The sequence below is a fragment of the Symsagittifera roscoffensis genome, chromosome 3, assembly GCF_963678635.1.
Source record: "Symsagittifera roscoffensis chromosome 3, txSymRosc1.1, whole genome shotgun sequence".
Taxonomy (NCBI): Eukaryota; Metazoa; Xenacoelomorpha; order Acoela; family Convolutidae; genus Symsagittifera; species Symsagittifera roscoffensis.
Window position 1 is genome coordinate 32,548,594 of NC_087064.1, and position 144,179 is coordinate 32,692,772.

General features: G+C 37.3%; 3 protein-coding genes across 5 annotated transcripts in view; 2 read left to right on the forward strand and 1 right to left on the reverse strand.

The window, feature by feature from the left end:
- Window positions 1–10,875: 10,875 nt before the first annotated feature.
- Window positions 10,876–24,311, reverse strand: LOC134842100 (sodium- and chloride-dependent GABA transporter 1-like). 2 transcript variants are annotated; one of them, XM_063858281.1, is made up of 4 exons: window positions 23,888–24,311; window positions 23,644–23,805; window positions 12,980–13,631; window positions 10,876–12,830 (listed from the first exon to the last, which is right to left on the reverse strand). In XM_063858281.1, exons 3-4 carry the CDS (start codon window positions 13,567–13,569, stop codon window positions 11,480–11,482), a joined length of 1,941 nt encoding a protein of 646 aa, XP_063714351.1. In that variant the 5' UTR covers window positions 13,570–13,631; window positions 23,644–23,805; window positions 23,888–24,311; the 3' UTR covers window positions 10,876–11,479. The 2 variants fall into 2 exon arrangements, with proteins under 2 accessions (XP_063714351.1, XP_063714352.1); XM_063858282.1 differs by lacking the exons at window positions 23,644–23,805; window positions 23,888–24,311 and having other exon boundaries at window positions 12,980–13,646.
- Window positions 24,312–53,276: 28,965 nt separating this feature from the next.
- LOC134842157 (protein madd-4-like) lies at window positions 53,277–109,084 on the forward strand. 2 transcript variants are annotated; one of them, XM_063858369.1, is made up of 7 exons: window positions 53,277–53,893; window positions 102,339–102,549; window positions 102,622–102,798; window positions 107,055–107,226; window positions 107,293–107,604; window positions 107,778–107,929; window positions 108,538–109,084. In XM_063858369.1, exons 1-7 carry the CDS (start codon window positions 53,778–53,780, stop codon window positions 108,730–108,732), a joined length of 1,335 nt encoding a protein of 444 aa, XP_063714439.1. In that variant the 5' UTR covers window positions 53,277–53,777; the 3' UTR covers window positions 108,733–109,084. The 2 variants fall into 2 exon arrangements, with proteins under 2 accessions (XP_063714439.1, XP_063714440.1); XM_063858370.1 differs by lacking the exon at window positions 53,277–53,893 and adding an exon at window positions 101,118–101,293.
- A 32,667-nt stretch (window positions 109,085–141,751) lies between these two features.
- Window positions 141,752–144,179, forward strand: part of LOC134841669 (protein mono-ADP-ribosyltransferase PARP4-like) — a 109,368-nt gene continuing 106,940 nt past the window's right edge. Inside the window, exons 1-4 of the mRNA XM_063857704.1 lie at window positions 141,752–141,934; window positions 142,054–142,249; window positions 143,987–144,053; window positions 144,138–144,179. The exon at window positions 144,138–144,179 is cut by the window's right edge and continues 28 nt beyond it. Coding sequence (XP_063713774.1) covers window positions 141,809–141,934; window positions 142,054–142,249; window positions 143,987–144,053; window positions 144,138–144,179 — 431 coding nt within the window. The 5' untranslated portion in view covers window positions 141,752–141,808. The remainder of the gene's footprint in view (window positions 141,935–142,053; window positions 142,250–143,986; window positions 144,054–144,137) is intronic.

Below are 144,179 nucleotides of genomic sequence, written 5' to 3' on the forward strand. Positions count from 1 at the left end.
ACAATTTTTTCGTTATTTTTAGGCAATAGATAACAGTACATAATGAAAGTCGCAATGAATACCAGCTCTTAGACTTTATAATAGAAAAAGTTGTGAGCGGCTGTAAGAATTCAACGTTTTTGGTCAAAAATTCAAAAATGTCTCTGATTTCTAATTTCTCTGATTTCTAATCGTTTTTTGGTGATGTTTGCTTGTTCAAATAAAAAACAACAAATCAAGTAAAAATAGATTGAAAGTGAAAAGAAACAAACAAGTTCGACGCGAAAAAATCAAAATTGGCAAGCAATATCTTGTTCTTTTTTATTTTTGATATACTTTTCAAAAAAAAACTATCCAAAAAAATGATTTTTTTCAATATTTTAAAATAGAAAAAAAAGATTTTACAGCAACCGGTATTTTTGATAAACTGTTTTTTGAAAAGTTCAGATACACAAATTAACTAATTTTACAACCTGAATTTGTTTCAAAGATTTACGGTTCTCAATTTTGCGAGACAATAAAAACTGCATAATCACTTTTTGGAGCGATTATTTAGCCGCTTAAAAATTTTACGGAAAAATTATGTTCAAAAAAAAATTTTTTTAATTAGTTTTTATAAATAGCTTTTTTACACATACTGAAAACTTAACAGTTGTGTTGAGCTCAATTTAAGCAAAAATTTCTGCAAAAAATCGTTCTCGGTGAATTGTTATTAGTTAACTCTTTTCATGTTTTCCTCTATTTTTTGATTTTTAGCGAAATTTTGACCTGTTTATGAAAGTCTGCGTATGTTATATACCCAGCCCTAATTTACATAGAAACTGAAACATATTTTAAAAGTGTTTTTTTTTTGTTTTTTGTTTTTATTTATGCATGTCAAATACTGACTATGCAAAATGCGGATGTCATACCAGATCCTGCAGTTTTAACAATCAATCTTAGCGGTGTGTTGTTCAAAAGCCATTTTGAATGAAGCCTTGAAAATTTTTAAAATGAACATCTTATCGACTGGCTGAAAAAATCGGAACACCAAATCCATTTTTTTGTTTTAAAAAAGAAAAAACCATAGACCAAGTTAACTTCCTCCTCTCCCCTTCAAATCATTTTGGGGGAATCTTACTTGGTTCTAAATGGGAGTTTTCAGACAATTGGAATTGAGCATTTTACATGCAGCGCCCATTATATTCGGTTTGAATTAAAAGCTGGGGTGGATTATATTAACTTAGTCTATTGGGGGAAGCAGATGCTAGCTGGATACAAATCTTTTTACACAAAAGGAAAAAAGCAAAGCCCTTCATAGGAACAAATAAGTGTTTGCGCGACAATCAGTGCACACTTGAACTCATTACAGATTGACGACTGTGTTTAGAACCTCATATGCTTAGATATTTAATTAGCTAGTTGATAGTTTAATTACTATGGTGCTAGGAATTTACGCAGACCGGTTTTTTAGCAGACTCAGAACAATTATAAAGGGTGATAGCTGACTTCAAACGCGGAATGGGCGATTACCGACCGCTTGATTCGCTGCCCTTCATTTCAACACGAATCAAGCGGTCGCTAATCGCTCATTCCGCGTTTGAAGTCAGCTATCACCCTTTATAATTATTCTGAGTCTGCTAAAAAACCGGTCTGCTTAAAAACCGGTCTGCTTAAAAAACCGGTCTGCTTAATTGGGGAAGCATGGGAAGTCTTTTTGAGACTGTCAGTCAATCATCTATCTCTTTATTACTTTGGTATGCTAAAAGACTCATTTTTCACTTTTTATGCTAAAAAAAGGATCTGCTAAACTTTCGAGCCCCATTTCTTCAATTGATCATGTTTGTGCTTCTCAGAATTGAATATTTAGTTTAAATAGAGTTCGAACAGAAATTTCTAGCTCCGATTACTGCAAATTTCGCATGAGTTTTATGATTCGGTTTCAACGGAAATCAGATATAAGAGATATCAAATAAAATAAACGGACTGATATATCAAAGTTAGAATTTTAAGCTGTGTTTAGTTTAATTCTGAAAAACAATTCTTAAATTTTCTAAAACTTTAAAAAAAAATTTCTTTTCAATTTTTCTCGGAGTACCAAAATTTATAATCAGATTTTATTGACTGATCTACCAAATTAAATCTTCAAAAATTTTAAATTTTCACTTTTCAAAAATAGTTAAAATCAAACAAAAAAGACTCCAACATGATATTTCAGTCAACCTATGCTGATATATATCTTGCAAACGAAAACTAAAATATAAGATTCGAATCCAAAAAAAGGTTTGGAAGCTGCGTTTTGCACTTTTTTGACAAAACAAAGAATTTTTCAAAATCAAATTATTAATCGACAAAAACAATCCGTTCAACCTGACGCACGAAAAACTTAGCTTGAAAAAACAAAGTTTCCAGTTTTCTTAGGAAGCTTGTCCGAACAATCTCTTCTACTTGCACGGGGGTGTAGCAACTATCATGCTTGCCGCTTATTAACTGCAATTAAAAAAATTAATCCGAAGGATGAAAACCCATAAAACACACTAGTCAATCAAGTTACAGAAAACAAACTATTACCAAAACATTAATGATTTAATGATGAAATTAAAAAATTCTTAAAAGAAAAAAAAACAAATTTTTAAAAAAAAGTTAATGGCAATTTTTTTTTAATTTTGAAAGATAGGCCCATTACTCGTCGAGGCTGATTTCGCAAATTTCGAGCAAATGATGAAAAAGACTAATTTTTTCAATCGGTTATCGTCACTACAGTTTTATGGTTGGTAGTCTCTCGCTCCTCTAAGGCTTTTATTAGAAATTTTCCACAATTTTTTTCGTGATTTTTAGGCAATAGATAACAGTACATAAAGAAAGTCGCAATGAATGCCAGCTCCTGGACTTTATAGTACAAAAACGGTGTGAGCGGCTGTAAAAATTCAAAATTTTTGGTCCAATAATCAAAAATGTCTCTGATTTCTAATTTCTCTGATTTCTGATTGTTTTTTGAAGATGTTCACTTGTTCAAATAAAAAACAACAAATTAATTTAAAATAGACTGAAAGTGAAACAAAACTACTAAGTTCGACTAGCAAGCCTGCAAGTTCTCAAGACAAAATCACCTCTGGCCATTTCAGAGTTTCTTCTTTGGGGGTCTTCACGCTCAGGTAAACTAATAACCTCGTCATTATCGGTCATAAACTTTGCGAGGGACAAAATAACACTCGGTTGAATGAACATTGGAAGTAGCAGAGTATTCAGCAGTCTTCATTGATTTCCATAGCACCATAGCACGATCCCTTTATACATGTTATCCACCTGACTACCTTTTTTTTGAAACAAGAGTTTCAGACTAGAGTTCTGCTCAGGAGGCAGATGCACGCAAGATTCCATATAACATGACTAGCAGAATGAGCGATTTGTACAGTCCAAGCTTTATGAAGGTTTCTACGTTCACAGCTACATTCGTTCTGATCGTGTAGAGTACTTTGTTCGCTATCTTCAGTCGTTCATCGATGTACGCTTTCCATGTTAGATATTCTGCTACATAGATGTCGAGGCCTTTTACGGTTTTAGATTCATCCAATTTCGCGTCCATCAGCTTGTAACTTCGGTCCTGTCCTCTGAACGTTATTTTGGCGTTTTTGTCCATTGCTAACTCCATCGTATTCCCTTTCACCCAAATTTCAACTTGATCTAGATCATCCTGTATTTGCCAGAAGTTTTTCCGAACAGCTAAAGTTTTGAGATCGTCTGCAAAGATGAAGGGATCAGAGGAGTTCAGGACATCAGGCAGGTCGTTGATGAAGATATAAAATAAAATGGGTCCAAAGAGTGACACTTGAGGTACCCGCTGGTAACATCTAGAACTCTTGAGCTCGTATTGTCCACTCTGACAATTTTTTTTCAGTTGTTCAGGTAATTTATTTTGATTACAAGCAGACAGCCTCCTACTCCTATTTTTTCAAGTTTTTTCAACAGTTCGAGAGGAGGTACTTTGTCGAACGCTTTCAAAAAATCAGTGTAAATAGCAATAATTTCTGAGTTTGGATCGCTGTCCAGTGCTTCATGTATCTTCAGCAGAAATGACAACATATTCATCGAAACAGATCTGTTTTTGACAAATCCATGTTGGTGAGGTGTTAAGTAACGACAGAAGTGTTCATAGAGTGTAATGTATATAGATTTCTCAAAAATTTTGCTACTGATGTCTTGGAGTGAAACTGTTCGGTAGTTTTCTACTTTTCGTCTGTCTCTTTTTTTGTGGATTGGGGTTACAGCCGCAATTTTCTATTTGTCGGTTATCTTACAGACGCTCTTTTTGCTCTTAATCAGTTTGTGAAGGATTTCGCATATATTACGAGACGTCTTTTGGAAGAAGGCAGGTGGTAAAGCGTTTGGACCACGAGACTTAGTAATATCTAGCGAGGATACAAGGAAGTGAGTTGTCGTTTTAGAGATGTTGAAATTTGTTAACGTTGGATTTTCAGTTTCCATATCTTTCATACTGAATTTTTTGGAGTGAACACTGAATGGAAGAACTCGTTCAGCATGTTGACTTGTTTGTCGATAATGGTACTCTGAGATTCACACTTAATCAGAATTTTTGATAGACTGGGAGATTTCTTTAGACTTTTCAAGTGTTTAAAACTTAGATCTGTATTTCTGGAATGAAGCAGTTTGTTCTGGTAGATTTCTCTGTCTTGTTCCGACAATTTTGTTAATAAACGTCCCAGTTTTGTTACTTGTTGTCTTCTATAGTTAATCGGCTTTACGTTGGACAGAATTCTCTGTGTGTTCAGTTTTTTCATTAAATTTGATTTGAAGTTAGAGATCCAAGGAGGCAGACAATGTCTGTACCTTGTTCTTCTTGGAACTTATAGCTCAATTGCTTTGTCGAGATACTGGTGTAGCTCATCGTACATGTTGTTGATACTAGTATAACAGATGGGCTCGAACAGATTTTTTGGTAGGTAATCATTTTATCCATCGTAGACTGCTTTTCTGAAGCTTCTGAAGTTTTGCAACACTGGCTTGCATTCGGTCACCGGGTAATCTAACGACAGATGAGAAGCTTGTTGATCAGTGCAATCATAAACTTTTGTAAAGTTTTCGTCCTTTTCCGCATTTAGTTACGATAGAAATCGACATCCAGAGTGTTCTGAGAGCAATTCGGGTAATCAATGGCATGTCTGAAGAGCTCATCTTCAAGCAACTCAATTATCAAATTTTCATCTTCTTTGGGGCTTTCCGATGCTTTCCAATTTGCCTAAGGAAAATTTAGATCGCCACAAATCAGGGCAGGTTTTGATTTGGGAATGCTTTTCGGGAGTTTTTGGAAATCTTTGATAGTGTAACGATACTTACTAACTTCTAGTGGATTATAAAATGCGCAGATAATAACCTATGTGTCGTTGAGAATAATTTTACACGCGTTGCATGAATCTGGAAAAGGGGAAATTATTCCCTCTGTTAAAATACTACTTTTGATAACTGTTAGGCTTCCTCCGTGTGATCCCTCCGTGTGTCCACAATTTCCCTCTCATTTTTGTAGATGCCATACTCACTTAGTGGAAGTTCTGATTCATCGATGTTTTCACTTAGCAAAGTTTCACATAAACAGATAACGTTATAATCAGAGGCATTTACTGCATTTCTTTCTATGTTAACGAGGCTTTTTGTGTTCAGCTGCAAAAAGTTCAAGAAACCTAGTCATGTTGAATAGGATCTATCGACAAATTTGACTTTCACCTCATCGTTAAACAACTCCAAGTTCCATATCTTGAGCTTTTTGCTCGGGACTCCTTCATCCAGAAGCTCCCTTCTTTTTTTAGGATTCGATTATCTTTGATAGCATCTTCATTTGATAAAGCAGGTAGGATATGCATTTTTGTTTCATAGTACTTCTCTTTGTTCATATCTTTTTGCAAGCGTAAGTCTGGCTTCAAGTTCGCTGGAAACCGTTACCAGCAGCGTTCTAGGTTTTTTCTGTTCTGCGTTAAGCTTTCCTAGGCGTTTGAGTTCTAGCGCTTTTGGTGTTACTCCGGTTTGGCTCAGTTTTTCAGTTACTTGATCTTTAGTAGGGACAAGATTTTCTCCTTTGGTTTTGGTAGGATCCTCGGGGATCCCCTGTTTTCTGAAACTTTGACTGATGTTGTGATTCGTTCTGTATTCCGTTTTATGTTCCGCTTTCCCTTGTATTCCCCCGTAAATTTTTCTACGGTGACTAGGGCAGCGTACGTTTGTTCCACTTTCTCGTATGTTGACTTCGAAGAAATTCCGATTTTTTTGTTCAAACAAGTCAGTGAGTCTCATCTCCATGTTTTTCAACTCACCACCAACGTCAAGGTTCGCGATCATTTCGTTTGCGTTCGCAAGAGTCCGGCAACGGATAAAGTTGTCCCGTTAATTGTTTTCCACACAGGCATTGCATAGCAGCATTGCATTTAATCTTATTTCCTTCAATCCATTCAAAATAGAAGATGACAGAGCAGTACATTCAGGAGTCATGTGCGTTTGTGAGCTACACGCGACACAGGAATAGGCCTTCTCATTTGTAGGGATACCCTTTTTACACGTTTCACAAATCTTTACCATGACGAAGAAATTTCAATTTGATGTTTGTTCAGGACCAAGGAACTTAATCACTAGGTCCACCAGAAAAAAAAACAGAATTTAACTACAAACTAACTGACTTTCTACGCTTCGCTTTTTGTTTTTTCTTCTTTTCTGCTGGGACGGGTTTGCTTCTTCTTGATTATTCCTTCTAGGTCCTTACCGTGTTTCCTTACGATAGTCAGAGTCTTTATCTCCAGATAGGGATCTAGATGTAGATTGCTGTGTCTTCTCACAATTTTCTTTTCCTCTTTGGGAGCAGGTCGTTCTTAAAATGCAAAACTGGGACCCCCGTCGCTTTTAACTACTTGTATACTTCAATTCCTCCTTTTCTGAACAATAATTAGTTCCGATAACCCTCTTTAACCTCAGGATCTCTGCTACCAGTTCCTCTGCAGTAAGTGGTGTTCTGGGGTCTCAGGGGGAGTGGGTTATTGAGTTGTTCACAATATCGTGCCACAAGGTTAGATTTTCTGATTTTGGATAAGCTTTGCTCAAGTTTGGACATTTTTGCTTGGATTTTTTGTATTGGGTTGGAGACTGTAACCAGGCTTAGTGATAACTTGTTTGGAAAGAAGAAAGCGTTCTTTGATGTTTCTCCACTTCTCAAGTGAATGATGTAGAGAGCTTGCTCCAATCGCAATAATTCTTTTTTATGGGCCACCACGGCTGCTCTTTAAATTCATTAAACCTGAAACTATTTAAAAAGTTTATCACGAGTTTATCGATATAAGGCTTGTATACTGTCAGCTCACTAACGATTGAGTTTGAAGGGTATGGAGCGAGTTGGTTCTTCATGTCGTTAAATGCTAAAAAAAAACCACACTAAATTTTTTAGCAAAATTTTTGAAATTTATGGTTTTGCCGATAAGGATTTGAATTTCTCGATAAAACGCTTGTAAATAAGAGAATTAGCAGTCGTAAAGCAAAGTGTTGGTGGAAAAGTTGTCCCAACTAAAAAAACCGGTTTTATAATCAGAAATAACTTTTTCGAGATTAAAAAGCCGATGAAATTTGGCAACACAATGGATATGAAGAAAATTCAAAATGCATATCCAGAGGTTTTCAGACGTTCCGCTCAAAATCCTTAGCAAAATTTTTGAAATTTATGGTTTTGCCGATAAGGATTTGAATTTCTCGATAAAACGCTTGTAAATAAGAGAATTAGCAGTCGTAAAGCAAAGTGTTGGTGGAAAAGTTGTCCCAACTAAAAAAACCGGTTTTATAATCAGAAATAACTTTTTCGAGATTAAAAAGCCGATGAAATTTGGCAACACAATGGATATGAAGAAAATTCAAAATGCATATCCAGAGGTTTTCAGACGTTCCGCTCAAAAATGCTGAGCAAATTGGATTTTCTCTATCATCTTTTACGGTAATAATAATATAAATTTTCTTGTTTGGCCTGGGTGCTATCCAAAAAGTACCGTCGAATAACAAAGTATTCGACTTATCAAACTTCGACAAAAAAGTTTGGGTGCAAAAAACAACAACACGGGTGGTTTAAATCGAGCCAAAAGTTTTCGCTAGACCCAGTTTTTACTAGGTGGGGGTGAAAATAGTGATATAAGCTCTGGTGATGTAGATGGCAGGAGTTTTTAGTAATTAGGCAAATAGTTTTTTCCAAACTTTTTCCTTTGCCTCAAACTCGAAATTTGGATCATGGTTATGTGTTGTGCTATAGCTATTCAGCCTGGTTTTTTTTACAATCAGTTATAATACGTCACTTGCAACTTGGCTCAAAGCAAAGTTAATGTGTAGAAATTTTCCGTCTAATACCAAATTTTACCCTCTTGTGTCTTTGAAAGAACAATTTAAAACAGGCTCAATTGAAATGATTGAGTTTTTTTAAACGGTCTTTGTTATTATTGCTTTCATTTTTTTTAACTTGTAGTCTCTTTGTATGCTGTAATCTGATTTGTTTAACGTTTTGAGTTCGATCTAAGCAATCGAATGGGCTCAATTAAGTTTGAATTTTAATTGGACTCCTTGCAGCGGGACTAGGACAAAAAACCGACAAGATTTTAAGCCGAAGGGACCTCAAGCCAAAATTTAAAGTTTATTTTGAAAAAAAATTAGGCAAGTTTAGTTCATCATAAGCGTTCTTTATAACAATACACCTTTTAAGGGTGGCGTCAAATAGTTAAGGCAGCCGGATTTTGAGATGCATAAGTTAAAAACATGAAAAAGCCCATCAACAATGTTTTAAATTTTAATTTTCCTGAACATCTATTGAAGGCTCAAAAATTATGAAAAATCCAATAATTAGTTAGGCAAGCTGACGAAATTGAGAAGTACTTCAAATAAATTTTTAAATTAATCATATTTCATAATATTTTGACAAAATGTTCGGCTTGAAGTCCTTAATTATACGATTCGGCTTGAAGTCGTTAATTATACGATTCGGCCTGAGGTCCCGTGGGCTTGATGTGCGGCAACCTATTGCAGCCTGCTAAGCGGCACGCATGCAAGTAAAACGGTCCCCTAATTGCGGAGTGCGGTCTGTGTTTAGGGGTTACATGTCAGTATTTAGACAGCCGCGTATTCATACTGGTCAGTATTTAGACAAATACTGTTTCAACCAATCAGAATCGAGACAAAGAAGAAATTAATAAATAATTATTATTTATTTTGGATTATTTATGTTTTTTCTCGATTCTGATTGGTTGAAACAGTATTTGTCTAAATACTGACCAGTATGAATACGCGGCTGTCTAAATACTGGCCGCACTCCGTGTTTAGGCAACCGCGTATTCCTGCTCGTCAGTAAGCAGACAAATACCGTATTAACCAATCAGAATCGAGATGAGAAAACAAATTTAAAAAACAAAAAATTATTAATTACTCACTTTTTCTGTCTCGATTCTGATTGTTTAATAGTATTTGTCTGCTTACTGACGGGTCTGAACACGCGGTTGTCTAAAACCTGCTACGTAACACCTAATTGCACAGCAAATGGTCATCGTTGCTGTGATATTGATTCAAATTATCAAATTGCAGAACTGTAATCAAGCTATAAATTTTAAATTGAGCTGTCAAAACCAACTATTTCATGTCAACAACACTTTTAATGTGTTGTTTGATTTTTGTTCCGACTTTCGAAAAAAACGGATTAGTTATGCTCGGTGAGGTTTTTTTATTCAGTCAATTTTCGCCGATCGAAATAATAGTTTTCAACAAAAAATGTATACCTCATTAAGATATCGACTTCCTGAGTTCAAATATACCGATTTTTTTTGTAAAATTGTGGAGGTTTGAAAATTGCCAAATTGGCCATGTTCTGGACTAAATAATGCTCGCTTTTAAAAAATTATTCATAATGCTGAGAGCGTCACGCGAATTAATTATACGTGGTGAATTATTTAAGTTTTTAGATTAAATTTTTTTTGATTCTTGATTAAATTGCTCAAATTATGCATAAACTGTTCGTTGCTTTGCTATTATTGACGTTTCTGATAACTAATTTACCGATTAGCTTATAGAAATCGATATTTTTCTATTTTTCTGCTCTTGGACCCATTCTGCTCTTAGACCATTCTGTTTATTGACTAGCCACCACATTTCCTATTTTGCTATAGTAGAACTGTTTGTAATCACAGAACGTTTTATTTTGATTTTGATCAGAGAAAGCCAAATTTTCAGTACTGCAATTTATCCTACATAACTTCACATGGAAACTGGGAATATTTCTGCCCGAAAAGATGTTATGTAATATTTTAAATAAGATTTACGTAAGCATTTGTTCCTTTTTTGAGCTGTTCCGTGACAAACCTTCGGTTTCAAGGTAGATCGTTGTGGCCGTTTTTTATCAACTTCGATTTCTAACAGGAACGAAAACATGAGAACTAAATTAGGAATCAATTGCCTCCAAACAAATGTTAAGCGACAATTGACCACAAGAAGCTTCTCAATAACAGCAAGTTTATGCTTTTAGCTTTAGATTTTCCAATTTTTTCAAGATAAAATGTCAATCAGCATTTGAATTGACAACTTGACCAATTTTCGCACATTGTTCACGAAAAAGTTCATGTAGTTTTTTTTAATGCAACTGTTGCATGAAATTTATGCAATTTGGGAATTTTTTCATGCCATTTGGGAATTACGCCATTTGAGACGTAATCGTCGTTGTCAGTAATCCTTGACATGACATGCTAATCCAGTAGAAACGGTTTCAAATTTAAGATGTTTACTTCGTTGCCCGGACAAATGTGCTTATCTGGCTCGGAAAAAGATTTACTTCAAGATCGCTGCAGAAAATATGTAACGGAAATTTTCAATTAAAAGTAAAGCAAATCAGTAAAAGATGATTAATCCTTCAGCAGATAAGCAACAAAAATGGATATAGAAGCTGAAGAATCAATTCCGAGAAAAAAAAATAAACAGGTTGCACAGTAATGTTCCATGTAGTACTACAAAATATATTTATGGGAGAAATACAATTTTTGACACATTTCCATTCAGAAAACATCAACTAACAAAAACATAATTTAAATTGTACATCTAAATTTTTGTAATCAAACTCAAAATTTATCAGCAGCTATTCAAGTATCCAGTTTTTAACATAAACCAAGCTCAGCTTTGGCTTCTTTTTAGGTTCAGCTCGGACGCAGTTTATACAATTAGTTTGCAGCTAATATCTAATATTTTCGTTTTGGAGATGAGCCATCTTTTTGTTAAACGATAGAGTTAAGTCAGAAGGGTGGGCAACCCGTGCTTCTAGTCTGATCGCTGAGTGACTTCGCCTTCGCAACGCGTCCGTTAGTTTGCAGCAGATGAGTTTGTGAATTGCAGTTGATGAATTGAAAAGAATTTGTTTGTGGTTTGACTCTTTGAGACTCCAACTAGCTGAAGCCCAAAAAAGGCAATAAAAGCACCATTTGAATTGAGACAAGACAACAATTTGTGGCCAACTTGCTTTTTAAGCTTCTAACGACTCGCCCGCGGCCATGCCCAGCTGGATTTTGTCATCGTCAGACGTCGTTGAGCGATATATCGAGGTCGTACTACTGCTTCCCAGCTTCGGATAATCGTATTTCTCAAAAAGTTCGTTGACAGTTTTCAAATCTGTACTACTGCTGGGTCGGTATAAGTCGTCGGGTCGGATAATTTTACCCATTCGCTGCATAAAACTGCCCTTAGCTTGCACAAACTCCTTGATAGCGAACACTGGAATGAAAATGACGGATGTCATTGCAGTAGCCCATCCAATAGCCTCGGCCCAACGGGGAATGTCTTGTCCTGCGATCTTCATCGGGGTATAGAGGTACAGATTGAAAAAGAAAATGATCAACATAGCAACTGGCGCAGTAAATGCCCACGTGAACAACCACCAGTAGGTTCCTGGCGGTTTGTGGCCAATCATCGCCTCGATTTGAAGAATCAGTTTCTTCCCGCCGTAGATATACACCAAAGCGATCACTTCGATGAAGGAGACGATGAACAGACTGTGCGAACACGAGTAAGTGTCCAGAAGATTGAGCCAGTGTATTCCAGATTTGGTCACCATCGGCAACCCGAGAACAAACATCACAAAGCACACCGACAACGTCACGACGCCTCGTCGTTTCATCAGCGAGGGCACCCGATCTACGACTGCAGTGATCACAGTTTCCACGAGAGCAAGTTGGCTTCCGAATCCCAGATTTAGCAGCATGAAGAAAAACAGAAACGAGAAGAATGCAGCCCCAGGCATGTGAGAGACGGCATCTGGGTAGACAACAAAAGCCAACCCAGGTCCGCTTGTTACCACGTCCTGTACCGCTTTTCCCGAGACATGAGCCAAGTTTCCAATGACAGCAAAGATCACGACTCCCGCGATTATGCTAGTTGAGCAGTTCACTGTAGTGACAATCATGGTCATTCGGAAGACGTTGTTGTCAAATGGCGAGTAGCTTGCAAGCGTGATCAAGGAGCCGAACGCGAGTCCGAGTGAATAGAAGATTTGGTTGGCGGCAGTGTTCCATACTTCGGGATCTTTCAGCTTAGACCATTCAGGCACCAGGTAGAACTTGAGGCCCTCGAAAGCTCCCGGGAGTGTGAGTCCTCGCACCAACATTACTGCGATTACAATGTACGGGAATATTGCGGTGAAGTAAGTGATTTTGCCCGAGCCTTTCACTCCCTTCAGAAGGAAGAGAGCAACGAGCACCCATGCCACCACGAAAGAGACGAGTAGCTCGTACTGAAACCCTTGGAAGTCCTCCAGCTTATGAGTTTGGTCCAACACTTTTGTGTTCCAGTACACTTCCGCCTTTGTCGTGCAGTACGTTCTAAACCCAAAGATTTTAAAAGAAAAAGCTTCACATAAGTATTTTAAAAACACTAAATATTTACTTTCAATTCCTTCACATTAAAAATAAGCAATCTATTTCACATCAGAAAATATTTCATTCCTAATGATCTCAAAGTGTTCACTTACTCTAACGTAAGGTTGTCATCGTCACCATATGTTTGGTTTGCGGCAATTTTCCGATTACTATCGTCGCAGATTGGGTCGTACCAGGGCAAGTGTTGATTCAGAACAAGTGCTTTGATCGAATGGAAGAGGTAATGAACAATCCAACCCACAATCACATTGTAATAAATGGAGCAGAAGAATGATATGACGATCATGGCGTAGCCGAGTCCGATAAAGGCCTTGGACATGTGCCAGACACCGAAGGGACCTTGACTGGCAAACTGTCCTAAAGACAGTTCCAGGAAGTACAGCGGCATGCCCGCTATTAGCAAGAAGATGATATAGGGCACGAGGAAGGCGCCTCCCCCGTTGTCGTAGCACTTGTAGGGAAACCGCCACAGATTTCCCAGTCCAATGCTGTAGGATATGCATGAGAACAGGAATTCGGTCTTATTGTTCCATTGATCTCTCTGGACAATGTCAGAGGACATTGATATTGAACATGTTTCCGGCGAAGGTGACTCATCGTCTGGGTCAACTTGTTTGCCCGACTTTTTCCCAATGACGGCAATTTGGGTAAAAATTTCTTTTTCAGGAGCACGGCAATTCATAATAGCGATGTTCAAAGGTAATTTTTTTTTTTCAAGAAGGTTTTTGAGGTAACTGTTATAATCTAAAACAGAATGAACAGTATATTTAACACGCTAGATAAAAAGTCTTTGACCTTAGAAAAATAAAATGACACAAAAGACAAATTGTTTCTCTGTGCGACTAAATTCAAATTCTTTTGCTTTATTTATTTCTTTCTTTCTACTGACTGTTTTTCATTGCAAATTATTCATAAAATAAAATACAAGTTGACATGCGCGTTACGTAACTCGGGGAATTCCCTTCAGCTATTATATAATATACACGTGTATTATGCGCTGTTATGCGCGTATTACGTAATCGTTACAAAACACAGCGACTTTGTTACGCGCAACTCAGCAATATTATGGTGTTACGTAACCATTTTATACCATATTACCAACAAGATTACCACAAAGCCACCAACGAATGCTGAATTAGACACTCGAAGAAGACTTCAATGCAAATTAGACAGCGTTAAAACTTCTATAAGAGTGTTTTAAAATTTTAGACAGCGTTAAAACTTCTACTTTAGGACACATAAGAATTATGATTATCTGGGTGTCTAGATCGGCTATGCAGCAAAGAGCGGCCCATGTGAACAATCTCCCCCTGAAATGGTGCTTAGGTTAACAAGTCAACCATACAATCTTCGAACATGTTTTCATTTGCTCTGTAGTAGACGCCGGATTTCGCCTATTAGTTATTTTTTCGACTAACTGAAGAACTGAATTTGAAGCTATTGTTGCTCTCGCTTAAACGCTTAACCTTCGAGCAGCTTCAGTTCTAAAGGTTTTCCAAGCTCTAACTCTCTCCTAATAAACTATTCTTCTTAAACACTAAGACCGAATTCCGGTTGGCGAAATTTCAACTGCCCGAGCACTTTTTGGGACTAAGTACCGTTTCAAGGCAATTTATAAAGTTTCGACCAAATAATGGCTTTTTCGGCAATCTCCCCTCAGGGTTGGGAGTGTTTCAAAGGCAAAAAAAACACATTTTAAAACAAAGTATAAAACAGTTGTTTATTAATTTTTAATGTTTTCCGTGTTATCGTGTTATTTATGAGAGAACGAACTGTAAAATGGATAAACCTTCTGTAGCCTCATCTCAGAAATTAACAGCGGCTCTTCGGCTCTTTTTCCTTCCCCCCCCCCCCCCCCACCTGCAAGTTTTTATATTTGAAGTTGCCGTTCACTTTGTCCGATTGTTGTGAAAATTGGGATGCAGACTAATTAGGCCATAACAAGCATATTTGGGGGGGGGGGGAGGAGGAAAAAGAGCCTTAACAGCTAAAATCGTGAGCCTTGCTGATAGTTTGTTATGTTGATACAAAATTATTTGTCATTGGTGTCCCACCACGAACTCCTTTCGAAGCCGAAAAAGAGAATATACAGGATTAAGAACTTATTCGTCATATAGCGGTAAACCGAAGACTAGAAAAAGAATCAAAAAACGCTCGCTGGAACTTTCGTGGATTATCCGAACACGTTTACGCCGCATTGCACATCTCGGATCGCAACAACGTACACCTCAAAGAAGAATAAATCAGTCAAATAAGAACTATATTGAAGACAAAATCTTCTGCGATCAATACTCCCTTGCGCTTGAACGTCAGGACCACCTTCATATCTACGAGTGGTAACCTATAAAGTAAAATTTTTACAACCCCCCTATATAATAAACCAAAAGGCTCCTTACGAGGAGTCACCTGGCTTCTATAAAAAATGAGTCAAACAACCTCATCGAGCACAAATCAGATTCCCGGAAAGAGAAAGGAAACTGCGAACCACCCGAATAAAGAAGAACATCAATACATACAAACAATGCACAAAATGCTGAATCTGATCATTAGTGTGGATAACAAATAACCTACTGCAAATCAGCCAGAAAAAGCCATTCATGTGCGGTTTCCACGCAGATTGGACCTATACCCAGTTGATTTTGGTCGTACAAACACTCAAAAAGCTCGAAGAACAGGTCACCAAACTATGAGACAACCCGGCCAAGGAGGAAAAAAGCAAAAAGTCAACAGCATCGAAGAGGTAAACATGAAAATACATCAGCGTATCGAAGAATTCCCAGCAAAAAAGAATCGAAAAAACTGATATATTCAAATATTCTCAAAGGTATCGAAGTTTAAAAATGCAAAAGGGAACGTGATTTCAGCTGTCTCAAATAGTCCCCAGGTTAAATCCGACGTCGTCGAGATAAGCAAGACTCTAGACACAAACTTCAATGAGGAGCACATCAAATCAATGATACCCTTCAGTGGCAGAAAGAACAATAAACTGCAGGGTTGGCATGTTATTTAACATTGTTATTTAACATTGAATTTAACTTACAGTGTTATTTATAATTTCTAAAAGTGATGTTAGCTATTTCTTAGAAATATGAGTAATTCTTAGAAAAACACAACGCAACTATGCTGTATGTTTGTTCCGAAGCGATTGTAGCGAATCCCGAACGGATGAAAAAAAAATTTCAAACCAATTGCAGTTTCACTTGACAAACTACAGAGCGAAAAATCTCACCTGACGTATGGGAAGCTTCGTGCTCAACTCGGCGTTGAGAAAGCCGGAAAGTTGGCGTTTCTGTTCAAGAAACTCAACTCTTGTTGATATGTTAATTTAATTAACAATTTAACAAAAATAACATGTTTTTTCGATAAATAACAGTTAGTTTGTTATTTTTGTTTTTAACTTACATTTTGCCAACCCTGATAAACTGATTCCAGTCAAGTTTAAAGCCACAAATCAAAAAAACCTGAAATGCCAAATAATTGCGGAACACGAACAAATAAGAAAATGTTGTCATCAACCCAGCTTTTATCAAAGAACAACAGCAGAATTATTTTCAGCTGAGAACTGCGCTCAAAGAAAGACGACAAAAGGAACCGGAAAGGAATCACTTCATTAGCAAAGGGAAAACCATCTCAACGAAAATAAATAATCAAGCTTGACTAAATGATCAACCCAAAAGCCTATCGCTTCTCTTGGGGAACATCAGAGGAACCAGATAAACTACCAAACTCACAGACCACATTAAACAATATGACATTCTTCTGCTAACAGAAACAATGAGCTCCAAAAAACTACAATTCCAAACTTTATATGCACCAACTCACCGGCAAATAAATGGAATAAAGGAGTCCTGCTCGTGAAATCACTATTGCATTTAACTAAAGTCTAGCGAACCGTGCCTTACAAAACTACTAAATTCAAAGAATCATAATCATATCCCTTGACCCGACAAAAGTAACATTTATGGTAGGATACTTCCCAACAAAGAGTGAAATAGAGGATATATTAAGCGAAACTTCAACAACCCTCAAGCACTCAAATGTAGTCAACGAAACAATTTTTGCCGAGACCTAAACTTTCGCCTGGATATTGAATCTACCAGAACACAAGCTATTGTAGCTAATGAAACAAAACGATCGTTATTGCCTGAAGAACCCACAAAAATTTACATACAGCTGCAAGCGAGGCAACAGCACAATCAATCTGTGCTTCAGTAATATCCCCATAGACCTAAAAATCATATAAAAAACATCAATGAACACAAACACATTCAAACTAACCACATCTGCAACCCATCGAGAAAAGAAAAAGTCTCGCATGCTATAAGAAAATTCGACCACGCCGCACTCATTAACTAGTAAGGAAAAACGTCAATACGAACAACCAAAATAGGTGGAATTAATGAATACAGCAGAGACTGACCAGAGAAAATTCTGGGAAAAACTTAATACAAAAAAAACGGAAAATAAATATTTGTCAGGTAAATACTTTTGAACTGCAAAACCCTTTTGAAAATCTCTTATGTCTAGAACAAGTACACTGGACCCTAAATAACCTATTATATTATATCACGATTATATAACAATAACAACCAAAATCGGAAACTACTCCGTCTACATAGACGCTGACATAATTGACTACGAAATAGAAAAAGCCTTCCAAAATGTCAAAATTAAAAAAGCCACCGGTTTAGATGGCCTCTCAGAAGAATGCCTTAAGAAAACAGTTTATACTATGCATGTTTCGTCGATTACAAAAAAGCATTCGACTCAGTAGACCAAAAATTAGCCTAGCAATTTCCGTTAAATTTCTTGAAAAGTTATACAAAAAGAAAATGGCGAACACGATCAAATTAAACAGAGGTTCCCTGCAAGAACGAATAACACAAAACATCGGACTAGTGGAAGGGGAGAAACTTTCACCCCTACTATTCTCACTATCTAAACTGCATGCTCACAAGCTGCGAAGCCGAACTCATTTTTTTATGCCGACGACCTCGCCATAGGCAGCAGCGACACTAACATCATAAATAAGACCCTACAAAAACGTGAGTACGACGGCAACACAATTGAGTTCTTAAACAAATTCAATTATCTTGGAGTAATACTAATGTCCAATCTCAGTCCTCTGAGACATCTAACCCACTTGAGATCAAAAGCCACAATAGCTACAAACACACTGGACACAATAGCCGACCTGAGGAAAACAAACTTAACTTCTGCCACTAAATTGTTCAATAGAATCATCGTACCATCCGCCTCATACGGCCACCACCTCAAACTATGATAAATTGGAAGACCACAAGAAAGTCGTGACGAGCTTTTTCTTCAAAAAAATGGACTGGTATACCATGACGGCTACCAACATATATTCGGCGACGACATTGTACATATATTCTCTAGCTTTTCTTCAAAAAAAATGGGAGAAAAGCTAGAGAACTTTCCCCCCCCCCCCGCCCTCCTCGAGAACTTTCCCCCCCGCCCTCCTCGAGAAAATCCTAGATCCGCCCGTGCATTAACATTATAATCGATTATAATTTCGGTTGAGGGCCCTTAATTTGGGCCCTCAATTTGCGTGCCCTTAATAGTTTTTGTTTGCCGGGGGGGGGGGGCATGGTGCGGTAAATGTGGGTAGGGGAGGGGGTAATTGGGAGGAAGTGAAGGGAGTGGGAAGGAAGAATGATCGGACTAAGTGTAAGTGTAAGTGGGGAGGGGGGGGGGGGGGGGTAACTTGTAAGAAGACCCAAAGTTTCGGCTATCCGGGAAGGGCAAGCCGACGGGACTTCAACCCGCAGGGACTTGAGGCCGAAAATTTAACTTTACAAGCACCTCAAATCATTATTTTTTCTTCTGTAAAACGTTTCTTTTCAAATTCTTAGGCTAGTTTAGTCCATAATAAGCGTTATTTATGACAATGATTTCTTAGGATTGGCATTAGTTAATAATATCAGCCGTTTTTTGAAATGCGTAAATTATAAACAAGAAAATAACCTTCAACAGTGTTATATTTTTCAACTTTCCTAAACATCATTTGGAGGTTTAAATTTCGTGAAAATGCTAATAATTACCGAATAAAGGTCATGAAATTGAGAAATTCTTCAAAAAAATTTTCAAATTAACCTTATTTCATGACTTTTCGGCTTGAAGTCCCTACTTTAACGATTCGGGTTGAAGTCCCGTCAGCTTGATGTCCGGCACCCATCCGGGAACGAATATATTTTTCAGCTATCCGGGAACGAATTTATTTTTCGGCTATCCGGAAGCAAATTTTTTTTCGGCTATCCGGGTATTCGGCTCCGCGACACGCCACCGAGATTCTTTAGTAGATACAATAGTTGGGGAGGGTTCTCATGCTTGAAGGACCGAATGCTTGAAAAATTTAATCCAATCAAAATTGCTAAGCGTTTCCATTGGTTAAATGCCTTTCTCACAAAATCGAAGTCAATATTAACAGAAAATGTATTAAATCAGTGGAAAATAATCAAAAATAAATTGCGGGTTACAACCGCAATACTATTCAGATAATTATCAAGATTAATGAGGTCAAAATTATCAGAATTGAAAACTCATCTGCTTATTATCTAATCGGTCAATATTAACTCTAATGGCCTGCATTTATTTTCTTACTTTGAGATTTTCGCGATTTACTTTGAGATTTTGAATACTCAATTCTGATTGGCTGAAAGTAAGTTTAAATTAATTTCAAGCATTCGGTCCTTCAAGCATGAGGGACGCCACCCAATAGAGAGATTATCAAAAAGATCCGCTCTTTCTGCTTTTTGCTCCGCCTCCCTTTATTAGGGTGCGTATTCATAGTTTCCAAAATAAACAATCAGTCCCATAGGTTCCCAAATAAAAGAGCAGTCGCATGGTGCGTATTCATAGGTTCCAAAATGAAAAATCAGTCCCATAGGTTCAAAAACAAAAAAAATCAGTCACACAAGTCTCAAATCTTTTCAATTGGTCAAAAGACTAAATTAGCCGAGTCTCGGTTTAAGGTCGACGGTGGGCGCGCTACGCGCGTGTCGCCGCTTGGCGGCGATAACCGGCTCTAAATTTCGTATAGAGTCCTACCCTTTGGTGGCAAGCTCGCAACACGTTGGCGCGGCTGCGGCGGTCACTGTTCTGCAGCTTGAGTTTATGCTTGTTGAACAGTAAACAATCAATCCATAAATTCGTTGGCTCAAATTTCAACCAATTAGAATTCAAGAAGATAAATTTTGGAACTCATGCGACTAATTTTTTATTTTAGGAGCTATGAATATTGGAACCTATGGGAATTCACCAGTCGCATAAGTTCCAAATCTTTTCAATTGGTCAAAAGACTAAATTAGCCGAGTCTCGGTTTAAGGGTCGCCGGTGGGCGATAACCGGCTCTAAATTTCGTGTAGTCCTACCCTTTGGTGGCAAGCTCGCAACACGTTGGCGCGGCTGCGGCGGTCACTATTCTGCAGCTTGAGTTTATGCTGGTTGAACAGTAAACAATCAATTCATAAATTCGTTGGCTCAAATTTAAACTAATCAGAATTCAAGAAGATTAATTTTGGAACTTATGCGACTGATTTTGTTCCGACTTTCGATACGAAAGTAACGGAATATTTGTGCTCGGGGTGGGTTTTTTTTCTTCAGACAAATTTTGACTTTTTAACTAGCCGTTTTTGACCGTTTATATCATTCAAAAGGTATTGTTGTCCTGAGCTTAAATTTGAAAAGATATTTCACCTGTGATCATTTTTCGTAAAGTTATGAGGGTTTAAAGATTGCCATTTTGGGACAATTAACGCGCGATATAATTCGCGCTATTAACGCGTAAGCGGAGATTTAATCCGTCTTAGATTCGTTCCAAATCAGTTGAACGGAGCTTATTTGCCATAATTGATTTCCTACAAGGAACAAAATCTATCCTTTTGTACTTTATATGGCGTGTGGGGGGATGAATTTCATAAAAAATTTCAAATTTTAGAAAAAATTTAAGTTTAATATATTCCATTTAATTTTTTTTTTATTATTACTGTTCCATAAACCTTAAAAGGCAGTCGGAACATTCAGGGCTTCGCCCTGATACGAGCAGTCTTGTTTATTTTGGAGGCGCGTACCCACGGAGCCGCATTCCCGGAAAGCCGAAAAAAATAAACACCTCCGGTTTTAATTAAATTAAATAAGAAAACTCTTGAGACGCATTTTGATATGACAAAAAATGCCTCAAAATTTTGCAGCCTGTAAGCTTAGAAAGTTCTGAACTTTTTTAAGAGGTTGGATTGGCTTATTTTTTTACTCTCATTTAATTAATTAACAACAAAAGTCTGACTACTGCAGGGATTCAACACCCCTCACCAATCAGAGGGTCCCTCTTTGGTAAGTTTTATTATATCCTTTTTCGGCCCACAAACCCTAAAAATTTTAAGTATAACTTTAAAGGGGAGCGCGCGCTGTAAAACGCAATGTCTTGTCCTACTTCCTGCTTTGCAGAACCTCTTGAGCAAGCTGAAAACTGGATACCTGGATGACGTTGCTTTTGCTGATGAATGGCGCACCACTCTCCATGATCTTCTGAGTATCAAACAAGCATGTAAGAAACTTGGTCTTCTTTTGAATGAGAAGAAGTGCGAGGTGACAGCTTTTGGGAGCAGTAAAAAGGAGATAGAAAGAGCTTTTCGTGAGACATTTCCCACTATTCAATGCGTTGATGCCGAAGACAGCACACTTCTTGGAGCTGGTCTAGGCACTAGGTCGATTCGAGCAGAGTTAGTGGACAAACTTGCAAAACTCAAGACACTCCTGCAGCGAACAGCTTCTTTACCATGTCAAACCGCTTTCTTTCTCATTAAAAATTGTTTCTTTGTCCCTAAACTTATGTATGTCCTCCGCGCTAGTCTGCCTTTCAACACACAGATTTACTCGACGAAATCGACACACTTGTATGCCTTGAACTTGAGAGAATCTTCAACTGCATCATTTCCGATGTCTCTTTCAGTCAAATTTGCTTGCCCACGAAACAAGGAGGGTTTGGTCTTCAAAAATCAGCACTCTCAGCTCATCAGCATTTATTGCTTCTTTTGTTTCCACTGAAAATTTACGGCACTGCCTTGCTCCTGAGATAAGCAATCCTGGTCTTTTTAACGAAACCGTCGACCACTGGGAGTCTCTCAGCAACCACCGATTTGAAGACTTAGCCCCCCCAGTGCGCTCAAAAATTTTGGACAAAACCTATCTACGAACAACAATCCGCAAACATTTTGAGCAATTGTACCGACCAAAACTCACTTGCTCGTTATCACGGCTGTCGCGCGGTAGGTTCAGGCGCTTGGCTGGACGTCCTTCCTTCTCGTCCGCTGGGTCTGACTTTGTCCGATGATGAGTTCCGTATTTCAGCTGGTCTGCGTCTAGGAGCCCCAGTAACCGCACAACACACATGCAAATGTGGCTATGTTGCAGCAACAGATGGAAGACACGCACTTGTCTGCCCGAAGATCAAGCACAGGTTCATCAGACACTCGAATGGCAACATGATCATTAAAGATTCTATAAAATCACTCGGCATCAGTTCCACACTAGAACCTATCGGGCTGCTACGCAAAGATGGACGCAGACCAGATGGACACCCACTAATGCCATGGCAGCGAGGACGGACCTTGGCATGGGATTTCACATGTATAAGTCGTTTGGCAAACTCTAATCTGCGAATGGAAGTTCTTCCGGGTGCCAATGCAGCTTCCGAGGCCGAAGTCCGCAAAAGAAACCACTATTCAGACCTCCCTTCCACTGTAATTTTCGAACTCGTTGCCATGGAAACACTGGGTGGCGCTGGTAGGTCTACTGCAGTTTTCTTGAAAGAACTTGCAAGGCGAATAACAGTCTTAACGGGTGAGAAACTAGCTTTTAAATTTCTCAAACAAAAGCTAGACCTAGCGATTCAGCGCGGGAACGCTGGATGCATCCTTGAGGCAACTAGTTGACACACACCCTTCGCTTTACTGCTTCAACTGTAAACTGTGCGGTATATACGCTCTTTTTATTTCTTGTTCAATTTAATTGACTTCTTTTATAATTTTTTGGATAAAATTTTTTCAAAAAAAACACCAAAAACGGCGTTTTGGCCTGTTTTTTTAAACATTTGACCGTTTTTTTAAACGCGTTTATTTTTTTGCCGGGGCATAGTGGGGTAAATGTGGGTAGGGGGAGGGGGTAATTGGGAGAAGGGGAAGGGAGTGGGAAGGAAGTAAGATGGGACTAAGTGTGTGGGTGGGGGGTAGAGAAAGGGGGGTATTCCAAATAAAACAAAACAGTGTTTTTAAGTAAGTTTGTATGATCTCTTTAACTATTGTCCCCCCTATCGTACCTAGTAACGAATCCCCCCCCCCCCTTAATAAGAAATGGGTAGGGGGGTAATTGTTAAGTAGATCCAAAATTACGGCTATCCGGGAACGAATTTACTTTTCGGCTATCCGGGTATTCGACTCCGTGACACGCCACCATTTTGGAACCTATGAATATTGGAACCTATGGTAATTCACTCTTTATTAGGTACCAAAAGAGTTGATGTGAAGTTGAAAAATATCCAACATAGCATTAGCGTTGGGCTTTTGGACCATTCTGCTCAATGCTCCGCTTCCCATATGACCATTTATTTACTTCAACTGTCTGAATCATCGGTATGATAAAACACTGCGGTTTAATCTGCTTCCCGGCCGCTTCGAAACATCTCAAAGCCGCGCCCAGAGGGAGACAAAACAAACTATTTCGATTTAATGTTACATACCCTAAATGTAGTTTCCGTTTAACGGTGGTTGGTTTATGAGTTGAAATTTCTTTCGTTGTCGCCAGTACGGTGCTTTCTTGAACCACCCTTAGCTCCTTGCGATAACTGAAATTGGCCTTTTCCGATCTTGTTTCTGCTCAAAGGTGACTAAACGTACTCTACCTAAAATAACAAGGTATTTATATTGCTCTGAATCAAGCACTTGTGACACATTATTTGAATTCGGCAAAGGATAAACACTAACCAAAAATTCCTAAGAACGTTCCTAAGAATCAGATATACACGTCTAGTAATTTGTTACAATTCCTGATATGGAAACTTGAATAACGGGACGGGACGAAAGGGTCGGCCAGTCTGAGGGATAGGAAAAGAACAGCAGAAAAACTTTATCTTCGAAATTGAACAACTGAATATTAATTAATAACTGATCAAGGAAGTAAATTACTTCGGAACAGATTGAAAAACAAGAGAAAACTTCAATATATATGAAAGACTGCTATAAAAGATTTGAGAACTTGAACTTAATAACAGCACAGTTGATTTTTTGAACTTTTTCTGAATTATTTGAACTACTCTTGTTTGAACTACGCATGAATTTTAATTTTGCAATTTAACAATTTGGTAAATTAAATTCGGCTATCATGTCAGTTAAAATATCACAGTTCAATAAAAACAGCTGATTATGTAATGCAAAAACGAGATAAAAACGGATTGCGTCATGCTGATTTTGATTCGCTACGAGCTTGTACGTCAGCGCACTAAAGAGTCGAATATAGAACATTACGCAAGTTATTACGTAATCTCTAAGCAAATATGTGCCTAATTTAGTAAGGAAATTGAAAGTTGTTCTACCATTACAAAATACAAGCTGAATTACGTAATGTCTTACGTCATACAAACAAATTAATAATTTAGGATTTGTAGAATTAGGTTCAAAAAAGCCACAATTTATTTTTCAATTCCAGTTCCTAATGTTGATACTGATTTGAATGCCAATATGTTTTTAAACTTTCAATTTTCTCTTTCAATTTCTTATATGGTACAAATCTGAATTTTTTAAACCTTTTTTATTACGTAAAAAAATGACAAAATTTTTGTACTTTGCTAGTCGTGTTTTCAAGGACAAACTGCACTTTCGGCGCCAGACTGCACAATCAGCGCTACTTCACTTGTCCGATACGGATACGACAGACAAAAGGTCATAAACATAATGCGGACCAGGTGGCCATTCAAGAAGCAGAATGAGTCCTAGAGCAGAAAAACAGAAGACTGCCCAAATTTTCAATAGGGATCAAGTTAACATCCCCCCCCCCCAAATAGACCAAGTTTATCTTACGGCTAAATATGTGAAGATCCTCCACCCCTGCGCTTATTTTAAATTAAATTTGCTAAGCGCTGCGTGTAAAATGCTCTAATCTGATTTGCTGAAAAATCGAGTTCAGAACCAAGTTAACATCCTCCCCCCTAAAGGCATTTGGGGGGGAGGATGTTAACTTGGTCCTTCAATAGTTCAAAACAATTTTCAGAAAATATATTTAATTTAAAGGATCAACCGCACAATTTCCCCCCTAAATTGATATAGGGGGGAGAAAATATGGATTTTTCTGGAAAAAACTTTGAGTATACCTTATATTTATTAAAAATAAGTTTAATTTGAGAAAATTGATTAAAAATAAGTTACTTTAGGGGCTCTTTTCCAGCCCGCTTTCAAAATACCAAGTTTTATGTTTGTCTTATGTATTTTTATGTGTCAATGAGCAGAATGGTCTAAGAGTAGAATGGGTCCAAGAGCGGAAAAACGAAAAAATCTCAATTTTTACAAACTAATCGGTAAATTAAGAATAAGAATTGTCAAAATTATCAAAGAAACGAATCTTTTATGCAAGTTAACATCCCCCCCCCCCCCCCAAATAGACCAAGTTTATCTTACGGCTAAATATGTGAACCCCTGCGCTTATTTTAAATTAAATTTGCTAAGCGCTGCGTGTAAAATGCTCTAATCTGATTTGCTGAAAAATCGAGTTCAGACCCAAGTTAACATCCTCCCCCCTGAAGGCATTTGGAGGGGGGGGGGGGGGGGGAGGATGTTATCTTGGGCCTTCAATAGTTCAAAACAATTTTCAGAAAATATATTTAATTAAAAAGATCAACCGCACAATTTTTCCCCTAAATTGATATAGGGATGAGAAAATATGGATTTTCTGGAAAAAAACTTTGAGTATACCTTACATTTATAAAAATAAGTTTAATTTGAGAAAATTGTTTAAAAATAAGTTACTTTAGGGGCTCTTTTCCAGCCCGCTTTCAAAATACGAGTTTTATGTTTGTCTTATGTGTTACTACGGCTAAATGCGTGATGGGTGGTCAGTCAATGAGCAGAATGGTCTAAAAGCAGAATGGGTCCAAGAGCGGAAAAACGAAAAAATATCAATTTTTACAAACTAATCGGTAAATTAAGAATACGAATTGTCAAAATTATCAAAGAAACGAATCTTTTATGCACAATTTGAGTAAATTAATCAAGATTTTAAAAAAATCAATCAAAAACTTGATGAAACTATTCAATTCATGCATAATTTATTCATTTTCTTGGTATTTTTTTGACGATTCTAATAATTGTTTTAACAATTAGCACGTATAAATCAACTTGAGTCAAAATTTTCCTGTTTTTCTGCTGTTGGACCCATTCTGCTCTTAGATCATTCTGCTTATTGCTCCGCCTCCTGTGTGATGTTACGCTGTAAAGTATGAAAAACAAATCTGTTCAGAATTGTCGATTTGTTCACCACGCCAAATTTCATAGCAGTATGACAACGTTAAATAGACGTTTCAAATTTGAATTTGAAAGGGGGATTGGAAAAGAGCCAGTTTAGGTTATTAACAGCATTCAAATGCAATCTCACATAAAGATTGTGACAACCAGATTGATGTTTGAAGTTTGAATTTTTTAGTGACCACATAACTAACAAGCATCAGTCATAAGATACTCACAGGGATCAAGCTCACGGGCCCTAAGGCCCCTCGAGGAGACGTCCCATAATTTTGATTTTTACAGAATAAGTTGAGGAGAAAGAAAAGGCAGGAATAATATCACTTGTCAAATATCAGGCGAAGGGTTTCAAAAGTATCTGTGGTTTTAGTGTATTGTAAATATGAGTTCAATTGAGATTTTGACATATCCTTCAAATTCTCTGGAAAAAGACTACTACCGAAAAAAATTGTAAAACTTGAGCACTTTAACGCTAACTGATTGTAATAAGCAGTTAGATCTAACAGATTTTGAACGTAACATTCTCAAGCTACGGACCCATGTTTGTCTACAGTTATTTAGTTGATTAAAATCCAAAAACTTTAATGGCAATTTACCAAGTAATTGTATATTAACTTCTTAAAAAACAGTGTCTAGAAACAAGTGAAAAACGTTATCAATAAAATATTCAGAAAACTTTTCAATGATGTGCTCAAATTTGCGCATAAAGAAAACAGTTCTAAGAATTCGCTTTGCTTAAAAGAATTTCGTTTAAAATTGTCTTGAACGCACGTCCATAAACTAAGATGCCGTATGATATAAAAGACTTTGCATTAACTTGATAAAACCTAAGAAGAAATGTCCTAGAAAAAACATTTCATGCTTTATAAAAAAAATCCAATAAATTAAGCTAACTTTTTACAAACATGATCTGTGTTGCTTAAAACAGAGCTAATTATCTACCACAACTCCAAAATACTTAAAGGAGACTATAGCATTAAGTTTCTGATTCCACAAAAACATTTCAGATTCTTTTGAACTCGTTCCGAAGTTGGATACTTGCGTTTTATCAATATTGATAATTAGTCTATTATTTGTGCACCAATTTTCAATCAATTTAAGGTCCTGATTGAAATTTTTATCAATCGAATTGTTTTTGCAAGTAGTAAGAATCGTTGTATTATCAGCAAACAGACAAATTGAGCTTTTCGTTACTTTCTTAGGCAGGTCATTAATATAGAGTAAAAACAGGACAGATTCTTGTTGAACTCCGAACGTAATACTCTTTAATTGAGAGTTGTTTCCACAAAAAGCTACATACTAAATACGATTGGTTAAATGAGACTGCAGAAAAGGGTTTGTTATACCGCGGAATTCATAGAGATCTAATTAGGTTAGTAAAGCGGAGTGATCAATTGTGTCAAAAGCCTTTTTAGGATCTACCAAAACCCTTTGATCCTGATTTGTTATCGTCTATAGAGTGACGCATTGTTTCGATTGCAGAAGTTATTGCATGCACACAAGAGTATCTGCTCCGGAAACCAAACTGTTTAGGCACTAAAAGGTTGCATTTTGATATAAATCTTAATCATGCGAATGTAAATTATTTTTTCAAAAATTTTGCTGAAAAATTTTAGCAAACTTATGGGTCGAAAATTGTTTGGCTTTTTCAGTTTTACCGTTTTATAAAATGATATTACATTTGCAATTTTACAACTTTCTGGAAAACGCCAGCAATAAAGCCTTGGTTAAAACAAAAAGTTAAGAATGGCAATATTATTGGTGCACAAAACTTGACCATCTTTATATTGATGCCATCATGACCGTCGGATGTTTTGTTTTTCATTTTTTCTATTACAATAGAAACATCTGCCTCATCAGTGGGATGAAAAAAAAAGATTTTTCTTTTGTTAGTAGGTCTGCAGAAGTAAAATTACCAGGTATATCGGTTGCAAGGCTTTGACCGACTTGTACAAAAAAAAATTAAAATCATCAACATCAGTTTTACAACCAACGAAAAAGTTTTTCCGGAAAATTCCTTAAAAGCATTGAAAAGACTTTTTGCATTGCCTTGCAAGTTAATTTTTCTATCATAGTAGTTTCTCTTGCTATTACGCATTAACCGTTTGACTAATTTACACTGAGTTTTATAGTAGTTTTTTCGGTTGGATTGTTAATTAGAAGCAAATGAGTTTTATCTCGTTTCCCAAATTGTTTTTTCAAATCGAGACTTACCCAAGATTGCGAATTTTTGTTCGGTGTGAGTTTTTTAATGAGAATAAAATTTACAAATTTTTACCAATATTCTTCCAATTATTTCTAGAGAAAAATTGTTCAGGTTTTCAAAAGCTTTTGATAAGCGATGATTGAGTAGAAAAAGCAGTTTACATGCCGTAGTCTTATTCAATAAACATTTGAAATCTCGATATTTTCTAGGATATTTAATTTCAAAATACTTTTCTAGATCAGTGTTAACCAGCAGAGCGTTAACCAATGCATTTCAATGTTGATACCTCCAGATTCAAATTCGGCTAAACATGGTTGATACATGATGAGCTATGGGTAGTTTCTCAAGCGGGTTCTTCGTTCAACGTCATCAAATCGAATGATAGGAGTAATTTTTTATAGTCAACTAAAAAGATGAATTTACCAAGATATCAACATTGAGATCACCACAATATAATATTTCTTTTTTGATCTGAGATACATCATGAAGTAGGAAATCCAAATTCAACGAAAAAGAATCCTGATTCATCGATGCTGTTTTGTATAATACGAAGAAGTGCTGTCTCAAATGATCATTTTCAACAATTATAATTAGATTTTCCATACGATTATCAAAGCTTTTTGAAAACGCAGTTAAACCAAAATTAACAAAGCAAGCAATACCCCCTCTCTTTTTACCAACCCTGTTTTTGGTAAGGGTTGTCTGATAGCCATCAATGCTGTAAAGTCCACTTGGATCATTTTCAGTTAGCCATGTTTTACAAAAAACTATCAAGGCTGGAGCGTTTTTTAACTTGTCTAATTCCATTTTCAATAGATCATGATGGCGTCTAAGTGATTGTTTATTGAGAAAGAAGAGATAATCTTTCTCAAGTGTTCCACCTTTTTCCCTTCACAAAAAAGTCTACTATTTTAAATGAAACAATAGTTTTGTTTTAATTTGAATTTTTCACGTCGGTTTTCTCATCCGAGATATTCTGCAAAATTTTCAGTTAGTTGCTTTTTGAACGCGGAGACAAACTTGTTGATATCACATTCCCCAGTAAAGTGCAAAATTTATCCAACTTTTCATCAGCATTCAACTTCCTTTTTGGTACTCCTTTCTAACGATACCCAATATTTGCGGTTCCAATACATTAGTTTTTATATTCCAATCCAATGCACCAGTAGAATATTTGCTATCATTACGCCGAATCGGAACAAAATTACTCGCTCCCCTTGCACTTTTATTATTTTCCAATGAACTATGCCGGTTACTTACTTTATCAACATCAGTTTTAGAATTACCTTGAACCCAGCTCTCACCAATGATGATGCTTGACATTTGTTTGTTGTTACCAGCAATTGTTGGTCCCTTGCGTAGCTTATGACATCACAATCCCACTCAGCAAGCCGCACCACTATGTACACGCTTGATTTTCTCATGCTTCATGAGTTCCTTCCTATTTCGCCAAACCATGTCCTTTTGATGGTGATACAGGAATTTAATTATGATTGGTTTTAACTGACTTCTGCAAGGAAGGTAGTGGCAGGCCGCTAAAACTTCCTGGTTGATACTCACTCTCAGCATATTTCGTGTCATACCCAAAACAGCAGCTAACGGGTCTACGTCGGTTTAAAATCCAAGAGAAATTAAACATAACTTCGAGGAATATCGCTCAAGTTTTAGTACCTTGTCTTTAACTAAGGAGTTTTCAGATAGCAACTGGTCGTTTTCTGATTTTAAATAACTAATAGTATTATCCTGTTGTTCAATGCGATTGATGAGGGAAGCCAATAAATCTTTAACTTGATCAGGATTTCAGAAATTAGAGACATCGATTTTGAAAGGTCTAAATCGGCCTTGTTTTCATTTGAGAAAACGAAACGTGAAAAGAGCGACTAATCACTGAGAAACATTGATATGCGCGTTTTTTCGGGGGGAGGGGGTGTGTGTCGTTCTACAGTTGTTCCCTCAAGGAGGATTGTACGGTTGATCCAATTAATTTTTTTTCAAATTTTTGGACCAAATCAAGTTAACATCCTCCCCCAAAGCCGTTTGGGGGGCTTTTACCTTGGTTATAAGTTGGGCTAATTATGATTTTTCAGCTAATCAGATCGATTTTTTTTACATGCAGCGCTTAGCAAATTTAATTTATATTAAGCGCTGGGGTAGAGGATCTTAATTGATCCTTGACCTTTTTGAGATGCAAAATTTATACGTAAATGGTTGTCAAAATTATTGCAAACTTGACAGCTTCCGAAAGATGGGGGGGAGGTCTTATGCACAAAACGCCCCAAAATTAAAATTTTTATATCTTCGGTTAAAACTTATGCAGTCCAATCTGACTGGCTAACCTTAACCATTCAAATTCAAGCAATATTTTCAGGCAAATCAATCATAACTTTCAGCAGCAAAAGTATTTTTGCCAAAATGTGAAACTTCAACTAAAGTTTCTTTTACGTAACTGAAATTTGGCCGGGACAAAAAATTAGTAAAATGGCTCTAGCAGAACAAATTGAATAATTTTGGCAAACGATTTAATCTGCTTAAAATTTTAATAGAAATGCCAGACCATGTTGTTTGAAGTTGATTTTCATATTTTGAGTAATTTAGTGAGATTTTATAAAACTTTAAAAAATGCTGAAATTATTCAGTTTATGTGTAATTTTTTCAGTTTCTTGGTGTCATTGACGTTTCTAATAACTGTTTATTTTGAACAAGCTCGTGTGAATCAATAAAAGTTAACATGATTCTGTTATCCTGCTCTTGATCATATTTTACCATTAGACCATTCTGCTCGTTTGTCCGTCTGCGCAGATCATTTAACATCTTCTCCCATCCCAATGCCGTTATGGGGGGGGGGGGGGAGGAATTTTCCTTGGTTCCGAATTCAAACTTTCACCCAATCAGAACAGAGTATTTTACACGCAGCGCATAGCAAGTTTAGCAAATTAGTTTCAAATTAAACGCTGGGGTGGACGATCTAAACTTGCGGTTGTTTGAGTGCAGGAGTTTTCCTTTTCGCTTTCTCGAACTATTTCCAGAGTAAATTAGAGAATGGCTCAACCCTCTGCCTCCTCAGAGGATAGTTATAACCGAAGTTGGTTTAAAATAGTCGACTTACTCCAGTAAGGGGACTCAACACTCTTGTCTGAAATTTCAGAGCATTAAACAGTCACGCCGATTTCAAAAGTCATCTGATTTCCTCGTCATCCGACCCCGAATCTGAAAGGAGAAAATTGTACCCCCTCAAGGTCTTGCTTAACTCCAAAGGCACGGCAATGTCTTTAAATAAGTGCGGTAAGGGCGGAATTAGTTGCCCGTTGCCGCTGTACACTTCTGTCGAGTGAGTTGTACTCAGGCAAGTTGTTATCGCGGCTAACTATGCGTCTGTTTTATAGTGTAATCATTTCATATAGAAATTTTTGGGTAAATTTTTAGCTAAAATGTTACTTAAAATTAAAAGAAAACCCTTTAACCTTATGAACTAAAACTTTAACCAAAATAACTCTTGTTTTGGTTTTTGCTTAACATTGTATGTTGGCCGTAGTTGATGAAATCTTTTTCTGCTCAGCCTCAACTTATTGCAATAAGTAATGATTTAATGAAATGTTCACAACAAAGTTCAGCTTAATGAGAGTTGTTCAAAAGCCAAAGTTTCGCAGTTGCTAAATAACCGTGAAAGTTTATAAATGAAAAAGAATTGTTCAAATTATGGGGTGAAATGTTACCAATTAATCTGTAAACTGTGAACTCAAATGTTATTTTGAGTTTTTCTCGACCATCCTTATTGTCATAGAACTACTTTGGTGCAGCGACTCGGTAATTAATCATTACTCAGGGTATCAGCTTTGCATTAGTTCTGCTTCCTGCCTGGAAGCCAATTTTGTGTTTTTTTCCTCGAGGAAATAATCTCAGATATCACACATTGGCGTGATTCATTCCTGTCTTCCAAATAGAGTTTATCCAGCCAGTTGACTTATTCTATCTAGTAAAAATATTGGCTCAAACACACTTATTTTTTCAAAATTCTACTGTGCTAAGAACAGTAGATTCTTATCTGTCAAAGTTAATTAAATGGTGTGTGTTATACTGGCGTCACTAACAACAGAGGTCATCTTAACTTGTAAGGGAACATGTCAAACGCCTCTCAAATGTCAATGAAAGTCTCAACAAAGAAGCGACTGTACGTGATCAAGAAGGCATTGATAATGCAGACCCCTCCTTAGTCAGACTCCGACTGACACCAAAGAGATTGAAAATTATCTTCCATCCAAAACAGTAACAAACTCTCAGAACGTTAAATTATAACTAATTCTTTTGCAGTTAAATTTGGAACCCAAATCTACTCTAATTCTTCAATACTTGTTTACATAACTTGAAAAATCCAAAAAAACCTAGAAAAACTGCCAAAGGTTTTTCATAACTAAATTTTGAGGGAAGTAGAAAAAGTTTTGATTACCTTGGAAAATTTTTGATCCGAACTTCAAACTTTTTTGCCCAGAACGTAGTAAAACACCAAAGTTTTTTGTGTTTATGTTCTAAATAATCAAACATTGTTGCCTCCGCGCCGACTTTATTTTATGTTGAGTGAGTTGTTTAAGCCGTTTTCTTACCTCAGGTTTTACTCCTAGGGGATGTCTGCAACTTATAACAGTTCACTCAACTCGGCCTTAATAGTAACAATTTTTTGACTCGGTCCGATAGCAAAACGTCGCATATCGACCCCGAAAACGTTCTCCCAACGTCACTGCCCGTTCTTCGCCGTATTTGTGTGTGTGTGTGTGTGTGTGTGTGTTGGATTGGATTGATTTCTTACCTCGGGTTTTGCTCCTAGGGGTTGAGTGATTTTCATATCAATACACTCAACTTGTCCGCTTCCGTATGCGCCCGTTTGCGTTTCAGTCCGTAAGCGAACCATTTTAGCACGCAACCTTTGGGTGTGCAGTACCGTAACCACATAGATGTAATCGTATAGTTCACCCAAAGGCCTTTTCATATATTATTTTTTTCTAAGAGTCTTACATTTACCTTAAAATAACTTAATGTAGCGTTCTCCAAAACTATAATGGTTTTCATCTTAGGAGAAAGCTCTCCTTTTTATGCAATACAAGCTCAACCCCGAAAGCTGAGAGATAGATTGCAAAGGAATTGTTTAGCCATAAAAGGACTTTCTTTAATTTATTTTGCAAAAAATCAAAACAAAACAGCGCAAAATTTTTAAAACAATAACCCACAGTTAGCTTCCGGAAGGATATTTTTTTTTGTGGCATGACTCAATCAACAATCCTCTAAGTAAGCATATAAGCAATGCTTTCAATAATTGTCCGCTTTGCAATTAAATCGGCTACTAAATAATCATACAAACCGAATAAATGCAATCATTTATTGTGACCGAGAGGGCACAGACAATACTCTTCCCATTTTACAGGAATCTGCCCTTTTAACTATGCCAAATCTAAATCATATTGTTTTTCGAAAATCTAACAAAACATAAAACCATTCAAAAGCAAAATGAGGCTTTTCATCAAATTTCTTGTCTGGAATTAAAAACTTTCAGCATTATTTTACGACAAATCCAAAATTTGAAAACATTGTTGAAAAAATTCAGCGAAACGAAATCTGGTAAAAATCAACGAAAAACTTTCAAAAGGAAGCAAACTAAACTGGCCGCCTAGATGGTCCCCACAAAACAAGTTGTCCGTCTTATTTCAAAGAATTTGCATAAATTTTAAACAATTTTAGTTTTTCGTTTACCTTGTCAATTGAACTTGTTTGAATTTATTTGAAATTATATTTTTTGAGTTGCTAGCTTTTTTTATCTGTTGACGTTAGGTTAATAGGCCAGAATTCTCCCATCACCCAGAGTTTTCTCGAGTTGACTACAGTGCTAATTTCGTACCTCGGGTTTTGCTCCTAGGGATTGTCTGACGCTCAGTGTAGTCACTTGTTATACGATGGCTACAGACCCGTCTTCGCTTGCCGTAAACGTTCCCTCGTCTCCGCCAGCAATGGCGTCCGATATTGCCGATAATATCCACCGTCTCACGCTAGGTAGAACGAAGCTTAAAAAGAGCTAGATATAAACCATGAGTGCATACTTGAGGCCATTGAAAGGAAAGATCGCACTGTTAAAATCGAAAAATGGCTTCAAAGTTGAAAATAATGCTCGGAAAAAGCCGTCTCCAAAAATGAAGAAATCCACTTTTTAACCCCACGAGAGTCCGACAAAGCCAATTTGGAACATTGGTTAGAGCTTTTAACCCACAAAAAAGATGAAATCTAGACTAAAACCGGACAATATCTTGCCGCCAAACAGACCCTCAGCCACTTTGAAAGTTTTAAATCACAAAGCTCTGCAAGCACATCACATAAAAGTCACGTGGAAGCTTCGAAGTATTTATCTACATCAATGACTTCTAGCCAAGGAGAGCTGAAAATTGCAACCGTGCGCCGTGAAGAAATAGAGCAACAAAATGAGGCTCAACATCGCTTAAAACAGCAGATAATTCTATTAGAACCGGATAAGTTGGCCGAAGAAAATCAAGTTTAAATGGACGAAGCTACATAAACTGAAAATGCAATTCTTGAAGACATGAAAAAGAAGTCAAGTTCGTTAGACAAGCCCGAGGAGAGTCTTGCCGGAACTAAAAGGAAAAAAAGCTGGGTGAACAAAACAACCGAAGAAATTCAGTCTGCATATAAAGCTGAACCGTCACCGAGTGCTGCTGCTTTTAAACCGTTCCGCGTTAACCCAGTTAACCCATCTTTCCAACCGGCGATATCTGTCTCGACTAGTCGATTAGATTATTATAAAAGCGATTTCAGAAATCCTTTTCAATTCAGATCGGAAAAAGTTGAAATCCAAAAAAAAACCTTAAATACATTCCGAATCTTCCGCAAACGTCTGATAAATCTACTCTGCTACCCATTAGGTTCATTCGAGCCGCGCAAACTATCAGAGTAAAACTAGCTCAACCGTCGTCTAAAGTCAAAATTGAAAACGTGCCAAACTCGACTTTCGACTATACGTATTCGAACTTTCCAGTCAGCAGTGGTAGAACCGCTTTCTATCAGCCGGAGTTTGAGTATACTAGAACGCTGTTCAACCAAATTCCGGATGAAAATTTTAAATCACGAATGAAAGTTTTAATCACGGATGAAAGTTTTAAACATAGATCCGCTACCAGAATGGAAACTGTCTTTACCAACCATCATTGCTCTATTTCAAGGACTGGCTGGCAGAAAAAGCAGAGGCGCATAAGCGAATGCGCGCCTACACTACCATCAACCGAAATCCGGAAAATCAGGCCCACGGTGGTCCTTCTAAACCACTAACGAAAACTTTGTCGTCTAATTCAAAAGTGTCTGACAAAAAGCCCCATCAACAATATTCGCTCTTTGTTGTTTGCAACGGCACGCATGCAATTTGGTCCTGTGTTGTCTAGAAGGAGAAATTTTCAACTCAAAGAGCAAAGTTTACTGCTGAGCAGAAGTTGTGTTTTTCCTGTCTGCAATCGGACCATACTTTTCGAAAATTCCCAAAATCTGGAAAGTGCGATAAGCCTGATTGCAACAGCAATCACAATGCGCCAGCAGAAGGAAAATTCTATCCGCATTTCGCTAGTGTGGAAGTTAAAAAAAACTGTTAAAGGTACTTGCGCCACCTCCGTTCTCCGTGTTAAAGGTCTGCTTCAAATCGTTGAATTGAAATTGTCCAGCATCACATCCAGCTCTAATACTCTTGTTCTTTGTGATTCAGCTTGCAGTCACTCATGGATTTCCGTTTCACTTGCCGAAAAACTAAAATTGTCGGGTGAAAAATTGAACATATTAGTCAGTGGAATAAATTCACAATAAATTTTAATGACGGAACAAGTAGAAAAAGTAATTTCGTGTATTTATGAATCCATTTCATAAAATTTCCACGCACGATCTTTTGTGAAGACAGATTTACACCTGGGGTCTGATACCATCAATGCCAGTGAACTTAAAAAATTTCATCCTCATTTAGCTCCAGTACCTTTCTTGACTTACAAATATTCTGACGTGGAATTGGTCTAAGGCCAAGACTGTTTTCACGCCATCCAACTGTTAGAAATTCACGGCGATAAAAGTCGAAATGTACCGTTTGCGGTACGCTTACCAATCGCTTGGGTACTCAGTCGTCCTCTGCCATCATCCTTAGGTTTGCCATCTCACTGTTTCAAGTGTAGTGTTGAAGACAATTCTCTTATATAGCAAGTCAGAGTTGGTTTGAACTTGAGGCCTACCTTATTTATAAATAAGCCGATCTGCGTTTAGCATCAGACAACCAAGCTCTAGCAACGCTTGAATCGACTATTTCGCATGACGGAACTCGATACTCTGTTGGTATGCTTTGGGTCGATAAGGATGTTAAGTTGCCAAACAACTACTACTCCGCATTTGTCCAGCTTAGGTCTTTGGAAAAATGGCTCGAAAAAGATCCGGACTTAAAAAAACTTTACGGTAAAACTATTCAAGACGATTTGGAAATGAGATATATCGTTCCGATTGAATCCAATGAGTCGAACACGCGCATCGGCCAAGAGTGGTGTTTACCCCACCATCCAGTGGTTAACCCGAATAAACATGGCAAGATGAGTCGAGTTTTAAAGAGTGCTTCGAAATTTCATGGCGTATCCTTGAACCAGTCAATTTTGGTAGGGCCCGATCTGTTGTGAACTCGTTAAGAGTGATCCTCATCCTCCGGTTCAGACAACATATATTTGCAGTATCGGCAGACATTGAAGGAATTTTCCTTCAAGTAGGGGTCATTCCAGCTGACCAGCCTTCGTTGCGTTTTTTTTGTGGCGGGAGGACTCCACAAGTGAGGTAAACGTTTTTCAATACCAATACACTCGTCACATCTTCAGCGCTCATGACTCCCCCATTTGTGCAAACTTTGCGCTCCAACAAACCGCGAGAGATGATTTATTTGGATGATTTCTTAGGTTCAATTGCTGATGCGAATGAAGCGCTAAGCCTGAGCAAAGAACTTGTAAGGTTGTTGAGTCTAGGAGGTGTTAGGTTAAGCAAGTTTGTCAGCAAGGTCCCAGATTTATCAGAAGAGTTAAATCCAGAGAACAGCAAGATTGACGCTATAAAAGAAATAAAACTAAACGACAAGGCAACGCACGTATTAGGTCTAAAATGGGATAATAAAATGATACCTTAAACGTTAGTCGTGGCGTGAACAAAGATATTACAAAACCGATTGCGCAGCGCAACGTCTTAAGTTACGTCTCGTCATTTTTCGATCCAACGGTTTGGTCGTACCGTACACCGTTCGTGCCCGGCTTTTACTGAAGGATATTGGGCGTATTTCGGGCCAGCAGTGGGATGAACCATTGTCAGGTGAACTTCAAGAAAAGTTCATAGAGTGGCATTCTGGTTTACCAATACTTGGCCGACTAACAATTTCTTGCCGTTTCTCCGACACCACGGTTGACCAAAAAGATTTGCATATGTTTGGTGACAGCTCTCATGACGTCTTTTGCGCGATGGCTTTCCTGCGCGGTCGCTCCGTCATCGCAAATGAAGCCAAAACTGTTTTTGTTTTCGGAACACCTATAGTACCACTAATGAAAAATCTTTCAATGCTAAGCTTGAAATGCAAGCAGCATTACTGGCGTGCCGTCTGAGACTTGAAATCAAGAAATCTTTAAAAGTAAAAATAAAAGAATCATGCATGTGGACAGATAGCACTACTGTTCTGCAGTGGTTGAACTCTACCAGCAAGTTACCTGTCTTTGTGGCTAAGCGGGTTTCAGAAATTCTCGAATCAACTACAATTGATGAGTGGTTGGATGTGTTCAGTGGCGACAATCCAGAAGATACCGGCACTCGCGAAATAACTACATAGGCTCTGAAAGAAAGCGGTTGGGTGAAAGGTCCACTTTTTTTGAAAACTGAAGACTGGCCTTTTAAACCTGACTCAGAAATTCTCACCAGCATTCCACTCAAAGGACCTTCATATGATTTGAATGAATGCTCTGAAAAAGTTGCAAAATTCATTTGCACATCAAAAACCACCGATACAGTTTTTGTCATGAAAGATTTTAGTTCTTTTCCGAAACCCCAAAAAATCGCCACCTTCATGCTAAGGTTATCACCTCATCACCGTCAAAATTGCAACACTCGTTCGATTACCGAGCCATCCGAATTAGAATTAGCTCAGCAAAAGCTAATGGTTCTGGCTCAGTCAGAGTTGTTCTCCGTCGAAGTCAACGCACTTCACAAAAAAACAGTTCCTGAAGAAGTCTAGTCGAATAACTTCTCACTCGCCGTTCATCGGTCCCGGTGGTCTAATCCGTTCCACTGGCCGTATTTGTTGTCTCGCTGCTGTTTAAATTGCTATTTTGACGTTAAGCATCCCATCATTTTAGATAGCCGACGTCTACTCGTGATGATGTTTTCAACATTTATTCATTAAAAGAATCATCACCAAAGTGTTGATTTCCTGCGTGCTGTTATACAATTAGAGTACGTTTTATTGGGGCTCCGTTCAAAAGAACACCATTACGTGTTATGCCGAAAATGAAAAGCTAAGGTACTTACGCCATTGATGGCTGACTTTCCGCTCGAGCGACTGGGTTACCGACCACCATTCGCGAACTGCCGAGTAGATTACTTCAGCCCGTTCCAAGTAACGATTCGACGAAGCTCAGAGAAACACTGGGCCTTCTTATTCACGTGTAAGACGACACGTGCCGTTCATCTAGAGTTTGTTCCGTCAATGGATACAAGTTCCTGTGTAATGAGAATAGAACGCTTCATTGCTCGGCGGGGAACGCCTTCCGTCATCTGGTCGGTCATTGGTACTAACTTCGTTGGCTCGGCCAAAGAGCTGATTTCGTGCACCGAGAGCTGGACTCGCCATGCACCTGTTCTGCTTGCTCACAAAGGCTTATCCTGGAAATTCAATCCACCCAGTGCTCCTCATCATGGAGGTGTGTGGGAAAGGCTGACCAGAGCACCAAAAAAGATTTTATGATACTCTGGGAACAATAAAACTCACCAAGTAAGTCCTCATAACCACGTTTTGTTTAGCTGAGCAGTCTCTGAACAATCGTCCGCTCACACCAGTATCCTCCGATCCGAACAATCTCGAAGCGTTATTGCCGAATCACTTCCTATTTGGACACCGTGCAATTAGCTTTCCACCACTAGATTTCGAGGAAAACTACAATCATCGAAAGCGCTGCGCCCGAGCGCAATCCTATCTCGACTCGTTGGCTCCGTGAATACGTGTCAATGCTTAACAATCGAGCGAAATCACACTTGAGATCTCGTTTGGATGACTGAGGAAAAAAGTCCAAGAGGCCATTACACGTTAGCGCGAGTAAAGTCATTGAACTACGGTAACGACGGCATAGCGCGGGCCGCCGTAATTAGATCGACAACCGGCGAGTACACCCGTTCGATCGTAAAACTCGCACCCGTTCACTCTCCTTTGGGGGCGGAGAATGTTAGCGCGGCTAACCATTCGTCTGTTTTAAAATGTAGTAATTTCATATAGAACTTTTTGGGTCAGTTTTTAGAAAAAAAGTTTCTTAAAACTAGAAAACCCTTTAATCTTAGGAACTAGAACTTGAACTAAATTAATTCTTGTTTCGGTTTTTGCTAAATTTTGTTTGTTGGCCATAGTTGATGAAGTGTTTTCCTGTTTAGCCTCAACTTATTGCAACAAGTTATCATGTATTGAATTGTTCACAAAAATGTTCAGTTTGATGAGAGTTGTTAAAATGCCAAAATTCTGCAGTTGCTAAATATTCTTGAAAGCTTGTGAATGAAAAAGATTTATTCGATTTATGGGGGAAAATTTTACCAACCATTCTGTTAACTCTGAATTCAAATGTTATTTCGAGTTTCTCCCGACCGTCTATTTTGTCATTGGAATACAAGTTAACAACCGTTTCGGAATAATAACCCCAGCGTTTTCCACGTAAATGAAAATGATCCTGGAAGGCTCCAAAGTTGTTTTTTTTTGTTTGAAAGCAAGTTTAACCCTGAAAATTAACAGTTTTCAATGATATTAAAGAAATCCGTCAAAAATGGCAGGTTAAAAATTCAAAACCTGTCCGAAGAAAAATCTACCCGAGCACAAAAATTCTATTACGTTAGTTAGGAAAATCGGAACAAAAAAAAAGAAAAAAAAAGAAAAAAATCGCAAAGATTTAAAATGCTTAGAAAACTCAATTCATCAGAAAATTTGTCCAAAAACAAAAAATGGCGTTTGTTACTTGAAGATGTATAGTTCATTTTGTAGTAATTGAATAATTAGCAATTAATAAATAATAATTTAGAATTTCTAGTTATAGAATAGTTTTTCTCAAATTTTCTAATTGATCTTTTTTCTAAAAATTTACGTTTTAGCGTTAATTGTCAAATAAAACTGTAAGTTTGGAAACATGGCAATTATATCTTACCAAAATTTGCTTTGTTCTACGGTTTTCCTGTTTAAAATTCAGGGTCTTTTACTTATTTTACCTTATTTGAACTTTTAGAACTGAAATTATTTCGCTTCAATCTGATTGGCTCGAATAAGCTAATCAAATTTCAATACTATCTCGAAATATTTTCTTCACAATTTTAAGTCGAAAAATAAATCAGCCAAACAGGCCTAAAATGAAGAATATTTTTTAAGTCACTCAAAATTATTTCAAATACTCTCCAGAGTTTCAAACAGGTTAGAAAAAAAACACAAACAACAGTTCCAAGGAAGGAAAAGACCACTTTTATATCTGCTCAAAATTCGGCCTTGTTACAAGTCGGCTTGAAAAAAAAATTGATTGTATTTGTTTTAAGCAAATCAATCAGTGCTATGAGTTTTTTGTTTATGTGTCAGCAATTATACATTGAACAAAATCGCAAAATCATGAAATTTGGGCGGAATAAGTAAAAACACCCAAATTTTTTTTAAAGTTTTTTTGATTGATAAGCTTGATAACACATAAAAAGAAGCACAACTGATTTAAAAACCAATAATTGTTTATTAACTGTATGTGTCATTGCATCAAAATTAACCAAAGCAGTTTTCAAAACAAACAAAATTGCTGGCATCAGTACAAAACCATGTTTGTTTTCACTGCCTTTAAAAGTACACTTTTTGATCTATTTCATTGGTCTAGGACAAACCGACGGGACTTCAAGCACCTCTAAACTTTACAAGCACCTCAATTTACTTTTCTTTCATCTGCAAAACCTTGCTTTTTAAAAACTTTGGCCTGTTTAGTCCATAATAAGCGTTATCCATGAGAATGAATGACTTAGCATTGGCATCCGTTGATAATATCAGCCGACATCAGAAAATTGTCCTCAACCGTGTTGTAATTTTCAAATTTCCTTATTATCATTTGGAGGCTTTAATTTTACGAAAACGCCAATAACTACCGAAGAAAGATCATGAAATGAAAATTTTTCTTAGAAAATTTCATTACGAGACAAGGACGCTCTCTTTGTTCTTCTTTTGTTCTTTCATTTTCTTTTACCGTTCGGACAAAATTTTAAACATTTTAAGACTTGTCTATGGAATCCAGGATTGTATAGACACAAAATTGTGCCCCTATCACAGCTTGTCCTTGTAATGTTTCAAATTAATTATATTTCATGACTTAATGAAAAAAAATTGGCTTTAAGTCCTTTATTGTAAAATTTAGCTTGAAATCCCGTCGGCTTGATGTCCAGCACCCCTTTTTGCAGATCCATTATTTTCATTTTAAAAAATTATAACACTTTTTTGTTGCTTAGACTTTTCAGCACTGAAAAGATATTATTTTTCGTTTCAGGAAAAAATTAATCGAAATCTTTAATTTTCTTCCAATAAATTCACCCTCAGAGATTTGATTTGAGGTCAAAATATTTGATAAAGAACAATGCTCAAAATATCTATCTCAATATGTAAGGACGGTGCTAGGGATATCAGCAGACCGGTTTCTTAGCAGACACAGAACAATTATAAAGTGTGATAGCTTATTTCAAATGCGGCATTGGCGGTTGCAGTCCGCTTGCGCCGCTGCGCTTCTATTCGGGTCTAGGATAACAAGCCGACAGAACTTCGAGCCAAAGGGACTTCAAGCCGAAATTAAAACTTTACAAGCACCCCAAAATGCTATTTTATCATCTGTAAAACGTTGCTTTTCTAAAATTTTGGCAAATTTAGTCCATAGTAAGCGTTATTCTTGACAATGCACCACTTGTGATTCGCATCCCTTAATAACATCAGCCGGTTTTTGAAATGCATAAGTTATAAACATGAAAAATGCCTTCAACCATGTTTTACTTTTCAACTTTCCGAAACATCATTTGGAGGCTTAAATTATGTGCAAACGCCAATAACTAATGAAGAAAGATCATGAAATTCAGAAATTTTTCAAAAAAGTTTTCAAATTATTCATATTTCACGACTTTATAAGAAACTATTCGGCTTGAAGTCCCCAATTTTACAATTCGGCTTGAGGTCCCGTCGGCTTGTTGTCCGGCACCCCTTCAATTCAACACCAGTGTTATTGTGCGCGTAAACCTTTATTTTGCCGCAAATTTAGACCATTGTGTTTTTGAAGTTGATAGTTTTGTTGACAAACCGCGAGATAATTGACGTAATTGGGGAAGCTTGGCCCCAAACTGAGGGTCTGTTTGAGTCTGTCAATCAATCATCCATCATTTTATTACGTTAGTCTGCTAAAAGACTCATTTATCACTAATTTGCTAAAAGATTTGTCTGCTAAACGATCGGTCCCCGTAAGGACCGTCGACTACTCTTTGACCTGCAACGTCTTCTATCTTTAGAGAAAGAAGGATTATTGGCTTTGCGTCACTACGAGATAAAATAAGCTTCAACAGGAAGGCGGAGCAAAAAGTAGAATGGTCTAAGAGCAGAATGGGTGCAAGAGCAGAAAAACAAAAACTTTTATCTTTTAAATATAAATACGGGCAAATTGATTAAAAAATTATCAGAAATGTCAATAATTTCCAGAAAATGCTTTAATTTTTCATGAATTGAATAAATTGATCAAGTTTTATTTCTAATTTTTTAAAAGTCTCAATTAAATTGCTCAAATGATGCGTAAAATATTAGTTTCTTTGGTAATATTCACTATTATTATACTTAATTTAACAATCAGCTTATAAAAGTTAATATTTTTCTGTTTTTCTGATTCATTGTGCTCTTAGAACATTCTGCTTATTGACTGGTCACCACAGATGTGAAAAGAGAATATGTTCCTAAAAAAACAATGGTTGAAAAAGGGACTGCATAAATCGTGGTAGATTCTTTTGCTCGTTGGTTTGGTTGGAGCAGACAGTTGTTGATACGAGTCGTTTGATACTCTGTCACAGACACCGATCGCTCTTTTTTATTTGGACCGCAAATTCATTGAAACTCTGTGTTTTTATGCACAAAACGGCCCAAAATGAATAGGTTAATTCTTGAGTTAAAACTTATGCGGCCGAGTCTGATTGGCTAATATTAGCCATTCAAATTCAAGCAAAATGTTCAGGCAATTGAATCAAAACTTTCAGCAGCAGAAGTATTATTACCAAAATGTGAAACTTCAACTAAATTTTTTTTTTCAAGTACCTGAAATTTGGCCCGGGCAAAAAAAAAAATTTTAAATGGCTTCAGCAGAATTTTTTTAAATTTGGTAATTTTGGCAAACTATTTTATCTTTTTGAAATTTTAATTGAACTGCAGGACCGTATTGTTTGAATTTGAGTGTCTGATTAGTCAATCAGATTCAACCTTATTACTTTGAGTTCAAGAAAAATGTAGAAATACTGGTTCGGGCCGTTTAGTGAATAAGACCCGAAACTCTGAAGTCTGCAGACATAGAGGGAAAAAACACAGAACGCGACTTTTTTATACACCGCTGATAATTTTTTTTGATGTTGTTTTAACACGGGCTTATTTAGTTTTCCTTAAACAGTCTAGAAAATGGACTGGCTGAAAATGGTGTCCACTTGGACGAAGTTCTGCTCTTTTACCTTCGAGCTTGCACTTTGCATTTTGATCTTACAAAAATTGGCTGTTTGAGTCCTACAAAAGTGAATAATCGATGTTTGTCGTTGCAGCAAAAAGTGAACCACTTGTCATTATCGCAAGTAGAACTCTTACCCAAAACTATCATTGTTAATTACGGAATAAAGAACACGTAAGTGGAGAATACAACATTTACGTTGCTGTTGTTGTTCCGACTTTCGATACGAAAGTAACGGAATATTTGTGCTCGGGTTGGGTTTTTTTTTTCTTCAGACAAATTTCGACTTTTTAACTAGCCATTTTTGACGGAATATTTTTATATCATTCAAAAGGTATTGTTGTCCTGAGCTTAAATTTGAAAAGATATTTCACCTGTGATCATTTTTCGTAAAGTTATGAGGGTTTAAAGATTGCCATTTTGACCATTTTGACCAATTTGGGACAATTAACGCGCGATATAATTCGAGCTATTAACGCGTAAGCGGAGATTTAATCCGTCTTAGAAATCGTTCCAAATTGGTTGAACGAAGCTTATTTGCCATAATTGACTTGCTACAAGGAGCGAAATCTATCCTTTTGTACTTTATATGGCGGGTGGGGGGATGATTTTCATAAAAAATTTCAAATTTTAGAAAAAAAAAATTTTTCATTTTGTTTTATTTCATTGAATTCTTTAATGTTATTACTGCTCCATAAACCTTAAAAGGCAGTCGGAATATTCAGGGCTTCGCCCTGATACGAGCAGTCTTGTTTTATATTTATGATTCACTTTTTCCGGGGACCGACTTTTTACCAGACCGACATTTACGATTAATACCCATTCTAAAAATGCAGTGAAAAAATAATTCGAAATATTTGATTTTTGAAAAACCGAGACTCGGTTAGCACTCTGTTTGAAGGTGCCAACGTTTTAACTGTCCACGAGCTGTTTATTTACGATTTATTGAAGTTCTTATTCCATTCGCTAGCAAGCATGCATACAAATAATTTCTTAAATAATCTATTCGAATACAAAACATATTTTGAAACACAAAACATCTGAAAAAGGTCTATTGAAAAAACCCTGTGCTCGAATTAAGACGCAGAAGTTTTCAATTAAGTATCGGGGATTCAAATTGTTGAATTTATTGCAAGAAAAAAACTAAGCACCAATAGATTCCAATTTTTATATGATATCCAGCTTTAAATTTGGTTCATGGTATCAGACATCGTTTTATATTTTGTAATTATAAACTATCTGAGTTCATCTTTGGTTAACACGATCACCAATATTATTAAGTGAAAATTATACACCTTGTAAACCTATTACCATTCTTGGTTTCGGGGTTTCAGTTTTGTTTTTCGCAAACTGAATTCCTTCTTGGACTTGCTCACTGGTTACTGCCGCATGGGCTCAGTTAGGTGTCCTGTCAAAAAGCCTCCATCTATTTCTTACGGTGTAATGGAGGCTATAGGAATACGACACAGTTAGTAGAAGCAGTAACGGCTACGTGAACAGGTTCAAGAATTTTAAATAAACTGGTATCAGGGGCCTAGGAGTTTTTGGGCCGAAGTTGATTTTTCTTTCGATTTTTTGAGCCAAACTGAATCAATTTATACACAATCAATCATAGGAATATTCCAAGCGACCTCAGTCTTTATCAAGGTTTAATGTGCCTATCCTGTGTTTTCATGGATATTTGCTTGTCTTCCTATTGTAATTCTGATGAATTGAATGTGAGGTTTTGTTTCTATTCTATTGGTTGTAATTTTTTCACCCTAGTTTTTGTTATTATCATTGTCTTATGAACATGTTAGTGCAATAATACAGTCATTTGAAACCCAAACGGGATCGTAGGCTGCCTTCTCAGAGTTATAGTTTATGTATACCTTTACTTATGGGTATTTATAACTCCTGAGAAATAAATCTTCTTCAGACTCGATGAACAAATTTGGCTGACAGATGTATTGACGCTCTTAAGTCTGGTTAAAGACAACGTTTTCAAGGTTTCTCAACAAAATTTTGTTTTTTCTCACCGCTTCCTTCTCAAATCTTCCTCTAATTTTGATTTACAGTAATTGCGTTATTGCATTGTGGTCTGGTGAAAGATTGGTCTGATAAAAGACCTATCCCCACCTTTTCCGTTGATTGGGCGCAAAGACGTCGAGATTTGATTTCGGAAAACTGGAGAAGTTCATTCAACCACGACTTATGTTATGCAAATTCTTCAATTTAGATCTACATATTTTAGTGGGAGTAAAAATTCTGAATTTAATTGTCTTTATTTAAGAAAAAACTGGAAATCAGTGCGCCCTTTTTAATCCGCACCTGCAAAGGCATCAATATTTTTCAGACAGTAGAAGAAAAATTCTGCTAAACTTCACCAAATATTGCATCTACAAGAATGAAAAAAATTGCCGTCGGTTTCGAAAATGCAATTTTATCTCTTTACTACAATAACAATTAGATAAGTTTCATCATCTTAACGCTGCGATTCAATCAACCTTTGTAATATTTTTAGCCAATCAGGTTTGACCGTGATACATAGTACATGGTACATGCAGGCCTTACTTTTTGAATTTGCCGTTTAATTTTACGGGGGAGATTGTTCATATGTTCTATTAAGGGGGTAGATTGTTCACATAGGCCGTTTTTTTTTGTAATCAAGTCTCTAAGTTAATCAATACAAAATTTTTGACTTTCAGGCGTTTATCAGTTCAAAATTATTGATTATAAGACTCAGTTTTTTTTGCTATAATACAAGCCGTTTTTTAGAATTTTGCAAGTAGTAAAATAGTATCAAATATAGAAACTAGCTGACATCTGAACTAATTTTTTCGGTTGCAATTGGACTATTTCAAAAATATCAAACACAAGTTTTTCAAAGATAAGGATCAACTTAAGCTATGTTATTTGTTAACAAGACTATTGATACAGAAAGGCTTTGAAAGTTTTGGCTATTTTCAAAGTTATTTGAAGTAATTATAACAGAACATCAAATTGTAAAAACAATTTACGATCGGTTTTTTCAATTTTGTTCATATTTTTTTCCTCATGCCCAGCGTCAAATGCAAAATGGAAAGTTTAGTCAAGAAACAAAAAGTTTCGGACAAAAGGTGCCCTGACTTAATTTTGGAAGAAATTAACCATGGAGCGATGCACCTGGCCAGGGGCGGATTTAGGGGGGGGCAGGGGGCGGACGCCCCCCCCCCCTCAGGGATTCGACCCCCTGCCGACCCAAAGGGTCCCCCTTTAATACTTTTTCAGAAATCCATTTTTGGCCGACCGACCCTTAAATTTTTCTAAAGGCGCCTTTGGCGCCAATATATACTAACTTTGAGGGGGAGCGCGCGCCAAAAAAACGCGATTTTTCTGTCAAAATTTTTCAAAAATTGCTCAAAAACGGCTTTTTTGACTGTTTTTTAAAAAATTTAGCCAAAGTAGGGGCAAAACAGTGCTTTGGGAGAGCTCGAAAAATCAATTGGTCGACCTAAAAAAAAAAAAAAGGTCGTCAAAATTTTGGAAAATTTTTTGAAAATCCGCCCCCCCCCCCCCTCGAGAAAATCCTAGATCCGCCCCTGCACCTGGCGATTACGAATTATCCAAATTCGCTAAATTAGCAATATTAAAAACCTCGAATTGCATAAAAATAACGCAGGTAAAAAATCGTATGCTAAATGAGCTCGAAACAAGGATATCTTTTAGATAATAAAAAAAACGCTGTCAAAATATAATCATAAAATATCAAAAATTTGCTTGTCCTTATAAAAATTACACTAAGTTTTGTTAGCATTTTTACAACTTTCTCGCTGATACAATGACCAAACAATTTCAAAGTAAACTAATGCTAGTCCATTAATTCTCATAAATTGAAGATTGCTGGCAGTTCAATATCAATGCAATTTTTTGTTCCGATCACCGCCCTCAAAAGGAATGCGACTAAAATCTAGATTAGCTTGTTTTTTTTGCCCGATTTCGAAAAATTGTAAGGATTCGAGTTTTTTTTAAATCAAATTAAAGCCCTTTTAGTCGTGACAAAGGTTCTAATGAAATTTTTCAACAAATTGATTTCACTTTCTATAAAATCTGATCTGATATAAAAAAATTTCTAGTCCAAATACAAAGGAAATCATACTGAGATTTAACTAAACGGCGTAATGAGTAGATTTTTAAAGCAACTTTCTAATCATTTTTAGCAGATTTAAATCTATTTTGATAGTGCTCTATCTTAGAAAACGTCGACTTCATATCCTTTTTTCGTTTAGCGAGCAACTATCCTTTTTCTGATCAACCTCGAAGCATGGCAAGTTTCCCATGCTTCGAGAACCCATTATTGAATTCTTGTGCACACCTTATTTTGACTACTATTTTGGCCAGGGCACATTTAAAACTACTTCAAAGAAAGTTCGTAATAAACGAAGTGCGGTTCTTTTTAATCTTATTCAAGTCCTTTTGGGCGTGGATCGAAATTTAGGTCTATTTTTTAGGTCTATTTGGGTCTATTTTTTTCCGATTTTCAGTTTTAATTGGACGTGACAAAACCTCTTTTATTCAATACTACTTCAAATTTATCATTATTTTAGTTTCCATGAGTTCTAATATTTCCAGTTTGTCAGCTAGTTGAGTCACTTTTAGTAATCAAAAACATCAAATTATAAAAAACTTCCAAAACAAAGAAGAAAAATTTAAATCTAACTTTCTTGCTAGTACTAAATTTTATGCAATCTGAAAAAGAGGAGCGGTGGTGAAGTGGAAAGGTCGAAAAGTCAGATGTTCGAGGCCTACCATGTTCCGTGCTCGTTTTTCGAGGGCGAAGTAACCTTACCCAGCCCAGAAAAGTATCCAAAAAAATTGCATGTATATCTTAACCAGGGGCACAGCAGCGGTTCTTCGTGATGAGCTGAAGAGCTCGTATATTGTTCCTTTCCCTTGTGGATGAATCGGCTTTCATTACGAGGCCAAACTGTGCGCTGGATAGGCGCACAATTTTGTGTCTATATGTTCCTGGATTCCAGAAACTAATTTTTAAAAATGTTCCAAAATGTAAGTGGATTCCACTTACAAAATTTCAGTGGATTCCGCGTACAAATCAGTGTAACGTAAATTTTGTTGGCACATTTGTTGTCGCGGATTCCGCAACAAGCGAATATAGTTAGTTTTTCTGGATTCCGCAAATGTAAGTGGATTCCGCAAAAAGTAGGCGGAATCCGCAAATACAAGCAGATTCCGCAAACTGTAAATAGATTCCGAAATTTGTTCATTACTGAACTTGCATATCAACAACTAAAAGCTGGAGCTGGAAAACTTATCTTTAGCAATCCGGAATTTGAATGCAAAGATTTAATCATTGTCAATGGAATCCACGTACAAATCTTAAAACATTGGTCAACTAAATCGGTGGATGTCATCTTTTAGTAACTGGGATACATATCCCAGCAAAACAATTTTGAGATCATAGTTTTAATAACACAACACCGAACAAAATCATGTTATGGAGTCATTGGGTTAAGAGTGTTTAGAGCTAATACGCATTGCATAACGCCGAACTAGTTCAGTGTTTGGGATTCCATCGATCCCAAATGCAGGCAAGTATTTGGGATTGATGGAATCCCAAATTTTGGAATAATATGGAATAAATATGGAATACAATCACTATATGGAGTCATTGGAATAAGAGTGTTTGGAAGCACAACACACAAAGTATTTCCGAAATAGTGGTCAAACACTCTTATTCCAAATACTGGTCAGTATTTGGGATTCATGAAATCCCAAATACTGGAATAAATTGGAAAAAATACGGAACAAATTCAATATTTGGAGTAATTGGGTTAAGAGCAATTAGAAACACAACGCACATCATATCACCGATTTAGGTCACTAATTTAGATTTCATCGATCCCAAATACTGGTCAGTATTTAGGATTCCATCAATCCCAAACACTGATCTAGTACAATCCTATTCTATTGAAATGAAATCATGTAATTGAAAGATGATTTTAAATGCTACTACATTTATATATATATATATATATATATGTGATGGGAATCCGCAAACAAAATACGGATTCCTTTTACAATTTTCGGATTCCACTTACAATTTGCATATTCCGCTGGCATTTGCGGATTCCGCAACAGCTCAATTTAACAATGCGCATTTTTGTTTGTTTGTGTGTTCCAAAAATTGTTCTGGATTCCGCAAATACATTTGCGGATTCCGCAAATTTGTATGTTTTTCGAGCGATTTTGAGCAGTACAGTGTTTTAGGTATTTGTTTGAGAAATCCATAAAAGCAAAAAAGATCAGAGAAAAGTAGCAATAATGTGGATTCCGCGACAAATCTGGTTTTGGCCTGTTGTGGAATCCGCTTACAATGCACAGAATGCACAGTTTAGTCTCGTAGTGTTTAGAGTTAGAAAAAAGTTAACTAACTTAACCATCAATAAGTCAATATTTTTGAAAAATTGCTTATGAAAAAATACAATTTGTATGTCACAAGCATTCTAATTCAATATCCACAATCCACAAGACGTTGATTCGTGATGAACAAATTGAGATTTTTGTTTCCATTGGGCGTTTTATTGCACCGTTTTGTCTTTATTGCGAAACACTCAGAACAAATTTCATCGATCCCAAATATTGGTCAGTATTTGGGATTCCATCAATCTCAAACACTGATCTAGTAAAATCAATTTCTATTGAAATCAAGTCATGTAATTAAAAGATAATTTTAAACGCTACTTCGTATATACAGATATGTAAAAGGAATCCACAAACAAAATGTGGATTCCACTGACAGTTTTTGGACTCCACTTAAAGTTTGTGGATTCCGCTTACAGTTGCGGATTCCGCAACAGCTCAATTTAGCTATGCTAATATCTTATTGTTTGTTTGTGGATTCCACAAATTGTTCTGGATTCCGCAATTATTGTTGCGGATTCCGCAAATTTGTCTGTTTTTTGAGCAATTTTAAGCATTACCGTGTTTTACGTATTTGTTTGAGGAACCCATTAAAGCAAAAAAGATTTAAAAAAAGTAGGAATGATGTGGATTCCGCGACAAATTTGATTTTGGCTTGTTGTGGAATCCGCTTACAATGCACAGATTGCGCAGTTTTGCCTCGTAAATTTTAGAGTTAGAAAAAACTTAACTAACTCAACCATCAATAAGTCAAGGTTTTAAAAAAAAAGCTCATGAAAAAATATAATTTGCATGTCACAAGCAAATTAATTCAAAACCCACAATCCACAAGACGTTGTTTTGTGGTGAACATATCGAGAAAATTGTTTCCATAGGGCGTTTTATTGCAGCATTTTGCGTAAAAAAAACTGTTCTAAATTGTCCATAGTTGTTGTCTTTATCGCTAAACTTTCTGAACAAAAACCGCGCTGCTAAATTTTTGTGATATCTTTGAAAAAGAAGAAACAATTTAACAGGTTTTAGTTTGATATTCATAGGTTAATTTGATGTCGTGGACTAAAATAAATGTATTATTTGAATGATTTACGCTTTTGTAGATGTTATTTCTTTTTGTTCGATACGAAAGTAACGGAATATTTGTGCTCGGGGTGGATTTTTTTCTCCAGACAAATTTCGACCTTTTAATTAGCTATTTTAGACGGAATTTTTTAATGTCATTCAAAAGGTACTGTTCTCCTGGGCTTAAATTTGAAAAGTTATTTCACCAGTGATCATTTTTCGTAAAGTTATGGGGGTTTAAAGATTGTCATTTTGGCCAATTTGGAACAATTAACGCGCAATAAATTTTGCGCTTTTGATGCGTAAAAGCGGAGATTTAATCCGTCTTAGAGTTCCGGTCCAGGACAACAAGCCGACGGGACTTCAAGCCGAAGGGACTTCAAGCCGAAATTAAAACTTTACACGCACCCAAAAACGCTATTTATCATCTGTAAAACGTTGCTTTTCTAAAAAATTGGTAAATTTAGACGATAATAAGCGTTATTCGTGACAATGCACCGGTAGTGATTCGCATCCGTTAATAACATCAGCCGGTTTTTGAAATGCATAAGTTATAAACATTAAAAATGCCTTCAACCATCTTTTACTTTTCAACTTTCCGAAACATCATTTGGAGGCTTAAATTATGTGCAAACGCCAATAACTAGTGAAAAAAGATCATGAAATTCAGAAATTCTTCAAACAAGTTTTCAAATTATTCATATTTCACGACTTTATAAGGAACTATTCGGCTTGAAGTCCCTAATTTTACAATTCGGCTTGAAGTCCCGTCGTCTTGATGTCCGGTACCCCTAGTATTCGTTCCAAATTGCTTGAGAGAAGCTGATTTGCCATAATTGACTTGTTACAAGGAGCAAAATCTATCCTTTTGTACTTTATATGGCGTGTGGGGGATGCTTTTCAAAAAAAATCAAGTTTTAGAAAAAAAATTCATTTTATTTTTTCAAATTTATTTTTTAATGTTATTTTTGCTCCATAAACCTTAAAAGGCAGTCGAAACATTCAGGGTTTCGCCCTGATACGAGCAGTCTTGTTATCTTTTGTTCTTTTTATCTATTTCATGGGTGATGATGGAGAACGACGGTAGCCATGGTATAAAGGTCAAATTCAAACGTGTAAGTTTTTTTTTCTAATTTAATATTTTTTGAAGATACTTGAAAAATCTCATCTTTATTTGATGTATCTGAGAATTAGGCAATTATCTGAGATTTCAGTGGGATTGACGCCTATTTATAGCTAAGTGAGTGGGCTGAAAATAAATTAAAAGCCGGCTTTCATGTCTTTCATCTGTTTTTTCCCCTATAGGCTTCCTTGGTGCGTTTCGTCAAATTTAGTCTCGTCGCTTTTAGCAATTCCGAAAATTGCGGATTTAAACCAGAAATAAATCAATAAAAGAGCATTTTTGTGTGCAACTTTTATCTAAATTTCACTGCAAATGGTAATCTGACCATAGGTGGATTTATCCTACAAGGCACACCTTAATTGCCCGGCGTGATATTGTTTCGCACCCATTTTCTGGCATTCAGACCGAATTAAGCCTTCTTATGATAATGTCCGTGTGAACAAAAACAAATCAGATTGAAGTTAAATTAAATTAAATTCTAGAATCCCCAATTTTACGAAAAAAAATTGACAATGTAAGCAATTTTGATTGGAGCCATGCAGGCTTTTTCTCCGAATTTAGAAAATTTTTGAAATTGAAAAACTGAAATATAATGAAATGGAAATGTTTCCAGTATTAATTCTGTGTCTTGTTTTTTACTCTTCGGAACTTATGACCTTACATCATTTGGAATCAATCAACTCAACAGAAGAAAACGCAGAAGCTATTTACAAGTAAGGTTTCTTCACTTCTACACTAACCAAAAGTCAAATCAGTAGCCTCCTGAGGGGAGTGGTAATCTGGTAAGGGGGCCATTTTAATTCTGGTTGCCATTCTTAAGGCTCCAACTACTTCCAAAGGCACCGTAGGCACGAATATCAAGACCTGGAAAAAAGATCGACAAAAATTTTAACACCCTTTCCCACTCGAAAAAATACTGCGCACTCCACTGAGTCAAGTTTTTGTTTTTTCTTTTTCCATCAAAAATCGAATTGCTTTGTTTTGTGCTCTTAGTTGCTTATGAATTTGATAATAATGAATGTGCTATATATGGCGGTGAACGCCTTTTAACTGCATAGTTTACAAAAAGAGAAGCGCGGCGTGTAATTTGTATATTTAGCGTCAACATCACAGTAAAAAATGAACTTTTTGTTACAGGTCAATAGTAACACACACCGTCTCTCGTTACATAATCTGCTAGAACAATGACTAAGTCTTATGATTTAAAACAATGACTAAGTCATATGATTTAGTTTTGTGACTTTATACGGCTACCATGTACGTCCATAAGTAAAATGGCGTTTGAAAAAGCAAATATTGTTTTATGATTTAACGCCAACATGCAAATCTCAGTTGCACGCAAAAAATTGAATATCACCAAAAAACATGCTAGTGCGTCCATAAATAAAATGACGTTTGAAAAAGCAAATATTGGTTTATGATTTAAAGCCAACATGCAAATCTGATTTGTACACACTCGCAAAAAAAATCTATGTATAATTGGAGGCCGGTTAGAGAAGAATGGGCCCAGCGCAGAACGGGTCTCAGCGTGAACCCAACATTGAAAATGCAATTGGGCTGATGCATGCAACTTGCTGTGGGTTTTTTTCTGTTATACGGCCAAAAACTAATTTAAAATCTTTTTAATTTTGAAACTCATATCATAATGCTCAGATATGCGTTATTAGTATAAGCAGAGGCTCACTTGACATCTGGCTAATTTTATAGGCCAGAAACAGAAAATACACCGAGCTTTGAGTTGCGGTCTACTACGGAGAACACCGCGTGGTTATCGGCGCAGCTCGAGATGCATCCAAGTTTGCATTTTTAGGATAAATCTGCATGTAACTTCTAAGAAAGGCGCAACAGCGGTCCTCCGTGATAGGTTGAACAGCTCTTTTTTTGGTCCTTTCCCTTGAGAATGAATTGTCAAAGTTAATTGGGATCTTTGTAATAATGAACTTCTGATTAAAAGTAATATGTCTATCGTCCTTTTGCTGCGAACAATTTGGGCGAATCAGAAAATGAAGTTTTGAAATTTTGTTAAAAAATCTTAAATTGCAACTTTCCCAATATTCCTAGTAGAGATCGGGCCAAATTAACAAAAGCTATCTTTACGCAAGGACAATTTTTGCGGAGAAATGATAACATGTTTCTTGATTACGGTTCAAAGTTTTTCTATTGCCTTGAACACTGAGATGGAATAGATCTGCTGTCTGATAAAACAGTTTCGGATTGAGTACACTCTATCCTTTTACGCTCTCTATTTTCGGCCGGATTGATTTGTGCAATTCCATAGTCTAATACTGATCTTATTGTTCCGACTTTCGGTACGAAAGTAACGGAATATTTGTGCTCGGGGTGGGTTTTTTTTTCTTCAGACAAATTTCGACTTTTTAACTAGCCATTTTTGACGGAATTTTTTTATATCATTCGAAAGGTATTGTTGTCCTGAGCTTAAATTTGAAAAGATATTTTACCTGTGATCATTTTTCGTTAAGTTACGGGGGTTTAAAGATTGCCATTTTGGCCAATTTGGGACAATTAACGCGCGATATATTTCGCGCTATTAACGCGTAAGCGGAGAGTTAATCCGTCTTAGAAATCATTCCAAATTGATTGAAAGAAGCTGATTTGATTTGCCATAATTGATGTGTTACAAGGAGCGAAATCTATCCTTTTGTACTTTGTATAGCGTGTGGGGGGATGATTTTCATAAAAAATTCAAATTAAAAAAAATTCATTTTGTTTATTTAATTTTTTTAATGCTATTACAGCTCCATAAACCTTAAAAGGCAGTCGGAACATTCAGGGCTTTGTCCTGATACGAGCAGTCTTGTTTACTCTTGTTTTCAGTTCTCAAAGATCTGTAGGAATGCTGAAAATGCGGGGTCATTGTGAGATCATCTTTTTACTCTATTCGTTCTACATCTAAATTCAATCATAGTTCACAAAAACATTTTAAGGCTGACTGATGTATTTTGATTGGTTCTGACCAAATAAACAGACTGTGAGCTGGTTGCACGCATTTGGAGTGTAGCAAAAAAAATCAATGGTTGAAATTGTTTGTGGGCGTTCAACAGTGCCACAGTAGAACAGTGCTAAAACTTAAAACATGATTAACTGAGCCAAAACTGATGATATTTGAGAATTTGATTTCTGTTTTTGAACAGTTGGCAATTTTGCGTGAATACTGTTTGGGGAACGATTGTTTAGCAGACCAATATTTTAGCATAAAAAGTGAAAAATGAGTACTGTAGCAGACCACCGGGAGCAGTACAACAGTTCCGAAGTACAACAGTGCCGAAAAAAAATAATTTAGTTCAACAGTGCCGAAAATGAAAACTTTGTTCAACATTGCAGAAAATATGAACAAATTTCCACATACTAATCAAAAGTTAAACGGCGAACGGGCTCTTTTTCCTATTCCCCCCACCTGCAAATTTTTGTATTTGAAAATACTGTTCACTTTGTCCGATTGTCGTGAAAATTGACATGCAAACTGATTAGGCCATAACAAGCTATTATAGTCTTCATAATTAACCTTGTAAAACCACTCGTTAGACCATAAAATTCATGTTTGAGTGAGGTGGGGGGGGAAAGGAAAAAGAGCCGGCGAACGTTTACAATCTTAAGTGGCACTTAAAGATTTTGGGAGAGAAAATTTGCAATTTAGACATTTTGACGCCAAAATAATTGTTTAATTTGCAGTTGCAGACATTTTGGCACCAAAATTGGAGTGATTTTCTTTGATAATTAGCGTCAGTGATTTCTCGCTCTTTAGAAAAAGCATACACATTATTCTGAAATTTTCCCGCCTTTTTTGGTACTGTACTTCGGCACTGTTGAAAGGGTGCCGGACATCAAGCCGACGGGACTTCAAGCCGAATTGTAAAATTAGGGACTTCAAGCCGAAAATTTTCTCATGAAGTCATGAAATAAGATTAATTTGAAAACTTTTTTGAAGAACTTCTGAATTTCATGATTTTTCTTCACTAGTTATTGGCGTTTTCATAAAATTTAAGCCTCCAAAGGATGTTTCGTTAAGTTGAAAAGTAAAACATTGTTGAAGGCATTTTTCATGTTTATAATTTATGCATTTCAAAAACCGGCTGATGTTATTAACAGATGACGATCAGAAGTGGTGCATTGTCATGAAAAACGTTTATTATCAACTAAACTAGCCTAAGATTTTGAAAAGCAACGTTTTACAGATGAAAAAACAATGATTTGAGGTGCTTGTAAAGTTTAGTTTTCGGCCTGAAGTCCCTTCGGCTTGAAGTCCCGTCGGCTTGTTGTCCTAGACCCCTGTTGAAAGCCCCCGACCACCGTAATAAAGTGATGAATGATTTTTTGACAGACTCAAAAATACGCTCAATCTGGGGCCACGCTTCCCCAATTAAGTCAATTATCTCGCAATATTTCAACAAAACTATTAATTTCCATATAAAATTGTCGTTTTCAAAAGGTTACATGTCAGTATTTAGACAACCGCGTGTTCAGACTGGTCAGTATTTAGACAAATACTGTTTCAACCAATCAGAATCGAGACAAAGAAGAAATAAATAAATAATTATTATTTTTTTTGTATTATTTATTTCTTTTCTCGATTCTGATTGGTTCATACAGTATTTGTCTAAATACTGACGAGTATGAATACGCAGCTGTCTAAATACTGGCTGCACTCCTTTTCAAAACGAGCATTTTTTGTGCGTTGATCATTTTTTTAACGCTAAATTAGACTATTGTGTTTTTGAAAATGTTAATTTTGCTAACAAAGCGTGAGATAATTTTCTCAATTGGGGAAGCTTCACCCATGACTGAGCCTATTTTTGAGTCTGTCACTCAACTCATTTTTCATTTTTTATGCTAAAAAAATAGTCTGCTAAACGATCAGTCTCCAGTAAAAACAGAACAAGACTGCTCGTATCAGGGCGAAGCCCTGAAAGTTCCGACTGCCTTTTAAGGTCTATGGAGCATAAATAAGATGAAAAATTTCAAAGTAATAAATAAAATGAACATTTTTTTTTGAAAAAATTTGAGATTTTATTTAAAAACATCCCCCCACACGTCATATTACGTACAAAGTGATAGATTTTGCGCCTATTAACAAATAAATTATGGCATATAAGCTTCCTTGAACCAATTTGGAACGATTTCTCAGACGGATTAAATCTCGCTTACGCGTTAATAGCGCGAAATTTATCGCGCGTTAATTGTCCCAAATTGGCCAAAATGGCAATCTTTAAACCCCCATAACTTTACGAAAAATGATCACAGGTGAAATATCTTTTCAAATTCAAGCTCAGGACAACAATAGTTTTCGAATGATATAAAAAAATTCCGTCAAAAACGGCTAGTTAAAAAGTCGAAATTTGTCTGAAGACAAAAAACCCACCCCGAGCACAAATATTCCGTTACTTTCGTATCGAAAGTCGGAACAATAAACAATTTTTTTTGGCTGGCTCTGTTGAAGAACATTTTTGGCGATATTGTTTCCCTTATTGTCCTGCCCGTATTGTTTGAATGTGAACGTTTTCAGTCTGATTGATGGGTAGTTTCAAGGTTACATATCTGTTCCTAGTTGAACGGATTTGTTCGGTAATATGTAGAATTTTTGGGTTTCGATAGTTGAGTCTCAAGATGTTTATAATTCGCGATCTTCTGTGAAATCTGTGTAAGCAATCTATTTAATTGTTTTAGCAGACGATGTTGTGCACTTGGTCTATTTTAGATTTATCAACCTGTGATTCTCATTATCTCATTGAAAAATCTTGTGTGAAACTCCATTCAAGAAATTAAACTGAATTAAATAGCTTAACAATTTATAAAAACTGGAGTACGCTCAATTATGTATAGAGGAAGCTACCGCAGGACAATAAAGAAGACTGGATCATTTTTTGCAATGGTAATCTCTACAGGAACAATTCATCTCTTACTGAAAGTATTACACATTAAGTGAGGCTTTTGTCAAGAAATGGTCTGTTTTCCATAACTAAATTGAAGGGCGCTAACTCGAGTCTGGAACAGAGATGATCTAGTAAAAGTTGCAGCCCAAAAATCACAACCGGAATTACATCTTATGTTCCAGGCCAAGATTGTTGCCCAAGACTCGCATTGAAATTTTTGTTTGCTGGATTAGTTTTATTTTAGAATGAATCGAGTCTGTCGACGTATTTGGCTGTGTTTGTGGATTTTTCGTATTGAAGTAATTTGAGAGAAGGTATGTTTCTAATATCGTTTGCTCGTTCGGCTCTTTCATGTTTGAATTCCATAGCCAATCCAATACAGTGCTGATTTAAATTATCCGGACTAAGAAAAAGGCTGAAAACTAAGAACTCTGTTAATATTAACACCTAATTTACACTTTTTTTTGACATTTGCATAAAATTCTATAACTAATTAACAAACACAGATAAAAGTTTAAAAAATTGGATCTACTTAACAATTGCCCCCCCCCCTTTTAGTATTTACTTAAGAATTGCCACCCCTATTAATAAAAGCAGTAAATTAGCACTGAGCTTTCTATTGAGAATTAGAATTTTGCTGCTGTCTGATTGGTCGAAAATGCGTTATTTTAGTCTACTTAACAATTTCCCCCCTTTCATAAAAAGGGGGCAATTGTTAAGTAGATCCCGAAAATCAACAAATTTAGTATTTGGTATGATAACCATTGTTTTTTAGAACTGCATTTATTCTTCGAGGAATGCTCCAATATAACCGATGAATGCGGTCGTCCGGAATTGCCAAAAAATATTCAAAAACATGACAAATAAGTTCTTTAACTGCTGTAGGGTGTTTTTCACGAACCGTATGTTTCATGTAATTCCATAAACTTTCAATAATATTCAAATATGGAGATTGTGGGGTGTTGCAGCGCAAATATAAAACAAGAGTACAAATGCATATAAACGTAAATGTGCGAGAGTATAAATGCATATAAAAGTAAATGCATACAGGGACAGTAGCCAAGCGTATACATGGTGCGTCCCGGCGGGTTCGGCGCCGGTTCGAATCCCGACTAGGTCATTTCCTTTCTAGAACTCGAATGTGCACCGAACTTGATGGGATGCTCCGTAAACCCATTAATTCCGTCGATTTCCGTTTAATACTCATTAATTAAATTGTTTAAAAACCGTTTTTTATATAATCTTGGAGATTGACGCGCACATTTTGGCGCCCCACAAGGGACACGAGCTATGCCCATACGGAGGAGCTGTGCCAATCTGGATTAAGCTGTCCACTTCCATCACGAATCTGCCTATGTTGAGAAACATTACTTGAACCATTTCTAACTTGTGTCGAAACAAGAATCCGCAGCCTAAAATTGAGGTTATTCAAGAGCTGTTGCCTACGTTGAAATTGTTGCTCGCCAATGATGACCGCGATATTATGACTGATGCTTGCTGGGCACTTTCTTATGTCACCGATTCAACCGATGAACGAATTCAGCGTCCTCTTGATATCCCAATTTTGCCACGGTTGATTCATTCGGAAATATAGTTGGAAATATCGGAATTTTGCCACGATTGATTCATTTGGAAATATAGTTGGAACAGTTGGAAATATAGCTACAGAAAATTACTACACCAAACCAACTTACGATATCCTGACTGTCAACAACAGACGTATTGTGTGAGTACAAGTCAACTGCAGACGTTTTGTGTAAGTTAGAGAAGTGATTGCCGAACAATTTCTCTGCGACTGACCGAAGATCTGACAACCCGAAACCGGTGACCGCCCAATCTCCAAAACTGTAAGACTATTCTAATTTTTACAAACTTGCAATAAAATTGTGTACGATGTGTTAATGTCTTATTGTATCCCAACTCAAAGCAAGCTACAAGTGGTAACTTTTTCTCGATACCAAAAATTTCGATACCGATTCCCATTTCGCTTCCGATTATTCAACCATTTGTCCCGTCAACCGTTCCTATTCCCTCTTTGCTTCCGGTCAGTCAGCCACATTCCGGCCCCGTTTCAACTGGGTATCAGGCGCCTGCAGCGCCATCCCATCAACCTATAAATGTTCCAAACAACCCAACAAGTTTCTCAAGTGAACACTATAACCCGTATAGCAGTTTGTGGAGACCTGCCGCGACTGCGCAAACGATGCCAGTTCCTCAATACTGCGCACCGCCCTCAAACGTTTTCTCAGTGACAACTCCTGATGTTCCACCAAACACCGTAGTTCCTTATACAAGTTTTGGGACTGTGTATTACACCCAGCCGCAAACTCATCCAGTTGTTGAAACAGCGCATCAAGGTTATCCACCTACATATCCTGCGCCCACTACGGGCCCGTCTTACGTGCCTAATAGCGAACAACCCATCTCGGCGAGAGAGTTAGCAGATATCATTCTGCATAGCCGCAAAGACCGTCTACCGGAGTTGAACTTGGAAGTGTTTGATGGAGAACCACTTAACTGGTATGAATGGTTCGGGCAGTTCCAAGCAACAGTTGATTCGGCTATGCTAACTGATGATGAAAAACTCAAATATCTGAAAACACACGTTAAAGACAAAGCCAAGAGTGCAATTGCGGAATACGGCTACAGTGGAGTGTTGTATAAGGATGCTCTAGCAACTCTCCAGAGAAAGTTTGGGCAATCTAATGTTGTAGTTGGTGCACATTTGGATAAGTTGAAGAATTTTCCCGCATTGAAGATGCACAACTCTGACCATGTTATAAGTTTTTCTGCGGTGATTTCTGGGCTCGTAGCTGTTTTTAGGTCTTTGTCGTTCAATGACGACTTGAAAAGTGTGAACCTATTAAATCAAGCCGTCAGTAAGCTTCCTCCAAATCTAAAAGAGGCATGGTCCATGCATACTGTTAGACAACATTGGCAGCGATTAACATTGCTAGACTTCAACGATTGGCTTAAGAATAAGGCAGAAGGCCATGAGCGATTGAAATCTTTAGTCAAAGTCGAGCAGCCAGTTAAACAAAAAGTAGTTACAAAAGTGCTTGCAGGTAACACTAAGGTAAGTTCTAAGGATGAGAAAAGTAGAGAAAAGACAAGGTTTCCTCCATGCTCGCTATGCAAAGGGCAGCATGCACTCTGGAACTGTTCCGTGTTCAAAGAGAAAAACGCAACACAAAGGGCTAAATATGTAGCAGAACAAAAGCTCTGTTTTTCTTGTTTACAAGGCAACCATACCTTCCGAAAGTGCCAAAAGGCAAGAAAATGCCCAAAACAGGACTGTGAGAGCACTCACAATGTGCTTCTTCATGGAGCCGAGAAAGTTTTCCCGCCCAAAGAGGCCGACCGATCACCATCGACTCAAACTAATACAAACACTACTTCTGCAAACAACGCAGCTTGTGTTAAACCTTGTGAGGGAACTGCAAAAGGTATTCTTCCCGTTGCGTTGGTAGATGTGTCCTCTGGTTCGGAAAATTCGAATGCACTAGCACTTTGTGACACCGGTTCCACTCATTCTTGGGTTTCCGCGGCACTCGTTGAACGTCTGAAATTAGTTGGCACGCCCGTAAATGTTATGACCGATGGTTTTAACTCAGCCAAGGTATCTAAAACTCAACGAGTTCTTTTGAAAGTTTCCGCAAAGCCCAATGAAAGTGAATTTTCGTTTTCGTTTGTCGCTTTCGTTAAGCACAACATGTATATAGGACCCGATGTTATAAACGTTTCTGAATTGCAGGTCAAATACCCGCAACTAGCCCCATTAAAGACGACTGCGTATAATTACAAAGAGATTGAGATAGTTATAGGACAGGACTTCTATCATGCGATAAGACCCCTCGAACATGTCTTCGGAGATGAACTTGACTCACCGTGCGCCGTCCGACTTCCGATAGGTTGGGTCATTAGTGGTCCGTCTCCTGATCGTTCGTCCTAAATTCTTCTTCCTTTAACTGCGTTACGGACGATATTTCTCTGACCGACCAAATCAAAACTTGGTATGAGTTAGAGTCGTATGGTGCGTTCAAGCAAGTAGATGCCCGTTCCGCCGCAGACAAGCGTGCTTTGTCGATCCTAAAAACTGAAACCGTTCACGATGGTGAGCGTTACACTGTACCGATGCTGTGGAGTGATAATGATGTTAGCTTGCCTAACAATTATTATTCTTCATTAGCCCAATTAAAGTCGTTAGAGAAAAGATTAGATAAAGATCCGTTACTTCGCAAGAAGTATACCGAAACAATCAGAGAAGATATAAGTAAAGGATATGTCATAACCGTCAACCCGCACGATCCCAGCTCACGAGCCGAACGTGAGTGGTATCTTCCACACCATCCGGTTTTGAACCCGAACAAACCCGGCAAGGTGCGCCGTGTGCTCAATGGAGCATCCAAATTTCATGGCACTTCCTTAAATAGATCTCTCTTGGTTGGCCCGGATCTCCTTCAAAATCTTATTTTTGTACTGTTGAGGTTCCGTCAACACAAGTACGCCGTCTCAGCGGACATAGAAGGTATGTTCTTACAAGTTGGAGTACTTGCGCGAGATCAACCGTCTCTCCGTTTTTTGTGGCGGGAGGACCCCACTTCAAGTGTGGTGGTTCACCAATACACCCGTCATATTTTTGGCGCTCGTGATTCGCCAACTTGTGCGAATTTCGCGCTACAAAAAACTGCTTCTGATAATCAAGCTGAATACCCCGAAGCCGCTTCAGCCGTTGTCCAGAAGTTTTACATGGACGACTATCTTGACTCGTTCGAAAATACCGCTGACGCTCTTAGCCTAAGTAAAGACTTAGTCGCAATGCTCAAATTAGGTGGGTTTAACCTGACAAAGTTTGTTAGCAATGTACCCGAAGTTACAACCGCTCTTAATCCGGACAACCGTGAGTCCAACCCGTCAGTTAAGGATATTTGTAAGAGTCCAGACCAATCGTCGCATGTTCTTGTAAAAGATACCCTAGTAGTAAGTAGAGGTGTTGATCGACCACTAGATAAAGCAATTACTCAACGCACCGTGTTGAGTTTTGTTTCCTCAGTTTTTGATCCAATATGACTGGTAGCTCCATATACTGTGAAAGCGCGCCTTTTACTAAAAGACATATGGAGAATCAGTGGTCAAAAATGGGATGATGATCTCCCAGAGGAAATTAAACAACAATTTCTAGATTGGCACTCAGGACTTCCACTATTAGGTACTCTGACGATACCTCGTAGCTACTTTACCGAACCGTTCGACCGCTGTGAACTTCACACGTTCGGTGATAGTTCGCAGGACGTTTTTTGCGCCGTATCGTTTCTCCGAGCCCGACTTGCTAAATCGCAAAAGACCGAGTTAGCTTTTGTATTTGGGAAAGCCCGTGTAGCGCCTATGAAGATGCTCTCCATTCCCAAGTTAGAGCTTCAGGCTGCTCTGCTTGCGACTCGACTCAAAGAAGAGATTTTGAAAGCGCTTACTTTCAAAGTAAGCAATGTATTCATGTGGACTGATTCTACCACCGTTCTCCAGTGGCTTAACTCGTGCAACAAACTTCCTGTGTTTGTTGGAAACCGCACTGGTGAAATCTTGGAGTCCACCACCATTGATCAATGGAATCATGTACTCAGTGGTGATAACCCAGCTGATACCGGCACACGAGGGATTTCTTCGGAAGCCCTCAAGGATATCAGCTGGGTTAGAGGCCCTAGTATATTGAGGACATGTGATGGGCCATTCAAGCCGAACACTGATGTCATCAAAAAGATCCAATTAAAAGGCCCACTCTGTGACATTGATACATGCCTTGAGACTGCATCTACGTTTGTTGTTGATGCTTCATCTGAGAAAGCACCGTCGATCCGTCTGTTTAAAAATTGGGATAAATTCAGCTCAATTGTAAAGTACAAACGTGTTTTAGCGTTTATGCTTCGTGTGCTACCATCGCATAAACACTTCCGTACAAAAACGCTTGAAATAACCGACCCGTCCGAGTTAGATATTGCCGAGCAGAAGCTCATTTATCTCGCTCAGTCCGAATCATTTCCTGCCGAAGTGAAAATACTTCAGTCCGATATACTGATAACAAAGAAAAGTCGGATTGCTAAATATTCTCCGTTCATCGGCCCAGCTGGCATCCTGCGTTCAACTGGACGTATCAGCCGTCTTGTTGATACCGACTTTGATAGCAAACATCCAATAATACTGGATGGTCGACACCGAGTTGCTCATATGTTGATTAGGCATATGCACTTTCAACATGCACATCAGGGGTTGGATTACATGCGTGCTGTCGTTCAGTTGAAATACATTGTTCTGAAGTTGCGCTGGTTACTTGGGAACATCGAAAATACTTGCATAACATGCCGTAAGCGCAAAGCAAAAACAGTTGTGCCCATTATGTCTGACCTACCGATTGAAAGACTGGGTTACAAGCAGCCTCCCTTCTCCAACACAGGTGTTGATTACTTTGGCCCGTTTCAAGTGCCAATACGCCGAAGTACCGAAAAGAGATGGGGTTTTCTATTTATCTGCCTCACGACTCGAGCAGTTCACATCGAGTTGGTTCCATCTCTCGATACTAGTTCCTGCGTCATGGGCGTAGAGCGATTTATTGCAAGGCGAGGTACCCCCAAAACCATTCTTTCTGACAATGGCACGAATTTTGTTGGTGCTCAAAAGGAGCTCCTATCCTGTGTCCAAAATTGGAACAAAGTCGCCCAGGCCGTTTTCGTCCACAAAGGCATTAAGTGGAAGTTTAACCCGCCCAGTGCCCCTCATCACGGTGGCGCCTGGGAGCGGCTAGTGAGAAGTGTTAAGCGAGTGTTGTACGACATATTAGGCAACAGGAGATTAACTGAGGAAGTTCTAGGAACAACGCTCTGCCTAGTTGAACAATTACTTAACGCAAGACCGATCACTCCGGTCAGTTCCGATCCGCACGACCTAGAGGCACTCACCCCGAATCACTTCATTCTCGGTGACAGCGCAGCAAGCTTCCCGTCGTTAAGTTTCGAAGATAACTTTGATTATAAAAAGCGTTACGCCAGAGCACAATCGTACGCTAACGCAGTTTGGTCACGCTGGCTGCGTGAATATGTACCATCTCTCAACAAGAGAGCAAAGTGGCATAATGATTCGGATGTCACACTGAAAACCGGCGACTTGGTTTGGGTAGTCGAACCCGACAGCCCACGTGGGCATTACCCACTCGCCCGTATTGCTAAACTACACTACGGCAAAGACGGATGCGCCCGATCCGCCGATATCAAAACTGTTACGAGCGAGCTGACACGACCGACCGTAAAACTCGCACCTGTTCTTCCGTCTTTAGGGGCGGAGGATGTTGCAGCGCAAATATAAAACAAGAGTACAAATGCATATAAACGTAAATGTGCGAGAGTATAAATGCATATAAAAGTAAATGCATACAGGGACAGTAGCCAAGCGTATACATGGTGCGTCCCGGCGGGTTCGGCGCCGGTTCGAATCCCGACTAGGTCATTTCCTTTCTAGAACTCGAATGTGCACCGAACTTGATGGGATGCTCCGTAACCAGGTTCGGTCCCCCCAAAACCCATTTTAACCGTCTTTTCGCTCTAATTTGGTTCAGCCTTGGTTAAGGCTGGCCTTTAAAAAGAGCAATTTGTCTCAAGGACAAATACTGGCCATTTTTGCAGCTTGCTTTGAGTTATGCAGTTTATTGTGGCCGATGTTACCGATGATAAAGTTTGTTAAAATTATCGTTATATTTTCAAATTTCCGTTATATTTCCGGAGTTATTTTGCCGAGAAAATACTCATTAATTAAATTGTTTAAAAACCGTTTTTTATATAATCTTGGAGATTGACGCGCACATGGGGGCCAATTTTCCGAAACTTGAAAACCATTTTCCTGGAAAAAATTTGACGAAAATTTGGAATTATGGCAACTGGCATTATCTTGCTGGAAAATTTTGTCAAGACAAATGTTTCCATCATGTGGGTTTCGAGAAGTTTGCAGTATTCGGCAGAACTAATGTTTCCTTCGATGACTACTATATCTCTTTCTCCAGAAAATTTTATGTAGCCCCAAAACATCACCCTTTTTTCTCCAAATTTTGTCGTTCAAGTGATATAATTGGGATGATAACGCATATTTGGGGGTCGTCTCACATAAATCTAGGCACTGGAGTATAATTCAACAATGGTTTCATCTAAAAAAAACACATTTTCCCAAAACTTTTGTGGTTTTTCTCAGAAATGTTTGCAACACTTTTTACGTTTTTTTTTCTGTTGATGTCCCCAAAATTTTGAGTTTCTTGCCGCTGACTCGTGGTCTCAGTCCTTTTTTGACCAAAATTGATCGAATTTTGCTGGCTGATAAATATAACGCTGGTTCAGTTTTTTTTCGAAGCTCCTGAGACGTCGCGAAAGAAATTTTTTTGCTTTCAAATATATATAATTTTCGTCTCTTTCGGTAGTTTTTTTTCGGCCGACCGACTTTTTTTGCGTTACAATAATGTCCCTTTTCCAACTTACAGCATTTCTCTAAAAAATTCCACGTAGTAGATTTCGGAACTTTAGTTTTTTTGCTATTTTATGTAAATTGAAACTTTTAAATGAAAATAAGCCCATAAAAAACCTATTTTTTTCAGGTTGCTGAAGATTTAATTTGGTTCGTAAAATCCTCCAAAAAGAAATAATCGCTTGCATACGTTTACGCTAGTGTATATACGTTTAAATTTAACTTACTGTTTTGCCTGCATTCTCTGACTCTAAACCTCAGTTTTGCGAGACGGTGATCTCTGTCTCTGACTTTACATCCCTGTCTTGGGAGACCAATAGCGAGACAGTGACCTCTCTATTCCTGATTCCGTGCTCTTTTCATGGAACATTGTTCCACTCGCTGTGCTCTCTAGAGTTCTTTCTTCGTACATTTCGGGGTGGGTTCTTTCAACTTCCCGGTAACGAGAAAAGTCGGATGGCCATGGAGAGTCTGAATATGCTGATGCCGAAACATAAGAACCTAGGTAGCTTGGTTATTGCTGTTAATGCCGAGGGGGTGCTTGTATACGAACTAATAAGGGACTTGGTTTGACCTGTCGCAGATTGGTAGACGGAAGCCCGCATGTCGGTGGTATTGGTACTTGCGAAGGGGTACTGAGCGGTTCCTGCATCAGAGAGGCGAAATATTGCGGGTTCTCGCAAATATGTAACGGTGTCGGCGGTGCGTATCGAGTTGTCTCTGCTCATGCGAGTGGTAACGGAGGCACAGGGGTACTCAAACCCAATGCAAATGTTGGTGGAGAACTAAAAAGCACTGAAATTGAGTTTTCCGCTTTCGAAAATCCACTTGAGGAAAAAAAATTTCATTAGATTCGATAAAATGAAATAATGCAACCGATTTTTGAGCGTAAAATGAGGATAAAAACTGATTTAAGATTTAGAATTAGCGGCCAAAACTGCTATCATTAAACTTAGAGTGCACTCCAGTACTCATCAAACAGATTTGAATCGATAACATCAGTTCTAATTGCATAGTCAAGATTAGAGTTCTTGAATAGCTTATAAATTTTCCAGTCTTTTTTAAGCATCAGTCTTTTTGAATCATTGTAAGTTTTTTCATTGAAACAATCTTTAACAGTTTTTATCAAGGAAGCAAGTCCTCCATCAGTGAAAATGTCGCTGGTCAAAAAAATAAGAAAAAATTTATTTCAATCATTGAACCAAGTCTTTTGTCACCTAAATCATTGAATTTGGATTTCAATATATAGGTTTATCATACCCATCATTCTAGTAGAACTTTTGAAACGAAGGAAACAGCGCAAATATTTGACGCGACCACTTTCAACTGGGAAAATGCAGTAATCTAAAAAATAACAAGACTGCTCGTATCAGGGCGAAGCCCTGAAAGTTTCGACAGCCTTTTAAGGTTTATGGAGCAGTAAAAACATTAAAAAATTAAATGTAATAAAACAAAATGAAAATTTTTTTCTTAAATTTGAAATTTTTTATGAAAATCATCCCCCCACACGCCATATAAAGTACAAAAAAATGGATTTCACTCCTTGTAACAAATCAATTATGGCTAATAAGCTTCTTTCAACCAATTTGGAACGGTTTCTAGGACGGATTAAGTCTCCGCATACGCGTTAAAAGAGCAAAATATATCGCGCGTTATTTGTCTCAAATTGGCCAAAATGGCAATCTTTAAACCCCCATAACTTTACAAAAAATGATCACAGGTGAAATATCTTTTCAAATTTGAGCTCATGACAACAATACCTTTCGAATGACATAGTAAAATTCCGTCAACAAGGGCTAGTTAAAAAGTCGAAATTTGTCTGAAGAAAAAAAACCAACCCCGAGCACGAATATTCCGTTACTTTCGTATCGAAAGTCGGAACTATAATCAGCAGTTGGTTTGTTAATGAAAACAAGACTGCTCGTATCAGGGCGAAGCTCTGAATGTTCTGACTGCCTTTTAAGGTTTATGGAGCAGTGATAACATTAAAAAATTCAATGAAAAAAAAAACAAAATGAAAACTTTTTTTTTCTAAAATTTGAAATTTTTTCTGAAAATCATCCCCCCACACGCCATTTTAAGTACAAAAGGATAGATTTCGCTCCTTGTAACAAACCAATTATGTCAAATAATGCTTCTTTTTACCAATTTGGACCGATTTCTAAGACGGATTAACTCTCCGCTTACGCGTTAATAGCGCGAAATATCGCGCGTTAATTGTCCCAAATTGGCCAAAATGGCAATCTTTAAACCCCCGTAACTTTACGAAAAATGATCACAGGTGAAATATCTTTTCAAATTTGAGGTCAGGACAACAATACTTTTTGAATGATATAAAAAAATTCCGTCAAAAATGGCTAGTTAAAAAGTCGAAATTTGTCTGAAGAAAAAAAACCCACCCCGAGCACAAATATTCCGTTACTTTCGTATCGAAAGTCGGAACAAAAAGAGTGCTATATTGAGCGTCCCGCAAGTCAGAAAAAAATGAAGCAAAATGGGATTTAAAAACATTCCAAACAAAACCATGTTGCTGTTATCTTCAGCAGAAAGAATTCGAAAAAAAAACTGCACAGGGACTCGATGGCTCCAAAGGGACTCGATGGTTTTTTCATATTTGCTGGGAAAAGCAAAAAGGAATTGTCTTAATCAACAACCCTATTGAATCACAGCGCGCAGCTTTTTTTGGACAAAACTCAGGCCGGGGCATGAATCAACAGGCAGTGACACGAGAAGTTTATACGCTAAGTACTATAATTACAAGTACTATAAAAAAATACGAAAAATTTAAAAAAATAAAATTATGGATACTGTAAAACCTAGAAGATCTAAACAAAACCCAGAACCGTAGGACACAAACAAAAAGGGAGGAAAAACCGAAGTAGGATGTTTTGAGTCGTGACTTTGATCATTTTGAGCCGCACTTCATTCAACGATTTAATGCAGTTAGAAAACCTGATGTACTTTTGGCTTCAAGGTGAATTTAACTAATAATTGATCATATCCAATATTTAAAAGTCGGCTTTTTTAATCAACGTTTTCTTGTGGTTTTATGAAAATTATAGTGCAGTTCACCCCGTTGCATCTGACTGTTCCGACTTTCGGTACGAAAGTAACGGAATATTTGTGCTCGGGGTGGATTTTTTTTTTCTTCAGACAAATTTCGACTTTTTATCTAGCCATTTTTGACGGAATTTTTTTATATCATTCAAAAGATATTGTTGCCCTGAGCTCAAATTTGAAAAGATATTTCACCTGTGATCATTTTTCGGTAAGTTATGGGGGTTTAAAGATTGCCATTTTGGCCAATTTGGGACAATTAACGCGCGATATTTTTCGCGCTATTAACGCGTAAGCGGAGAGTTAATCCGTCTCAAAAATCGTTCCAAATTGGTTGAAAGAAACTTGATTGCCATAATTGATTTGTTACAAGGAGCGAAACCTATCTTTTTCTATTTTATATGGCGTGTGGGGGGATAATTTTCATAAAAAATTTCAAATTGTAGAAAAAAAATTTTTTCATTTTTTTAATACATTTAATTTTTAATGTTATTACTGCTCCATAATACCTTAAAAGGCAGTCGGAACCTTCAGGGCTTCGCCCTGATACGAGCAGTCTTGTTTTGATTTGGTAATTGTAACTAGGACCGTTCATCTTTCGCGCTAGAAGGAATTTCGCGTCGACTATTTGAATTTTGATTGAACGTAGAAACGAGCATTTGGTAGGAGCGATTGCACGTAGGAACTACTTCTATCGAAAATGCGGATATAACCCTGAGAATGCATACTGTTTTGACGGAGCTTGCTGATGAAGATTTTTCCGTAATTAGTTGTTTGTTGCATATTTGATTTTTTACTAAAACTTCAGTTTACTTATTTGTGCTCGTTTTTAGAACGAAATTAGCCTCAACCCTAGTGACATCATCCACCAATTTGTCAAACTTTGCTATATTTTTTTTGCGTTGGCTTGTTGAGAAAAAATAGGGCAAACATTCAATTTGATGCTAGCTACAACGGTAACCAAAAATGAATTAGTTAAACTGCAATGAAATGATGAATTACTTTAATTCAGTTTGTTCAGACTGAACTTATTGCGGGTTCTGGAAAAATTGTCGCAGATTTCTCAAATTGGAGCATTTATGAGCGGTAGAGTGTTTGAACTATTTGCTTGCGGAGTCCACTCGCAGCTCACAAAATGCACAGTTCCGACTCGTAATGGTTTTCGTATTTAATCAAGGGCGGATTTAAGGTAAATGGCGGACGCCCACCTCAGGGTTTCGACCCCTCGGCAACGAAAGGGCCCTAGTTTGCAATTATTTGGTGAGCTACATCTTCGGCCGACCAACCCTAAATTTTTTCAAACTAAATTATACAAATTATAATATTTTGTGTGGCCTTAACAATATACAATATCTGGTAAACACGTTTTCTATATTCCCGTTCGACCAAAACAATCCTATCCGATTTCTATTTCAATTCTTTTAAGGGAAATTACGGTTAATAGGCTTATTTTGCTATTGGCTGATTTCGCCATTGGCTTATTTTAGTACTTTGTTTCAATTCTTACCTACCCCGCACTTCTCAAGAGAAGAGCATTTCAACTTCTATGGAAGAACACAAAGCCAATATATACTAATTTTGAAGGGGTGCTCGAGCCGAAAAAAAAATTCAATTTTGTGGTCAAAATATTTTTTAGAAAAAAGTCCGAAAACGGCGTCTCTTTGGTCAAAAAAAGTTGTTATAATGTTCTGCGAGCGCCTGAAAAATCAATTTGTTCAAGCTAAAAAAGTTCAGCTAAAATTTAAAATTTTTAAATATCCGACCCAGGGGCGGATCAAGGATTTTCTCGAGGGGGGGGGGGGCGTATTTTCAAAATTTGTTCGAAATTTTGTCGACCTTTTTTTTAGGTCGACTGAATTGAGCTCTCCCTACGCACAGTTTAGTCCCTGTTTTAGGCAAAGTTTCTGCGCCGCAGGCAAAATTTTGAAAAGCAGTCCAAAACAGGCGTTTTTGGCACTTTGTGGAAAAATTTGACCAAGTTGCGTTTTTTTGGCGCGCGCGCCCCCCTCAAAATTAGTATATATTGGAGCCAAAGGCGCCTTTAGAAAAATTTTAGGGTCGGTCGGCCAAAAATGGATTTCTTAAAAAGTACCAAAGGGGGGACCCTTTGGGTCGGCAAGGGGTCGAATCCCTGAAGGAAAGCATATGCCCCTCCCGCCCCCCCCCCCCCCTAAATCCGCCCCTGATCCGACCCCTTCGAGAAAATCCTAGATCCGCCCGTGTCTGATAGAAAAATTTCGCTTTGACTCACCGGTTTTGCCGTCTTCAGTTTTTTGTTTTCATGTAAGCCATTTTTTTTTCTTGCATTTTTGCTTGCATGTAAGCTATTTTTTGACCTGTACTGTATGGTTTTATCTATTGACCCTGACAAATTTTGCTATACGCGATGATGGTTTTACTTATGTTCATATGGTTGGCATAGATTCACCCACATTGTCTACTTGAACTATCTGGCTCAGTCTGTCCTGTTGCGTTATAGTAGTGACATACAGATGAAGCCTAGCCGGACTTTTAATCATTAGGTATCACCTCTGTGCTCTATGCGAGCCTCAATTTGTTCCTCTGTCAGAAGTTTTTCGAAGCGATGAAACGTGTCTTCTTATTTAATCACTTGATTTTTTTCAGCCAGTGTTTCATCTTTGGCTCGAACTCCTTGATGAACTTTTTTCCGGCTCCCATATTTGTTTGATCTGATTCACAAGGGTTGTCAGATATATCGGATTCACAACTTCTGCCTTTGCTTTCAACGAACTTGCTTGTTCCTCGCCAAAAATTAGTTTCACAAACTTTGATGTCGCCACTGAATCCAGTTTTGTTAGGTTCACAACACTTGCTCTTGCCTATGGACTTCCAGAAGGCAGTCTTGTTTTTTGCAGCCGAGGATCCTCTCGCTTTGCATGCAGTGCCACAATTCCGGCTTCAATTCATTCTTCCAGCCTCGATCAGAGAAACAGTGCCAACCATTAACATTGTCTTCAGAGGGCTTGATGATTCCTTCTTTTGTTTCGCCATTACATTTAATACCTACATTTTTTCTTCTTTAAAAAATGACTTGTTCGACTGCAATTCATCGCTTCTGGCAAAAATAATTTGGAAATTTTATATTTGAATGATTTTTGTATAATTATATTTACATAATAATTATCTTCATTAGTAACCAAAATAAAATACATTTAAAAACCATTTAAATAGAAAAACCTCTGACACCAAAAAATTTATTTAACGCCACGCTATCTTTACCAAATTTTTTAGGAGCAAAATAGCTAAGAAACCAACCAAAAGTTTGGTCCAATTAAAAAGTTTGCCCGACCTTCGTGGCTAAAAGTTGTCACTGATTCTGTTCATTTTTAAAGTCTTTTGGTACCTTTTGTACCTTTTTGAATTACTCTTAAAAATTTTAGATACTGCTGCCGGACGCTGCTTTGATATAATTGACAAAAAATGGTTTATATATGTTAAACCACTATTTTAATTTTAGAAGCTCTGAATTCAAGCGATAAATCCAAAGTTTTTTGACAAAAAAGTTTCAGAAAGAAACAGTTAATCATCTGACAACTTCGAATTGGAAATTAACTCTAATGAAAGCTTTCAAAAAGACTGAAATTTTAAATTGACACTATTGGTTACATAATTTTAAAGGTCTGAGGTTAGAAATTTAAAATCTGAAATTTGAAGAGGCGACAAAAATCTCATCAGAGTGAATACTATTTTTTCATGTTTTTTATCCTCTTACCTACAAGATTCAGATTTAAGATATTGAGATGAGTGACATTATAAGATGTTTTGCATTAAAATAATGCAAAAAACGTAGTTCAAGAGAAAAAGCTGGTACGTTTTTCAAAAAAGTCAAACTGGGTTATAAGAACTAATTTTATTAGCGTGCACCAACGCCCCCTCCTTCCCTCAGGGATTCGACACCCTGCCGACCCAAAGGGTCCCCCCTTTGGTACTTTTTAAGAAATCCATTTTTGGCCGACCGACCTTAAAATTATTCTAAAGGCGTCTTTGGCGCCAATATTTACTAATTTTGAGGGGGGAGCGCGCGCCAAAAAAACGCAATTTTTTGGTCAAAATTTTCCAAAAAGTGCCTAAAAACGCCTTTTTTTGACTGATTTTTTCAAAAACTTGCCTACGGCGCAGAAAATTTTGCCAAAATAGGGACAAAACAGTGCTTTGGGAGAGCTCAAAAAATCAATTTGGTCGACCTAAAAAAAAGGTCGGCAAAATTTTCGATTTCTTTTTGAAAATCCGCCCCCCCCCCCACCTCGAGAGAACCCTAGATCAGCCCCTGTATAGTCACTTAAGTAAAACTAAATTATTACGATTGTAAGCTTTTGATTCCTTCTTTTGTTATGACATTTCATTTGATGCCTACAATTTTTTCTAATGTTTCTTGTTCTATTGCAATTCATCGCTTCTGTTGACAACAATTTTAAATTTTTATACGGTTTATAAGATGTTCGTTTGATTATGTACACATATCAATTATACTCATAAGTATAAAAGTTTTATATATTAATTAAGCCAATTAAAACACAAAAATCTCTGTCGCCACAAACTTTATTAATAACGTCAAGCTATCTATACCAAAACTTTGTGGGAACAAAATAGCTAAAAGAAGAAGTAGAAACCAGCTAAACTTTAAAATTGATTACTTCAGAATGTAAAATGTCAGTTTGGTCCAATTAATAATAGTACGTTGCCGAAATTTGGGGCTGAAAGCTGCCACTGATTTTTCAAACTTTTTTGGAATCTTTTCTTCCTTTTTGACCTACTCTTAAAAATTCTGGATAGCTAATTTTAGCTAGGAAACTGTTGACGGACACTGCTTCGACATAATTGACAAAACATGGTTTAAATATGTTCTAAAAAATTTTCGTTTTGAGAACCTTTATCTTTAAGCAATAACGAACAATTAACATTCTGTCAACTTTGAATTGGAAAATAGCTCTGAGCAAACTTTCAAAAATGCTGAAGTTTTATGTTCACGCTATGGATTACATGAATTTATTGGTCTGAGAGTAGAAATTTGTATTCTGAGTTTTGAAAAGGCGACAAAAATACAGCTCAACAGAAAAAAGAACTGTTTTTTATTCATAGTTTTTTTTTACTTTCTCACTCTATGGATGCTATAAACTATGAGAAACGGGAGAGTGCACCTATATAATTGAGATATTCAGCAATTTTTTTTTGTTAATTTTAAATTAATGCAAAAAACGAGTTCAGGGGAACAATTTGTTTTTAAGTTAATGCAAAAAACGTAGTTCAGGGGGACAACCTGATAAAATTTACAAAAATAAAATTCAAACTGGTTTATAAAAACTAATTTTGACTGCGTGCACCCAAGAATAACAATATTTTGTTAATTACACGCGAGTTTAATTTACAACTTATGTTTTTATCAGACAAGGGTTTTTTTAGATAATTTTAATAAAACAGGTGTGGCGCACTCTCGTATCCTGTAAGATCTAAAAAACCTGGTTCAACATCTGTAAATTATCGGCAATTTAAACAGATAGTATGACAATATAAAGATAATATAAAATAAGGCAAACATCTTCCGGTTAACATGTTATCAAACGGTTTTTTCCACAATCTCAAAAATCTATAAACATTTTGATGGCAAACTGACCTTAATCGGACAAACCAGTAGTTTTCAAGGCCTTTTGTCTAAGCAAATCTTTTTTAGCTTTTTCACTTTCGCGCCATAATGACGTCATTAATTTAAGCGCAAACATCTTCCGCGCCCAAAGGAGCAAAAACGGGTGCGAGTTTTACGGCCGGTCGAGTTAGCTCCCCGGAGCGGGTGGTAACTACGGCGGATCGGGCTATGTTGTCTTTTCCGTAATTAAGGGTTTTTATACGAGCCAGAGGGTAGTGTCCCCTTGGGTTGCGTTCGTCAACAATCCACACTAAATCCCCTGTTTTTAAAATAACGTCACTATCGGAGTGCCACTTACTGCGTTTATTCAGCGCTGGCACATAATCTCGCAGCCAACGACTCCAAATTGCGTTGGCGTAGCTTTGCGCTCGGATATATTGCTTTCGATGGTCGAAGTGCTCCTGGAAAGAGAGAGAAGGAAAGCTAGTACCATTTCGGCCTAACAAAAAATGATTAGGAGTTAACACCTCGAAACCATCCAGACTTGCACTTACTGATGTTATAGGTCGAGCGTTCAGTGATTGTTCTACAAGACAGAAAGTTGTTTCAAGGACTTCGGGAGTGAGCTTTCTACTTCCTATTATTGCGTAGCATACCCTTTTACAACACCGAACGAGACGTTCCCAAGAACCCCTGTGATGCGGGGCTGCCGGGGGTTAAATTTCCACTTAATACCCTTTTTCGCCAGCTCTGGGGGTGCTTGATCGTTCCACGACTGAATACAATTTAAGAGTTCTTTCTCGGCTCCCACAAAATTGGTGCCGTTATCAGACCAAATGACTGATGGAGTGCCGCGACGGGCTATGAATGTTTCGATTCCCATTACACACGAACTCGTGTCCATGGATGAGACAATCTCAATATGTACAGCTCTGGTGGTCATACATGTAAAAAGGAAGCACCATCGTTTTTCAGAACTCCTCCTGATTGAGACGTAAAAGGGTCCAAAGTAATCAACACCACAGTTTGTGAAGGGAGGCTGGCGGTAACCAAGCCTTTCAACTGGAAGCTCTGCCATCATAGGTGTGACAGTTTTGGCTTTGCGCTTCCTACATATAAGGCAGTGGACTTCAATGGACTTCAATAAAGAGCGAAGGTTCAAGATTGCGAACTCTAAGTGAATTACAGCTCGCAGGTAGTCTAAGAACTGGTGCTGATAGCGATAATGAATATCACTTACGAACAATTTCACCAAAGAATGCCTTCCATCAAGGATTATGGGGTGTTTTGTGTCATATTCAGTTTCAACTAGGCGGCGAATTCGCCCAGTTGAACGAATGAGGAATGCAGGACCCATAAACGGTGCATACTGTGCAATACGACTAGACTTTTTGACGTTTTTGTTGCAGGACAGGAGTAAATATTCCGCTTCAAAAGATTCCTTTTGGGAAATTAACAAAAGTCGTTGTTTGGCGGTTTCTAATTCAACCGGATCGGTTATTTCCTTGACTTTAGTGCGGTAGTGCCGGTGTTTCGGACTAAGTCTGAGCATGAAGGCAACCACTCGCTGGAGTTTACGAAACGAGCTGAACTTTTCCCATGCAAATAAAATGGGTTGTTTTTGTTTTTGTGCAACGTTTGAAAAATTAGAGGCCTGCTGTAAACCTTCATTAAGGTCACAAGCGGGACCAGCCAGGCGGATTTTCTTAAGTATTTCTATGCTCGGCTTGAAAGGCCACTCGCCACTTTTCAGCAGACTTGGCCCGTTCACCCAGCTGCTTGTTTTTAAGGACTCCGCTGAGATTCCTCTGGTTCCCGTATCAGCAGGGTTGTCTCCACTTAAGACATGAAACCACTGATCTACGGTCGTACTTTCTAGAATCTCTCCAATCCGGTTTGCCACGAACGTGGGTTGCTTACTACCTGAGTTTAACCACTGGAGCACAGTGGTGCTGTCAGTCCACATGAACGTGTTTGACACAGGAATGGTTAGAGCTTTGAGGACATCTTCCTTCAAGCGGGTAGCGAGTAACGCGGCCTGCAGTTCAAGCTTCGGGATGGAAAGCGCTTTCATGGGCGCCACTCTTGCTTTTCCAAAGACGAAGGCAACTTGTGTTTCGAGTGAAGTTTTCACACGGGCGCGAAGAAAAGCTACAGCACAAAAAATTTCTTCTGAGCTGTCACCGAACATGTGTAACTCAACCCAATCGACTGGTGCGGAGAAGTAGCTGCGCTTTATACTCATTTTCCCTAGAGATGGCAAACCAGAGTGCCAGGCAAGAAATTTTGTCTTGATATCAACGGGTAGCTGATCATCCCATTGTTGACCATGAATGCGCCAGATTTCTTTCAACAATAATCGGGCTCTTACGGTATAGGGCGCTACGAGACCTATGGGGTCGAAAACGGAAGAAACAAAACTTAACACTGTTCGCTGTGTTATCGAATTTTTAAGTTCACGGTTGACACCACGGCTTACGACCAAAGTGTCGTCAATATGGTCCCACTTCAGACCAAGAACATGAGAAGAATTATCCCCACAAGTTACAATATTTTTACTTTCCTGTTGCGGCGCGCTTTGGGGCGGGTTTAACTCTTTATTAATTTTAGCTACGTTACTTATGAATTTAGTTAATTTAAAACCACCTAGAGCTAACAGAGTAATCAACTCTTGACTCATTTTAAATGCAACATCAGGGTCCTCAAAGGAGTCAAGGTAGTCGTCCATATAAAATTTCTCTAGAACTGCGGATGCTGCGTCAGGGAACATCGCCTGATTATCCATTGCAGTCCGTTGCAATGCATAATTTGCACACGTTGGCGAATCTCTCGCTCCAAAGATATGTCTGGTGTACTGGTGTACAACCACATCGGCTGTGGGGTCCTCCCGCCACAGAAAACGAAGAGATGGTTGGTCCTCTGGAAGGACGCCGACTTGTAGGAACATCCCTTCAATGTCAGCCGATACGGCAAAATGATGTTGACGAAAACGGAGGAGAACGAACACAAGGTTTTGCAGTAGGTCGGGTCCTACTAGCAACGATTTGTTCAATGACGTACCATGGAATTTAGACGCTCCGTTAAGGACACGCCTCACTTTACCAGGTTTGTTTGGGTTCACCACGGGATGGTGGGGAAGATACCACTCGCGTATGCTGCGGTTCGAAAAATTATGGGGAGGAACTTGAATCACGTATCCTTTACTCAAATCATCTTCGATAGTTTTTGAGTATTGATCCCTTAAGTGAGGATCTTTCGCTAAACGTTTTTCCAACGATTTTAACTGAACCAAAGAGGAATAGTAATTATCTGGTAACATGATAGATTCTTCTGCCCAAAGCATACCTACAACGTATCTTGATCCATCGTGGACGGTGGAGGAATCAAGTATTTTAGCCGCCCTTTTGTCTTCGGCTGAACGGGAATCAACCTGTTTGTAGGCTCCGTATGACTCTATTTCATACCAGCGTTTGATTTGACAAGCTAGTTCGGTATCATCCGTATTGCACTTGAAACAAGTAGAAAGGAAACCAGTAGATGTCGGCATTGGGCCGCTCAAGACCCAGCCTATTGGAAGGCGAACCGCGACGGGCGATGTGTTTGGATCGGCCTCACTCTTGAAATACTCCTCAGGCCGAATAGCATGGAAGGAGTCTTGACCAATTATTAAGTCTACATCGGCGTAGCTATACACAATTGGTTTGATTGGAGCAAGGTACGGATACTTGCAGGGATGTTGACGGTATCGGTACCGACTTTAAGTTCATCCTTGACAAATGCGGTTAATTCGAATATGTATTCGAATCCATCGAAGTTAGAAGATACCTTCATCTGAACTTGTTTCGTTTTAACAACAGTCGTTGTGTTAATACCATTTACTGTGAGATCCAAATCTCTTCCTGAGAGATTCAGACATTTGACTAATTTAGCCGATATCCAGGAATGACTAGATGCTGAGTCACACAATGTTAAACAATCAGCACTCTGGAAATCGGTGGAAACTTGGAGCTTGATTATGGGCAGTAACCCTTTCGATGTTATGATTGATGATTGGTCGTTCGAGATTGCGCAACTTACATCCAACGGAACGGGATTAATGTCTGCATGATTCGAACTTGCGTTTGGTATATTCTTGCTGAATGATTTTCGATCAGCGTTTGTGCTCGCTTTATCCGGCTCTGCATTAGATCTTGGTTGACCAGCGTTGGGTCTTGTATGGCTATCATTTTTGTCCGGATTTCGACTAGGAAAAACACGTTCAGCCCCATGGAGAAGTACACTATGGGTGCTAGTGCAACCTGGTTTGGTGCATTTCTTTGCTCTGGGACATTGCCGGAATGCGTGGTTCCCTTGTAAGCAGGAGAAGCACAATTTGTTTTCCGCAGAGAATTTTGCACGTTGTGTTGGAGTTTTCTCCTTAAACACAGAACACTTCCACAAGGCATGTTTCCCCTTGCAGAGGATACAAGAAGGATATTCAAACTTTTTCTCAACTGTACTTGTCGAGGCAAAAACTCTCGTTACAGCTTTAGTTTTGGATGGCTCTTCGACTTTGGGCTTTCCAGGCATATTTTTCATTTGCTCATGAGCTTCTGCTTTATCCTTTAACCAATTGTTAAAGTCAATTAGGTTGGGGCGTGACCAATTACGTTTCACGACAAAAAGTGACCACGATTCTCTCATGTTTGGTGGAATTTTCGAAAGAGCTTGATTTAACAAAGAGACGCTTTTCAAATCTTCTTCATAATCAAGAGACCTAAAGACAGCCACTAGACTTGAAATGGTCATCGAGAAGCTAATGATGTTCTCAGAGTTGTGCATTCGAAGCTGCGGGAAACTGGACAACTTATCAAGGTGGGCCGTAATTACGTTTTGTGGCTGGCCAAACTTTCTTTCTAGAGTTTTCAGAGCATCTTTATACATTCTTCCATTGTATGCGAACTCTGCTATGGCTGACTTAGCTTTTCCCGTGACTAATGTTTTTAAATAAGTCAACTTCACATCATCGCTTAGGGACGCTGCGTCTACAGTACTGCAAAATTGGCCAAACCATTCGTGCCATTGGAGCGGGTTGCCATCGTACTGGGCCAGCTTCCATTCTGGAAGGGGATCCTTCTTTGAGACTGACAGAGCTTGGACTAAGTCATTCAGTTTCACGGCTTGCGGTTGGGGAACTGGTTGCAACGACGGCAATGTGTTGCTAGGATCAGCTGCAAAAGGTTGCTGCTGATATATGTAAGTGTTTTCAGCCGATGCGTCGTGATTGGGAAACCCATAGTAAACGGTACCACCACTTGATACGTGGGGGAATTGTTGCTGAGATATTGGCGTTACGGATGAAAAAACACCAACTGATGGGTTTGTGTTACCATCACTTGTTACCCCAGTGATGCATTGGGTGACTGCGGGTGTCCACTGTGACATTAGTGGCAAGTTGGGCTGACTAATAACGGCAGGCTGTCCGCTAAAAGGATTGTTCACTGACGCAGGGTTGCTATACACGTTATGTGATAGCAAGTTTTGATTTCTGCAGATTAAATTTGCAGGTGGTTGTGACACAATGGCATGGGGGGTGTATCCAGAGTATTGATTGGAGATGGCGGGCATGTTTCCAACAACTCGGGAATCGTTATTGAAGTTGTTGACGGGGATATGTTGAATGGAAGACGAAGGATGAGGTACAGAGAAGTAACAGCATACCGGAGTATTGGTAGCTGCTGTTCCAGCTGGATTAAAAAATGATGATGTATTGTTTTCGCAAAGTGTAGCGTTATTGGAAATAAGCAACGACTGCGTTTCGTGCTCAGGATTAGTGGATACAGCGTGCTTGATTCCATCGCCATCGCTGAAGGAGACGGTTGGTTGATAGGGATAACATTGTTGATCACAATCAAAAGTCCGATTCGGCAACGATCGCCGAGGTGAAGCTTCCGCTGTGGACACATTTCTGTGTTGATGCGAACCACTTTCTATATTTATACAGTTTTCAAACTTTGAAGAAGACGGAGCTACCTTGGGTCCTTTTTGGTTTTCTAATGCATGATCAACCCAATCGTTTACCCTGTCAGAACGACGATCAACCGAAGACGCCAGCTTGAGATGCTGATCTATTTCAGACTCTTCGAGGTATTCAGTTTCAACCATTTTTGCTTCAGCTACTTTAATACGATTTTCTTCGCTTAATCGTTCCATTTCAAGCCGACTTTTTTCGATTCGTAAACGATGTTCTTGCTCTTTACGGTCAATTTCAAATTTAATTTCTTGTTGTTTTCGTTCCATCTCAATCAGATGCTGTTGCTCTTCGATGATGGCTTCCTGTTGTTTCAGTCTTAAGGTTGCTTCGTGTTGTTTTTCCAACTCTTCTCGCTTCATCTTTGCTAGGAGCAGCTCTTTGCGGCGCTCACTGGGGGTCAATGATTTCATTGAGCTTTGCTTACTCGACCCGGATTTTGCCGATTTTGATGAAACTTTTGATCGACTAGTTTCACTGACGCAGACCTCTGAAGCTTGATTAGATTCCATATGAGCGCGAGCCTTACCAGTTACTTCATCGTTAACTTTAACTATCCTATCCCATCATGCAGCCAACTCCGTTAATAATTTGCTATGGTTATCGGTTTTATTAGCTAATATCACAAGTTCATCATTTTTAGCTAATGCTTTTTCGAGAATACTCTTGCAAGATTCAATTAAGGCGTTTATTTTTGTTTTCCGAATTGGTCCCTCTAAACAGTTATGCGACTGTGAACTGCGGAAAGCTCATTTTCTAGTGATGTTCGACCATTCATCAATCGTCGATATTTTAACTCAATTTGTTCTGTCATTTTGATTACTTTTAAACTTGTTCACTTCTACTCAACCGCTCAACTGCTCAGTTTGAGAGAAAAAAAAGGGGAATAATTAATTTAAGACCTTATATTTAGTATTAATAAATTATATTCTGACTCATTAAACAATATCACACCTTAGAGAAGCAATTTATTTAACTCCTAGTGCTGCTCAGCATTTCTTCTGTTTCGATTAGCTTGCGTTTTCCTGGCTTAGGAGTATTTTTCTTTGCAATAATATACTTCAAATTCTTGCTATAACGCCTAAGGATCGTAAACGTTTTCAGTTCTAGAGAGGGATCCTGGTGTAGTTCTAAGTACTTTTGCCCTAACTCAGTGAGGTTCTGCTTCCTTCTAGATATCAGGTCTGTTACTATATTAATAACTAATATACCTGACTCTTTCAACTTACTATATATATCTTCCGTGCCTACACGTTTAAAGTAAACGATTGCATAAATATTGCGTTTATAGTTTAAAAGAATCTTCTTAAGCTGGTTAGGAGTTAGTGCGTTAAAGTTATTACTACGGTGTCGACTAATAGAGTTATTAACAGCGTCGTGCCAAATAACAATGTCGGTTCGGTTTAAGAGATAGTGATCAAGTTGATACTGACAAGTTTTACGGACGTTCACTGCGTTATGGTTGAAACTTAACCCGGGAATGGCTAAGCACGATGGAGATACACGCTTTTGCGAAGCGGGGGACAGTTTTTTCAAAGCGTGGTGCAGCGAGCTAGCAGCTAGTATGAACATTTAGTGATTTAAATCAACTTAAGAGGGAGGGAATCAAGCAAACCGCGACCTGACCTCCCGCAACACCCTGAGCTAACAAGGTTGTAGCAAAAGGTAAGACGATTTGCTTAATAATACGCTACGGGTCTCGACTACGGCTACTTTTATCCAATTGAACTAGTTTAGATAGCTGCACCACGTTTCAAGAATAAAGACGGCGTTTTTCAGAATTTTTTTTTTTTCGAAAATTTCGGATTTTTTCCGAAAATTTTCCAAAAATTTTTTTTTTCGATTTTTTTTACGAAAATTTTTTCCACGTTTTCACCCAACGGTTCAAGTTCCAACAATAACCTGATGCGTTTGCGAAATTTTGAATTTTTTTTTTTAAGTCCAAAACTTGGGGCAAAAAACTCGACTCGGTCGTTTAAATTAAATTATTATGAAACTAGGCGCTTTGCTGAATAATTTGCAAAACTTTAAAATTTTGGAAAAAAAAAATCAAAAATTTTCAATTTTTATTTTCAAAATTTTTGATCTTTTTTTCGATACGGTGTTGAGCTTACAAACAAGGTGTTAGGATAACGTAATTAAGGTTTATGAGGCCGGTTTTTTCCTAAACCCACAGAAAATTTTCTGATCGGGTTTTGGTATCGAGAAAAATTGGGGGTTACTATTTTGCCATCAAAAAACCTCGTATTAGAATTTAAAGCATCAAATCAGCAAGTTAGCACAAATGGATAAAGTTTTGGTTTTTTAGTCTTACAAGTTTTGTAGAGGCGTTCACCGGTAGAATCCAAATTCCACAGAAAACGTCCACAATCCACAATCAGGATACCTGAAAAGGCCTCCCCTTCTCCTAACTGGGACGTTTCGGACAATCGGGTCTTTTCGGACAATCGGGTCGTTTCGTCCAATTGGGTCGTTTCGGCCAATTGGTCACCTTCTGACAATTTTTGGCTAATTGGACACTTCTGGCCAATTCGGCATCTTCGGGCCACTTTCGGCTTTTGCACAATTTCAGCCAATTGGGTCAAGTTTGGACAAATGTCGACTAATTGGACAATTTTGGCCAATTCGGATACTTCAGGGCAACTTTCGGCTAATTGCACAATTTCGGCCAATTGGGTCGTGTTTGGACAAATATCGGATAATTGGACACTTTCGGCCAATTGGGATACTTTAGGGCAACTTTCAGCTAATTGCACAATTTCGGCCAATTGCGTCGTGTTTGGACAAATTTCGGCTAATTGCACAATTCCGGCCAATTGGGTCGTGTTTGGACAAATGTCGGCTAATTGCACAATTTCGGCCAATTGGGTCGTGTTTGGACAAATTTCGGCTAATTGCACAATTTCGGCCAATTGGGTCGTGTTTGGACAATTTTCGGCTAATTGCACAATTTCGGCCAATTGGGTCGTGTTTGGACAAATTTCGGCTAATTGCACAATTTCGGCCAATTGGGTCGTGTTTGGACAATTTTCGGCTAATTGCACAATTTCGGGCAATTGGGTCGTGTTTCGACAAATATCGGCTAATTGGACACTTTCGGCCAATTGGGTCGTCTCTGGTAAAATTTCGGCTAATTGGTCACTTTCGGCCAATTGGGTTGTGTTTGGGCAAATTTCGGCTAATTAGTCATTTTCGGCCAATTGGCTTGTGTTTGGGCAAATTTCGGCTAATTAGTCACTTTCGGCCAATTGGGTTGTTTGGGCAATTTTCGATTTATTGCACACTTTCGGCCAATTGGGTCGTACTGTCCGGAATATCGTCCTGAAAATCCTCTGGAATATCGTCCGGAATATCGAGTCCGGGTCAGCGGACCAAAATGTGGCGCACTCTCGTATCCTGTAAGATCTAAAAAACCTGGTTCAACATCTGTAAATTATCGGCAATTTAAACAGATAATATGACAATATAAAGATAATATAAAATAAGGCAAACATCTTCCGGTTAACATGTTATCAAACGGTTTTTTCCACAATCTCAAAAATCTATAAACATTTTGATGGCAAACTGACCTTAATCGGACAAACCAGTAGTTTTTAAGGCCTTTTGTCTAAGCAAATCTAATTTTAGCTTTTTCACTTTCGCGCCATAATGACGTCATTAATTTAAGCGCGAACAACAGGAAAAAACCAAGTAGCACAGAATGTTCTGACCATAGTTTTAACAAACACAACAAAACTTTTTTTTCAAATTAGTATTGTTTTATTTTCGGTGTGTGTGACAAAAAAAGCTAATGGAAAAACTATAATCGGGTATATTCGACAATCAAAGTAAATTAAGCGTATTGAAAATCAAAGTTTTCAACGAAAAAAGATTAAAAAAACGAAATAAAAAATTTAAAAAAACTTCAAAAAGTTTTGTTTTCAGTTTTTTCAATTTTTGATGTTTTTGATTCCGAAAAAGGCGGTAAAATCATCAAAAAACTAACGTTACTCAAGCTACACTAAGTTTCTATACTCTAAGTTAAAATTTTTAAAAAATTTTAAGCCATTTAAATAAGCAGTTGTAAGCCCGCTCACTCGCTTCAATCGCTCAAATTAAGAAGAAAAACCAAAAGTTTGAAGTCGGTTTCTCTCGACACTGGGAAAAAATTTTTGAATTTATTTAATGTCGTTCGAAATACGGCTGTAATGGCTTTATTATAAAATATCACTCAACTTTCTCCGATGATTGTTTGTGGTAGCTGACTTTGTGAGGAAAAAGGAAAAAAAAGGAAAAAACTAAAACACCCGAATACAAAGTTCCTTACCATTTCCCATTTTTCAAATGGTCGGAACAACAATTTGCTTCTCTATAATGAGGAAAATTTTGATTAGAAGAATGAAATGTATTACAGGTAATTTTTCTCAGGTGTTATTTGCTTTTAGGTGAGTATTTATTTCTCCTACTCATAGGATCTCCTGTTATCTACTCGGTACCGTTAATTCATGGTAAAAGAAATTGTATTTCATGTTTTCAAAGCTTTGAAATGTTTTTACTGAAATCTTTACGGCAAGCTCATGAGTCGGAAAGCAAACATCTTTGTAGTTTCATGAAAATATTTGGTAGTCAAAAAAGAAAGTTTAAGATTGCTAATAATTCAAAAAATACGAGCAAGAAATACGCGCATCTCCAGTCGACACTTGCAATAATTGCCATGGCCAGTTTCAACTGCTATCTGAAAGTTACACTAAGGTCCGACTTGGTCTTTGTAGCCCGATCAAACGAATCGGTTGTCGTTATAGAAAAATTTGGTCAGCGCTTTTTATTGCAATACACTGGCCAGCTTCAGCTAATCGGAATTCAAAAACAATGTCAATTTTGTGATTTCTAAAACAATTTTGAGTTTTGAGATCTACCTAATTGTCTGGCTTTTCTGTAATAATTTGTTTTTGACTAATTTTTCTACGCTTTTTGAGATTCTAGTTGTACATCGTAGATAAACCTTTTACACTAAATTGGACACAAGTTACACATCATTTAATCCATGTTAATTTGAAAGAGCACGGAAGAACAGATGGTGTTTGAAAATTATCCAACACCAGCTAATTTCTTTCTACTCAAGAAAAAGGATTGTGAAGTTCTTATTTAACGCACTCAACTCAACTTCTAACACACTCAACACACTGCCCCAAGGATAGATGTCTAAGGCAGTTTGAAATTCTTGAGACAAAAAAAATTTTTGGGTGTCAGTATTGCAGTGATTCATATTGCAGTGATTCGCGTGAACTTTCATCTAAATGTGTAACTAATAACGAAAGAGATAACTTCATAAACTGTAGGACCATGATGCAAATGAACGAGAAAATTGAAAAAGAGAGCGAGGGAATACAAGCACGTCTTGAAAATATGGAAAAAAGGCTGACCGCATTGGTTGATGAAAAAGTCAAAAACGCTACAAAAACCACATGCGAAAAACTGGCAAAAAGCTATGCAGATGTACTCAGTGTGAAACCTGTTAAAGATATGAAAGCTCAACCAGGAGCTGGAAAAGAAGTAAAACAAGAAATACATCAAAAAATCAATCAAAGCTTCCGTATACAGGGGATCAGAGAAGATCCCGAGAAATCAAAAGGCGAAAATTTTGTCCCCACAACCGCAAAAGTACATGAAGTACTAAACAAGTTAGGAGTTAAACCACAAATTGAAGAAATAAAAAGGCTAGGGAAATTCAGCAAAGAGCGCATCAAGTCAAGAACTTTATTAATAACTCTGTCAACGGAACATGAAGCACGATTGGTGCTGGCAAAGAGCTTCGAAAAAAGAGATGAGCTGCGAGATGAGGAAATTTACCTTCTGCCAGCATTATCGAAAGAAGATGCGAGGAAGGAAAACCTATGCTTTAAAAGACGAAGAGAACTTCTAGACGAAGGAGTTCCAAAGGAGAAAATCAAAATCAGGAAATTCGAGCTGTTCAATGATGGTAAAAAAAGAGATGATAGAAGCAGAACAAGCAGATGATGCTTGACTAGGCTTTCTCAACATCCTGCAAATGAATGTAAGAAGTCTCATAAATCTCGAACGACGAATGAAGTTTGCAAATGCTATAGCAACATCAAACTATGACATAATATGTCTCTGCGAGACTTGGTTAAATGAAAACATTGCAGCATCTGAAATAATGCTAAATGAATACAGTATTTATAGATCAGAACGACAAACAGCCAAAGATCAAAATTTGCACGGTGGAGTACTAATGGCAGTGAAACAAACATTTTCATCTAAATTGTTGCCAAATAAGCAACCTGAATGTTGTTTAACTTGCCGCATCCAAATAAACGATAAACGAATTATTGTCTGCTGTTTTTACAATCCACCTTCGAGCAGCAAATATTGCTATTGTCTAGGCGATTTCGCACAAATTTTAAATGAAATCGAGAAATCAAATCAATCAACTGCAACACTTATTTGCGGAGATGTAAATTTTCCAAATGCAAACTGGATTGACTATAGTAGCACGGAAAATGAAGAAAACTCAATAATTGAACTAATCGAGCAACATCAGTTCGAGCAGGCAATAAATTTTCCAACTTGTGGCAAAAACATCCTAGACATTACATTATTCAAAAATTGTCACATTCATGCGACTCCTGACAAAAAATTTTCAAAAATTTACAATTGCTCCGACCACAAAGCAATCAGCATTCTAATTGAATGTCCTCACCATGAGGTAAAGGTCGCTATTGAAAACTTTCGAAGCTTCGGTAGCGTGGACTATAACGAAATCAAGAAATCAATACTAAGTGAGCCTTTCTCACCAGTATGTCACACAAACATCAATAGAATGTGCGAGGAATTTACGACTATTTGGAAAATTTGTTAAACCAACATGTGGCTAGAAGAACGAGACGTCGCCAATCACTTCCGCCATTGGTTACGCCAAGTACCTCAAACATCATGAACAAACTGCGAACACAAACTAGAATATACAAATTGAAACCTACAAGCTACCGCAGAAATCTCATTCTATCTCTACATAAAATGATGGAAGAAGCAGTAGAGGAAGATAGAGTAAATTATCAGGAAAATTTGATGTCCACTCGTAACACCCATTTAATTTTCAAACACTTTAAGAGTCTGAAAAAATCAGAAACTCTCCCAAAGACTATGATCAAGGACGAAATAGCTGTTTCCAAAGCCAAAGAAAAAGTGAACTTTTTGAATGAATATTTTCACTCTGTATTTTCGCCCAAATCAAGCTTCAACCTCAGTGACATGAAATGCGAAAACACGATATTGAGTAACTTCAGTATCTCAAAAACATATTTAAACCAAATTATAACAGAGCTGGACATAACAAAATCGCGGGGCCCAGATGGACTCCCACCAATTTTCTTCCAGCGAACGGCCAGAGAAATGACCACAGTTTTGCATTGGGTTTTTAAAAACATCAAGAGGTTAAGGAAAATACCAGATAAATGGAAAGTTGCGGCTTTGTCACCTATTTGCAAGAAAGGTGACAAACGACTAATGAAAAACTACCGGCCGGTGTCACTCCTCAATATCATGAGTAAACTCCTGGAAAAATGCATGCATCCAGCGTTGTATGACCATTTCATCAAATTTCTCACAAGAAGTCGGCACGGTTTTGTTAAAAACCGTTCAAGTGTTACAAACATGTTATCTTTCTTGAAAGAAATCTACGAAGCAATTGACAAGAACGCTGAAAACCATGTGATCGCATTATCTACCGACTTCTCTAAGGCATTCGACAAAGTCCCGCATTACGAACTACTAAAGAAAATGAGCAACCTTGGAGTTGGAGGCTGTTTCCTTGAAATAATCGCCGACTATCTCAGCAACAGGAAACAATTTGTTCGTGCTGACAATTTCTCATCAGAAACTTTAGAAATTACAAGTGGCGCACCACAAGGATCGTTGATTGGTCCATTATTCTTCTGTATCTTCATAAATGATCTTCCTGAAGTATTGAAATTTAGTGACCCATTTATCTTTGCAGACGACCTAAAATTACTAGCAGTGAATGAAGACACAAAGGACATCCAGCAGGACCTAAAAAGCGTTGAAAACTGGGTAGATAAAAACAAGATGAGTCTGGCACTGGACAAATGTTTTAAAGTCGAATTTATAGGAAATCAACACGAATTTATTCTTTGTGAAACAGCAGTGGAAAGCTCGAATGTGATAAAGGATCTAGGAATACATGTGTCCAAACATTTAACACGGACAACCCATATTGACTCAAGAATGTCGAAAGCGAATAAAACGTTCTATTGCATCCGCAGAAACTTAGAATTCAAAGTCAAAATGCGCATAAAACTTGGTCTGTACAAATCGTTAATACTTCCTGTTCTAACGTATGGTATAATTATTTGCAATATCTCAAGAAGCGACTTAGGGAGATTAGAAAGGTTCCAAAAGAAAGTCTTAAAATGGATCACGGGAAACGATTCTGACTATACAGAGCAGCTGAGATTGTTAAACATCCTGCCTCTGGCGTTGTTTCTCCAGCTGAACGAGTTACTGATGATGGCAAAATTCATGCATGAAGAAAGCGATCACATTAAGCTCCCGGCAAAAATTGAAAATCCAGGAAGAACGAAAGAAATTTTCAACCTAAACAAGACCAGAACTGAAAAAACTGGAGGAGAGTTTACATTCAGGACCTGCCGTCTAATAAACCGACTAAATCAGAAAATTGAATTTCGAGAAATGCGAGGCTTAAAGCGAAGATTGATACAGATGATGTGGAAATTTTTCGACGATCAATTCTCAGAACAAAACAAGTGCACATGGGTCCTCTTCTGTGACTGCAACATGTGCCGAAATAACTGGACAAAATTTTGAGAACTTTGAGGATATCATCCCATCAGTATCCTACTGAAAATTCACAACAACAACAACAACAACAAAATACCCATTGTTCAAAATATGCTCAACAGAAGCCAAGTTCTGACTTTTTTCTAAGTAAATTGATTAATAACGATGTTAACTAGCTCATTACTTTCTTAAATGCACTCTTTCGTTGATTTGAAATTAATATGATGTTAATTTTTCAATGTGCATTTGGCGCATATGTTTTGATACCAGTAATAATTGAACACTTTCTATGTTTAAACAACAGTTTATGGCTAATACAGCTAAGCAAATAAAACTAAAATTGGAAAATTGAGCTTAACTGTACATGTATCATTAAAAATCTTGCCTTTTTGAATTCAAATCCATCCGAAAAAAAAATTAAAGAATCCAAATGTGACGTACTAAAGGTACGTCATTTAAAAATTTGATACATTTGATGCCATAGTAAGGGGCCTACTTTAAGTTATTCCAGTCATGAAAATTGATATATTATTGCTTAGATAAAGTAAATATTGTGATGAATTGAGAGAGAGAGTTTGCAAGACCTAGTTACAGACAAGTAATTAAGAATATCTAACCAAAGTCGTAATTCATGAAGTCAGCTGAGAACCAATAGAGGAGAGACACAAACTGCCGGGCTCCACATGTCCACATGAGTTACTATAATGAAAATAAAAAAGATCTAGGGATCTGGAAAATATACAGATTAGGAAACACTATGCAAGATGTTGCACTATATTTTCAACTAATGTTTTGTTTTGTTATACTGCAAAATTGCCCCCTCCCTGTCATTTTAAGGTAGAAATTGAGTTTGTTGACAAAATTGAGTTTTGACGACAAATAAGTTAAACCCAATTCAAAAATATAGACACTTAAATTGCTTAAAAATATATTAGAAATTATTTTGCTAGTGTGTGCGTCATGTTGATAATTGTTAACAATGCATGATAAATGAACCAAAACAAAACTAATCATTCAAATGTAGTTTAATAATAGTTTTTATAATGCCTCTTTAATAATTGAGTATTAAATCGTACAAAACAAGGGAATATTTTTCTTGATATAAACAACATAGTAATTGTTTCGCGTCGAGTTACGTGATCTTATTGAAAAAAACTAACCCCTATCGAGTTTAGTTTTGATCACATCAACGGTACTCATCTCATTTTTAACAAAATCAATCTCTTCCATCTTCAGAAAAGCCAAAGGGTTTTGACCGGGTTGTGTGATAAAGGGACTCCTGACTGAAATCTTGATCACTATGACACTTATGACCTTCTGTTAAATCGATTGAAAAAAAATTAACGGTTGCAAGATTTTTGAAAAAACAACTTCAGACCCAAATCAATTTCTAAACTATTGCATGAGAAATGCATCCAGGACTTGTCTATAACTCATGTAACATTCGCCCGGAAAAATATACCGACGGAAAAAAGCTAGGTCCTAAAACGACTGGCTAGCGTCCAAACACAGCTCCGCATGCTTTTTACCGTCTCTACCAAAAACAGTTCAATATGTGGTCCATTAAGAGTCGTTACAACTTGAAGGCTATCGGCCAGAGTCTGCAAATGAACATAGTTACCTGCAAAAACAGTGAGCTCATGGCTCAGTCTCAATATCTCCAGACCTCCAGGTCAATCCTAAAATCGAGGCTACCACTTAATTAATTTATTACTTTTGTTGACATAAATCATCATATCTATCGGAGATGGATCAAACTTTTCCCTCAACTCCTAGCTTCTCATTATTTGAAAACGAATATTATGTTATTTAATTCAATTCAGGACATTCCGGGAAGATAAAAATTGTTAAAATTCACTATTTACAGTCTTCACCGAGATCCTTCCGGATTCTTGAATCCGGTCGAAGAGTTGTCTTCTTGGCAACCAGGAAGGGTAGCAGGGTTTCTCAATAGCCCTGCGAAATTTCGGGAATCGCTCTGTAACGATTGTAGGTGCCCAATCGTTACAATTCCGGATGATCTTCCGCTAATATCTTCGATGATAATTTATGTCGTTTCTCATTTTTATTGCTGAAAATCGTCGATTTGATTTTCGCGGTTTCAGTGATCACGTGTCATGAACGCCTACTTCGAAAAATTAAGAAATGTTTCGTTACTCCAAATTAAACTCTCCGTAAATGTTCAAATGAACGATTAACACTGCTTCGCTGCTTCGTTAATCTTTCGAAGCAGCGAATCCTCCCACTGTACTGTTCCGCAAAGAATTTCGTTGGAGACAAGAAATTCGATGATTCTGGTCGATTGTAACGTACTCCCCGGACAGCCTGGTCAATGTCCTCATAGAACTTCGATAACTCATCAGCATTGTACAGTGTCATCGAACAGAGTTTACAAAATGATTCACCAGAATTTTTATCCACATTTTATCGAATCAATAGGTGCTATAAGTGTCATCATACTACATTGCTATAGCCTTCTAAATTTTTCACTAATCTGCACTCTGAGGATATGACCCAAGATAAAAATATCTTTTCTGACTTTTAGTGTCATTGTCTCAAGTCAAAATTTTTCTCCTAGGGTTAAAAAGTGTTAGGACCCAGGTAATTCCTGCCAACTAACAAAATAATTTTATCCTACTATGTTTCTTCCCTTCGGATATTTTCTTGTTTTTGTTCGTGATGATTAAAATTAAGAAATGCGGTGGTTAGATGAAACAATGAAGTAATCTTCCTCCTCAGGAAATCACTCAAGTCTTTCAAGTCATCACAAAGTGAACAATCTTCCTAGATGATTCAAAACAACCATGCAGGCTGGAATACTTCAAATATCACTCAAGCCTATCTAATTAAATAGTACGTGTCTCTGAAAACACTAACTAAAATTACAAGGCAAAATTATAAATGCAGCAATTTTAACTCAAAATAACTAAATCTTTTCCTTTCGTCAAGTTTCCGTTTCTAGCTTAGTTGGCTTGATTTATCATTTGAGTTTTTCTCACACAAAACTATTTTGATTTTTAAATTTTTCTTTTTTGTTACTCTTTGTTCATATCTTTTTTTGAAGTTTCGTCGTTTAGAAGTTCGAAAACTTCTAAATTCTTCTTATCGTTCTCTCTTTGGCATCTTGTCATCCAGCTATTGCCACTGTTTCATCTCCTCCTCCTTTCACATCGACTCTGCACTCTAGGTTTCTGTGGCTTGCAACACATCGGTGGCCATTCTGACGCTGTTGGATGTAGTCCTCCAGCACCATTGTTTGCAGCAAGGTAAAGGGTCTACATCAGTTTCCCTATGTGTGCAGAAGCTGTTGTGAAGGCACAACGTCACATTTATCTCCAGATCTATCTTCCTTCAACATTTCTTTTTTTTCTCTTCCGTCACAATCGATTGTTTTCAACGTTTTTTTCACTGGGGTAGTTAGTGTTTTCCGATGTGTTACGAAAGCTCGCTTGAAAGCTTCCGATCCTGTGTCTATCTGATACGAACTGTACGGCCTGTTGTGCTACGACATATGCTTTTTGCCAAAATCGTACAACCAAAGAGTCATGTTGGCTCTGAATCATGACATCAGTCGTCTTCTGGACCATTTTTTCTTTAATTCCATCAAAATTTTGCACATTGTCTTAAAAAAATCTAAATCTTTTAGACAATCAAGCTCTCCTAACTGTACCTCTAAAGAAATCAACATGCTGTAGAATCCTAGTGCAGTCACTAGATTCACTTCAGTTCCTTCATGACAATCCGTTATTAGTTCTGTTTCTGTACTCTTTTCATCACTATATTTCCAAACAATATCGCCAGTTGCTTGTGCTGCCTCGCAAGTGAGTTTGCGCAGTCAAGACCGCCACACAGCTAACAGGTTTGACCCAGTCATCTGGTCCCCAGTCAGGCAACTCTACGTTGTTGTCTCGGTTGCTCCTAGAAGCTGTAGTCATCAAGTTGTAGTTGATGTTGATATCGCGCAAAAAGCAATCTGCATTCAATTCTCTCTGTACATTCTGCGTTTCTCTCTCTCTCTCTCTCTCTCTGTCTCTGTACATCCTTGAACCAGCGTTTGGACTCGGGCGGCACCATGATGGCTTCATTAATTCCAACAATATCATCAAGCTTGTCCTCAGTAATTCATCTGAGATTCCCAATCCAAACTCCACGCTGTTGTGAGATTTCGGTATGGAAGGTTTAGTTATTTTTTCTTGCAATACAAGTACTAGCTTGACTTGCTGACTTGCCTTACCTCTTATCATTGATATTCATGACAACCTGAATCTCAATAACACAGCTTGTTGTTCATAATCGAAGTAATAATCACATATGTCCTCATCGATGAAAGGATAGTACGCCATTCCAACAGTTCCCGACACATAATGGTATGACTTCTTTCTGATAGGTCCACAGTTTTCACCGAACTTCAGCAGTGTCCCCAACGATTCTTTCGTGAGCCTAAGGTACTTATTGGAGAACATTCAGATTTCAACGTTGTTCCCCAAGGGTTCTAGTTCCACAAGTTCTTTCATATTCTCTCTCAGTGGCTTACTATAGTGAATGTCCAACAGTGCTTGTAAAAGCAAGGTTTTTACCAGATCACTGCATTCTCTCAACATTTTCGCACAGGTATTTAGCGCTGGAACCGACATCTGTTCCAACATGAACCGGACGAAACAGAGAGCGTTTTTCCGTTTCGCACACACTACTACCGCTCCTTCACAGATCATTAGGTCTCTCAAATGCGTCATCAAGAGCACCTTCTGTTCTTTCGACCGTTTTGTTTTCTTCAGATTCATACTCTTGCAGCGTCAGTCCCGTCATACACCAAGCAAGTTTGAGTTGTAGCTCAGCTGTTCTGACGTACGGTATCGCCACCAGGGCATGTATTATCGGAGTAGCTCGCATTTTGTCTTCGAAATGGCGTAGTAAAACTGCCATCTACGAAAACCTCACCAATTGATCCACCGTTTCTGTGTGCATCTCGGAAAAAGCTAATGTTCCGTTTGCCTTCTGTTTCATTGTCGTGCCTTTGATCATTTCTCCCAAGTAACAATCCATGGCACTTTTGTTTTCTAGAGCAATTAAATGTCTTCTAGCTTAGTTCTGTGTTAAAATAATGTGTTAAAATTCCTCCCATTTTCAAGGTCGTTGCTGAAAGCGAAAGGAAACGTAGAATTAATTAAAATGAACAAAGCGATAAAAAAATAATTGCGTTGCAATAACGCAGCTTTCGCAGCAGCAAATGAGCGATTGAAATAGCACATATGATGGTCTGTGGAACTGCTGTTTGCACAAGAGCGTCTCTTGTCCATGTCATCCAAGGGCCTTTACCAGTTATTACCTTAGTTGCAGGTCCAATGTTAAATTTGCCATAATTGTTTTTGTAATAACGTGATCTCATCGGAGGCTTCAGCAATAAAAAATACTTGGACTTCAATAGCAGCTCATCCGATGTAGGTACATTGGTTGAAAGAGGTGTATAGTGCGTCGCTAACATTGTCCTGAGCTCACCGTTATTCACACCATCAAGGAACTTTGAAGCTTCTGCCAAGTTCATCCTGCTGCTTGACTCGTCCGTTTGAGTACGCCTTCTAAGCATTTCTAAGTCATCCCTGAACTTGTCTATGGTTTCATTTTCACGTTGCCTTCGTTTATCGAAGTGCATCTTCGCTTGCTGTTTTTGCACTCCCGAGCCAAACGCGATTAAACTGTATCTCGAAGTTTTTCTCAGCAGTGTCTTGCTGGTATTGCTTTTTGGCCAACACGCAATTCAGGAATGTCCCTTCCAAGTTGCTGGTGAGCGCATTGCATTCTGGTCTTTCTTTCAAGTCTTATTCATTAAAATCCAACTTCATGACTTCTATCCAGGTATCTATACAACCAACAGAATCATCCTTATAACATCTCGGTCTCTTGAACACCCGTTTAGATTTCTCGCTAGGCTCAAGGATCCTGGACAACCTTGTGAGAAAAGTCTCCAAGGAACTGTTCAGGAATTGCTGTTGCATCCCGTGAATATCTCGATTGATCGTCCATATCTGATGTTTGAGGCTCTAAAACTTCCCTCCTGTCCGAGTCGCAGGAATGAGCTCTTCCCTGGTTCAGGGGATTGCAGTTTGCGGACTCACCTCTTCCACTCGCAGGTGCTTCTCGCGTAGGTCGTTGGTTCGAGGTTGGCCTAATGCCAATAGAGCCTGCTCTGATATTCGTGGGAATCCTAGACCGGTGACTCCCAGTGGTGCTGCTGGATGACTTACCCCTTCCTATTGTGGATCCATAGGTCCTTCCTCTGTTTGGATGCTCGTTTAAGCTCACTCTCGGCTCTCTACTAGCTTCTCTTGAGTGTGCTACTCTATTTCTAAATTCGCTCCTGTTTACCAGGAGGCCATCCAATCTGTCCATTCGAGACATACGCGATGATGGCCTGAGTGTGTCTTTCCATCATCGCGTATGTCTCGTAGGTCCTGTATAATACGTCTATTGCGATTTATTTCCTTCCGGATTCTCTATCTCTCAATATGAACTGCTTTTTCTAGTCCACTCATTTTTTTGACATCTGTTGATTCTGTTCACTCTTGCTATCCACAATCTTAGTCAATACCTCTTCATTGATGTCCCGTTGTCCCCCAATGGAGTCACTAGTGGTGGCTTCACCTTGTTTGTGCAATGTGTTAAAATTTCTCCCATTTTCAAGGTCGTCGAATTAATTAAAATGAACAAAGCGATAAAAAAATAATTGCGTTGCAATAACGCAGCTTTCGCAGCAGCAAATGAGCGAATGAAATGAGGACATTATACGGCTCATAAAAGATCCACAGATTCAAATCAAATGAACAACGACGTTCACTGTGAATGAAATGAATATATTATACAGCATTAAAAACACAACAGAATAAGTAGACATGAACAAAATGCACTGAATCACAACTAATAGTCATCATTGATGAATTTCAACAGTTTTTCAAAAGAAATTTTCGAGCTTTTCGTTACAAAGTCAGCCAGTTTAAGTGTTCTAGACTTCCAAGTAACTTCCGACACTTATGAATTTTCTACCATTGAACGGAGAGCCGATTTTCGATGCGTAGACGTTTGTCTTGCGGAATTTTGGTAGAGTAGACAGATTCCACCACTGAACGATTATCAGTAATTGCTTTCACAGGAACCTTCACAGATTTCAGTTTCGATATCATTTTCTGACAAAATAAAGCAGGTTCGACAGCAATAACACAAAAAAGTGTTTCGCCCTTTGCCGTGCTTCTGACAACGCGACGTAGACAATTCGATTTCCAATTAATGAGGGTTTTTGATCGAAGATTTCCATAAAGGAATACAAGATATCCTGCTTGTGTGTCTCGAGAAGGTAAATTTCCGAGAGATGCGTCGCTATAAGCTGTAGTTAACCAAATTTTCGGATCTCCAGGGTTTTCAAAACACATGGCACAAAACTTGGCTGTTGCGTCTAGCTTTCTAACGATCTCGTTAGCAATTACAAAATGTTGTTCATTATTCCATAAATCTGAGCTGGCCAAAAACATATTGACTTCGAAACAAACGTCTGGACGTGTCTGAATCGCGACCCACTGCAATTTTCCCATCAAAGCCTTCAGTTCAGTGTGCTGCTTTCTGGACAGTATTTGCCCTACTTTCGGAGATTCAATCGTTTTGATCTGATTGACAATCACTCTGGTCCAATATGAGGCGACCATTTTCTTCCAAAACATCGAAACAGAGATATCGGAACTGGGCAATTTCACTGGAACGCACATTGAAAACTTTAGAAAGATAATTCACGATTTCTCATTAGAAAATGTCGTCACCACACCACCAAAAATCGTCTACATGAAAGGATAGCATTCCATGAAGGGTTTCATTTCTTGTAAGGTGAAATAGCAAGGATCAAAAGGGAAACTGTCCAGGATTTCTTGCTTAACGCGCTTGTACCAGTGCCGAGCTGCATCAACCAAACCATAAACGCAGCGCATTAATTTCCAAAGTGAACCTTCAACTTGGGCTTCAGGTGGAGGTTTTATAAAAACATCCCAAGTCAAAGGTAAGCCTTGTAAGAAAGCAATTTTAATGTCAAGAGAATTTGTCTTCCATCCTTTCTAGACACAAATTAGCAGCAAAATACGAAATGCTTCTCTTGAACAAGTTGGGAGTCTTTGATAACCTTGTAGTAATCTGGATCTTCATACCCACTGATGACCAAACGTGCCTTTTTCCTACCATTTTCGTCTGTCAAGACCCTTCTACAAGTGAGATACAACTGGACTTCATTCTCAGCAACACAGTAAACATCTTTATCTATCCAATTTTGGAATTCTTTGCACTTTTCAGCGGCACAAGGATCATTGATTCCTGACAATACCTCTTTGACAGTGGCAGTATCGACCGACAATGCAACTTCTGGACCACAAACCAGCAAATTCTCTAGCCGTGAAATGTCTACAAAGTCTGTACGCCCCGCCAACAATTCAGGTGCGTCATACTTGACGTTCCACCAATTTTTGTGCTCGCCAGAGGATTTTCGATTGCTTGTTTTCTAGATGTACAGATATTGGCTCAATGACCGCACTTCTACTTCTTTCTGATACTGGCACCACAGTTTCGACCAAGACATTGTTTTCAACGCATTTTCTCAGTCGAGAGCAATGCACTTTCAGCATACTTCCTCCATGACGCAGAAAAATAACGGCATTATCAACCCCAATTATGTTAGCAGGTCTCCGGCACCGATTCTCGCGCTCGGTTTTGTAATAGACAGCTTGATCCTGAAAAAGGTCCGTTGTCTTTGCGTGTTTTAGCGCACAGCGCTCTTTCACTCGATTACAGAAGTCAGCTTCTGGAAACGCTTTTCTAGCAGCATTGAACCCCGAAACTAGAGCAGAAACGAACTCGCTGGTGGTTTTTGCTTCAAGAGCCGGAGGTTTATTCGTCAAAACTTACGGCATGCGTGGATTTGAGCCGTAATCAACTGGAATGATGAAAAACCATCTTTTTTAAGCAGAGAATGTTTCGTGAAGCCTGCTACTCTCAAGAGACTATCTTTTCCTAATTTAGTTGAAGGATCTAGCTTCAACTTCAAAAACAGTTATGTGATAACACTATTGTGCCGCTCGACCAGGGAGAGTTGGCAGCCGACGTTTTCACTGTAAAATCATAATTCTCAGCAAGCGACTTGAAACTTCCATTGTCGAACTCCTTCCCATTGTTTGTTAAAATTACGTTCGGAAACCCGTAAACGAAACCCCAGTTATCGACGAGCTTTGCAATTATCGTATCAGCTCATTTATTGACAATAAACGTCGCAACAGAGAAACGAGTGAAAATATCGATTATGTGTAAATGCCACACAGATCGGCCCAACTCGGTCATTTCATGATTTTACGTCTTCGCCGCTACTTTTCAGTAACTTCCTTAATTTGTCAACTGAGCAATGATCAAACTGTCGGTGCAGCTTCTGGATATTCGGCTTGTTGAGTTTGCAGGCAAAAAAACTAAAACCATCTTCGCTGAAATCACTGACATTCATCAGTAAATGCCCTGTTGATGCTGAAACAAGCGGTATGACAGAATTTTCCATGAAAATCGCTTTTCTTTTGCCGAAATCAATGACCATTCTGGATTTCTCCATTGAAACAATGCTCAACAACTTAAGTAACTCTCCAGGTATTCTTGAAACATTGAGAAAACAACAGCAATTACTAAACATCACCGGAATATAAAGGGCAGTTGTAATTTTAATTTTCTCACATCCTCCAAAAATAACACTGGAACTCACTGGTTTTCTGATTACTTGTTTGAACAGAGGCTTCGGCAGTAGTTTAAATTAATCGGTCAGCCATTTTTTTCCAGTTACAGTCGTAGAACAACCTGAATCCAAGATAGCTTTTCCATGGCATTCATCAGTGAGTTGACCAGACAACATAACAAAAGACAGAAAGGCCTTCTCCCTCAATGTCACGCGGAACATCGTCTTGTGACACCAAAGCTGACGATTCTTTTTCTGGGCAATCTTTCACCCAATGAAAGTGACTTACTTCCACAGTGTCCACATGTTTTAATACGACCATCTTGGTTGGGAGGATTCGTTCCTGCTGGTTTCTGTCCACCGTTGTTATGAGAACCACGGACGTACGGTCGCTTACTTCGGACGTACGGAAGTTTCCTCCTCGTCCAGCACCTTTTCTATCGGTGTCGAAACTCCCCGAATTAGTGTACAAAGCGGTATCTACTTCACGATGGGATACGAAAACAGGTTCATCTTTAACCACAATTGGTGTACTCCCGGAGGCCTGGTTGCAAGCAATCACAGTTGAAAAATTTTTCTTGATGCTACTTTTCAAATCCGCCAAAGTGAGTTTCGGAGTGGCAGAGAGCACTAATTTTCTGTCTCGCTCATCTAGCCCAGTGCAGACTAATAGCTTGCAAGCTAGTACTTCTTCTGGTAACTCAATTTTTTTTGCTTTTTAAACCTAGCGTTCGCTTGCTCAAACTCAGCAATGAAGTCAACGATGCTCGCATTTGTTCGACAGAGTTTTTCAAACTTTTTATAGTCTGCGAAGAGTTCATCAACCGCTTCTTTACCGAACGCTCCTTTCAAAGTGTCTAAAAGTTTGGTTAGGCCTTCGTTAAGGTTCAATTTTGATAACGGAATAGACATCGCTGTTTCTGTCTTCGCACCCGTCAATGAAAGCGCTATCACAAGGGCTCGTTTTTCTTCTAGAATATCAGTGACCGCGGCCCACATTAAAATTTCTCTCTTCCAAGATTCAAATGACATGGTTGATAGCCATACCGGCGGGGTTTGAACATTGATACAACCGATGGTTGCACTGTTGAGGCGGATCCATCATCTGCTCCTGCATCCATGTGAACTGGATAAAAAACACTGTTTGGTTCAGACTGTATTAGTAAACCCCACCGGACAACATTACAGCGCTGAAACATGTTTATATGTAAAAAAAAATTGTTAACAGAAACTAAACAAAAAAGCTGGCTGATCCATAAAAGCAGGAGCTAACTGATCATAAGCAACTACTTACCATAGTTGGTTTTTCAAGGGACCACTCTATCATAGTATTACCACTATGGATATCGGAAGTGGCCTTGAGTCTAGTCTTTCGTTCAATTCCTTTCATCACGCCACGAACCAAAAGATTTAAATTAATTGAAAAAAAAACTTATTTGTAGAGTTTTAAGATTATGATCGGAACACTTTGTGCTATTTGCACAGCAACCGGCTATCCTTGTTTTCTTATGAATTCAAATTAGGCTTTTGTGATTTTCATTCTTGTTTTTAGTTGGAAAATTCTTACAGATCATGATCAATGCAATTGTTCTACTGCGACAAAGAAAAGGAGAATCATTTGTTCAAAGCTTGACCTGAACGATAGCAGAAATTCTGATGGGCTAGAACATTCTTCTTGTCAGCATCTTATCAAACCTTTCAATCATCCAGCCCCATGCCCTGAAGACTGTCCCCCTTCGTGGATTGTCTTCAATTTTACTGAGGTAATCTAAATTAACTAAACCAAAATTGCTATGCTGGTTTTTGCGAGCCTTTTATTTAGATACAATGTTTAGTGTAGCGTAAAATGCGGCGGAGGAATCAAAACTCGGGAAGTATTCTGCGGGAACCCAAATCACGAAAGCTATCGAGCGGATGTCGAAAAATGTTTACTGCAACCAGAACCCAGTAGAACCGTGAAATGTGCCGACACTGACTGCGAGCCTCAGTATTCTACTTCCAAGTGGTCAACTGTTAGTTCTAATTACCTTAGTTAGTCCTAAAAATTGATTGTAATAGAGTTGGTTATAAAATGTTGGGGTCAGAAAATGTTTGCACTTGTTTACACAAGCGAACGATAGGATATTTAACGAATTTTTTTCTAAGCTCTTTTGGTGGAACTTTCGCTGCATACCTTAAGCAATTTAATCAAATCTGTTTTTATTGATGGCTAGTGGTGGTTGCAGTTTGTCAAGTGACCATGGGGTAGATGCGAGGACGTGAAACTCGTTGTTAAGTTCGGTGTTTAGAAGTCAGTAGGTAGTCATAGTTTTATTTTTTGCTACTTGCCTTTAACTTTAATTTTATAAGGTGTGTTTTTACTTCTTCTTTATTCATTTTTTATATAATTTATTGGAGTAGTTTTTTCTCGTTTTTTCGATTGCGTTAGCGTAGTGCAACTTTGCCTCTGTGTAAAAAGTTGTGTTTAAATTTATGTGAATTCGAACAGTATGTGTTCTCGCTTTTGTTTTGTAAAGAAACAATTGGTTTTCATATTCAGACCATTTAATGTGCATTGACACTGTATATTTGTTACATTTTTACACTAGCGAACTTGTGATCGTAGTGTATTAGTATGGACATACTTTTTTCCAACCTTACTCCCAAATAAAAGTACTCATTTGGTGGCATTTTTGCTATGATCACGATCTTTAGCATTGTAAATTTCATAGCATCTGCTCTCTGCTTTATTTGTGGCTAGTGTTTGTCGATCATTAAGTGTCCGTGGCAGAGTGGGCAATACAAGAGGCTCTTAATCTCGAGGTTGCTAGTTCGAATCCGTCGTTAAAAATGTTTAAAAATTTTGTTGTTTTGCTAGGTTTTGCGAAAAGCAGCTTCGCCTCGGGTATAAATAAAAGATCTAATGATAATGGAAACACGCGTTAACCGCTGATGCAAATTGATACACTTCCGCGAGCAATTGTTATAATCGATGGCTCGATTTTATTTTCTCGAAAACAACTTTGCAGCATTAATCGTTGGAAGTTTAATTTTTCTAACCACATGTAAATAGCCTTTCCGGCGTTTGTTGAACAGTTCATTGACATAGAAAAATTGGTAATATTCCAACGCATTTTAGTCAAAGATAGGAGTTAGGGTTTTTTCAGTTTTTGGTTTAAGTTTAGCTGTCTTATTTGCCCTGCTTTGATTGTTTTGAGCCCCTTGATCTTTCTTGCATATGTATTTCAGTTATCTTGCTCATTTTAAGTTTTAGCGGTGAAGATGAGTATTTTCCAAGGTCTTGCTTTCTATTTGTATGTCTTTTCACGAGCTTAGCGTAGTGTGGTAGCTTCTAAAAAAAATTTGAATAAAAGTGCTTCTTTTCAGCGGCAATGTTGAATCAGTAAGAATCATTGGCACTTTCGTGATATGTGCTTTGACATCTGATTAGTAATAAGTTAACGCAGTTGATACGTTCTTAATTCGTCAATTGGAACAAAAAAAGCTATTTATTTCTTGCACCATTTTTACCCTTGCGATAAGCAAGAGTATTGCAATCGGGTACTAGACTTTTTGGGCCTGTAAATAACTATGTTCACTGAAGAGTCAACATTATAAATTGTAAATTTAGGTTCAGTTCATATTGAATTCTATTTTTTTCGCGTATCCGTCACATTTGGTCTGGAGGTAACGAATATGCCTGCGGCGGCCAAGGGTTCGAATCTCACAGGATCTGTTTTTTTTTTTCAAACGAGCAATATTCCGTCTCAAAAAAAATTGTCTGCTTATTATGTGTCTATATGTTTTGTCTCCTTAGTTGCCTTATTGTATTTTTTTTGTTTTACACAATTAATTTCTTTTTGCTTTAAATGTTTTGATACATTTCTGCTATTTGTACTTCGTGTCTTCGTATATTTTCATTTTTTGTCTTTTCTTTCGCTTAGAAACTTTATTCTGCCCAAATGATTTCGGCTGAATCTTTATCGGCTTAATGACCTAATTTTCAGTCGTTTCAAAGGAAAAGTGTTATTGTTTTTTGCTCATTGGTTTGCATAAATTGCTCTAAATTTTATTGAAATTTTAGTTAGCTTTTTCTTGACGATATTTTGTTCGGCCTCATATTTTTCGGATAGGTTCTGTATTATATCGGTTTATGGCTCTATATGACGTGTTTCAACGAGCGAATCAACTTGTGCGCATGTGTGTGTTGAGGGCGAGGAGGAACTAATAATTGTTTATTAGTCTAAGTTTTTGGAATTTTTTATTGGCATAATAGTTTTTGGTCTATATTATTTTGGCTTAGTGGTCTCCTGTTGTCTGATTTGACGAGCAATTAAAGTTTTGTGTGTGTGTTTTTAGGGTGAAGGGGACTTGTTTTTTTTTCTTGGTTAAGTCTTGGCATGCAAAACTAGCGTTATTCATTCTGATAGATCTAGTTTGTTTTGATTTTTTTTTCGATTCTTTTCCCCGACTTTATTTATTACACGCAGAGTTAGTGCGGTTGCCTTTAGTTTATTGCATGCAAATGTTGAGGTTTCTGCATTTTAAAGCTCTTGAATCTTTGCCGCTTTCTCGCTTGTGTTTGCAAATTTACTTTTTCTAGTTCATTTTTCTGCATAAAATTTAGAAAAAACGATCGGTTTTGTTATTTTTGACTCAAATAACGTGCAAATTTTCTTTGTTTTTCTTTGACACCGTTTTGATGTGCGTCCGATTTCCGTTTTTTTCTTAAGAATTATGAAGGACTTCAAAAAGTTTTTGTTGAAAGTCATTTTGGTGACACTTAGCTCCATGCACTACTTGAAATTTTCACTAACTGCAATTTGCTGCTCTTTTTGAAATTTTGCTGCACTTCTTGAAATTTTCACTAACTGTGCAATTTGCTGCTCTTTTTGAAATTTTGCTGCACTATTTGAAAATTTCACTAACTGTGCAATTTACTGCTCTTTTTGAAATTTTACTGCACTACTTGAAATTTTCACTAACTGTGCACTTTGTTGCTCTTTCACTAACTTTGCAATTTGCTGCTTTTTAAAAAATTTTGCTGCACTACTTGAAATTTTCACTAACTGTGCAATTTGCTGCTCTTTTTGAAATTTTACTGCACTACTTGAAATTTTCACTTACTGTGCACTTTGCTGCTCTTTCACTAACTGCGCAATTTGGTGCTCTTTTTGAAATTTTGCTGCACTACTTGAAATTTTCACTAACTGTGCAATTTGCTGCTCTTTTTGAAATTTTGCTGAACTACTTGAAATTTTCATTAACTGTGAACTTCGCTGCTCTTTCACTAACTGTGCAATTTGCTGCTTTTTTGAAATTTTGCTGCACTACTTGAAGTTTTCACTAACTGTACAATTTGCTGCTCTTTTTGAAATTTTGCTGCACTACTTGAAATTTTCACTAACTGTGCATTTTGTTGCTCTTTCACTAACTGTGCAATTTGCTGCTCTATTTGAAATTTTCACTAGCTGTGCAATTTGCTGCTCTTTTTGAAGTTTTGCTGCACTACTTGAAATTTTCATTAACTGTGAACTTCGCTGCTCTTTCAGTAACTGTGCAATTTGCTGCTTTTTTTGAAATTTTGCTGCACTACTTGAAGTTTTCACTAACTGTACAATTTGCTGCTCTTTTTGAAATTTTGCTGCACTACTTGAAATTTTCACAATCTGTGCATTTTGTTGCTCTTTCACTAACTGTGCAATTTGCTGCTCTATTTGAAATTTTCACTAGCTGTGCAATTTGCTGCTCTTTTTGAAATTTTGCTGAACTACTTGAAATTTTCATTAACTGTGAACTTCGCTGCTCTTTCACTAACTGTGCAATTTGCAGCTTTTTTTGAAATTTTGCTGCACTACTTGAAGTTTTCACTAACTGTACATTTTGCTGCACGTTTTGAAATTTTGCTGCACTACTTGAAATTTTCACTAACTGTGCATTTTGTTGCTCTTTCACTAACTGTGCAATTTGCTGCACTATTTGAAATTTTCACTAGCTGTGCAATTTGCTGCTCTTTTTGAAGTTTTGCTGCACTACTTGAAATTTTCACGAACTATGCACTTTGTTGCTCTTTCACTAACTGTGCAATTTGCTGCTCTATTTGAAATTTTGCTGCACTACTTGAAATTTTCACTTACTGTGCAATTTGCTGCACTACTTGAAATTTTCACTAACTGTGCACTTTGCTGCTCTTTCACTAACTGTGCAATTTGCTGCAACGATTTAAGTTAACCAAGTGATTATTAGAATATTAGTCTTTGTCCTAAATCGTTTTGTTTTGGTGGTGCAGGCCTGTCATACTACGAACGTCGGTAAATCATGTGGGCGTGGAGTCAATACCAGGGACTTAGGATGTCAACAGAGACTGGCCGATGGTACCACTGTACAATCTCAACACTGTGACTTGAAAGATAAACCAAGTAGCTTCCGAGACTGCTACAAACCGTGTCCGGGAGATCAGTGTAATTTTTTTTCAGATTTAATTGCTGCTTTGTTTACTAAGAAGTTAATAGTAAGGTTATTTTAAGTGCTGAACTTGACAGTTTTCAATCTCTCTCGGACGTTCTTCGTCAAAAAGGGACAACCAGTGAATTTGTCATGTGCCTTGGACTGCCGATTTCCAGGCTCAACTTTTTCGTGGAAAATAAATGGCGAACTGGACAAGACGAGATTATCGGCGAAGAAAGATTATTATATTGACAGCTTTGAACCCGAGAATCAAGCTGGCCTTTATACGTGCTCTATAAACATTCCAGAAATCTGTTACTCCAGGCATAATAAAGCAAATACTAGTCCAGAATGCAGATGCCAAAAACAGCTCAATTTCACGCTTATCTTCCGTAAGTTTTATTTGCTCGTTTTAAACTTTGCGTGCATTTTTGCGCCTTTAAAAATAATGCTGGAGTAAATAAAACATTAACACTTCTGTAACATGTCTTGATTGGAAAAGTTTTGAAGACAGAAAAGAGAATACTTTGAAGTTGATCAAGATTTTTATCTTGTTTGTGTTCAGTTGAAGATGAAGCGAGGCAAATTTTCCAGAAGGCCCCTCAGCTCAGCACAAGTCCGGAAACTATTGAGACCAAATCAGAGGACTTAAATGGAGAATGCTACCGGGGCAATTGTTCCATAGAGTGGATAACCTCAGCTTGGCCCTCGCTTGAGGTAAATTTCCTCTCATTTAGAAGTTTGGAAGCTACGCTGTATTTGTTCCATCAAGTAACTGTTTGCAAGATCAATTTAATGTTGAAGCTGAGAGGTTTTGATAAGAAGTTTCGAGAAAAAAATTAAATCGAAATCGTCTCGAACTACGATGTTCAACTTGCCTGTTTGGATCAATCTGATCTCAAACGTTAACTCTTTCTATTGAGCTGTTTTTTTTACACAATAAACGCTGTGAATATAAAATAAGTATTTTTTTTACAAACTACCTTGCATGAGTTAAAGCTTAATTTAGCTTGTGTTTTATCCGCTGTGTTTAAGTCATGTATGTACTCTAGTTGCTTGATGGAACTGGTGGTTCAGCCAGGAAGACGTATGCTTCAAAATTCGGAAGCCTGAGATTTGAAAAGCAGAGAGGGAAACTGCTTATTTACTTTTTTTGTTTTTTCTTTCTTGCAGTTTTGAAGCTCCTGTTTTCCATGCTTTTTTGCTTGCGGTCGCGAAGCGCAGCTTTGCCTGTTTAAAGGATATGGAATTCAGTGCATTTTTGATGCTTTGTCTTTCATTTGTTTAAGCTGCTTCTGTGAGACAAAAAGCGCTTATTTTTTCAGTGCTATCAACGTGAGGATAATGAAGATGGAGAGGAAACAAGCAAAAGCCAGACATCAAATTTGTGCACAAAGAGAGAACAGCGCCTTGTATGGTGTGGTGTGGATAGTCCAGAAAGCAGCTCAGTTGTCGACCCCTCTAACTGCAATCCAGAGCTGAAGCCAGAAGAAATGCGAGATTGTCTCATCGAATGTTAACCATAGTCGAGTTGTCATGCTTTCGCTAACACTTTTGTGCAACCATGTCTATCTCTATAATTGAAAATATTTTTATATGCAACTGTTTTGTTTCACGAATCACAATTGGTCAAGACTGTTTAGCAGCCGTATCATCGAAAAGGGAAAAGTGGCTACGAACTTTGCCTCTCAGTTGAAAGATTGGTGGTTTGAAGTCCAACACTATACATTCTGAAGAGTTAATAAACTAAGTGAGTTTTCACTAATTTAGGTCTAGTAGTTTTGATAGTTTTGTTTTTAGGTTATCGGTTGGACTTTTCTAGTTCGTTTACTTCAAATTCATTTGTTGAATCCAGGTCAATTCAAGCCCTCTAATAAAAAACTGTGATTGGCTCAAAAAAACGTGAACGAATTTAGGTTTCTGAAGTGATTTTTTCTAGAATTTGCAGCGGAATAATAAAAATACTTATTGATCCGGATCTACTTAACAATCGCCCTCCTTTTGGTATCTACGTAAGAATTTTGGTATCTACGTAAGAATTTCGACCCCTGTTAATAAAAGCAGTAAATTAGCGCTAGAGGTTTGTATTGAGAATAATAATTTTTTGGAATTTAAAGGAGGGAAACTGCTTATTTACTTATTGTTTTTTTTCTTGCAGTTGTAACAGAACTTTTTGAAAATTTTATATAAAAAAGCCGAAAAAACAAGAATTTTTTACAACATTGTTTTCTTCTTAACAATGGGGGGGGGGGGAGCAATTGTTAAGTAGATTTATTGAGCCCGTTTTCTCAGATTGATTAAATTCATTTTTCCATTGAAAATGCGTTTTTGAAATTTGGCATTTTCCGGTATTCTTCGGTTCCTCTAACTTTCCCATCTGTCTGTTTGCGAAGTTCGCGTGCATTCCCATTTTTCATTTTGGTTGTGCACGCAAGCGAAGCGTAGAAAAAAATCGCGTTTGGTAATTTCGATCAAAATCAAAAAAGGTAGAAATTGACTTTTTTTGTAGTTTTTTTATTTCGTCCCAATATTTGACGGTTATTTGTCAATTCAATTTATTCAATTCATTGTTTTATCCAATTCAATTTTGAAGAACGAAACTATATTTAACGGTTTTTTTAGTTTCTCTACACGCTAAAAGTATCAGTTAGAAAATGAAAAATTTTAAAGTGATTTTTTGTTTGACTTTTTTGAATGCTCTTTTCATTTTTTTGAATGCTTGGTTTCGTTTTTTGTTCCGAAAGGACTGGCAGTTAGCTAAAAGTAATGAAAAGTTTTGTTTGGCAATTTTGACTTTACTGTTTTGTCTACGAAGGTATTTTCTTATATTCTATCAAACATCTGGCGTAGAGGTATCACAAAGAGGCACAATCTACTGGCTCGAATCCGGCCGGGGTCTGTGTTTTTTGTAAACTTCATCTGTTGCTTTTTCGGACTATGGTTCGTTTGTTTATTTTTCTCGGCTCAGTTCCCGCAGAAAAGATTTTTTTTTGAAAATTCGGCTTCTTTCTAGCATTCCCAAAGCTTCTTGTGAAGTTTCTAATCGAACAGGTAGTTTTGTTCCGGACTTTTTTTGGCTTTTTTGCAATTTTAATATTTTATTTTGGATTTTTGATTTTTCTTGTCATTTGATTTTAATCTTAGTCATTCATTTTTGTTTTGCTAGTGGTGAGAATTTCAGCTTCGCCTCTGTGTTTAGATTTATATAGGGTCAATGAACGAAGTGAAGACACTACTTAAGTAGTGTTGTTTTTTCGGCTTTTTTATATTAAATTTTAAAAAGTTCTGTTACAAGAAAAATTGGACTGATTTTTGCTAGTCAGACTCAAATCAGTGTAGGTAAGTTGTCTGAATTCTCAGCATCCTCATTCCAACGACGATTTTTAGACAAAGTTAGCTCGAGAAAATCGACATTACCTCGAGGATTAGGCAAGCCTATCTGTTTTATCTATCGTTGGAAGAAACATACACATGAACATTTTTAACACCATTTTAGGTACATCGGGGAACTAGTTGATATTTTGTAGTAGTACATTGAAGCCATTTCAGTCGTGATTCTGATTCCAAAAAAATCAATAATTGTTTTTGTGTCAAGAAATCATTTAACTAATATGACGCCAAAATTTTTTGAAATTTCAAGCCTTTTTTTTCTTTTTTCTGGCGTTGAGTTTCAAGTCTCTTATGATTAAACTGAAGAAAAATAGTGTTTTGTTTCTTTTATAACTTTTTCCTATGTTACCGTGCTCAGAACCTCCTGTGCTACTGGCCCAGCAACCGAACTTGTATCTAGTTAGCGTATCTTTTTGAATTTCCCTTTTCGCAGAATCATCTGTGTCAAGTATGTTATCGTCTTTTAAAGCTCTTTTTACCATGGCTTCTTATTTTCGATTGCACCTTAATCTTGTCTTGTATTGGCGAGTATTCATCAAATGCATCATCAGAGTTATTCAATTTTCTCACGTAAAATGTTTTTTTTTGATTTCATGGTCATTAGGCTGCCAAAATACAGTGCTGATTTAAATTAACCGGACAAAACGCGTTAAACTTGAAATTTAAAACGAGTTTTTCTCAAATTGGGTTCAGTTTAGGTGAAAACTTATGAAGACAAGAGTTGCTTGAAATTTTTGCAGAATTAATATGGTGTAATTTGTTTTGCAAAATTCGGGCCCAAAATTTTACCCCAAAAATGGGTCATTTTGGCTTTTCTTAGTTAATCAAAAATTACGCCAAAAATACCCAGTCGATCACAGACATAGTTATATCAAAGAGAGCGCCTTACGTTGCCCAACAAACTTTCAGAAGGGTATATTCTCAAAAAAATGCAAACCGTTTAAAAATTGTTTTTAAAATAAAAAGTTGATGTTTTATATAGTAAAAACGACCTTTTTTGTCTATCAACCAAAAAAATTTATTAACTTATTCAATGTTTTGGTGAATATACCCTTCTTAAAGTTTGTTGGGCTACGCAAGGCGGCACTCTCTTTGATTTAATTATGTCTGTGATCGACTGGGTATTTTTGGCGTAATTTTTGATTAACTAAGAAAAGCCAAAATGACCCATTTTTGGGGTAAAATTTTGGGCCCGAATTTTGCAAAACAAATTACGCCATATTAATTCTGCAAAAATTTCAAGCAACTCTTGTCTTCATAAGTTTTCACCTAAACTGAACCCAATTTGAGAAAAACGCGTTTTAAGTTTCAAGTTAAACGCATTTTATCTGGTTAATGTCCGGTTAATTTAAATCAGCACTGTATTGCAGTTAGTTGCGTTTCATCTGACAGCAATTTTTTAAATTCATTAAAACACATGAATAATTTGAATTAATAAGTAGGTCTAATGTATCACCACCTGCATTATCACTGAAATGACTGTTTGATAACTGAACATAGGACTGGTGTTAGTTGCTGAAAAGTCCTCCTTTTACGGTCATATGCGTTTCATCTCTGCCAGCTTGAACCTACAATTTGGACAAATATGCACAATATCCTGGCAAGGGGTGCACACAAAGGGTAGCCAGAAAAGGGGACAGAATAAGAAAGCCAGCAGGAATGACCAGAGCCAGGTTGCCAGTCCTATTTGTGTGCGGGTGAATGACCAGACATTCTGGTTACAGTTTGGACAGTAGAAGCCCATGGGCTCGTCCACTATCAGGTAGGGTCTTATGTACTGTGTGCTGGCCGTGTAGGCAGTTGGCTGCGCGTAGAAATGCTCTCCTAAATAGTGTCATGATTTATAAATAGTGTTATGAAAAATCTGATTAATTAAGTTTTCTTAGGTACAACTGATTGTAATTACTATCAAATTTAAAATAAAAATTAAAAAAACAGGAAACTTTTATCGTGAATGTAAATTTTGATCCGAATACGTGAAAATTCAGCCCTTTAAGTCCTATAGGTAGATTTGACCTAAAGTTGATCTAAATTTGTCCCATCCTCTCAAATAAGTTGTACTGCAGATATTGTAATTTTTTAAAGCATGATTTCAGTAGCTGTTATTTTTTTACGAAAATTTTCCCCGCATTTTCAATTTAGTGTGCGGATTAATATATTTTAATGATTTATTCTCAATTTTCAACGAAACGTTTAGTCAATATTTTATTCTGAAAATTCATTGTTTTGCTTTGTAAAAAACTTGGCAATTTTTAGCCTCTATTGGCAATTTGTTGACACTTTTTTGCCTTCATTGGCAATTTGATACCCCGTGTTTATCTGCCTTATTAGTGGTTAGTGGGACCGTCTACGGCAAAATGGATGACATCTATCTCCCCCTCGGAAGCAAGACCCGAGATTGGGACCGGGGGCAATTAAAAAAGGAAATGGGACTCTTAATCTCAAGGTTGCGGGTTTGATTCCATTTCATGGCAAAAGTTTTTTTCAAGGCCTGTTCTCACTTAAGAGTTATTTTTCGGCGTTTTGTTGCTTGTGTTTGCGAAGTGCAGCTTCGCATCTGTGGTCTCAGCACCAAAAGCTTTAGCTTTTTTTTTCTAACATTTAGAATGAATAACCTTCTGAATAACGTTCCTAATGGAGCAGATGAGATCGAGAAAGAGAGAGAGAGAGAGAGAGAGAAAGAAAGATAGAGAGAAAAAAGGGTCTAATTCTTTCAACAGAATATTAAACATAGAAATAGCAGACATTTTGCCTTTTTTTAATGATTTTTTTTTCGGTTTAGTTGCCTCATGAAGCGTCGTTAATTTAACAACGTTCGTCTGCCCCGTTACCTCTTGATAAGTTTTATTTAATAATAAATTTATCACTGCTAGTTGTTTTTTTTTGGAAAATTTTTTCCTCCAATTGAACGTACTAAATGAATCGAAATTTGGGTTGAATTTTGATCATTTTTTCAAATTTTTTTGGCTCACTGGTTTTCGTTTTTGTTGTTTTGAATATTTGTTTTGCCATTAAGAGTAGATGAACATAGTGAAGTCACCAATATAGTTCGAGATAGTTTTTTTTCGATTTTTGCGGTTTGATTTTTTGAATAAACTTGCGAGAGCAAGTGTCTTGTAATGGGGAACTAGACTATTTTCCGCGTAAAAAACTATACTTATGAGAAATTGAACTTATTTTTATCATTGAATCGTAACAACTTCTAGGTTCCATCGCATTTAGCCTAAAGGTAACACGGCTGCTTTTGCATCCTATGGTGTGGCTTCGATTCACGGCAAGACCTTGTTTTTTCAGTATGTAAAATTGAATTTTTTTCCGGTAAAAATTAAATAGTTGGACTTTCGTTTGTCTGCTCAAGTTCTGTCGGCTTAGGTGCCACATCTATGATTTTTTCTTAGCTGTAAGCAAGAATCATGGTAATTGCAAGTGTTGTTCCTTCTAGTTTCAGGAGAGAGTGACTTGAAACTTTTTAAAGTTTCATAATAATAATAAAGCGTTTTTTCAGCTCAACTAGTGTCTGCTCAAAAGATTGTCGTCTTTGTTTCCGCTTTCGTAAAATGTTCCTATGCTTATTTAAAATTCAAATGTCATGCTTGACATGTTTGCCTAGACTTCTTGTGTGATAAAAACAGGTATTATGAAAATGATTGGGTTTTTTTTATTTTTTAATTTTTTGAGACGCTTTGGTAAATTTTGCGGAATTTTTAAAAAGGTAATCAAAAAACCCTTTTAAAAATCAAGGTCATCAAAGGTAATAAAACACCGGTTAATCAAAAAAGGGTATCAATGGAAAGACCGCCTACTCCCCTGCGAAAATCTCCTCTGCGCAAGCGGCTTGGGCCAATTTTACACATAAAGCTAGGATTCTCAGTAAAATCACATTATTGATTTGACCGTTTTTTGGAAACTTTTTAGCTTTTCTCACAAACTACGCCGCCAATTCTCAAGATAAGTGTGCAATCGCGAAACCCGGTTTATGGAATTTTTTCTGCTTTAGCGACCATGACCTACTTTTTGCAGAAAAACAATTATTGATAGCGGAAATTCAAGTTTTTGAAGTTTTGACGTTTTTATAAATTTTTTGAATTTACTTAAAACCTACCCTTTCGAAAGAATCGGTTGTGAGACTTTTTCTGTAGAAGTGGCGACGCCTAAATTTTTTGTAAGAAAAATGTTGTGTCTTTGGGAAACTTTCAATATCTCAAAAATTTTCAATCTTCTCACCTATTTTATTAGAGAAACTAAGATTTCGGGCGAAGTCCAATATTTGATATTACTCATTTCATCCCGCATCAAAAGAACAAATTAAAAAATATCAAACACATATTTTAGTAGGGCCTCTAAAATTGTTTTATCGAGACATAAAGACAATTTTCGTTCACCTAGTTTTTTTTCAACATTTTTCATTTTTTTTCTACTTATGTTTTTTGTTTGTTTTTATGGTATTGCATGTGGTGCGAAGCTCCACTTCGTCTCGATGCTTATTTTGAAGTCCAGTTCCTTTCCTTCAAAAAATGAAGGCAAATTTGCTATCAAATAGCAAAAGTAACAAGGTCACGAAAAACATGATTGTCTTCTAGTTTAGCAAGTGGAATTTAATTTCAGATTTTCCAGCGGAATTTTTTTTAAACCTATAAATCCAGTTTGCTAGATGGGATAATTTTATCAAAAAACAGCCAACTATAGTTTTTCTGGAAATGCGAAGGTTTTTAAGGCCATAGATTTATTACTTTGTGATTCGAAAGTTGAATGTTTTTTTTTTTCAAGAAAGAATTTAGTGTTTTCTCTGTTTCCTTGCGCTCATTGACTCGTTTCCAACTGTCTGTTTTTTTTTCTTTGACTTTGCATTTTAATAGTCCGAAGCTTCGCTCGCCCTCTGTGTCTACTTTTGAATGGTGCAATACTTTAAGCTACTAACCATCTTCTCTGCTACTAACTATTTTCTCTGCACCAGTTTTGTATCGCAACTGGTGCAAAGCTCCTGCTTGGCCTGTGTTTGAAGTTTTTTTGCCGTAATCGAAATGAACGCCAGCTTTCTTGTCGTTCCGAAACTCGGGTTGAAAAATATATCGCTGCGTTGGAATTCTATTTTCGGTCTAAATAAATGAAATTCATTTCGGGTTTGGTAGAATTTTGTGTTTCCTTTTGAAACTGGAAAGTTGAAAAATGTACAAAATAACTTGAATAATTTATTTTCGGTTTCATTGAGTTCATTAACACTGATCCCATTGCCTGTTGGTTATGTTTTGAGATTTTGTAGGAATGCAACTTTCAAAAAATACAAGCGCTTCTGTAAAAAGCGCTTGTGAAAATTTAAGGCGAAGAATTTTTTTTTTGAATTTGCTGTTTTTTAGTTTATTAGATATAAGGAAAGTTAATGTAGTCGCTATTTGACATAAAAGTTGAGCAGATCTTCAAATTTTGCGAAAACTTAGTTTCAACCGAAAAAAAAATTTCACTAAAATTATGTGATTTTTATTTGTCCCAAACTGATTTTTGTTGCTCTGGCGATTCTTCAGAACCACTATTTATCTATCTATCTATCTATCTATCTATCTATCTATCTATTTATCTATCTATCTATCTATCTATCTATCTATCTATATCTATATCTATCTATACCTATCTATATCTATCTATACTATATTTAACTGCTAGTGACAGCTATCTCCCATGTTTAAGCATAATATTTTTGCATGTTTAACGAAAGAATTTTTGCACGTTTAAGCTATATCGTATATTGCAATGGTTAATTTTTTTCGACTTTCCAGTTTGAATTCAGTGATTATTCCACCGAGTTTAAAATAAGCAGCCCAATAGTGGTACGCTGTCAGGATTCCCCAAGGGGTTGCGAATTTGGCCTCCAATTAAGAATGCTCAAATCCTTTTAGTGTACGAGTGCGACGATTACAAAATAATTTACAAAACATGAAAATCCCAACTCTGTAGTTGGGTGCTTTCAGAGTACTCTCGAGGATTGCGAATCTTTTCTCCAAATGTGACGGCTCAAATCCTTGTAGTTTCCGAGATATGACGTTTTTTGTGATTTTTTTTTTAAATTTTCAGAAAACTTAAACGAAATTTTTTTCTTAAAAATTTCACATTCTCAACCATGTATTTGGGGGCTATCAGAGTACTCTCAGGGGTTGCGAACCTTGCTTCCAATTATGACTGCCCAAATCCTTGTAGTTATCGAGATATGACTTTTTTGTGATTTTTTCAAAAAATTTTCAGGAAACTTAAACGAAATTTTTTCTTCAAAATTTCAAATTCTCAAACATGTAGTTGGGGGCTATCAAAGTACTCTCAGGAGTTGCGAACCTTGCCTCCAATTATGGTTGCTCAAATCCTTGTAGTTTTCGAGATATGACTTTTTTGTGTTTTTTTTTTCAAAAGTTTTCAGAAAACACATTACAAAATATTTTAGAAAACTTGGAATTCTCAACCCTGTATTTGGGTGCTATCAGAGTAGTCTCTAGAATTGCGAATCTTGTCGCCAATTATGACGGCTGAACTCCTCGTAGTTGTCGAGATATGACGTTTTTTGTGATTTTTTCAAAAAAAATTTCAGGAATTTTAAACGCAATTTTTTGTTCATAATTTCAAATTCTCAAACCTGTATTTGGGGGCTATCAGAGTACTCTCAGGGTATCGAACCTTGCCTCCAATTATGACTGCTCAAATCCTTGTACTTTTTGAGATATGACCTCTTTGTGATTTTTTCAAAAAACTTTGAGGAAACTTAAACGAAATTTTTTTCTTCAAAATATGAACTTCCCTTCCCTGTAGTTGGGGGCTATCAGAGTACTCTCAGGGTATCGAACCTTGCCTCCAATTATGACTGCTCAAATCCTTGTACTTTTTGAGATATGACCTCTTTGTGATTTTTTCAAAAAACTTTGAGGAAACTTAAACGAAATTTTTTTCTTCAAAATATGAACTTCCCTTCCCTGTAGTTGGGGGCTGTCAGAGTACTCTCAGGGTTGCGAACCTTGCCTCCAATTATGACAGCTCAAATCCTTGTAGTTTTCGAGATGACGTTTTTTGTGATTTTTTTGAAAAAGTTTTCAGGAAACTTCAACGAATTTTTTTTTTCAAATTCTCAACCATGTAGTTGGGTGCTGCCAGGGCACTCTCAGTCGTTGCGAATCTTGCCTCCAAATATGACTACTCAAAAATTTGTAGCTCTCGAGATTTGACGTTTTCGGGATTTGACGGAAAATTGGAATTAAAAAAAGTTTATAAAGTTTGAAATTACCAACCCTGTAATTGGGTGCTGTCAGAGCACACTAAAAGCCTGCAGATCTGGTTTCCAATATATATGTGGTTTTTCATGAATTGTCAAAAATTCGAAGCACCGGAGGTGCGTTTTACGCTAGTTTTATTGATTTGACTGTGATTCTAGTCCAGATATGAGGCAATTATTTTAGGGGATTTCAAAAGCTCAACGTCTATTTTTTGATATATGTAATGTCTGTTGCTCACCTGGGCCAATCCAGATTCCCTGGCGCGGCTCGCTGACTCTGAACCCTGGTGACCCATATCCATGGGGTGTGCTGCTCTCAGTTGACCCGTAAGGTGGAGGTTGGACTCGACCAGTTGGTTCTTTGTATGTCGATGACTCATAAGATGGCGGCGCTGAGGCAGCCATTGATGAAATGCCAGAAAAACTCCTGCTAATTTCAAAGGGATAATTTGTACAGAGATAGGTTTAATAAATCAATTATACCAGTGTATCATTGATATCAGATAAATGATATAGTTTATACATTTTTTCCTTGAAGTAAGTTCTGTTCTTTAAACGAATTTTTTGTTGATAGACTAAGGAAGTTTTAAAAAACTAAACTATGTTGTGCTCCTAATCTATTGAAGATTATGCTGGAAAATATATGTTGCTTTTAAGCACCATATGGCGAGCATAGGCTTTAGATCAACACGCAATAGTTTTCACTTTAGTGCTCCTTAAAAATATGAATTACATTAAACTATGCCATATAATTGAATGATCCTTTGGTATAGCTCGACTGGTCGCTCTCGATAACAGACATTGTTCTGTTCCTAGATTTTTTAATGAAATTTTTTTTCAGATAGAGTATTCGACTAAAAGATTATATTAAAAAGATTAAACTGAAGCATTTTTCAAAGGTAATTTCGATGTGGATTCTAAAATTGAGAAAATAGCTAGGTAATTACTGGCAGATCATCAAAGGATGCAATATTAGATGGGTTACTGATGACTATCACGTTTTGAAATTCCAGTAGTTTTTAGTTTGGTGTTTCTTCAGAAATGACTAAAATGCCGGAAAATAACAAAGAACGTAATCAGAGATTTAAAACGATGTTCAAATACGGCGCCTTTGCGGGAATAGGATGCATAACAGCTCCCTTTGTTGCAAGTTTTGGACTGTCTTTGATGGGCTTTAAGTCTGCAGGCATAGCTGCAGGTTCATTGGCTGCTACTTTGCAGGTCAGTTCATTTACAAAATTGTTTTTAAAAAAATGCGCACTTTCTACCATAATTTTTCTCGACAAAAAGAGTTCAACAGGTTTTTTGTGATGCATTTTCACAATGGGATATTTGTTAACCAACACAGCTTTAGAATTGTTACCCTTGCGACAGCAAGTGTATTGCAATCGGGTACTAGACTTTTTTCCCGTAAACAACTTTGTCCACAGGGCTCATTGGACTCATTGCACTGGCGGTACCTCGGCTCATAATGAATTCAAGTTTGGTAGTGTCTCTTGCACACTTAGCTTGGTGGTAACAAATAGAGTTTTTTGCTTTTTCGGTTTATTGTCCGTCTGTTTATTTTTGTCGGCTTAGTTCCCGTAGCTCGATGGTTCAGCTTTATTCCAAGTTGCTGTAACCCCAATGCTTGAAACGACAAAGCCCGGAAGTTCGATTCCAATTGAAACTTGTTTTTCTTGCACATAGAAAATTTTGGCTACTTTAGATTGTCTGCTTAGTTTTTCAGAAAGGACTTTTTTTGAAAACTTGGTTTTCTGTATAGCATTCTCAAAGCTCTTCGTAGAGTTTCTTATGGTGCAGGCAATTTTGTTCCGGATATTTTGGGCTTTTGTAGCAATTTTTGATGACAAAAACGACTTTTTGAATTTCCGTTTGATTTTCATAGTCAATCATATTTGTATCGCAAATGGTGCGAAGTTCAGCTTCGCCTCGGTGTATCAATAATGGCTTTAACAAGTTATTAAATGACGCACAATAACTTTTCTGCCAAAGTTCTTTGTTGTTCCCGAATAGCCGAAATATTTGCTTAACTATGGGACTTAAAATGCAAACTCTGATTCACGCCGTATAATTCTCTCGCAGAATTTAAGCGCAGCGGAGGAAGAGCGCGGTAGTTGCCATCATCGTGTACTCAATAAGTATATTTATTTTGCTACATTTCAATATTTTTGGGTCAGATCCGAGAGAATTTTTTTGTGAGCGGAGTATTTGACTTTGTGACATGCACCCAAGTTATAGAGGTTTCAGAAAAAGTCCGGATGTGAATGGTTTATTGGTGTTTGCTATATTGACGTGAAAGCTCCCTCAGTTTTACGTTAAGGTTTTTTTTTAAAATGAAGTATGCCCTGATAGTGCATTCGGGTACTAGACGTTTTTCCCTTAAATAACTTTGTTCACAGAATAGTCAGTTTTATAGAAACGATAAATTTCTGAAAGTTCAAAAGAACTAATCGTCATTTAGGTAGTCAATAGGTGGAGTCTGTTTCTGGTAAATTTCTTGAAAAAATGTCATTTTTTGCTGATTTGTTGTTTTCGGTCTAGTTTCCGATTTTTCATGGCTTTTGTTTGAGCTGGTTCTGTTTTTCAGCTTACTTTGTAAATTTTAGATTTTTTTATTTAAAATTTTTTGCTATAATTTCTCTAATTTGTCATTTAACCAAGTCTGGTTTTCATGAATTCATTTTTTTTTTCAATTAAAGGTTTGCAGCTTGTTTTATCGTCTTAGTCAGCTTATAATGCGTAGTTCTGAGGACACACAAGTTCATGTAAGAGAAATCAAGGTATTATGAAAATGTATGGGATTCATTTTTCATTTTAATTAATTTTGAGATTTTTCGGAAATTTTTTCATTTATCGCTTAGATTTTAATTTTCCTCAAAAGCTACTTCACCGATTTTCAAAATATTGGACCAATGGAAAGACCGGTTACTACATTGTGCGTCTGCATATTTTGCTAGTCATTTTTCTTTGCAGTACTCACCATCGACGACCTTTGAAAATTTCAACGGGGGAATGTTTTTTTCGTTTTTTTTTTTGCTTTTTTTTCTCAGAATACCCTGCCAAATCTGAGATAAAGGTTTCAATGGAAGGAAAAGATAGCAGGGATCTTTTTTACATACGCCGCTACGCGTTAATTTTTAAAGAAAGTCGCTCCGCTTCGCCTTTGTTTTTAAAATTGATGGCCAGGCTCTTTCCAAGACCAACGTGTTTTGACGATGCTCCCTTCTGTTATGAATCAAAATTTTTAAAAAGTTAAATCCGATTAGCTCTCATTTATTGCGTAAGTCAGGATTTAATTGCATTAAGTTGAGTGCAATACCGGGCAATCAAATTGCGTTGTCTTAGCAAAACAGAGAATTTACAAAGTAAATTTGAGAAATTCTCACATAGTTATAGAAAGGTTATTTATACATCTGAAAGGTTGATTTCGAAGACCGCGGATTGATGCAAGAAAACGAGGGAGAAATGCGCATTTTTTTTTCGTTGCATGTGTCGCATATGAAGTAATATCAGTTGATCTAAGACGATATTGATAAAAGTTCTAATGAAAATAGAGAAACAAATAGAGAACAAGAAAATTATTATTTTTTTTCGATAAGAACATGAACTAAAAAAAAAAGAAATCATGACTACAATATAATGCAAATAAAAGCTAAAAATTAGAGTTAGTTGTTCTGTCATTTCTTGAGTATGCTATCACTTCCGTCAGAAAAACCACAGCTTTGAAAAAGATTTCGAAATATCTCGGAGCCTTATCAATCTCTTTTAGGCATATCAAGAACTCTTTCGTGTGTATTTCGCCGCTTATCCGTATTTTTTATTAGATTTGAATCATTATCCGAACAGTCTCAAAGTATTATCCGTTTCCGCAAACTATTGCTACGGCCTCGAATGACCTTCCCCGTCTTGTCTGTTTTCGCTTCCGGCCCACAATATCTCCCATAAAAACCAACTGAACAATCTCGGGGCAGTACAACAGTGCCGAAGTACAACAGTGCCGAAAATGAAAACTTTGTTCAACAGTGCCGAAAAGGAAAACTTTGTCCAACAGTGCCGAAAGTTTGAATAATGTTCAACATACTAAGTGCGACAATCAAAAATTAAACAGCGATCGTTTACAATCTTCAGTAAAACTTTTAGATTTTGAGCAAGAAAATTTGCAATTTAGACGTTTTGGCGCCAAAATAATTGTTTATTTTGAAGTTGCAGACATATTGGCGCCAAAATTGGAGCGATTTTCTTTGATAATTAGCGTCAGTAATTTCCCGCTCTTTAGAAAATGCGTGTAAATTATTCTGCAATTTTCCCGCCATTTTCGGGCTCTTTTCCAGTTTCCCCCCCTTTCAAATTCAGTTTTGAAAAGCTTATTTAACGTTGTCATAATGCAATGAAATTTGGCGTGCTGAACAAATCGACAACTGTGAACAGATTTGTTCTTCATACTTTACAGCGTAACATCACGCATTTAGCCGTAATAACACGTAGAACAAACATAAAACTCGGTATTTTGAAAGGGGGGAACTGGAAAAGAGCCCATTTTCGGCACTGTTGTACTTCGGCACTGTTGAACGCCCCCACAATCTCTCCCCTAGAATTGGGGGCGTTCAACAGTGCCGAATAAGGCGGGAAAATATCAGAATAATTCACACGCATTTTCTAAAGAGCGGGAAATTACTGACGCTAATTATCAAAGAAAATCACTGCAATTTTGGCGCCAAAACGTGTAAGCTGCAAATTTTCTTGCTCAAAATCTTGAAGTTTTACTTAAGATTGTAAACGATCGCTGGGGGACCGACATTTTACCAGACCGACCTTTTACCAGAAAAGTTATAATATGGACCCTTTACCAGACTCGATAAACAAATTTGATTGACAGATGTATTGACGCCGTTTAGTCTGGTTAAAGACAAGGATTTCACGGTTTTTCAGCAAAGTTTTGTTTGTTCTAACCGCTTCTTTTTAGAATCTTCCACTAATTTAAATTCATCTTAAACGAATTATGACATTTTGGTCTAATAAAAGGTCGGTCTGGTAAAAGACCTAGCCCCGATCGCTGTTTATTTTTTGATTAATGCACTTAATATGTTGAAGTTTGTTCAAATTTTTGGCACTGTTGAACAAAGTTTTCATTTTCGGCACTGTTGAACAAAGAATTCATTTTCGGCACTGTTGAACAAAGTTTTCGTTTTCGGCAGTGTTGTACTTCGGCACTGTTGTACTGCCCCCTAGAATTAAATGTAAATGACAAATTCAAGCTGTAAGGCTTGCAGGTGGCGTCCCTCATGCTTGAAGAACCGAATGCTTGAAATTAATTTTAGCTTACTTTCAGCCAATCAGTAAAATCTCAAAGTAAATCGCGAAACTCTCAAAGTAAGAAAATAAATCCAGGCCATTAGTGTTAATATTGACCGATTAGATAATAAGCAGATGAGTTTTTGAGATTGAAAAATTCTGATGATTTTGACCTCATTAATCTTGATGATTATCTGAATAGTATTGCGGTTGTAACTCGCAATTTGTAATTTTTTTGATTATTTTCCACTGATTTAATACATTTTCTGTTAATATTGACTTCGATTTTGTGAGAAAGGCATTTAGCCAATAGAAACGCTTAGCGATTTGGATTGGTTAAAATTTTTCAAGCATTCGGTCCTTCAAGCCTGAGAACCCTCCCCAGGCCTGCATATACTATTCACAAATCTCACTGGCTAATAATAGTACTTTTAAACGAGTGAGATATCTCGAAGAAGACGAAAAGAAGGAAACTGAAAGAGTTCGAAAAACCAGACAGCAAATAAATGCTTAGAAAAATTAGTTGTTTTTCGAAATTCTTAGAAATCTGGTTTTAACCTCCAACTGACAACTCAATAATTTTGGAGCAGAAATATCCGACGAGCCTTGTATATTTTTGATTTAACGTTTTCGGGGCGCTTGTTTTTGCAGTAGAAATTTTGATTCCAGCTCATTTTTCGAAATAACTGTGAAAAGTTATACCATACTAATATAGATTTAATATATGAATAGTAGCTCTGAAGGTGGCCTATGTTTTTTTTGTAAACTATAAAAATCCGATTTATTTTGAAATTTTGCTGCAGGCAAATTTTTCTGCGTGCTATTTAAAATTTCAATCGTTTATCAAGATAGCTGTAAATATTTCACATATTTGGTTTCAGCTACCGGACACCCATCAAAATTGTATTTTTTGTGAAGAATATGAATGAAAGTAAAAAAGGTTTTTGATTTAGTCAGATTTATTCGGTTTACTTACTACCACATGGAAAACTTTGAAAGAAATTCTTTCATTAAGACGGATGGGTCCTGTTTGCTAAACCGTTATGCAGATGACATCAGGAATGAACACAATTGAGGCCTTTGGTGCCGAAAAATAAGTTGTGATATCATTCAGGTGAAAAAGTAGAATAACCAACACTGATCCCTGCGTAACGACTTAAGCAATATTTGGCATTTAAGATTTTTTCTTGTTTTTTTTTCAGATATATGATTGGGTTAAATTTCCAACATTTCTTCTGATGACTATAGAGTGAAGCTTGTAGAGAATTATTCGGTGATTAACGGTATCGAATGTTTAACCGAAATCAAGAAACAAGCAAACTTTGTACCAATGGTCTTCTTACCATTGTACCAATTTGTTCTTTGTACCAATTTGTTCTTTGTACCAATTTCTTCTTAGTTGGTCAGCCAGCTGTAGAACTGATTGTATTTATGAGCAGTTTTTTATAAACTAAAATGGGAATTGCACGAAGTTTAGTTTTGATCAATGAAAGACATTAAACTTACTAATACGTTTTTTTTCCAGAATTTTTCTGAGGGCAGTTTGGGCTTTTAATATGGTGAACGAGCTGAACCCGCCCAACATGGGCTAAAGAAAGAAAGAACGATTTTTTTGCAGTCTCGTGTTAAAATCTATAGACCATATATTTTGTTAGTTGTCTTCTCAAACGAGGGCTATTCTCATGCGCGAAGGACCGAATGAGCGAAAAAACTCGTGAACGGGGGCTATTCTCATGCGCGAAGGACCGAATGAGCGAAAAAACTCGAAAATAAAATTAGCCGAAAGGCAATTTTTAAAAAGAAGCAATGGCCATTCAATTAAAATGAATTGAATAAAGCAATATTTTGCTTCTTTCATTACGAAACCCTTGAAATATAAAATTTGTCCGAATTTTGCGGCGGTCAATGACAATTTGAAAATTTCGCATATTTCTGCAGTTTTTACAGTGCTGATTTAAATTAACCGGACAAAACGAGCAAAGCTTGAAATTTAAAACGCGTTTTTCTCAAATTAGGTTGAGTTTAGGTGAAAGCTTATCAAGACAAAACTAGCTTAAACTTTTAGCAGAATTAATATATTGTAATTTGTTTTGCGAAATTCGGGCCCAAAATTTTACCCCAATAATGGGTCATTTTGGCTTTTCTTAGTTAATAGAAAATTACGCCAAAAGTACCCAGTCGATCTAGACATAATTATACCAAAGTGAGCCCCTTACGTAGCCCAACAAACAAGTCTCCAAAAAAATTTGCAAACCGTTTAAAACTTGTTTTAAAGTAAAAATTTGATGTTTTATATAGTAAAAACGACCTCTTTTGTCTATCAAACAAAAATAAATTAACTTATATAATATTTTGGAGAATATACTCTTCTTAAAGTTTGTTGGGCTACGTAAGGGGCTCACTTTGGTATAATTATGTCTAGATCGACTGGGTTCTTTTGGCGTAATTTTCTATTAACTAAGGAAGCCAAAATGACCCATTTGTGGGGTAAAATTTTAGGCCCGAATTTCGCAAAACAAATTACAATATATTAATTCTGCTAAAAGTTTAAGCAAGTTTTGTCTGATAAGCTCTCACCTAAACTCAACCCAATTTGAGAAAAACGCGTTTTAAATTTCAAGCTTAGCTCGTTTTGTCCGGTTAATTTAAATCAGCACTGTAAAAACTGCAGAAATATGCAAAATTTTCAAATTGTCATTGACCGCCGCAAAATTCGGACAAATTTTATATTTCAAGGGCAATATCAATACTCCAGTCACTAGAAATGTTTACTTTCTTTCCAAATTTTAGATTAGTGAAATCTGATTGGCTGATTTTTGTTTTCGCGCATTCGGTCCTTCGCGTATAAGGGATTCCACCTTCTCAAACTACTCGCGGACCGAGTTTGAGCATATTATTACATAGGGGTCTATAATTGGAACTAACCTTTCTTACTCTCTTGCACTAATTTCAAAGTGTTTTGCTTTATCGGTTGTTGTCTTGTGCGGGACTGGGTTATTGCGTGAATGGCAAAAATTTTGATGGATTTTGTGTTAGCGTCATTTTCTGTCGTTTTGAAAACTAGCCGTTAATCATTAGCCGTCGTGATTATTTCGTACAGCGTGTTTCTACGAATATGAATTTTAATTTTAGTGTTTTTTAGTCTATTGGAGCTGGTGGGCTTAAGCTGGGATCATACGTAATGCTTGGTGGAATGGGAGCTGCGGGTGGTGCTGGAATTGGGTACAAGTTAGACAGCGACAAAAGCTCCAGCGAAAAAACTATAGAAATTCAAGAAAACAAAAACTTCTCTTGGGCAGAATCAATAGAAGCCGGTGTCCAAAAAAGTTCCGAAGTAGTTGGAAATGCTGCGGGGAGCACATACGGCTATATTAAAAAAATCCCAAGCAAAATTGGCAATCTGACTAAATTGTAAGCTGACGTTTAGTTTTTGGTCAAAATTAACTTGAAATTTCACTGTTATTCGATTGCTTCGGTGACAACAAATATGAATTTCCATGAAAGTGAATTACGATTGCACATTTTCTTTTATTGCGATTTTCATAAACGGTTTAATATCGCTTGTTTTGTAGATTGACAGTTATTTATTTAACAATAATTTATGTAGACAATTAGCTAATGGGGCTTAAGTGCAGGCGTTACTTACAAATGCTTTAGTTCTATCCTCTCCCATCGTCTATGTTGTATTATGGTTGAAATTTGTTGATAAAGAAAGAAAATATTCCACAACATAATTTATTTTCTTCATAAGTCATGATTAATCTTTGATTATAAGTCAGACTCTTTTGATTCTAGCATGCTTGAAAAAGTGAAGGAGTTATGACGGAGGTGAGTCTTTTTCTGCGATTTTATGTACCTCGTTGAAATCTTGTCGGGAATCCAGTGTGGCACAACACTAAAACCATTTAAATCATGATCTGAATTACAAAAAGAAAATTTAAAAAAAACTATCTGATTTCTCTACTTTTTACTTTGGCGAGTGAATGAAGATTCAAATGCCAATTTGATTCTAGATTCAGAATACATAATTGAAACTTATGTTCGTTCGTAAAATTGCATATAAATTGATCATTTTTTGTACTATTTTTTTCTTTGCAAATATTACTGTGGACGAAACATGTTTTGCTGTTTGCAAAGACACCAACTTCTATTTCTTGTTTATCCATCCAATTTATTATACAGAGTTTGAATCAACCCGCAGAAAACTTTTTTCAATTTGGAACAATTAAGCTTTAAATATAAATTGACACTAGTTTGGAATAGCCTCGAAAATAGAAATCTATCTTTTAACACTTGGTGTTGATCAAGAATTAGCGAATAGGTTTATTGATTTCTTTGTTGACTAAGTTCGCAAACTAGCCCTTATCTTTATGCCTGATGCCAATAAGCTGGAATGTCTAATTCCACTAAAAAATTGCTCTTTTTGTTACACTAGCCAGCAGCGTTTTATTAATACGTACCTTCTTTTTTTTCTAATCTAACTCGCAAATAAAAGTGTTCTTCAAAAGTATTCACTTATTTGGTGGCACTTTTGCTATAATCGCAATTTCATAGGATCTGTTCTCTGCTTTATTTGTGACTAGTGTTTGTGATTTATTGAGAGTCCGTGGCTGAGTGGTTAGTGCGTGAGACTCAAAATCTCTAGGTTGCAGACCGAATCCGAGACGTAGTCGATTTTTTCTTATTGCACTTTATAAAGCTGCCTGTATCGTGTTCTCGGTAGTGTTTGCGAAGTGCAGCCTTGTCTCTATTTTAAATCGATGAATTCTCCCATTTCCCCGTCCTTTTCAAAAATGTGTTTGTCTAGCCTTACCTCAAGAAACCAAATGCAGGCTCTGAACAACTTGTCATATTGGCCACTTTCCATTTTTTTTTTCAGCAGAAATTTTGAGAAAAATTTTGATAAATGAGTATCTTACTATGAATAATCTGCTATATACTCATCAATCAGCTTATAGAAGGGCTTATTCGAACGAGACCGCCTTTTGAACACTTCCATCCAGTGATTTGATGACAAAATTAGAACAATGAAAAACATTAGTGTTGTTGTAAGCTCGTATGCTGCAAATAAGGGCTTCTGACACGGTTTGTTTGCTTGATTGTCCGTGTTCTTGATTTGTTTGACGGTGCTTGGGTGGTTGTCAATCGCTTGTTTTCATTACTTTGGTTCAGATGAAACAAAAATTGATTTGTTGGTTTCGACTCGTCCTGTGGCAAATATGCTTTGTGACTCTCTTGGGGTTGCCCTGGGTAGGCGGAGAGTCCCAATTCCAGTAAAAAAAATACCGTCAATTATACCAGTGTCTTCACTAGTTGCTAGTGGCATCAATTGTTTGTCCAATTGGTTAAAATTTGGTGTGTTATGAACTCGACGTGAAGGCCTTTTTTCCTCTGGCTGGTACCCAGAAGTGACCTAGTCGTCATGTGAGCGATGCTGTTAGCTGAGGTTTAAGAACGCAGCAGCTTTGATGAGGTCTTCCCATAAACTTTCAATTGTGAGGTCTCTCGGGTTTTGTTGACAGTTGAACAGATGTTTGGTATCGTGATGCACAATTTTGCACAGTGGGTATTCATTTGTCCTTTGAGGATCTATTTTACTCATGTAGGAGTTTAGACGTTTACTATGCCCAAAAGTACTTGTGATAGAATGACTCTTGTGCCTCAAGATAGTTTGAGATCATCCTCTTGATTTTTGTTGGAAGGGAACCAGTGACTTTGTTGACACATCATTCCGATGATTATATCTGTGCTTTTTGCTATTCAACCATGATGATTTCGTTGTTTTCGTCTAAAAACAAGTCAGTTTAATTGCCGAAGCGATTTATCCAGTGTTGGGTGGATGAGCCTGGACTCGCTCGTAAGTGTGGTGATCAGGTCTATGTGGACGGTGACTGCCAACAAGAAACTGCTTTGATAACATCTCATTGTGAGGCTTTACTTCAAGCATTTCTGTTTCGTCATGCAGACTATTGGAGACTATTCCAGTTTGTGTTACTAATGGCTGGCGTCCAAATTGGTGCTCTGTGGTTTAGTACACTGCGCTCGATGATCGTGTAAGTAACAGTCGGTGTTTCTTTTGAGCAAACCCAATTGGAACCAGATAGCGTTTTAATGATGTTATTGCGTTTTTGAAGTTTCCCTCATGTGTTAGTGATGTGTTGAAAGAAATTGAGCATGCTTTCAAATGTGACCCCTAATGTTTTCGGCTTGGACTTCAGGGGGTTAGTTTGACCACTTATTGATAGCTGTGGGTCAAAACTCACCTCGTCGCTCCAATTCGAAAAGATTGCTCACGATGATTTGTCTGCGGAAAGTGTAAATACTCTTGAGTCAAGCCATTCTTCGAATTCTGTTAGATACGGAGAGGTTTGTGGGTTCAGTTGTTTGACGTCGCTGTTGGATGTTTGTATAGTCATATCGTCAGCATAGGTTATAATGTTTGTATTAGTGGGGGCTTTGGTAGAGTGCTAATGTAGATTTTAAGTAGCATGGGCGCATGGGAAAAACATTAGTGTTGTTGTTTTAAGCTCGTATCCTGCAAATTAAGACTTCAGGCTTCTGACACGGTTTGTTTGCTTGATTGCCCGTGTTCTTGATTTTTTTTGACGGTGCTTGGGTGGTTGTCAATCGTTTGTTTTCATTACTTTGGTTCAGATGAAACAGAAATTGATTTGTTGGTTTCGACTCGTCTTGTGGCAAATAAACACTGACTCTCCCTGGGTGCCCCTGGGTAGGTGGAGAGTCTACCAATTCCAGTGCAAGGCCCGTCAATTGTACCAGTGTGTTCACTAGTTGCTAGTCGCATCACTTGTTTGTTCAACTTAAAGTTTCAAGTTAATGTTTGGTGTGTTATGGACTCGACGTGAAGGCCTTTTTTTCTCTGGCTGGTACCCAGAAGTGACCTAGTCGTCATGTAAGTGATGCTGTTAGCTGAGGTTTAAGAACGCAGCAGCTTTGGTGAGGTCTTCCCATAAACATCAAATTGTGAAGTCTCTCGGATTTTTTTGACAGTTGAACAGATGTTTGGTATCATGTTGCACAATTTTGCATAGTGGGCATTCACTTGTCCTTTGAGGATCTATTCTACTCAAATAGGTGCTTAGGCGTTTACTATGCCCAAAAGTATTTGTGATAGAATGACTCTTGTGCCTCAAGATAGTTTGAGTTCATCCTCTTGATTATTGTTGGGAGGGAGCCAGTGACTTTGTTGACACATCATTCCGATGATTATATCTGTGCTTTTTGCTATTCAACCATGTTGAATCCGTTGTTTTCATCTAAAAACAAGTCAATTTCATTGCCGAAGCGATTTATCCAGTGTTGGGTGGATGAGCCTGGACTCGCTCGTAAGTGTGGTGATCAGGTCTATGTGGACGGTGACTGCCAACAAGAAACTGCTTTGATAACATCTCATTGTGAGGCTTTACTGCAAGCATTTCTGTTTCGTCATGCTGACTATTGGAGACTATTCTAGTAGTTGCTATGCAAATAAGTAGTTGATACTCAAACAGAAGCATAAATAACTGTCAACAATTGTTATTAGTTGCTACAGAAATAAATATTTGCTACTTCAACAGTAACATAAAAATATTTGCAACTCAAAACATTTGTTTCCTGTGAACTGAACTTCCGCAAGGATCTCTGTTAGGGTCACTGAAATTTTTTTAAATCTCCATGACTTTGTTGCTTGCAGTTGTCTTGAAAACAAGATCTGCGTACGTTAGCATCGCAGGCGATTCTTTTATTAAACATTTCTGTTGATAAATCTGAAAGTATGGCAGTTGTTCCGAAAGGCCCAGATCGAATTGTAAATTGGTTCAAAAATGCAGGTTTTGTTTTAAAATTGGAGAAGAATTGGACACATTCCATGCTTGTAAATAGCCGATAAAAAGCCTAAAAGGCTTACCTAACTTCACCTTACAAGGCATAATAGTTTTTTTTGTGATACTAGGAGTTACTCATGCTGATAATGTGGTAATGACCGACGAAATAAAACGTTGCTACCATCTTTTGCTGAAAATTTATTTCATTTGATTTTACTTCAGCTCTGATAGTGAGACATGCTAGTCACATTTCTACTTCTTTCATGACTGGATTAATGCTATTGTTTTTACACTCTCGTCAAAAAATCTAAATTTTAGTTTTTGGTCAGAATTAACTTGAAATTTCACTGGTATTCGATTGCTCCGGTGACAACAAATAATGGATTTCCATGGAAGTGAATTATGATTGCACGTTTTTTTTATATAGCTGTTTTCATAAACGGTTGAATATCGTTTGTTTTGTTGATTGACAATTATTTATTTAACAATAATTTATATAGACAATTAGTTAATGGAGCTTAAGTGCTGGCGTTACTTACAAATACTTGTGTTTTATCCCCGCCTATCATCCATGTTGTATTTTAATTGAAATTTAATTGTTGATAAAGATAGCAAATGTTTCTCCACTACAGAATTTATTTTCTTCATAAGTCATGATTAATATTTGATTAAAAGTCAGTCTCTTTTGATCCTGTTGTTCTTGAAAAAGTGAAAGAATTATGACTGAGGGTGACTCTTGTTTTCTGCGATTTTTTGTACCTCGTTGAAATCTTGTCGGGAATCCAGTGTGGCACAATACTAAAACCCTTTAAATCATTATCTGAAATACAAAAAGGAAATTAAAAAACTATCTGATTTCTCTACTTTTCACATATAATTGTTCGTAAAATTGCATAAATTGATCATTTTTTTGTACTGTTTGACGGTGCTTGGTTGGTTGTCAATCGTTTGTTTTCATTACTCTGGTTCGGATGAAACAGAAATTGATTTGTTGGTTTCGACTCGTCCTGTGGCAAATATGCTTTGTGACTCTCCTGGGGTTGCCCTGGGTAGGTGGAGAGTCCCAATTCCAGTAAAAAAAATACCGTCAATTATACCAGTGTCTTCACTAGTTGCTAGTGACATCAATTGTTTGTCCAATTGGTTAAAGTTTGGTGTTATGTACTCGATGTGAAGGCCTTTATTCCTCTGGCTGGTACCCTGAGGTGACCTAGTCGTCATATGAACGATGCTGTTAGCTGAGGCTTAAGAACGCAGCAGCTTTGATGAGGTCTTCCCATAAACTTTCAATTGTGAGGTCTCTCGGGTTTTGTTTACAGTTGAACAGATGTTTGGTATCGTGATGCACAATTTTGCATAGTGGGTATTCATTTGTCCTTTGAGGATCTATTTTACTCATGTAGGAGTTTAGACGTTTACTATGCCCAAAAGTACTTGTGATAGAATGACTCTTGTGCCTCAAGATAGTTTGAGATCATCCTCTTGATTTTTGTTGGGAGGGAACCAGTGACTTTGTTGACACATCATTCCGATGATTATATCTGTGCTTTTTGCTATTCAACCATGATGATTTCGTTGTTTTCATCTAAAAACAAGTCAGTTTCATCGCCGAAGCGATCTTCCAGTGTTGGACGGATGAGCCTGGACTCGCTCGTAAGTGTGGTGATCAGGTCTATGTGGACGGTAACTGCCAACAAGAAACTGCTTTGATGACATCTCATTGAGAGGCTTATTTCAAGCTTTTCTGTTTCGTCATGCAGACTATTGGAGACTATTCCAGTTTGTGTTACTAATGGCTGGCGTCCAAATTAGTGCTCTGTGGTTAAGTACACTGCGCGCGATGGTCATGTAAGTAGCACTCAGTGTTTATTTTGAGCAACCCCAATTGGAACCAGATAGCGTTTTAATGATGTTATTGCGTTTTTGAAGTGTCCCTCATGTGTTAGTGATGTGTTGTAAGAAATTGAGCATGCTTTCAAATGTGACCCCTAATGTTTTTGGCTTGGACTTCAGGGGGTTAGTTTGACCACTTATTGATAGCTGTGGGTCAAAACTCACCTCTTCGCTCCAAGTCGAAAAGATTGTTGACGATGATTCATCTGCGGAAGGTTAAGTTCTCTTGAGGCAAGCCATTCTTGTAGAGTGCTGATGTAGATTATCAATAGCATGGGCGAGAGTACTCCGCCTTGAGGCACACCTTGTTTGACTTTACGCTGTTTTTATTTGGAGTTCCGGAACTCCACAAAAGTCAACCGCCCTTGTAGATAAGCTGATTTTCATCTCTTGGTAATGATCGAGATGCTGCCTCTAAAATGTCTTCTAGAAGCGTTGTATGGTCGGCCATGTCGAAATCCGCAATTAAATCTAACGCTACAAAGAGAGTGCTGTCACAAGATTTTTTGTTTGTTCAGCCCTGCTCGGATGTTATCGTAGATGCAATTCAGAACAGTTATGGTTGATTTGCCACTTTTGAAGCCAGGTTGATAGTTTTTTAAGAGAACTCGTTTAAAATCATAAGGCATTGTGCGTTCGGCCAGTTTGGCTCCCGGGGACGGAAAGGCGATTGAACGATAGCTTTTAGGTTCCTGAGCCAGTTTGTTGGGTTTTAGAATTATTTTTCCATTTTTCTATATTTATGGAATAGTACAGCTGCTAATTGAGAGGTTACTAGCCTTGATTAAGTAGTTTAGTCCTAGTGGCCCGAGATGGTGGGGCTAATTTATCTGGTTCAAGAGCTTTGCTTTGATGTTTTGATTGCAAATTGAACCTCCATTGTTGATGAATTTGTTTAATTTAATGGCAGGTTTTTTAAATTTTTCTCACAATACTACGTTTAATTGCACCAAAAACATTATTACTTATTGCACCAGATATATCAGCTGCTTTTGGTACTTAAATTCTTGAACAAACTCTGACAAGTTTTTTAGAATCAAAGAGGCTGCTGTAGAATTATTTATGCCATAAATTAGCGAAAGAAATCAATATATCACTTTCTCAATAGTTGCAACTGAGTTGCACCTTAACTTTTTGTTAATAGTTGCTACACAAATAAATATTTGCTACTCCAACAGTAACGTAAATAATAGTTGCTACTCAAAACAACTGTTTCCTGTGAACTGAACTTCCGCAAGGATCTCTGCTAGGGTCGCTGAATTTTTTCGCCATGACTTCATTGCTTGAAGTTGTCTTGAAAACAAGTTCTGCGTACGTAAGTAACGCAAACAATTGTTTTTTTTTACGTTTCTGTGAATAAATCTGAAAGTACGGCAGTTGTTCAGTAAGGCCTAGATCAAGTTGTAAATTGGTTCAAAAATGCAGGGTTTGTTTTAAAAATGGAGAAGAATAGAACTTATTCCTTGCGTGTAAATAGCCGATAAAATGCCAAAAAGGTTTACCTAACTTCACCCTACAAGACGTTTTAAGTTTTTTTTGGAGATTTTAGGAGTTTCTCTTGCTGATAATGTGCTAATGGCCGATGAAATAAAACGTTTATGCGAGAGTTTTTACCACCTTTTGCTGAAATTGTATTCCGTTTCCATTTGATTTTTCCTCAGCTCTGATATTGAGACATGCTAGCCAGATCTAGTTCTTTCAAGACCGGATTACTGTTATTGTTTGTACACTCTCGTCAAAAAACATGACTCAGAAATACAACGGTCAACGTTCACAAAGCAGTGCATGACGATTCGTCTACCAGATGACAATTTCAAGCAGCATCAATTTCGTACGCGATTTACATTGGCTACCTGTTGAGCAAAAGATTTCTTTAAAAAAGTGTAAAAAGTGTATCTAACGCGTAGTTTTTTTTGCTCCTGTTAAAATATTATCTAATTTAGCTCATAGACTGAAAAGCAGCAAATCAAATTTCAATCAAATTGTTCTGACAAAAGCAACAACTGCGTATGAAAGTTAAAAAAGCAAACACAGATATATTTTTGAAGGCTGTATCTCTGGAATGAACTGCCAGTGAAATTAAAAACAGAAAATCTTACAAAAAATTCGAAGCTAGTCTCTAAACACGGCTGTTCAGAGTGTAGGTATACGCTGGCTCAGAGCTATTGTTTCTCAGTTATAGAAGGCATTTATAAACAAAAGTGTTATCTCATTTTTTTAAACAAAGCTTTGCAATGTCATGAGCAATGTAATCCTAGAAGGATGATAAATCTTAAAGTTTTGCCTGTTTGATATAAGCATGAAAAGACGAAATTGTGTCTTTGGAGAGTCTCTGGTTAACTGCGTTGTCCTTGTAAAAACGCTTTCTATCAGTTGCACAGGTGGAACAGATAAAACTCTAGGTTCAAATAAGGTGTTCAAAGAGTTTGTTAATTTTGGAGTTCAGAAACTTGTTATCATGGGTGGCACAATCTGAATGACAGAAGAGGAAATAGGTCAATATCAGAGGCATTCATTGCTGAATACATGGAATATGTCGTTTCAGAGACATGAAATTCAGAGATGGGTCCGTCGATGTAGCTATAGTATCCTTAATTGGCGTAAGAGGTTGCTAACGAAAAATTCGTCGAAAAGCCGGTGATATCGACTACGTGCAGCAGCATATGGCATTCCATATGCAAAGACGAAAATTTTTGGTTCAGAAAGGATAAATATATTCCATGATAGGCTTCACCCCCACCGGTTTCTATACTTATTTTTTTTGGGTTTCTTACTTATTATATGGGTTTTTCTTTCTGTTGGTTCTTACATGGCTTCCTCAATGGAAGCAGACATGAGCTTCTTTTAGAGGATTGTAAATTAAAGCCTCAGTCTGGTGCGCCTTGCTTTAGTTATCGATGCTCTTTTATGAATGGTCGCATGAGATCTCCCAATTTTCATCTATTAAAGGAGTATGCGATCCACGATTCATAAGCAAATCATTGCGATCCAGGACTCATATTGATTTTGAATGGACAGAAAAATTTATTCCACAAACGAAAGCAGTTGCCAAATACGAATGAATTCCAGAATTGGTGCATGAACAACAAGATAATGTTGATGATGCTTAACTTCCTGTATTATTTCGAGGTTATGCACGAATAATTTTTCAGTCTCAAGTAAAGATCTATCCACCATAGAATTTACTGGTTGTCTAAAGAATAGACAATGTCGTTTCAAAATACTCACGAATCAAATTTGAGCATAATATTTCATAGGGGTCTACAAGCTTCCCCTATTGTCAAAACATATTCTTCTCATTTGTTTAAATATTTTTTAATGGAAAGAGAAAATTGTTTTCATTTTTATCCGTTGTCTATTTTGTTGTCTGTTTTTTAATCAGGGTTGTACTGGGATATTGCGTGAATATCAAGTGCTTTTCTCCAGTAAGTTCTGACAGTAGAAGTTAAGCCAGTTGTTACTGTTTGTGCTGTCGGTGAACTGTTAGAGATCCGTTATTTTTCAAATGAATTCAGCTGTTACATTGGCCCTGTTCGCTTCCTTTGAGGTACCGATCCCCTGGTTTTGATTTGAATGTGGGTCAGTTATGTTTAGTTTGGAATAATACTGAAACTGAAAAGATTGTATTAACGTCGTAAGTAGACAGCCTGAGAAGTCATTTCGCAGTATTGATTTTCATCAATGCATAGCATAGAAAAGTTTGGAATAGTTTTGGAGTGGATTTTATATGTCTAATTCTGTCTCGTGGAATTTCAATTTTGCTCGTAACGAATTTCTTTTCTTTCTCGTTGCTCTATTTTCGTGCGGTGGAGTTGTAGAGTACAACCTTAATCTTCTTGACCAGATTTTCCTCCGGTATTTCTTGACAGTGTTCTAGATGGTTGTGTTGGGTTATAATTTGTTGGCAAAAGTACAAATACAATCGAGATCTATCTCTGTTATTGAGTAACAACCTTTTATTAGGCAAATTTTGTTATGACACCCGTTGCTCTAGTAGTACGCGATTTGGGATCTTCTTTCAATCTTTGCCCTTGCAGTTTTTAATCTGTCATCGCCGAATTTACGTACAATGAGGGATGTTGTTGATAGCCGTCTTGGTTTACCAGCCCATTTTTTTGAAGAAAATGTTTATTACTTTTTTCTTATGGTCTTCCCACTTAGCATAGTTTACATTGTCAAATAGGTGGTGGCCGTATGAGGCGGATGGCACGATGATACAGTTAAACGATGTAGTCGCAGTGGTTAAGTTTATTCTTCTTACGTCGACTATTGTGTCTAGTGTTTTTGTAGCGATTATGGCTTCTGTCTCAAGTGACCTAGATGGCTCAGGTTTGGGATTGGACTTACGTATTACCCCAAGATGATTATTTGTGTTTACGAACTCAATTAATGTTGCCGTCGTACTCACAGTAGTCAGACTTTTTGATGCGTCCGCCTCTGTAGAACTTCATAGTTTTGGTTTTACCTGGGTGCACAGGAGGAGAGTTTGCTATGCAGTAGTGTTTCACTTTTTGTAGGGTTACGCTTATGATCTTAATGTCTCTGGTACCTATGGCTAGGTTGTCGGCTTAAAAAATGGTTTAGGCTCCGTAGTTTGTGAGCATGCAGTCTAGATCAGCTTTAAATAGTGAGAATAGTAGGGGTAAAAGTTTATGCCCTTGCGCAAGTCCGATGTTTTTTGTTATTTGTTCTTGCGGGAAATCCTCTGTTTAATTCGATCGTGTTCGAAATTATCATTTTGTATAGTTTTTCAAAGAATTTAGTGGAAATTCCTAGGTTAGCTATTTTTTAGATCTATCTACCATAGACTTTGCTGGTTGTCCAAATAGAAGACAATTTAATTTCAAAGTACTCACGGATCAAGTTTGCGCATAAAATTACATAAGGTTCTACAAGCTTCCCCAATAATAAGAACATATACTTCTCATTTACTTAAAACTTTAATGAAAAGAGTAAATTGTTTTCATTTTTATCAGTTCGTGTTATACTGGGACATTGCGTAAATATCAAGTGCTTTTCTCCAGTTAGGTCTGACAGTAGAAGTTAAGCCAGTGTTACTGTTTGTGGTGTTGATGGATCGTTAGAGATCCCTTATTTTTTAAATGAATTCAGCTGTTACATTGACCCGTTATTTTTTAAACGAATTCAGCTGTTACATTGACCCTGTACGCTTCCATTTGAGGCACCGATCCCTGGTTTTGATTTGAATGTGGGTCCAGTTGTGTTTATTCTGGAATATTTCTGAAACTGAAAAGATTGAGATAGTGTTAAGTAGACAGCTTGAGAAATAGTTTCACAGTATTAATATCCATCAATGTATAGCATAGAAAAGTACAGAAAAGTTAGGAATAGTTTGGGAGTGGATTTTCTGTCTAATTCTGTCTCATGGAATTTCATTTTTTGCTCGTAACATTTTTCTCATCTTTTTCGTTGCTATTTTGGGGAGGTGGAGTTCGTAGAGTACAACCTTAATCTTCTTCATCAGATTTTCCTCCGGTATTTTTGACAGTGTTTTAGATGGTTGTGTTGGGTTATAATTTGTTGACAAAATTACATAAAAAATCGAGACGCTATCTGTTATTGAGTAACAACCTTTTATAAAGCAAATTTTGTTATGACACCCGTTGCTCTAGTAGTACGCGATTTGGGATCTTCTTTTAATCCTTGCCCTTGCAATTTTTAAACTGTCATCGCCGAATTTATGTACAATGAGGGATGTTGTTAATAGCCGTCTTGGTTTACCAGCCCATTTTTTGTAGAACATTTTATTTACCTTTTTTCTTATGGTGTTCCCACTTATCATAGTTAATTTCGTCAAATATGTGATGGCCGTATGAGGCGGATGGTACGATGATACTGTTAAACGATGTAGTCGCAGTGGTTAAGTTTATTTTTGTCAGGTCAACTATTGTGTCTAGTATGTTTGTAGCTTTTATGGCTTTTGTTCTCAAGTGAGTTAGATGGCTCAGAGGTTTGAGATCGGACTGTAGTATTACCCCAAGATGATTGATTGTGTTTACGAACTCAATTTTGTTGCCGTCGTACTCACAGTAATCAGAGTTTTTGATGCGTCGGCCTCTGTAGAACTTGATTTCTTTGGTTTGACCTGGGTGCACTGGAAGAGAGTTAGCTATGCAGTAGTATTTCAGTTTTTCTAGGGTCGTGTTTATGATGTTGTTTTCTCTGGTACTTATGGCGAGGTTGTCGGCTTGAAAAATGGGTTCGGCTACGCAGTTTGTGAGCATGCAGTCTAGGTCTGCATTAAGTAGTGAGAATTGTTGGGGCAAAAGTTTCTGCCCTTGCGCAAGTCCGATGTTTTGTGTCATAGGTTCTTGCAGGAAACCCTCTCTGTTCAATTCGATCGTGTTCGACATAGTTCTTCATATAATAATGCTTGCCGCCGTGAAAGTAGATATATTTTTCCTGAAGCCATGTTGGGGTTTTTGATAGGATCTGCAACGATTCTGACCATACAGTAAGGCGTTGGTGTAATATATGGGAGAAAGTTTTTGATTTTGTTGGGAGGATCGCTATTCCTCTGTAGTTGTTTAGATCGGATTTGGTGCCTTTTTGTTGTACAACGGAGTTATATTTGCTTTTTTCCAGGATTTCGTTGATTTATGAATCTTGCATGTTTCTTTATCGAACCATGGTTTCGATATGCGTTTCTTTGGAGAATTTGCTCTTTTTATCGGAAGTTTGATCTACTGTGTGGTTAAATTGTCTTTTTTATTGAATTGATAATACTTTGTGTTCCAGAATCCAGTGCGGCGTGGTCGCATTTTGTTTTAGCATGCGAGACTTTTTTTCTCGATGGGTTACAGGCGTGGTTAATTTGAATGTTTGTGCTCAGTAAAATAGTTTTTTTATGATTTCTAGGTCTAGAGGGGTAATACTGAAGCACAGATTAATTGTGCTGTTACCTCGCATGCAGCTGCAAATAATTTTTTGTGGGTTGTTCATGTAATATATATCCTTTCGCTTCATTATCTCCAATAGCGCATGTGTTCTGGTAAATTGAATGTCCAGGTGATAGTTGGTCTCCGGCAAAAAGTATTTCGTTGACTACTGATGAGTGCTTGAGGGCTGTTGAAATTTCTCATAATATATCCTCTATTTCACTCTTGGTGGCATTATTGTTAGTTTAGTTGGGTCAAGGGATATGCTTATGATACTCTTTTTTGTAGTTTATTAAGGCACGGTCCGCTAGACTTTGGCTTAATGCAATAGCGATTATCCCGATAGGGCGTCTTTTACACCATTTCTTGGCGGGTCAGTTTCTGCATATAAAGTTTGAAATCTCTAATTCTTGGAAGCTCATCGTTTCTGTTAGCAGAAGAATGTCATTTTCTTTAGTTCGTCTGTGAGTTTAGTAGCTAGTTTTGTTCCTTCGATGTTCAAAAAGAGGAGCGATAGGTTCTTGCGTTAGTCTTGTAGTCATGCTTGGTTTTTATATTTGTTGGAATGATTTTCCTTTTGCGGATGAAGTGATTCATTTCCGGTTTCTTATTTAGTTTTTCTTTTAGCGCAGTTCTCAGCTGAAATTTTTCTTGCTGTTGCTGTTTGTTAAGGTCTGGGTTGATGAAAAGCTTCCGATTTGCTCGTGTTCGCATTTTTCTGGTGTTTTTCAGGATTTTCAATTTGTGTTTTGTGGCTTTAAACGTGATTCGGATCAGTTTTTTGTTCTCTCTGCCACCGAAGGCTTTCATTGATTCATTTGGCTCCTCTTTGAAGTTTGTGTCTAAAGTCATGCAGATCTGGACGACATCGGATTTAGCCTGGTCACTAATTGAGATGCCCGAGATCACGATGTTCTTTTCACGTTCCCTCTTGCAATTTTTCTTCAAGATTGATACCTTTGAAAATATTTGAATATAGCAGTTTGTTCGATTCTTCATTGCTGGGAATTCTTCGATACGCTGATTTGTTTTCATATTAACCTCTTCAATGCTGACCTTCTGTTTTTTTCCTCATTGGATGATTTGACTATCAGTTTGGTGACCTGTTCTTTGAGCTTTTTGAGCGTTTGTAAGATCCCAACTCAACTGAGTGTCGACTCTAAGCAAAAACAGCACATGGAGGTCTTTTTCTGGCTGCTGTAGGTTATCCGGTATCCACACTGATGGCCAGATTCCGCATTTGCTAAGCATTCTTGGTAGTGATGTTCTCATTTATTCGGTTGGTTCGTAGTTTCCTTTTTCCGGGGAATTGGATTTGTGCTCGATGAGGTTGTTTGACTCATTGTTTATAAATAGTCTTGAAGTCTTAATTTTCCTCATTGTCTTGAAGTCTTAAGTTCATAAGGCTGAAAGTATCTAGTCTCTAAGGAAAGAGCTTGGATCATTTTGAAAGTTAAGAGGTAGTATAATTGAAAAACGTTTTTGTTTTGACAAATTTAATTGAAAAAAGCACTGGTTTTTCCTTCAGTCATACAACTGAGTTTTGACCTTAAGTAAGAAAATTGTTTATAGTTTTTCAAGTGACTACAATTTTTTTATGGCAGAACTTAGATGATTCCCAGTTTCCAAATGTTTATACCAAAACTTTTATCCGTATTACTTTCACGCTGGTTGAAATTTTATCTGAATTAAATTATTTTAGTGAGATTTTTATTCGAATTCACCGGAAGTTTAGTTGATAACAAAAACGTAAGGTGAACCGAAGGTTTTCATAATAAAAATACTTAAAATTCAAATGGATTATTTTGCCCTCCTGTTGAATTTGTGACTACTTCCAATTTCAAAACTTATCTAACTCAGGTTGGCGAAAACCATCGTGAATCACTATGATAATGACCTGTAGTCTTGTTTATGATCCGTTCGTAGTGTTTGGATGTATGTTTTGTCTGAGTTCAATATGCGCTGCCAGTTTCATTTTAGCTGAATTAATCATTCAATTTGCGTCAATTTGTTTTGAATCATCGCTAAGTTCACGTCGCTATCTTTCAGAATGATATTTGATGGTCTGCAGTTTGCATTTGAGTTTTCGACCAAAGATACGTTCGGCTTTAAGAACGAAGTCAAAACCCTCGTCAAGGACAATGGAGGGATTGTGTCCTACATTGTCAGCAAGCAGGTACTGTGCTAAAAATAATTTAGACAATCTAGAATTTATTAAGACAATTAAGAATTTCATAATTTGCTCAATACGAAAGGAATTTTTACGCATCTTCTTGAATTTTTGAGATTATTTAGGTGTTCGCTTTGTTGATCTCTGACCCTTCTTTGTCGAAGAACTCCAAGTGCAAGAAAGCACTTCATTCAGGCTTCAGGGTACTAGATATCTCCTTTGTGAAGAAATGCATTGAGAGTGGCTGTGTCCTGGATCCAGGTCCCTTCAGTCTTGCCCTGTTGCGTTCCAAAGAGAGTTTCCAGGCTGGAGTTATCGAAGGTTGGTTAGATGACATCTTTTAGACCTTTGATGCGATAGTTTCATGTCGCATGTTTCATAGTTTCTTTTTTTTTTAAATGTGTACTCGATAAAACTTAGCTGGAAAACATTATTTTTGTGTCTCTATCAAATTTTACCGAGCTTTTTATGGTAATGATAATCTTTACTTCCTCTTTGAAGGAGTTTTAGCTAAAAGGATTTACCCAAGGTTCCTGATTAGTAGTTCTAGGAAAAGTTTACCGGGTAGGATAGAATGTGCTTGGGTACTTTAGAATGGGTATTTGGCACTCATCACTTTAGAGTTATGTGGGTAATTTGGTATTATGTAGATTGGTATATTGTTGATTTCTATATAGGGTATAATGGTATAGGGTAGAAGGAGGGCTTAGAATAGATTGAAGCCGGGTAGACTGTCCTGCCGTCATAATTATGTAAGAATTATTAGAGATGGGCCCTGCACGCATTTTTGAAAATACCGGATACAGGACAATTACTTTTGCGAAGCGAGTGTATTAGTACGAACCTTCTTTTTTTCTAACCTAAGTCGCAAACATTGGTGCCAATTTTAAGGCACCTTTACTGCTTTTTGATAGCATGTGCTTTGACATTCAAATAATAATAAGTTAACACAGTTGATGCATTTTTAATTCATCAAATTAACCGAAAAAAAGTGATTTGTTTCAAACAACATAACAGTAATGAAAACTCGATTTCAGAAATTTTTTAACTCAATATATCTCGCAATTTTTTTAAATACATAATTTGTACATAATGTGGCTTTGTGCTTTGCGATTTGTTACATGCAAAGTTAGTGTGGATGTCTTGAGCTTGTTATATTTCAAATTATTACTTGAAAATTGAGTCTGTTTGTATTTGGTGCCACTTTGCTGAATGGCATTGGCAATTTATTAGCATATGTAGCTGCTTTATTCGTGACTAGTATTTGTCGGTTGTTAAGCTTGCGTGGCTGAGTGGATAGTGCGTGAAACTCAAAATCTCTTGATTGCATTAGGGCGCAAATTCGAATCCTACACGTAGCCGAGCTTTTGCTAATTCGAGGCTTATTTCTTCTTTTTCTGATTTCACACGATAGAGCTGCTTTTTGGTCGTTTTCTCGCAATCGTTTGTGAAGCGCAGCTTCGCTTCTGTGTAAAACTTACCAGATGCACCGGATAATAACCGGATACCGGATAGATGCCAAATCGATGAAATAATTGATCGAATTCGATGTACATGAATGCAACAAGTTGATATTGCGTATGATCATGATGTAATTTGTTTTGATACACATTTTCCCACATAGTCAAAGAGCTGATGCTTTTGCTGGTAATTTTACAACTGGTATTTTTACTTGATAGTCGTCTAAATTTTGATTGAGTCATCTTATACTCTAATTTTGATTTCAGCGTTTTTTTTTTCGAATTTTTTTTCGAAAAAAAAAAACGCGGTCAGTATCTGGTAATTATCCGGTGCAATTTTACCATATATCCGTGCCGGAATCAGACAGTTGCCGGATAAACGGATATCAATTCCAGATACCACTATTCTGGTACAGTTCGAGCAATTATACAGCAAGTTACTAAAAGCGTGCATATTGCACCTAAAATGGCGCAACCTTTGTCTAGTTTATATCGGCTCATTTTCGTGTTTCCATATATACTGCAGCTGATTTGTTTAAATTCAAGAAAAAATCGCTCGCTGTTCTTCAATTTACAAAATATCTGTTTTTTTTTTTAGTTTGTTCTCCGGACGTCGGACCTGTTGAGACGGAAAAAGAAGAAAGTGTGTGTTTGAAAAACTTGCGGTTGGTGTACATGCTAATATACCATGTAATTGAAAATGGTTCGAGTTTAATCGTTTGTGAGGTGTTAGTTATGATGTTGTTTAGGTCGTACAAACTGAAACTCGATGATTTAGACCCTCACACGTA

Bases quoted from the DNA above. Each gene is read 5' to 3' on its own strand.
- LOC134842100 (XM_063858281.1), bottom strand. From the start codon at position 13,569: ATGAATTGCCGTGCTCCTGAAAAAGAAATTTTTACCCAAATTGCCGTC. The intron at 12,831-12,979 runs GTAAGTGAACAC...CTTTGGGTTTAG, and splicing joins GATGACAACCTTACGTTAGA to AACGTACTGCACGACAAAGG.
- LOC134842157 (XM_063858369.1), top strand. From the start codon at position 53,778: ATGGAAATGTTTCCAGTATTAATTCTGTGTCTTGTTTTTTACTCTTCG. The intron at 53,894-102,338 runs GTAAGGTTTCTT...TCTTGTTTTTAG, and splicing joins AACGCAGAAGCTATTTACAA to TTGGAAAATTCTTACAGATC. The intron at 102,799-107,054 runs GTTAGTTCTAAT...TTGGTGGTGCAG, and splicing joins CTACTTCCAAGTGGTCAACT to GCCTGTCATACTACGAACGT.